The sequence below is a fragment of the Capricornis sumatraensis genome, chromosome 17 (genome assembly GCF_032405125.1).
Source record: "Capricornis sumatraensis isolate serow.1 chromosome 17, serow.2, whole genome shotgun sequence".
In the NCBI taxonomy this organism is placed as follows: Eukaryota; Metazoa; Chordata; class Mammalia; order Artiodactyla; family Bovidae; genus Capricornis; species Capricornis sumatraensis.
In genome coordinates, this window is record NC_091085.1 from 50,515,780 (window position 1) to 50,659,958 (window position 144,179).

A 144,179-nucleotide genomic window follows, 5' to 3' on the forward strand; every position below is an offset into this window, starting at 1 on the left:
TACTTGGGTTGGTTAATGCCCTGAGCCCCACTGCAGGGAAAAGATGAGCCAGCAGGAACGGTCTGCTGATGAGAACTCTGGGCCGGAAGTGCATGGACATGGTTGACTGGGGTTAGATCAAGAGTGGGGAAGGAAAGGCAAGCCTTGCTTCCAGTCACCAGTGTCAGTGGAGCCAAGAAGCCAGGATGAGATTCTATGATGAGAAAAGAGAAAAATGTCACAGCAATAAAAGTTGTACTGGTTTCTGTTACCAGAGGCCTACGTGGAAACATAATTGATACAGAAATACTAAACAGCAAACAAGACGAAGAATAACCTGTAAAATACTCACTTCTATTACTAATGGTGGAATTTTTATAAATCAGAGGCTTTCATACATATAAGCTTTCATATAATTATTAAAATGTTGAACCGTTTTTTAATATTAATTTTTAACCATTAAAATAGACCATTACTCCATACGATCATGAAAAAGTTAGATACATAATGACGCAGAAAGATGCACTGCTGAATAAACAAGTGACACATGTATGTGATCACCTTCAATTTTTGTATATAAAATCTTTGTATAGAGTAAGGTGCAATTTGTATAATAAGAGCACACATATTGATATAAAAGTAACTTCCTGGGAAAATGCATAGAAAAGCTTTGCAATGTCTATTATCTGTTATTAGAACCAGTGGTTGGAGGAAAACAGATTTTAACTTTTTGTATCATGACCTTCTGTACCTTTTTATTTTTTCTATGCAGATATAATACTTTTTTAAAATTTTTACTGGAGTATAGTTGATGTACAGTATTGTGTTAGTTTCAGGTGTACAGCAAAGTGAATCTGTTATACATATATCCACTCTTTTTTAAGATTCTTTTCCTTAACAGGCCATTGCAAAATATTAAGCAGACTTCCCTGTGCTATACAGTAGGTCCTTAACAGTTGTCTATTTTATATGTTGTAGTGTGTATATGGAGAAGGCAATGGCACCCACTCCAGTACTCTTGCTTGGAAAATCCCATGAACCAAGGAGCCTGGTGGGCTGCAGTTCATGGAGTCACTAAGAGTCAGACATGACTGAGCGACTTCACTTTCACTTTTCACTTTCATGCATTGGAGAAAGAAATGGCAACCCACTCCAGTCCTCTTGCCTGGAGAATCCCTTGGACAGAGGAGCCTGGTAGGCTACAGTACCTAGGGTCACAAAGAGTCAGACATGACTGAAGCAACTTAACACACACACGTGCACACAGTACTCCATGATATGTATATATATATATATATATATATGTATATATATATATATAGTCTGTGAGATATATATATATATATATCACATCTTCTTTATCCATTCCTTTGTTGATGGATGTTTAGGTTACTTCCATGTCCTGACTATTATAAACAGTGCTGCAGTGAATATTGGAGTGCATTTGTCTTTTCAAATTATGGAGAAAAAAAGTCTCTTCAATAAGTGATGCTGGGAAAGCTGGATAGCCACATGTAAAAAAGTGAAATTAGGACACTCCTTAACACCATACACAAAAATAAACTCTAAATGGATTAAAAACTTAAATGTAAGGTTCTTAGAGAAAAATATAGGCAGAACAATCTTTGACATAAATTGCAGCAAGATTCTCTTTGACTCACCTCCTAGTGTAATGAAAATAAAAAGAAAATAACCAAATGAGACCTAATTAAGCTTAAAAGCTTTTGTACAGCAAAGGAAATCATAAGCAAAATGAAGACAATCCTCAGAATGGGAGAAAATATTTGCAAACAAAGCAACTGACAAGGAATTAGTCTCCAAATATACAAACAGCTCATTCAGCTCAATATCCAAAAAACAAACAGCCCCATCAAAAAATGGGCAGAATATCTAAATACGCATAAGAAGATGTATAGATGGCTGAAAAGCACATGAAAATTGCTCAATATCACTAATTACTAGAGAAATACAAATCAAAACTACAATGAGGTACCACTTCACACGGTCAGAATGGCCATTCTCAAAGTATGCAGATGTAATATTTTTGTAACTTGTTAAAAAGACTTTGTTATCTCTCAACCTGTCTTCTTCTGAACAACAGTTGTGTCTCAGTCCAGAGCGGGCTGCAGTGCAGTGGGCTATACCTTAGACTTTGCAAGTAAAAGGGAGAGAATATAGCACTGTTGTGATGGAAAATGAGGGAAGTCCACCTAGACAAAGATATGAGGAGAAGTGAGGGATGAGGACCCCTGCCAACTATTCTCTCTGAATTCACCCTGTAGCCTTCATGGCCCCATTTGTCAGTAAATTACAATGCTTTATATTCTGATTATCTTATACTCACCTGAGTGTAAAGGAAGCCTTGCCAATGGTTGTTTGGCCCCCAAATAATACAGAGCACATGACGTTTAGGAAAAGGGAACCTCCCAGCCACGAGGGCCCCCAAAGGGGTTATAGGCTTTTGCAAGCACTTCCCCATTGTCACTGCTGTTGACAAAGGAGCAGAGCAGTCAGGTCACAAGAAGATTGTCCTGTGTTCTTGGAAACAATCTATTAGTGCACTCGGGTCTGGACGGCCAAACTCAGAAGAACCAGCTACAGAGGAAAAGGAGGTGCTTGGGGAATGCTTAGCCTGCCTGGAGTCAACATAAACTATTTGAGATCAATCTAATGCATGAAAAATAAATAAGCAAAAAGGTAATATGTGGCTTTCCAAAGTGTCAGCTGAAATGACTCACATTTTCAGCTAATAAAAATAAATGTGTTGGGTAAGTTAAACATTAAGCTATTGTAAGCATTGTTCCCAAAGCTTTTCCAGTGATGGGAAGATACGTAATTGGGTTGGAGATAAAGAGGAAAGAAACCTTGGGGGGTTGTTCTCCTGTTTGTGCATTGTTTTTCAGAGCTTTGGCGTTTTGCCAGATTTTTTCTACCAGGGAATTAAGCCTTCTGTTTTTGGATCCTGTCGTGGAGCATCATGTGCTTTAATTTCAATGATTCCTTATACATTTTACTTGATACTCATATGTTTCTTTCATCTGCATGGCTCAGAGCTCAGTTGTTTTTTCTTCATGAAGTTCGAGGTGCTCAGTGCTCGGTAAGCACAGAGTAATCACCCCTCCCATGATTTTCGCTAATACAGTCACTCAGTACTTATAGCAGAGAATGCAGAATTCTTATGAGCAAAGAGAAAAGTAAGTTCTGGATGACATGTTATTTGACGTGGTTCTGGATCAATGGAAAAAAGAGATTCAATAATTCGAATTCCTAAAGCAGTGACATTCAGATTTCCTTTTAATTTGCAAATTAACTGCAAGTTTAGTTACATGAAAAAGATATTTTGAATAGCAAAAGAAACACTTTCTGAAGTTACTTGTTTGTACCAAATTCCTTTCAATATTTATTGTGCCATCGAAATTTATAAACAAAAAAATGCAAACACATATACATATATATTTGAATATATACGCATTTATATATAATGTATATATACATTATATAAATATGTATGCTATATATAAAATATATATATATTAAATATATATATGTAATACTTGAACTCCATAAATAAATGGAAAGAAATTAAAAGAGAATTTAAAGTGATGCATCCTGCTGATGTTATAATAATTTAAAACTTTAAGATAAATGAACTCATCACCTATATTTGGAATATATATAATTAAATAAAATACATTTTATTCCTGAGGAAACTTATGAACACCAGATTCAGCTCTCATGTTATGCTTCTGGAGTCAGGTTAAAATAAAAAGTAACTGGTCTTACCTTGGCCACAGTCCACACTTATAGACTTTTTAAATAAAAATAGATTTACCATTAATACGTCAAAGATTCAGCTGCTTTGAGGTTTGAAACATATTTTAAAGGCCGTTTAGTAAAAACTTTCTTTTTCTATATCAGGAAACCTCTAAGCTCTTTGCTTTGTTGGGGAACAATGAAAATTTTAAGTCTCAGCCTTTTAAGAAGTAATAATTAGTAAAGTCATGAATTATTGTTCTCAGAAGCCCTGGAAGATTTAAAATTCTCTTGAAGCCAGAGCTAAATATACTTTCCTCTCTCACCCACCCAGAGATGGTTGAAACCTAGTGCTTAAGTTCAATGTGTCTATTTCTAAACAGCATTTAGAAGCCTCTCAATTCTGTGCTGAAGTTTCTAGTCTGTGTTTGGTTAGATACTGAATATTAATGATACAAAAGGAAATAGGGGAGAATGAGAGCTGCAGATTCAATTGTTTGAATACCACACTTTTTATCTTTTCTTAATTGAAAAAGCAAAGAACAAAGTCAGCTATGGGAACAGTATAGTGTATTGTACCATTAGTTGTACCAATTCTTTAGTCAGATTGCCTATTTCTCACCATTTAGTAGAGGAGTGACATTGAACAGGTCACTTAACTTTTTGAGCTACAGTTTTCTCACTTATCAAATGGGGAAAATACAGATAAATACACTCCAGTGCTACAAAGACAAAAATATCACCTGCCTCGCAGGTTTATTGTGAACAGCAAATGGCTTAACCCAAGTCTGATGCTTCAGGCAGTGAAAGCCTCTAAAGTAACAAAACTTCTAGTGTTCACCTTACAGAAATGCAGTGTGTCCAACTGGCAGCAAATGTGCAGTGAAAAGAATTGAAACCTGGCAGTCTGACGATCGGATCAACCTTGGCAGTTTTCTGCTTGGTAAGTAACCTGGGGTTTCCAGTACCCCACTTTATGATCATGACAACAGTGCCTGGCCCACTTTCCTCAGCTAAGGTGCCAGGGGAATCAAAGGAGACCTATTTGAAACCATCTCACAAACTTTAAGACTGGTCCAACTTTGCTCTTTACTGTTCGAGATCAGTGAGTGAATAAGCTCCAGACAAGTGGGAGCTTTGAATGACAAGTAACAATCTGATCATCATTTGCTGTGTCTACCTTTCACCTTTCAAATTCTATTATTTTCTCATTTGCTAAAAATAATATCCAAAACTAACTAAAAGATAAATAATATACAAATTTTCTAACAAATATGAGTTTAAAATAATGAAAATGAAGCAAATTATCCATTTATATGGAGCATAAGCTGTTTTTCCTGAATGAGTGTTTTATTAGAAACAAAAAAAGTTGAAATTATCCTATGCTGATGTGATAAAATCTTTCCCATTCTCATTCAGTTTGGTTCAGACTCTCAGTCGTGTCTGATGGTTGTCGAAAGGGAGGGATAGAGGAGAAGGATGGATTGAGAGTTTGGAGTTAGCAGATGCAAGCTGTTATATATAGAATGAATAAGCAAGGTCCTACTGTATAGCACAGTTCAGTTCAGTCAATCAATCATGTCCGACTCTTTGTGACTCCATGGACTGCCGCATGCCAGGCTTCCCTGTCCGTCACCAACTTCCAGAGCTTGCTCAAATTCAAGTCCATCAAGTTGGTGGTGCCATCCAACCATCTCATCCTCTGTTGTCCCCTTCTCTTCTTGCCTTCAATCTTTCCAAGCATCAGAGTCTTTTCCAATAAGTCAGTTCTTTACATCAGATGGCCAAAGTACTGGAGCTTCAGCTTTAGCATCAGTCCTTCCACTGAATATTCAGGACTGATATCCTTTGGGATTGACTGGTTTCATCTCCTTGCTGTCCAAGGGACTCTCAACAGTCTTCTCCAACACCACAGTTCAAAAGCATCAATTCTTCAGCACTCAGCTTTCTTTATAATCCAGCTCTCACATCCATACATGACTACTGGAAAAACCATAGTTTTGGCTTCTGTTTTAATTGTTTGTTTTATATTAGAGTATAGCCAATGTGGTGTTGGAGAAGACTCTTGAGAGTCCCTTGGACTGCAAGGAGATCCAACCAGTCCATTCTGAAGGAGATCAGCCCTGGATTTCTTTGGAAGGAATGATGCTAAAGCTGAAACTCCAGTACTTTGGCCACCTCATGAGAAGAGTTGACTCATTGGAAAAGACTCTGATGCTGGGAGGGACTGGGGGCAGAGGAGAAGGGGACAACAGAGGATGAGATGGCTGGATGGCATCACGGACTTGATGGACGTGAGTCTAAGTGAACTCTGGGAGTTGGTGATGGACAGGGAGGCCTGGCGTGCTGCGATTCATGGGGTCGCAAAGAGTCAGACACGACTGAGCAACTGAACTGAACTGAACTGATAGCCAATTAACAATGTGTGATAGTTTCAGGTGGACTGCAAAGGGACTCAGCCATACATATACATGTATGGTTTCTCCCCTAAAACTTCCTTCCCATTCAGGCTGCCATGTAACATTGAGCAGAGTTCCCTGGGCTATGTAGGTCCTTATTGGTTATCCATCTTAGATATAGCAGTGTGTACATGTCCATCCCAAACCCTCTAATTATCCCTCCCCCCATCCTTCCCCCATAATTTTCATTGGTTTTTGAAGCAAAATAATTGCACTGAATGTACTCTGTAGTATGTCCCTCAAACATATGCATTTATTAAAATGGCATTTAGAATGCATTTTGAAGGATCCTTCCTCCACATGATAAAAAATATCAAGCCAAAATGTAGAAACAAAAAGCCCTAAACTGGTTTAACCAGATTCAAAGGGCCCTTAGTGGTGCTTCACTTGAGAAGCATCAATACCCCTACTGAAAAAACTGGAGTGTGAAACAATATTTGTTCCACTGAAATGAGTCTAATGCTCTTTAGTTTAAAAAAAAAAAAATGCTTTACCTTTAAATAGCCTTTGCAGTTGACCAAGTACTTTCACTCACATTACTTCCTGTTCTTGATCTTGTGATCTGTAAGGTTTTGGTTTGCTCATTTTGGATGTGAGAACCTGAGGCCTGAGGAGAGAGGGGCTCACAAGCTGATGAGGGGCAACCCTTGACCACAGCCCATTCCTTATGGTGTAGCTCTCTTCCATCATGTGTCTAAAGAACTAGCAGGTGGTGTTTGTTTATTATATTATCTGATAGAGTAGATAAGAATCCAAAGAGATGTCACCTGTAGCATCTGCTGCACTGTGGGGAAGAGGCCACTGCCTGCCCCACCTCCCCCCACAACTTGATAGTTGTGTGGTGGTGGTGGTGGTGGTTTAGTTGCTAAGTCACGTCTGACTCTTGTGACCCCATGAACTGTAGCCCACCAGGCTCCTCTATCCATGGGATTCTCCAGGCAAAACTCCAGACTGGGTTGGCATTTCCTTCTCCATGATAGCTGTGTACATTGGGGCAATTCACACCATTTTCCTTCATTTTTCTTGTCTGTAAAATGAAGACTTTATAAATAGTAATTCTATATTAATCCCTTCTGTAAGATTTTGATCCAGATGTTCAAGCTGGTTTTAGAAAAGGCAGAAGAACCAGAGATCAAATTGCCAACATCCGCTGGATCATCGAAAAAGCAAGAGAGTTCCAGAAAAACATCTATTTCTGCTTTACTGACTATGCCAAAGCCCTCAACTGTGTGGATCACAACAAACTGTGGAAAATTCTGAAAGAGATAGGAATACCAGACCACCTGACCTGCCTCTTGAGAAACCTATATGAAGATCAGGAAGCAACAGTTAGAACTGGACACAGAACAACAGACTGGCTCCAAATAGGAAAAGGAGTACGTCAAGGCTGTATATTGTCATCCTGCTTATTTAACTTCTATGCAGAGCACATCATGAGAAATGCTGGGCTGGGTGAAGCACAAGCTGGAATCAAGATTGCCGAGAAAAATATCAAAAACCTCAGATATGCAGATGACACCACCCTTATGGCAGAAAGTGAAGAAGAACTAAAGAGCCTCTTGATGAAAGTGAAAGAGGAGAGTGAAAAAGTTGGCTTAAAAATCAACATTCAGAAAACTAAGATCATGGCATCTGGTCCTATCACTTCACGGCAAATAGATGGGGAAACAATGGAAATATTATTTTGGGGGGGCTTCAAAATCACTGCAGATGGTGACTGCAGCCATGAAATTAAAAGACACTTACTCATTGGAAGGAAAGTTATGACCAACCTAGACAGCATATGAAAAAGCAGAGACATTACTTTGCCAACAAAGGTCCATCTAGTCAAAGCTATGGTTTTTCCAGTAGTCATGTATGGGTGTGAGAGTTGGACTGTGAAGAAGGCTGAGCACCGAAGAATTGATGCCTTTGAACTGTGGTGTTGGAGAAGACTCTTGAGAGTCCCTTGGACTGCAAGGAGATCCAACCAGTCCATCTTAAGGGAAGTCAGTCCTGAATATTCATTGGAAGGACTGATGTTGTAGCTGAAACTCCAATACTCTGGCTACCTGATGTGAAAAACTGACTCATTTGAAAAGACCCTGATGCTGGGAATGATTGAAGGTGGGAGAAGGGGACGACAGAGGATGAGACAGTTGGATGGCATCACCGACTCAATGGACATGAGTTTGAGTAAACTCCGGGATTTGGTGATGTACAGGGAGGCCTGGTGTGCTGCAGTCCATTGGGTTGCAAAGAGTCAGACATGACTGAGTGACTGAACTGAATTGAAGATTTTGATAAGGATTGAATGAGTCAACATATATGCATGTATTTTAGATATAGTACAATTTAATTACACATTGGAATTGCTGTCTTTATTACATGATTCTGTGACAGGCTGGGACCTGGGACCCGGGATCCTTCACTGCAGTGCTTGCACCTGGACAAATATCTCCCAGAACAACGAAATACAAAGAAACATTAAGGGACTAAAAATAACTGCCTGCATGCAGCAGTTGGGACAAATTATGGACAAAAGATACTTTAAGACCAAAACCAAACTTTCACTTCTGAAGAGCAAAGAGCAAATGGAGGGTGCTATGCATGCCCTCTGCACTCAATACCACAAACGAGGTGGGGAGACCACTAAGCCACCCCGCCAGCCCCACCCATGAACACACTCCTACTCTCATCCCATATAAGGAACCAGCCCGCCTGGCACCAGCCCCAGGAGTAAGCAAAGGAACCTGTTACTTGTTCTCACTCCCCCCTGCTGCAACATGGGCCCCCATAAAGCCTTGCCTGAATTTCTTGTCTGACCTCTGATCAATTTCCAGTGATTAAAAAAGCCAGGTGGCGCTAGTGGTAAAGAACATGCCTGCCAATGCAGGAGACATGGGTTCAATCCCTAGGTCAGGAATATCCCCTGGAGAAGGGCATGGCAACCACTCCAGTATTCTTGCCTGGGAAACCCCATAGACAGAGGAGCCTGATGGGCTACCACGCATAGGGTCAAAGAGTTGAACACAACTGAAGCGACTTAGCACACACACGAGGAAGCTAAGAACTTTGGTCAGTAACAATTTTCTGTCTGAATTATATGAATTTTGAACATTCTTCTTGTAAGAAGGTGCCATGAAGGGGATGAGAGAATGGGATTCATAGAGCTTCTGGCCTTTGGTGTTACTGTGGACAGCTTACTAAACCTCTCAAAGTAAGACAGTCATGGAGAGGAAATGTATAATGTATGTAAAGACATATTTTGGTGCTTGACAGAGGTAAATACTGAATGTGAACTTCATGATCCATTTAAGGAATGTCTTTCTACATATGTAATGTAAACACTCCATGTCCACATGTGCTGTATTTGAGATAAAGCTTACATCCCACGCTGGCATTGTAGAAAACTGGCATTATAGAAAAAGCCATGGTTTCCGCATCCTTCCCCTTATTGTCAATCCAGCCGCGCAGATAGGAGCCAACATAAGCAGAATGAAGCAGCTCTAGCCTGATGCCAATCTATTATCCTAAGTGAATGAAATTCAAGCCACCCTGGGGTATGTTTTTATGTACTATCCACCAAAATAATGGGCATTCACTTTATCGAGCTGCTTTGTTTCTTTCTTCTTGGACGTTGTTGCTTTCATTTTCATCCCTGCCAAGAAACCAATAAAAAAAAAAGACCGCAAACAATTGGCCATACTTTCCAAGACTGTGCAAGCTACATTTTTGGCTTGCTACAGAAGTCTGTGGTTTTTCCAATCTAATCTAGGTAAAGATGATTTTAGAGAAACCAAGAGTTTTCTCACATAAAAAAAAAAAATGGCATAGTAGTGTGGACTGTGAGGTGGGGAGTCCTGGGTTATGATGTGGTCCTTCCCGCATCTGCAGCATCTGCTGTGCTGCAGGGAAAAGACCACTGCCTCTCCGTCTTCCCCCACTCCAAGGCATCTGTGTCCTCATCCCTAGAGCCTGGGAATATGTCATCTTACCTGACCACAAGGGCTTCGCACACTAAGTCAAGAATACTGATATGGGGAGAGGACCCCTGATTTTCTGAGTGGGTCCAGTGTCTTCTAAGCAGAGGCAGGGGGGATCAGAGGCAGGGAAGCTGGGAGAGCAGAAGCAGAGGTCAAAGGTGTTGATGGCAGTCCTGTCACCTGGTATATCTGTCTCTTCCCCCTGTTGGCTGTGCTCTGTGTGGTTCACACACATCCCACTGATGTACCTGATACATGATATAGGACCCCCCACTTCAGTGGACAACCACACCCTTCTCTGAAGGAAGGGTGTTTCCCCAGGATTATAATGGATCTTGGTCTGTGCATCTCAAAATGCTGCACTACAAGCCACAGAAGTTGTGCTGACTTAAAAGGAAAAGAAACATAGGAATATTGGATAACCCACAGAATCATGAGGAAGACTGTGAAAATGGCAGAGGAGATGCAATTTATGTGTGAGTGAGTGAGTGAGTAAGTGAGTGAAAGCCGCTCAGTCGTGTCGGACTCTTTGTGACTCCATGGACTGTAGCCCACCAGGCTCTCCTCTGTTCATGAGATTCTCAAGGCAAGAATACTGGAGTGGGTTGCATTCCCTTCTCCAGGGGAATTTATGTGTAATTCTACTCATTTTCTCCAAGAAAAGTGACCCAAAAGAGTTAGTTGTGTTGCATCGGTTACATAAGTATGTGGATTTGGTGGGGGGAGGGGGTGACTTCTTTCAAGACATAACCTTATTTAATATTGGGGTCTCTTTGTGTTGCTAAGTACCTTACAGCATCTACAGTATTTTCCTGCCTATCTTTCTACAGTTAGAAACCCTCCTTCCACCACCATCAAAATCCTTGTCTGTTTCCCAACACTAATTTTTTTTTTCTTTTTTTCTCATCACATTTGAACATCAGGAATATGTAAAGGGAGGTGGTTCATCCCAGGAGTTGAGAATGTGGTCTGAGAATAAGCCAGCGGTGAAGCTTGGAGGCTGGGAAAAAAGAAGAGGAGAATCAGATGAAACTCTTCATCTTAGAGGCAGAGAAAAAACCCAAAGGAAATGAGTCACATTTCAGAGATGAGCCTGGGAATACAAATCAAAACTGTGATTTATCACGGATTGTGCTGAAGATACTGATTGTACAACTGAGCACAAATGCAGGAAAACCCCAGCGGGCCCCTGGGGTGGCATTTCTAGACTGATTCTCCTTCTTCATTTTTGGTTTGTGGCTGAGTTGCCTCTCTATGGCACAGATTCTTAGTGGCTGTCATTTTCTCTTCCTGATGGTGCATGGTCCACCATGGACAGTCTATTTCATTTGCTCTAGACTTAGGGGGCTGGAGCAGGAATATCAACTCTCTAACCTATCTAGCCTGGGAGATGGGCCCAGGAAGCTTGAGGTTCCTTTCACTTCTGTGAGTGTGGCTGTGGTCCAAGAAGTAGGGAGCTGTGGGTTTCAACGCTTACCTAGCAATCCACACGGCTGTACCAGTGTCTGCAGTTAGCAGACTCTGCCATCCAGTGGGGAAACATTAACAGAGTTACCCAGCCTTTCGAAGGGGACTATAGTAGGCTCCTGGAATTGAAAACTCTGATTAAAACCTCTTGAGGCATTTTTTACAGTGCAGCTTTCTGGGCCTTGACCCTATCATTCTAATTGATGAGTCTGTGGTTGTTTGCAGGAATCTGCAACTTTAACAAGCACCCCCTTCCTCCACTGATTCTACAAAAGGGGGTCCACATTCAGACACCCCTGTCTAGTCCCCAGGGTAAGTCACATGCTCAGCACTCCCAGCTCCCCTCCCTTGCTGTCCAGGTTGGAAAATGAACAACAGGAACTCCAGGTGGAAAACTTCAAGAGGTTCTCAAGCAGACTGCAGTAGCTACAAGGAAGTTCTGCACAGTTGACGTCCAGCCCTGGCAGTAATGAGTTTCTGTTAGCAGTCACTTGGCAGTGTTCTTAGTGCACTTAGTCCCTGCTCTTAGTGCAAAACCCATCTGGGAAGACGCCGCCTTCCATGTGCAGCTGGCAGGTCGGAAGCCCCCAGCAGGCAAGCCCTGATTGTCCAGAGCATCTGGTTACGAGAGACCGCACCCCTCCGGGGTCCCTTTACAACCTGTACTGCAGCAGATGGACGTGACTGTACACAGCCTGTCCGTGAGAGATGCTTCCTGCCTTTGCAAGGTGATGACAAGCTCTTTGTTTGGTTATGTCCTCCCGAGGGTGCCCTACCCCCAAACTGGGAACCACCAGGCTTATAATAGATGTGTTTCATCTCTCCCTAGAGGGTTCTGGGCTCTGGTCCAGTAGGTTCCAGAGATGATGGACACAGTCCAGAGAGCACCATCTGTGGTTGTCCTAACTCAGAAGAGGCAAAGGGACATCCGACTCCCTTTGGGGAAGATCTGGTGGGTTTTGCCACATGATGATTCTCCCCCACTGTCTCCTACTCCCAAGGTTACACTGCTTCTGGCAGCATGGATGATGAGCCTGATCTGGGCAAATCACTCAATTCCCTGGTTCTTTGGAACTTCCAGATACCATGTGGTGCGGGGTGTGGACAGGTACTGCCTGGTACCCTGGGGGGCCACAGTGAATGCTTGTGCCAGAGCTCACACTGATTACCCAAGGACCCCGCTTCTTCCTAATGTCTCTTGCAGTGAGGCTGGCCACGTCCTGGAGTTCCAGCCCCATAAGAGATGTGCTCACCTCCCAGCCTGGACATAACCCACCTCACGGACTTTCCCATTTTCATTCCCATCTCCTCGATGGGAGGAAGGGACCGTCTCCCCAGGGTACATCATGGAGGAGACAGCTTTGTCTGTCAGGCCCTGAATGACTGGTTATGTGAGAAATAAATTGCTCATGTGGGCACCAAAACTCAGGGTCTGTTTGAGGATTAGCTATGTTAACACAGTACCAGCTGGCAGCCTTGCAAATGGCTCACCCTAGCAATGCCATTATTTTCTGTGCCATATACAGCCTTCCCAGGGCAGGAAACTGAAGAAACTATTTTCCCTATACCCTGTCCATCCAAACTGAGTGGACCTGTGCCTTGCCCTCTTGGTAGAAATCCAGATTACAAACAAGATGGCTACTCCTTCTGTAAACAGAAAGCAAAGGTGTGAGTTGGAACTTTGTCTGGTCTTACAGTCAAGAGTAGATTACTCACAGTAATCAAGCTGTTGATGCAAGTACCTGAGGACTGAACTCAGGGCTGTTAGAGCCTGTACTTCAGCTAGTTTTAGAATGCAAACTGGCCACCACCATGTCATCTCCAAGAGAGATACATACAGCTATCTCCGACCAGTATTATAGCAGAATTGTATCAAAGAAAACCTCACACGCTAGTAAAGTAATGCTCAAAATTCTCCAAGCCAGGCTTCAGCAATACATGAACTGTGAACTTCCAGATGTTCAAGCTGGTTTTAGAAAAGGCAGAGGAACCAGAGATCAAAGTGCCAACATCCGCTGGATCATGGAAAAAGCAAGAGAGTTCCAGAAAAACATATATTTCTGCTTTATTGACTATGCCAAAGCCCTCAACTGTGTGGATCACAATAAACTGTGGAAAATTCTGAAAGAGATGGAAATACCAGACCACCTGACCTGCCTCTTGGGAAACCTTTATGCAGGTCAGGAAGCAACAGTTAGAACTGGACATGGAACAACAGACTGGTTCCAAATAGGAAAAGGAGTATGTCATATTGTCACCCTGCTTATTTAACTTCTATGCAGAGTACATCATGAGAAACACTGGGCTGGAAGAAGCACAAGCTAGAATTCAGATTGCCAGGAGAAATGTCAATAACCTCAGATATGCAGATGACACCACTCTTATGGCAGAAAGTGAAGAGGAACTAAAAGGCCTCATGATGAAAGTGAAAGAGGAGAGTGAAAAAGTTGGCTTAAAGCTCAACATTCAGAAAACGAAGATCATGGCATCTGGTCCAATCACTTCATGGGAAATAGATGGGGAAACAGTGGAAACAGTGTCAGACTTTATTTTGGGGGGCTCCAAAATCAATGCAGATGGTGATTGCAGCCATAGAATTAAAAGACGCTTACTCTTTGGAAGAAAAGTTATGACCAACCTAGATAGCATATTAAAAACAGAGACATTACTTTGCCAACAAAGGTCCGTCTAGTCAAGGCTATGGTTTTTCCAGTAGTCATGTATGGATGTGAGAGTTGGACTGTGAAGAAAGCTGAGAGCCGAAGAATTGATGGTTTTGAACTGTGGTGTTGGAGAAGACTCTTGAGAGTCCCTTGGACTGCAAGGAGATCCAACCAGTCCATTCTAAAGGAGATCAGCCCTGGAATTTCTTTGGAAGGAATGATGCTAAAGCTGAAACTCCAGTCCTTTGGCCACCTCATGTGAAGAGTTGACTCATTGGAAAGGACTCTGATGCTGGGAGGGATTGTGGGCAGGAGGAGAAGGGGACGACAAAGGATGAGATGGTTGGATGGCATCATCGACTCGATGGATGTGAGTCTGAGTGAACTCCGGGAGTTGGTGATGGACAGGGAGGCCTGGTGTGCTGCAGTTCATGGGGTTGCAAAGAGTCAGACACAACTGAGCGACTGAACTGAACTGAAACCTCACTTTATAGAACCTGTGTTCTTGACAACTACACACAGTTGTCAAGATCATGAATCAAGTCATATTTAGATGTAACAAGGGAAGAAATTTAATGCAAAAGTCCTATAGTTCATGGTAGGAATGCATTATATTTCATTGTCTTGAGAACTGAGTGTAGTTGTCAAGAACGCAGGTTCTGTAAAGTGAGGTTTTCTTTGATACAATTCTGCCATAGTACTGGCCACAGATAGCTGTGTGTGTCTCTCTTGCAGATATAAGAGATGTGAGATCCCCTGGAGTAGAAAATGGCAATCCACTTCAGTATTCTTGCCTGGAAAATTCCATGGACAGAGGAGCCTGGTGGGCTACAGTCCATGGGGTCACAAAGAGTTGAATCTGACTGAGCGACTGAACACACACACATACACAATATGGGAGTCTCTAGAGGAAGACTTTTGACACAGTGAACAATCCTTTTATCATAATTTTCATAGAGCAGGTTTTGCTATACTGAAGAGGTATTCAAGAATCACAGCTCTAAAACCCACAGAGCTGAAGTGATGAGGCAGTTTGGGTAGGTTTGTTACCCAATCTAAGCCCATACTGTTGGCCACATGACAGGCCAATAAATCAAGAGACAAGTTGTTGCAGTGAGAAATAGTGACTTTATTTGGAAAGCCAGCAAACCCAAGGAGGTGGTGGACTCATGTCCTAAGAAACATCTTAACCTAAGTTAGAATTCAGGCTTCTTTTATACTAAAATGGTAGGGGGTGTGGTTGGTTGTTGCAAACTTCTTGGTGTGGGAATCCCTTATTCTTGCAGCTGTTCCATCTAGGTCAGATCACAGTGTTCCTGTAAACCTCCAACAATACAAATGCTATTCTTTGTTTTGCAACATTTAAAATAAAAGGGAGTGTTGGGAAATGCAGTGGACTGGTGAAGATTTATCAGCCCAAATGATACTGTGGTGACTCAGGGACCGACATTCTTTGATGGGACAGTGATGCCAAATGTACCGAAATTCCCTAGTGATAGCTTTGATCTAGATTATTATGCAAAATAGAAATAAAACAGTCTGATTTTTTAAAGTTAGCATCCTATACTAACCACATCCACCTTGCAAACCAACAAGTTAGCCTGCTGCCATCTCAAGAATGCTGATGGAAGACATGAGACTCCTGGGATAGTGGTGAGGACTGCAGCTTCCTCACATCAATAGCAGTAGCCAGAGTGGCCAGTTTCCCAAGTCTCAATTCTCACAGGGGGATAGAAGGAGGGCCACACCATGGCTGTGCATGTAGTAGGCTGACTTGCACGCAAGAGTCCTGGATTTAAGGAGCTGAATCCTTTCTGCTAGATGGTCGGCATGCCTCCCTTTGCTTCAGAGGGAGGTGCTATCTCTATTTCTAAGGCAGCTAACCATGTATACATCCCTGGAAAGACAGTGTGGACCAAAGGTAGTCAGAGACTCTGGTCATGAGATGGGCACAAATATGAGGGGACATAGAGAATTGTCTCCCAACAAAATCTACCCCTAGTTCTACACTATCCTGGCATTTGGTTTATTTCACAAATGTAGCGCTTGGATTAATCTGATTGAAAACTGTGCCCTAATCTTTTCAATTTGGCTTAAGCTTCAAGTTCATCTCAGTCATGTGCCCCCATGAACTGTAGCCCACCGGTCTCCTCTGTCCATGGGATTTCTCTGGCAAGAATATTGAAGTGGTTTGCCCTTTCCTCCTCCAGGGGATCTTCCCAACCCAGGGATCATACCAGGGTCTCCTGCCTTGGTAGGCAGATTCTTTACCATCTGACTCCAAGTGGCAGTGAAACCACCCTGCAGGATTGACCCTAACCATGCCTGACCCCCAGGACTCTGGACCCAGCCAGCATTACAAGTCCATCAACCACCAGGCCTGTCTTACAGAGCCACCCCTCTTCAAACTGGTCCTGTTAGTAATGGCTCAGCCTCCACCACGACCTCAAGGAGAAAATCCAGGCAATTTTATCATCATTCCTAAGGTCCCTGAACACTGAGTTGAGTCTGAGTGCAGTGTCTTCAGGACCTGGGTGGTGTCTCTGACTTCAGCAGCCAAAGGCATCCATTCTGCACAAGAAAAGGCCAAGGAGCCACTACAGGAGAGAGTGGGAAGACAGGCAGTTGTGCAGGAGTTGCAGGAGCTGGAGCCAGGCCCTGCAGTGCTGATGGAATCAGTCAGTTTAAGGGAAACAGTGATTAGATCACAGTCAGGGTTGTCTGGCAGGAAATGGCAGGCCCAAGAATCAATACAATTTAAGGCATTTAAAACAGTTTGGAGGGCTGCACACACGGGGCCTGTTCCTTCATGAGAAAGGCTCTGGCATCTCTGGAGGACAAAGACCAAGAATATTCTTCCTCTGCTGATCTGTGGTCAAGGTGGCCCCTCCCTAGGGACCAGGATCATGGCCCCCTTCTACCATCGTGAACCTATGACCTGTTTCAATAGCTATGACTTCAGCCTTTTCCCAGTTCTCTCCTAATTTAGCCCATACCATTCATCTGGAAAACTCAGGTACAGGAAGGACAAAGGTATGTTTTTTAATAAAACTTAGAGACATGAGTTATATTCCCCACTCAGGCCTGGGTGAGCCACTGAGCAGGGAATGGACCAGAAGATGCTCCACCAAAAGCTCTTCATCCCTGTGATCTGGAACCTGTCACTCTGGCAAGGGGACCCAAGCAGCTGAACCAAAGCTAAAACTGAACTTTCTAGGTCTTCTTGTTAATATCTGGGCTGCCAACAGATTGAAGTATAGTAGATTTACAATGCTGTGTTAGTTTCAGCATTGCGTGTGTACAGCGCAGTGATTCAGATACACACACACATATATTCCTTTTTCAGATTGTTTTCCCTTGTAGTTTACTGCAGAATACTGAGTATAGTTCCCTGTGCTATACAGTTCAATTCAGTTCAGTCGCTCAGTCATGTCCGACTCTTTGTGACACCATGAATCGCAGCACGCCAGGCCTCCCTGTCCATCACCAGCTCCCGGAGTTCACTCAGACTCGCGTCCGTCGAGTCCGTGATGCCATCCAGCCATCTCATCCTCTGTCGTCCCCTTCTCCTCCTGCCCTCAATCTCTCCTAGGATCAGAGTCTTTTCCAATGAGTCAACTCTTTGCATGAGGTGGCCAAAGTACTGGAGCTTCAGCTTTAGCATCATTCCTTACAAAGAAATCCCAGGGTTGATCTCCTTCAGAATGGACTGCTTGGATCTCCTTGCAGTCCAAGGGACTCTCAAGAGTCTTCTCCAACACCACACACAGTAGGTCCTTATTATTTATCTGTTTACATACAGTAGTGTATATCTGCTAATCCCAATCTCCTAATTTATCCCTCCCCAACTCCCTTTCTCCTTTGGTAACCACAGATCTGTTCTCTAGGTCTGTGAGTCAGTTTCTGTTTCACAGGTAAGTTCATTTGTGTCATATTTGAGAATCCATATATAAGTGATATCATATGATATTTGTCATTCTCTTCCTGACTTACTTCACTTAGTATGATAATCTCTCGGTCCATCCATGTTGCTGTAAATGACATTATTTCATTCTTTTTGTGGCTGAGTAATATCCCATTGTATAAATATGCCATCTCTTCTTTATTCATTCATTTGTCTATGGACATTTAGGGAGCTTCCATGTCTTGGCTATTGTAAACCATGCTGCAGTGAACGTTGGGATGCATGTATATTTTTGGAGTATGGTCTTCTCCAGATATATGCCCAGGAGTGGGATTATACAGTAGCTCTACTTTTAGTTATTCTTTTCATCCTATTCATTGCCCAGGAAGCAGCCCAGAGGAGGTGAATACTTTCTTTAACCAACTGAAGTCAGTAACATACTTCTTTATTAAGGTGTGTAAATCAGGAGAGGTGATGGGGGTGGAGCCAATAGAAATTTCAGTCTATTTTTGAGAAGCCCGCTCTCATGGTCTGCAGTCCTAGGTGTTTGTGGGTGACAGGAAGCATGGAAAGTCAGCTAAATAACTTGACCATTAGTACAATTCTGCAATAAAACTACACCATTGTTAGATTATAAATGTTGCCCAAGCCTGAAAACAGAATATAGCTTCTTTTCAAGGGCTATAATAACATGACTTCAGTGAGCTGATCTGCTTGGAACTTCAGGATCATGACCTAAAAAGTTGTCAACACTGGTGGTGTCAAAGTCTGATGTGGCCTGTCTGCCAGGACTGGGGGAGGGGTGATGCTCTGAGCCAGTAGGCAGTCTCACCAGGAGACACGTGGGTCTACCTTTGGCAGGAGCCCCAAGCCTAGCAGGTGGGGGGAATCTCTGAATCTGAGCTGTGCTGGGGCCTGATCTACAATAGCGACTATGTTGTGTTCAGTACAATGACACATCCAAGTGGTAATGGTGGGAATCTGAGTGATCCAGACTCATTCATCCCCAGGAGTCCTGTCACTGTCCTTCGAAAGCAGGTCCTTAGTGTAGGCATTTGCACGAACATCAACAATTCATTTCCACAGTCAGGAAACAACATCATGATTCATTTCCACAGTCAGGACCCCAAATAAAGGAGCCTTTAGCCTGTGGGTGTGTAGTTTTTGAAGGACATAGGACATTAGTATAACCCAAGAATAAGCAAAAGTAGAGTAGGACCCTGGGTTTCAGCTCGGCCAATCTGTCAGCAAACCAGGCCCAGACAAGTTAGAGGTCTCTGTGCACCAAGGGCTCCACTGAGCCAGTAGCTTTGGGGGGAATAATGATGCCCCCAATTCTACAGCTGCTGCCTTTTCCTATGAAGCTGAGATGCTGCAGGATTAGGCAACTGCATTCTTAAACCGTTTCCACTTACTGAGTGAGGCTGTGGGTGCTTCCCACCTCGTTAATCATTGAGACTGAGTCAGGCTGTCCCCAGATGGAAGAGCAGGCTGGAGAGACCAGCACAGTCCTTCTGGTCAGGCATTCAGTTTTGACCAAAGCCTCAGAACAGCCAGTTAGGCTAGATGGTGGTGGGGTAAGGAGGGTGGTGGGAGAAGGTTTTCATCGCTGTGAGGGAGGTGACAGGTCTAAACCCCAAGAGGGAACTCTGGTGAAGGCTGATTCCCTCTGCCAGGGGCTCTAGTCACCAAAATGATCAGCCCAGAGTACTGCAGCCTGAAGACTTCAGCTCCTGGGGTCGTGGGTGCCTGTTTGGTCAGGAGCATCTCTTCAGTACCAGGAATCAAGGAAGTGGGAAAACAGAAAGGTCACTTCCAAGTGGACACTCAGTTGTAACAACAGCAGTGGATTAGCCTGCTGCTGCTGCTAAGTCACTTCAGTCATGTCCGACTCTGTGCGACCCCATAGACGGCAGCCCACCAGGCTCCCCCGTCCCTGGGATTCTCCAGGCAAGAACACTGGAGTGGGTTGCCATTTCCTTCTCCAATGCATGAAAGTGAAAAGTGAAAGTAAAGTCGCTCAGTCATGTCTGACTCTTAGCGACTCCATGGACTGCAGCCTACCAGGCTCCTCCGTCCATGGGATGTGGATTAGCCTAAAAGGTCCCAAACACATTGCTTCCCTTGTCCACTATGCGCGTGTGTGTGTGCTAAATCGCTCTCATGTCCAACTCTTTGCGACCCTATGGGCTTAGCCCGTCAGGCTCCTCTGGCCATGGGATTCTCCAGGCAAGAATACTGGAGTGCTCTCCCCATGCTCTCCTCCAGGGGATCTTCCTGACCCAGGGATCAAACCTATATCTCCCATATCTCCTGCATTGGCGGGTGGGTTCTTTACCACTAGCGCCACCTAGCCTAAATCCCATTCATGTAATTCACATGCCCCATCTCACCAGGGAATGAGCTAGGATGCGACTTGTAAACATAACATTTCAGTTCCCTCCTCCCTTCCCACTCCTCCTACCCAATATTCAGGTGAGTGCTCATGACCTGTGATTCCATCCCAGGCAGAAAGACCTTGACCTCATCCCTGTCTTTCTCCTTAAAGCTGCTGAGGCCTGAGTAGGAGCGGTCAGGAAACGCAGGGTAGGGGGCAGGTGAGCCCACTCCACTGGCTAAGTGAGGAGCCTTCACATTTAATTTGGAGGCAGCTCATGGCTCAGCAAAGGGAACGTCCAATGTTAGGGCCCAACACTCTGGGGCAGAAGTTGGGGTCCTTGGGCTCACATTGTCCATCTCTGCCTGGGGACCGTGGGCTCGGCAGCCTTTGCAACATTGAATTCCAGCTGGGGGTGTGGGGCTCACTCACTCCAGCTGATGAGAGCGCCACTTGCAAGGCAGCAACTTCTTTTTAAGGAGATTACTTTAATCTATGGCATGCGTTGCCCTGTTTCCAAGAAAATGTCCTTAAATTCTTGCCCAGCTGACATGTGAGGCCTAGGGTGTCTTCCAGGGTGTGAGTGTCCCTTCCATCACTTGTCGATGTCAGTCTCTCCAGTCACATTAATGAGCACTGTAACCCAATTGAGGGCCCAAAACGTTCAAATACACGACCAAGGCTACTTGAGTTTTCTGGGGCTGCTGCCGAAACAAGTATCCAAGTGCTTAACAGCAGAGATTTACTGTCTCCCAGCCCAGGAGATGAGAAGTCCAAGACCAAGGTGTCAGCAGTTTGGTTCCTGCTTACAGCTGTGAGAACTACCTGTTCCCGTGCCTCTCACATAGCCTCTGTGATTCTGGCAATAATCTGTAGTCTTTGACTTGTAAAAGCATCACTTCAATCTCTGCTTTCATACTCATATGGGTTCTCCTAGTGTCTCTCTGTCCAGATTTCTCCTTTCTCTAAGAACACCAGTCATGTTGGATTAGGGGTTTAGTCTATCTGCCCCATGTGACCTCATCACAACTAGTTACACCTGCTCTGACCCTATTCCCAAATAGGGACCAGGGACTTCAACATACGGATTTTGGGGGGACACAGTTCACCCCACAGCAATGCCTTCTCGGTGGTTTCCACGCGAGTTTGTGTGGTTTCCATGAGATTTCTCAGGGAAATCTCCCCCAAAGAACCAAGCTCACTTGTGGCAGCCAGGACTACTGAAAAATTTCATCGAAACCCTGACTGCCATTTCTGCAAAGATCTGAGGTTCAAGTGAAAGTCTGTCAGGAGAGCTAAGCCTAGGAGTTCCCAGGAGTTGCATTCTTCCCTAACAGGTACGATGCTTCCAACATAGCACAGGCACCTGACAAGTGAACTAGCCAGTGTTTCAGGGATTCATCTGGTTTCCGCTCACAGGGCATGTGGATGGTCTTCCTTTGTGTTGAGTGTGAACGTCCATTTCCATGAATGTGGTCTGAAGAGGCTGGAACCTTGCTCTAGTCCAGCACTGTTCTTAGTACTGGTTATGGTGACCATGTGGATTTGAGCTGGCAGCCTGACTGGGGAGAAAGTTCCCACCCAGAGGACTGTTGCAACAACCAACTCACTGTTGAGACAACTGAACTTGAACCTCCTGCCTGGTACTTGACATGAAACTCCCCATGAGCCTTCCTCACTAGCTGACAAAACAAACACTTATCACCTTGTGGGACATACAACTTGGTCACCATCACTGCTACCACATCCCACGGACTCTCCCTTCAAGCCCCATTGAGCAGCCCATAAGACCCTCATCTACCCTCTTCCAGGAAGCCACATTTTCCATCAGCCTCACTGCCAAACTGTCAAGACTACAAAGAGTGAGATTTTACTCTACTTGTGAGTTAACAGGTTAAACTGCCATAGTTTCATGAATTCTGGAAGAAGACACATGCATTCTCTGGGTCAGGGACAGAAGACTTCATGGCTCACAGCGATGCCAGCAGACAAAGAGAATCAGAGTGTCTTATACTGGCTTCCTGCGCCCAGCCCCATTTCCACAAGACAATGTGATGTCTGCATACAGTGGTTTGAGTTATAGGACAGAAACCGCAGCTTAGGAACACAAATGTTTTATAATGGGTAGTAACTGTGCCTGCCTTTTGCTCTGCAGGAAGGCATTATTGCTATTTTCTAAGGCACTTGTTGTGCAAACATCCTTGAAAAGATCATGTAGAATGAAGGCAGTCAGTCCTATTTCTCTACAAAATGCAAGAGAGTGATGGAAAAACATCTAGCAGCATGCGGCCAGGACAAACTGACCCAGAGCTGGTGCTACTAACCGTTAAATTGCACTTGAATAAGCTGAGCAGAGTTCTAGTCTTAAATTTAAGGTTTTTCTCTTTTAAAAAAATATTTTATTTGTGATTTGAAAAACTTGAATATGAGCTTTGTCAGAAATAGGAGTTTTACATACCTAAAGAAATAGATTTCAGTCATACTAGTAGTATGGGGGGTGGTTCCTCTGTCTGAAATGGCAAGACCCACAAGAAAACAAAAGTATTAAATGTTGTTTTTGCTTAAATCGACAGTTCATTTTCTTTTTAAACAGAACTCATTTAACATTTTAAGATTTTTATTTAACACTTTTATTACAATATTTATGTGGCAGCCATATTTAACAAGCTTCTGAGACACAGGATAAATTTCTGATAGATTTTGCAACTCTGCCAGAAGTAGAACTCAAAATAAATGCGTTATTTAAAACAACTGTGAAAGTAATAATAAAAGAAGTGTTGTTAGTATTAAGGAGGTTTTCAGTGCAAGGCTCAGTGGCTCTCCTATTTCACATAGAGGAACAATGAAAAGAAATACTTAATCCTGAAAAAAATTGCCAGATACTTAGAGCAATGCACAGTTACCAAAAGCTTGAGAAAATACACTGAGAGATATGTTTAATATTTGCTAAGAAGAAAACTTTAGTTGCTCATATGTGAAGCCCCACGAATCGTTCCACAGAACCAGGAGTGAAAGAACTTATTCCCTTTGTACTTCACAAATCAACTGGTCACATCTAAGCCAAAATTCACAGACTTCTTCTGATTCTTCATTCTCCTCTCATTCCAAATAGGACTTGCTGTTTTCTCCCTTCTAGATAACAAGTTCTTGGTCTGAGGGTCTCTGCTACCCCACTGGGGTGGCCCAGGAGTAGATTCCAAGGAATCCCCAAACCTCTGGAAATTCATATCAGTCTTGGGGCATAAGAGCATGCGCATATGCTTGGGAGGGTGATGGTCTTATCTGTTATCTTTTATCCAGTTCTCAAAGTGATCTGTGACTCAAAGCGGAGACCCACCAGCCTGTTTTAACAGTTTCCAGAGTAAAATATAAAGACAATTCACTAGGGTAAGTGAAGAAAATACTATAATTTCTATTTATTTTCATGCTCTCTTAAAGATAAGCTTCTTACTATATTGTAGTATATCAGATTGAGAACAGCATATTATATTAATCATAAATAATAATACATATATGATAACATGTATTTTATGGATTCATAACATATTGTCAGTTTACTAAAAATTTTATTACTACTAATGGTGTGCAGAATCCAGAAGGTTGGAGAACACTGCTTGAAATTAGTGGTTATCAAGCTGTGTCATAGGATTCTGCAGGGCATCTTTAACTTACATGTGGGAGGAGGTGAAGGAACAGAACATTCTCAAATACTAATATATTTTTATCCACTTCAATTTTCCAAGATACAATTTATTTGGGGAAGCAGGCAGCTCACTGTGATTGAACAACTTCACCGGCTACCAGTGCTTCCAAAGGCACAGAATTTCTTGAGCCTCATCTCTGTGACTTCCCAAAAGCCTTCAGCTTTACCTTCTTCTTGGATATGTAATGTGTTGGAGTGTCCAACTTCTACAACAGCATCTTTGTTTTGCTTTGCTTTGTTTTAGTTTCCCCCAAGACTACCTCATTGCTCTTTCTTCAGTACAGATGGGTTTGGCAACATTTCAGACTAAACAAACATCTTAGCTGCCAGTTTAAGATTTGGGCAATATGCAAAGTCCTTTTTTGCCAAGTGATTTTCCTCCCAATCTATAAGGTTTAGTTGCAATTTAATATTTTCACATGAAATACTTGAAAAAAACTGAAAGGCAGCAGACCTTTATCGCAAATCTTCTACCAAAATTTCTGAGATTAAGTCCTAGACCTGCAACTTAAATGTCATCCCAATTTCTATCCCATCTTCCTGACACTAAATTTATTATGATGAAAAAGAATTTGCATTGATAAAAAAAGAAGACTGGCTTTTAGGATATCTTTTTTTTTATTCTTTTGCTTAGGTTTTTTTTTTTTTTTAATTTGGAATCTATGGATTTATGAAACCTATTTTTTGCAGGCACTGAAAGCAAGAAGAATAGTTTTAGAGGTAAGAGTGTGTGTATTGTGTGAGCTGGTCAAAACAGATGCATGTGTGAGAGGTCAAGGGCAAAGCTGCTTCAGGAGAAATATAGGTGGCATGAAAATGTAGAATGTTGCAAGAGTGCACATCACCAAGTCAGTGCACATCACCAACACCATAAAAGAAGCATTTAAATGGAGCCACACTTCGCCTACAATCTGGAACCAAACACGCAAAGAGCAGAAGGAAACTGAAGGCAACCGGCCTGCAAAGGGCTAATCACTTCCAGAAGCTGCCTGCCTCTCACACTGGGAGGGATCCTCCCCCTTCTCAGGAGAGAACAGTTTTCCCAGGATTGGAGCCGAATTCCAACAGAGACTGTACACTGCAACACTATAAAGTCTGCTGAATAAAGCAAGCTGTCCCTGCTTTTAGCCTGTGTTTAGACCCAGGGGATTGCACTTCCCTAGCATCTCTGCGGCAGTCTCTGCAGGTTTGGTTTTGCAGGAGATGATAAGTCCTTCTTGACAGGCTTTGCAAGGCCTCTGGCCAGACTCCCCCCATCCACCGCCCTCCCCCTTCACGTGCGCCACATCTGTCATCCTTTACCCTGCGAACCCTCCTTTACCTAACTGTCCCCGAGGGAAACGCACCCAGGCCCACAATCAGACACACAAGCTCCTTGTTTCATGGTTCAGGGAAGGGCAGTGCCCTGTGACGCCACCCTGACAAATACCCATGAGAGAGTCCTTTCCTCTGAGGAATAACGACTTATCCAGGTAAAACCCACGCACTTACAGCCAGGATAATCCACTAACCCATTCTCTTTGGGATGGTTACCTGTCACTTTAGCAGAGACGTGAACATGTCTTTCGAGCATTACATAGCCTAGACAGCATTCAGGCTTTGCTCTAGTACTCTCAGGGTGGGGATGGGGGCGTGTGTGTCCCCCAGTCACTCCTCCCTTCATTCCCCCTTACCTTGCCCAGCAGCCTGCCCTGTGTCCACAACTGCTCCTCACCTCACCATAGCTGCCCCGGAGGGTCTGGCCAAGTCACGGATGGGTAATTTGGAGAAAAGGTTAGTAGTAAAAAAAAAAAAAAAAACTACTGGAGCAACCATTTCTTCTTTCCCACCAAAGGGTGTGAAGGACAAGTGAGAGTGACATGAAATTTCCAGGCCAGGCATCCCAGCTTTGCGTCCATACTTATTGTCCTGCATCATTTTCTTCTGAGATACAGATGGATGCTCATTTAGTCATCTGCACAGGTAAATTCCATCCTCATCCACGCTGCTCTTGGCATGCTTGCACAGACTCACATCTCAGCATCACATTCCTTCCTTTTGCGCTTGAAGTGGTTTGAAAACTGTTGGCGAGGGAGGCAGAAGCCAACGGTCTGCTTGTTTTGCTTCTTTCTTTCCTTTTTAAGCCATTTTGAACAAAGGGCTCCATGGAAATGAATAATAACTAATAATAACAATGATTAACAATCACAGTCACTCTGACAAATGGACTTTCTGTCCTTTTTCTCCTCCCCCCACCACCGCTCATTCCAGGCACCTGAGGATGCAGAGTGCATCCTGCACCCCAAGCCTCTGTGTCTGTGTGCACATGTGCACTTGCCTGGCAGTCCTTCCCCTTGGCCTGATGAGCTACTTCCTCGAAGACTAAGACCCTTCTGCAGGCACTCCTCCTTCAGGTTCCACGGCATTTTGTGATTATCTTTCTTACGTTCGCCTTCCAATTTTCTTTCTTAATAAAAGAGGCCTTACTTAGAATTCCAAAAACAGCATTATATGTTTCTGGCACATAGTAGTCATTCAGTAAAAGATGAACAAACACATGAAATGAGTTTCTTCAGTGCTAGGTCAAAAACTTTGTGTTTTCTTACGAAGTCCAGATGGAAGTAGAAAGAGAAGGGAAAACGGGAACAGATCTTTGAACTCTGCATTTCAGTTTGCAGATATCTCCGGGAGACTTCAAGGGAACTCTATGCTCACTTGAGAACTATATGTGACAAGTGAATTTATTCTGTGTACTGGACTCAAAATAATGGGACAGGAAGTTATGGAAACAACAGAACAGAAGAACAGCTTCTGGAATTCTCAGGAGGAATAGGCATCTGGGGACTCAAATTGTATTACAGAACAGCTGACTTGGCGGTAAGATTCAGCCCTCAACCCTGTCAGAGACCTTCTGTGTCCACTCTTTCTCCATTCTCAACTCCATGCCAGTCTCAAGCCTCTGTCTTGGTCCTTCACTTTCCTTGTGAACTTACCCTCAGGCTCTGTCCCTGGGCACCTTCAGTGACCCAGACCTGAATGTGTCTCTGACAAGTACATACTCTAGAATTGATAAGGCAGAGATGAGAAAGGGATTCCTCCAAGTGTTTAGCATCCAAGTTGCAGATTTTGAGTGCATTCCATCATGGAAATGTTGTGTGTCCATCTGGCTACGTAGCATCCCATAGTTAAGAAGCCTTTGCACACTGGGCTAGGTAATCTATAACAAGTGATTGAATATTTTTGAGAAAACACATTTTAATAACTTTTTCTTTGGATAAAACATCAAACTTATGGAAAGATTGCAGGAATAGTACAAGGAATTTCCATGTAGCTTTCACTCAGATTGCTTACATTTCCCTCAGATTGTTTCCAACAGAGTCTGGTCAACAGAAAATGCTGGTCATAGCAAATACCCTCATCCAACAACACAAGAGACAACTCTATACCTGGACATCACCAGATGGTAAATACCGCAATCAGATTGAGTATATTCTTTGCAGCCAAAGATGGAGAAGCTCTGTAACAGTCAGCAAAGACAAGAAAGACCTTGGGCTGTTTGTGGCTCAGATCATGAGCTCCATATTGCAAAATTCAGTCTTAAACTGAAGAAAGTAGGGAAAACCACTAGGCCATTCAGGTATGATCTAAATCAAATCCTTTATGATAATACAGTGGAGGTGATGAATAGATTCAAGAGATTAGACCTGGTAGACAGAGTACCTAAAGAACTGTGGATGGAAGTTCGTAACGTTGTAGAGGAGGCAGTGACCAAAATCATACCAAAGAAAAGGAAATGCAAGCAGACAAAGTGGTTGTCTGAGGATTCTTTACAAAAATAGCTGAGGAAACAAGAGAAGCAAATAGCAAGGGAGAAAGGGAAAGATATTCCCAACTGAATGCAGAGTTTCAGAGGATAGCAAGGAGAGATAAGAAGGCCTATTTAAATGAACAATGCAAAGAAATAGAGGAAAACAATAGAGCAGGAAAGACTAGAGATCTCTTCAAGAAAATTAGAGATATCAAGGAAACATTTCATGCAAGGATGGGCACAATAAAAGACAGAAACAGTAAGGACCTAACAGAAGCATAAGAGATTAAGAAGAGGTAGCAAAAATACACAGGAAAACTATGCAAAAAAAAAAAAAAGATCTTAATGACTCAGATAACCATGATGGTGGGGTCACTCACCTAGAGTCAGACATCCTGGAGTGTGAAGTCAAGGGGGACTTTGGAAGTAATAGTATGAACAAAGCTGGTAGAGGTGATGGAATTCCAGCTGAACGTTTCAAATCCTAAAAGATGTTGCTGTGAAAATGCTGCGCTCAATATGTCAGTAAATTTGGAAAACTCAGCAGTAGCCACAGGACTGGAAAAGGTCAGTTCTCATTCCAATCCCAAAGAAAGGCAATGCCAAAGAATGTTCAAAGCTATGATGGTGAAGCTGAAGCTGAAGCTCCAATACTTTGGCCACCTGATGCAATAAGCCGACTCACTGGAAAAGACCCTACTACTGGGAAAGATTGAAGGCAAAAGGAGAAGAGGGCAGCAGAGGATGAGATGATTGGAGAGCATCACTGACTCAATGAACATGAATTTGAGCAAATTCCAGGAGATAATGGAGGACAGAGGAACATGGCATGTTGCAGTCCATGGGGCTGTAAAGAGTTGGACATGACTTTGCGACTGAACAACAGATTGTTTATATTTTCCTTCACTGGTTCTGTGTGTGTACATGTATTTATACACACACAGAGAGAATATTTTTTGAATTCCAATTAACTTACAACTTTTGGAACGTAAATTATTAGCAAATTTGGGTCTGCTTAAACAGGTGATAAATAACACATTTTATGCTTTTTAATTTTCCTTAATTTCTAATATTTTCCTTGTAATAAGGGCTCAGTTCCAGAAAGAAAAATATATTTAAGTCTTTATTTTACTTTTAAATTCTTTTATTAACTTCATATGCTTGAAAGATTATAACTATATTTTTCCAAGTCCTGTGGTAGTCCCCAATAATAGGATTGGCATTTAATGAGCCACATCAGTGCTTCAAGACACAGGATCATTATTGAGTAAATAATAATTATTGTAATATATATAGTAATACACAGGGATGCTAAGAGACCTATCAGAAATTACTGGTATTCCTGAGGTCACCATGGACTAGCCTGGGGACCAATGGATGTAATTTTTAAATTTTTAAGCTGAATTACTTCTCAGATCCACAAATAAGAGTTTGCTGTATCTATAACTCTGCTAATAGTGACTTAAACACTTTTATGTTCCTCTTTCTCTAGCTTTGAAGCTGTATTCATTTAAAAATCAGATCTTATCTCCAACCAAACTCTGTATGTTATTTAGTTCAGCAGAGATCTTAGACTAACATCACTAAAAATAAAAGTTTATGTTCCAGAAAAATGTTTTGAAAGTTCCAGAATGAAATCACAGCATCATTTTCTTCATCAACATTAACATTCCCTTTAAAAATATCACTGAGTTATTTCACTAAAATAAAATATTCACAGATGTGTACTTAAGACAAAAGCTTGATTCTGAGGACATATATACACACCAAAGTGCTCAACACAAATACTTAAAAATAAGCTATCAGCAAAAAGAACAAGTCTTATTTCCGACTTCTGAACTTAGATTTTCCTAATGCAACTTTCTGTGGCTCAGCCTGGCAATGGAGGGTGTCTGCTGAAATAGATCCAAGTTACTCCTGTGTGTGTAAGTACTTCACTTCTGACTTTAGGGCTCGCTTCCTGAATGCTGCCTTTACTCCATGTTGCTTCAGTTAAAGTAAATCATAATGATATTATTGCATTTTAATATAGGCCATAACCCTCTTTTACCCTGAAGATGACACAAAAATGAATTAATCGAAATGAAATTGCTATTATGAATTAAAAGAGCCTTTACCATGTATAGACTTTTACAAATGTCAAAAAAGGAAATACTTATTTTTATGACATATTATGTTGCAGAGAATATTTTTATAAAATCATCTTGATATTTACAGGAGAACTACTTTAGATTCATATTGCATCTAACCCATAATGGCTTATTTTCTTTAAGAAAAGGAAAAAGAAAAAAGTGCAACAGGAAAAAAAAACAAACCTCAGTCTATCTTATTATATAGGCTAACTGTTAAATGAGGAAACGTAACAAAATGTACAGTTGAAAGGTTCAAAGAACTTATGGTTTCAAGACTATCGTTTCTATTCAAAAAAGCATTTTTAAGGCAACCAACACTACCACAAGCACTTTGATAACCAGGGCATTCAGCCAGGGCAGAGTACGCAGACAGCTCACCAGGTGGTACAGGTCACTACATTACCTGATTTATGTACAAGGTGCTGAGTTCTGAGTACGGGTAATAAGTGATTCTTATATAACAGAAATATCCCCTCAAAGTCACTTTTTGAGGTTTCTTTGTTTTTCACTGAAAAATTGAATATTGAAGTGAATACATTTTTGTCATGTTAAGTGGAAGGAAAAGTAGATGGTGACTTGGCTCCTGAAATGTTAGTACTGATCCTCAGCTCACCACCATGCCAGTGTGCTCTCAGAGGGTCCACTCACGTTCCAAGGAGTCAAACCCCAAAGGCTAACAATCAGGTGTGTGTTTGGTTAATCTATTCCTGAGGCTTTGCCTAAAAAATTGGCATTGGCTTCCTCAACATCTTTTTTCTGGAACCATGGCTTTGAAGTTGTTCCTTGTTGATACGCTTCCAGAAAATGACAGATCCCAGGAATGTCACTAGGAAAGTTTGGTGGAAGTTCTTCCCTTGATCGAGGTGTAAACACAAAACCAGGACAGTCCTTGAGTAATCTGGAAAGATTAAAAGGCAGATATTGATCATAAAACTCAACATTGACGTAACTGTCTAGTCAAGAAAAGGCAACATAACTAAGGGAACATTCCTGAGAATGTTGATAAACCCACCATCTTTAGTGTGATTGACAGAAAAATCCTAATGATATTTACAAACACATTGTTCTTCACAGAAGAACAATGAAGAATCAATTCACAATAACAGAAAGTTCCACCAGATAATAGATTATACTCATATTAGGAAAAATTACTATAAAATATTTTTGTAAAGATATCATCCATAATCTATACAACAGTGCAATTCATAGTAGTGGAAAAAACCCAAATGATGCAAAGTCTAATAATATAAGAAAATAATATTACAGAACTGAAGGAGTTGAAAGATATAAGACACTATATCCATTCATTTTGTAAATATTACCAAGAAATAATCATGGGCAAGAACTTTTGAAAGAAAAGTTCTATATAATATATACACACACATATATATATGTGAAAGTGAAAGTCGCTCAGTCGTGTCCACCTCTTTGTGATCCCATGAACTATACAGTCCATGGAATTTTCCAAGCCAGAATACTGGAGCAGGTAGCTGTTCCCTTCTCCATGGGATCTTCCCAACCCAAGAATCGAACCAGGATCTCCTGCATTGCAGGCAGATTCTTTACCAGCTTAGCTACATACATATATATGTATGTATATACATATACATACAGACAGACATACAGACATACATACATACACATATAATGTGAGAATGGGGCTTTCCTAGGGACTCAGTGGTAAAGAATCTGCCTGCAATGCAGGTGATGCAGGTTCAGTCCTTGGACTGGGAAGATCCCTTGGAGGAGGGCATGGCAACCCACTCCAGTATTCCTGCCAGAAATATTCCATGGAGAGAGGAGCCTGGTGGCCTACGGTCCACAGAGTCACAAAGAGTCAAGCACAACCAAAGCAACTGAGTGCACACACAAAATGGGGAAATAACTTTGGGATCTCTTTGGATAAAGTTTTTGTGAATTCTAGGTTAGTAGGACTGAAGTGAGGTTTAGTTGCATACATGGATACTCTACTTACTATCTGATATTTGCAATATGTTTTCTTCTTAAATTCTTAAGAATTAAATTTCCTCTTAAATTCAGATGTTCTACCAGCTTTTATTATTTGCTTCATTGGTCCATGAGTATAAACTTATTTTAAATTCTAATCACACTGATTAAGTTACTGGCTCCTCTTCCCATTTGCTTCCCGAGGTCTCTGTCAAATGCAAACTTAATAAGCATCTCTCTGATCTATTATTCAGGCCATGGATGAGAACAAGCTCTAAACCAGCTTCTACAGAAAATTACTCATATCTTCCCTTCCACTCCCCAGCCTGCAATGGGACATCTAAATGAAAAGAGTGATGATATCATGCTAAAGTTCAGAACCGTGATGCTCTATATGTACTGAGGAAACTGCTATATAGACATGAAGGTCTCAAGGATTACAGACCTCAGACAGAATACACAAGAGTGTTCAATTAACTAATTTTATAAGCGTATCAATAAATATGTAGTCTGCAAAAGAATAAAACAAGTGAAATGATGTTTTAGTCATGGATTTGTAAATATTTAAAGTACCTGTTATTTATAAGGCATAGTAGTTGGTAATATATACTGAAAAATTACAGAATTCCACAGTATTGAAAGTGTAAGCTTCAAAGTGTGGTAGATCTAAGTTTGAATAACAGCAAAGATGTCAGATTTCTAGCCTTTGAAAAGGAACTATAATAATACACAGGGCTTCCCTCGTGGCTCAAATGGTAAAGAATTCGCCTGCAATGCAGGAGACCTGGGTTCAGTCCCTGGGTTGAGAAGATCCCCTGGAGATGGAACCCCATCTCTAGCTTCCTCTCTTCCATCCTTTGGAGAAGGGCATGGCAACCCACTCCAGTATTCTTGCCTGGATAATTCCACGGACAGAGGAGCCTGGCAGGCTACCATCCATGGGGTTGCAAAGAGTCAAACACGACTGAGTGACTAACACTTTCACTTTCACTTTCATAATAATACAGGTCTCTTAGGACAGTTATGAAGATTAAATAAATTGTTTAAACAAGATTCATTAATCATCAATTGGATGTCACATAACACCTGCCATATTGGTAACAATAAATTTGATAATATCAGGCATTGGGAAATAGAAACCTTCAGACACAATGGAACACAGATGGGTTTGGACAGCTGAGTGATGCTGTGTAAAGCTGAAACTGAGTAATGAAGCTCACGATCTGGGAATATCATTCATAGGTATGTTATCTAGAGACATGTATATAAGTATATTTATCAAATCACTTTGCATAATAATGAAAAACTGGCTATCCTGAAATTAACCATGGACAGAAAACAGAGTGGCTTACTTATATCCTAGAATACATATATCACAGATTTATCTCTGACCTGCCTGGGAGAACCAACTGTTAGATACTCAGGAATCTGCAAGCCAATTAAACCATGGATAGGCTGAAACCAGCCACAGTGTAGTGTTTATACTTTAGAAATGGTAAATGCTAGAAGTCTGGGAGTATCTACTTCACTCCCCAAGCTGGTTGACCAGCTTACCACTGCATTTGGAATACTTTAACTAAGTGAACTAGATTTATATGAACTGGATTTACATTTTATCAAGAAAAAAAATCTCAAAAACATAATATTGAATGGATTCAAGGCAAGTTGCCAAAGAATATGGACAGGTTGAGTGGGAGTCTATTTTTCTCTGGTTTTATTTTTGTATCTGGCGCATTTAGAAGTGGCTTTAAAGCAAATCATTAGAATGTATTAAGAGCCTTTCTTAAGATCACACAGCTGGTAAGCCCTGTACTGGGGACCCATAAGACATGTCTTCTGACTACAAATCCCATGCTTTTTGAAGAAACTTACAGATAAACACAGTGTCATGGAATTAGAAATGTTCATTAAATCATCTTTTTTAAAAGATCCAGACTTATAAGAAAAACAGGTTGGAAATATAAAGCCATTTAGACAAAAGCTTGAGGGGAGAAAGATCCAAGATTAGCAGCAACAGTCCCAGGGCGGATGCTCACATGCAGAAGGTGGTTTTCTTACTCCCCCAGACTGGACACTATGTCCTCCAAGTGGCTGCATCAACTCTCTTAATTCTGTCATATACCTTTTACGCTCCTTGTTCCCTCATGGAATCCAAGTCCTGCTTCCGTGTCACCTCAGGAGTTCCTAGGTCAACCTTTCCACCCACAGGGGTGGCTCCATTATGCCCCATCTGCCAGTTTTGTCTTTAATGATCTTGGATCATCACACACCCTTCTCATCAATCCACTGATCCAAAACTCAAACAATACCAAACCTAGTCTCTGTGAGTTCTCTGCACTTCCGTAAAAACAAAAATGCAGAAAATTGTCCCCGAGAATAAAACTCCACATGACATTTAAAAGAAAGGAATGTATAACTGCTATTACATTGCTACTTTCTAAATTACTGATTAGAATTTGGAAACAGAAGTTTGAAGGTAGTGGATATTTTGGGGTGTGGGGATGTAGTCTGTATCCTAACTGTACATGTTTCATAAATATTTCAAGGAAGGTAAGCTTCCTAATATTATTGTGTTGAGAAATACCATACCAGGATTTAACATTCTATCATTAAAGCTCTGCAAAGAAACAATCACCTTTTATATCTGCATAAATTCTCATAAAATCTACCCTTGTCCTGAACTTAACCATTTCAGGCACAGGGATGAGCTGAGATGACCACGCGAGGGTGTGTCCAGGGCAGGTGAGGAATGTGTCCCTGAAGAGGCGACATCTGACTTAAGGTCAGATCACGAGAAGGAGGAAAACAGGAGATGACCCAGGAGAGAAAGGGAAAGCAGTCCTCCTCCATTCAGGAATCAGTTTAGCAAGTCTGATGGATAAAAATGAGGCTGGGGTTGCAGGAGATCCATGAAATAAGGAGAAAGTGGAAGAAAACGAGGTGGTAAGAGCTGATGTGACTATGACCAGAGATACCACCTGAGTCTGTGGTTACGAGTCTGATTTTATCCTGGTGGCAGTGGAGGCCACTGGAGGGCTTGTAGGGCAGGGATGACAGATCTGCTTATGCTTTAGGAAGAGAACTTGGCTCTTGTGTGGAGGATGAGCCAAGGAGGAGGCACACGAGATGCAAGAGTGAGGGTGATGCTGGGCTGGGGTGGTAGCATTGGAGGAGGTGAGAAAGACTATGTGCAGGACACACATGTGGAGGCAGGGGTGGGGCATGATGGGGAGAAGGGAGGGATCACTCTGAGGTCCCTGGTTTGAGTAACTAGGTAGACACTGCTGCTCTTTAAAGAGACTGATGGAGTTTCGCTGGGTGGGAAGTAGATTTTATCCACATGGAAAGTAGAATTGGAAATCAGTTGTTCTAATATGATCACATTAGCCATCTAATAGGTCAATTAATCATCCGAGTAGAAATACAGGACAGAATTATATGAGTCTAGCTCAGTGGAGAATCATGGGTCAGGCTAGAGATAAAAGTGGTAAATCATAAAATTTCGGAAACATGAGAGTACAGACATGGCCCTGGGCAGGACAATTTTCCAAAGTTTGCTGGTTTTGAGACAGCCTGGGACCTGGGGATCCTTTGCTGCGATGCTTGCACCTGGACAAACTTCTCCTCCAGCAACAAAACACAAAGAAACTGTGGGAGTGGAAATAATTATGTGCATAAGCAGCTGGAGCAAATTTTGGACCAAAAAATACAAAAAGACCAAAAACCCAACTGCCACTTCTGAGGAGCAAAAGCAGGGGATTGGAAGCAAAAGTAGGGTACTGCACAGGCCCCTGCACTCAACACCACCAGAGGGATGGGGAAGCCACCCCTTCAGCCAGACCCCTGGACACACCCTACCCTCACCCCATAAAAGCAACTAGCTTATCCTCCACTCCAGGAGCAAGCAAGGGAAACTTGTTGTTACTTGTTCTCACTCCCTCCTGCTGCAGCAGGGGCCCCAATAAAGCCTTGCCTAAATTTTCTATCTGGCCTCTAGTCAGTTTCTACTGATTAAGGATGCCAATAACCTGGTGGAGAATGGTTTTGTGGAGACAGCAGCAACCAAGACAAGGAGAAGGCGCAGCCACAAGGGAACCTGGTGAATCCATTGTCACAAAAGCCTGAAGAAGAAGATATTCAAAACATCCTGAGATGGTGAGGAAGATAAGGAGAGAGAACTGACCCTGAGTTTTGCAAGAGGTGCCCATGACCCTGCTGGGATCCACTGGAGTGGCCTGTGAGGGACAAACACTGACCAGAGTGAGCTGAAGAGCAAGGGAGGCCCTGAGCATAGACGACCTGTGTGCAGAGTTTTTCTGGAAAAGGAGCAGGAACACAAGGAGACAGCAGAGATAGTATTGGAAACAAAACAAAGACATTACCTTTAAAGAGGTAAGTAAACAGATATGGCTGTATTTTGATGGGAAGAATCATTTCATTGGAGGAACTGATCATAGAGAAGGCTGTTATTTTCAAAAGAAAATGTTTGAAAGGACATCAAATCCAGAGCAGGGCTGTCGGTCCCCAGGACAAGAACCACACACAGTTAAGGGTGCCAGGGAGCCAGGTGCACTGGATCTGAGCATGAAGCTGGCGTGGTTCTTAGCAGGTTTCAACCTTTCTTGTGCAAAACAAAGCAAGGTTTTCAACTTAGAATCAGGGCTGGAAAGGGAAGTTGTTTGGAGTAGAAAGAAGATGCTATGAAACCATCATAGCAGTTCACTTGCTTAGATCTGGAAAACCTTTTTGTTCTTCAAGGATTTCCATTATAATTTGATTTTTGAAAGCAGAGAAAATGTATACACACGTGGCACATGAATTCAGGGCATTCTTTTCGGGGACCATGCCCATCAACTTGTGTGGTCTCTGTAACTCTGGTCAGTGTTAGAATACCTTCCAAGCCCGTGAGAAGGAATACATTATTACCCTTTGCTTAAAGGGTAATAATGGGGGAGACAGGATATACATTGAGGATGTCAGCCAGGCTACAGGTATCTCAGGAGGGTCATTCCCATAGACTAACAAGTAGTTTAAAAACAGTTAAAATGAGGATGACACAATTATGGCTTTTCTCTAATATTATCTAAGCAAGAAAATGTTACGAAGAATGAGACAAATCAATTAACAAAAATGACAAGAGTACATTTCAGGCGCTCAGTGGGGTCATACCTGTAAGTGGTTGGGCTGACGTTGATTTTCCGGGGGACACTGCACGATTCAAATTTGTTAGCCAGGGTGACATTGTTTCCAAAAAGGCAGTAACGAGGCATTTTAACTCCAACAACTCCAGCAAAAACGGACCCAGAATGCAGCCCAATGCGCATCTGAAAGCGAAAAGTCAGTCAGTGTTCTCGCCATTGGAAAAACACTCCTGCTTGTCAGTGCTGTTTGTGGACCTGTTGAAATTATTATACTCTTCGCTCTTCCCACACCTCCTCCTTCCTCCAAACCTCCAGCTGATTTCCTCTACTCCTCCCTTCCAAGGAAGAACCACTGGTGGGTGGGGCATCAGTCACCCCTCTTCGCTTCTCCATGGATGCACTTGGGTTTATCACACAATGTGTATTTCACCCGTCTTTCCAATCTGAGTCAAAGCCCCCCACGAACCTACCACAGTCGCCATGGTGACCAGACGAAGTCTCTGCAGGCTATGTGAACCTGCTCTGTCCACTGGGTGAGAGAGACAGGACTTCTGGAGCCCAGAAGCTGTTTCCCAAAACATGGTCACTTCTCAGGATATAAAGTGTGGGTGTTTAGGTATTTTGCTCACAAGAACTTTATGCCAGATACTACCTCACTATTCAAATGACCAACCTGGGGAGACAAAGGATTGTAATATTGAAGCAGAAAATGACAGAGGAAGCAGAAAGCTGGCATTGCTGAGCCTGGATCGCAGCGACTATAAACACTTCAGTCAACAACATCTGGGTCCATGGAAAATAAGAGTCGTGCCATATCTGGGTATAACAGGCAGTCAGAATACACTGAGGTGAATGTTTAGGAATTCTGAAAGCTATGGATAATTTGGAGAGCAGTTAAGACAATGTTTTAAACTGGGATCTTTTAGACTGAAAACTGGCTGATCTTAGAGGAGGCACAGATTTTTAAATCACTGCTACAATGAAGCAAGTGAGAGTAAGGATGTTTAAGATGACAATCAGACACCATGTTTGCTATTTTCAAATTCTATGTTCAGTTGACCATTTAAAACAAGTTCCATTAGATCCCTGTACTGTACACAGAGGCTAAGGACTTAGTCACTTAGATGTAATTTAGAATACAGGAGACTCCAGACTTCCCAAGTTTTATGGCTAATTTCAGATCTCTTCTAGAAACTTCTGAGAATCATTTGTTAAACCATGTATTCTGCAACATTTTTAAACAAAAGCACTACATCATAAATCAGGGGATTTGCATTAGAAACCAAAATTCTGCTAATAGCTGGCAGTCTGACTTTTTTAATCGAAGTATACTTGACTTATTATTTTCAGATGTACAATATAATTGTTCAATATTTTACAGATCATGCCCCACACAAAGTTATTATAGAACATTAGCTCTTTTTCCTGCACTGTACATTACATCCTGTAACTTATTTCACGCCTAGTGGTCTGTATCTCTGACCCCCACTCCCTGCCCTCTCCCTCTACCTGCTTCTCACTGTGACCACTGGCTTGTTCTCTGCGTCTGGTTGTCTGACTTTCTCTAAATCTCCATATTTCCCTTGAACTCTTTCCTCACCTAAAGAATTCAAGATTGGATTACTTTTAAAGCCTCTTCTTCATCAGTTTTACTTTAAGCACAAAAACAGATTTCTATTGCATCCGGCTCTTTCTTCCTTAGGAGAATATGGTTCTATACATAAACAATTAACAAAGAACAATTTAAACAAACCAAGAAAAGGTGACAAAAGGCTATCTTCTGCTTATAAATACCAGGCATATTTTCATAAGTTTTTATTTTCTTTGGGCACTCTTCTCATTAAACCAGTTTCTCCCTTGTACCTAGTTATTCTAGCTTTTAATAGGACAAGCTCATTATAGGACAAGAAACACACAGCTTCAAATCCAGTAGAGTCTTGACTGACCTTGTCCATCACTGAATTGTGGATTCCTCAACAATGTGGTTCAACTATATTATACATTACATATATTATATATATACTAAGTAAAATGTTTAAGTCACAACTGCTCCCGTGACACACATTAGTGTTTTTTTCTCACTACTAAAAACAGTCTGCACTTTTGGTAATTCATGAGTAACCCCTAAGGCCATCAGAAGTTTCCTAGGTCAGTACAAATAAAAAGGCATGTTTAAACTTGAATTTATAGGTCAGTAAAACTTGCCTGGAGAATCCCAGGGACAGAGGAGCCTGATGGGCTACTGTCTATGGGGTCACTCATAGAGTCGGACACGACTGAAGCAACTTAGCAGCAGCAGCAGCAGCAAAGCTAAATTATTATCACCTGGGTAACCGTCTTTGAAATTAGCTATAAATAATTCTTGCAATTGCAATACTGTAAAAGTACATTTCTACAAATGTCAAAAATCATGGCATTAAACCCCTTCCCCAAACATACACATCTTAATTATAGAACCCATTTAAGTGGAGATCACTGGGTTTATTATTAATCCGGATATTTTATGTATTCACTTTGATGCCATGAGATTCCTCATCAAAAAAACGAAACAAAATATAATTATTTTCTAAAAAATTATAGAAATTAACCATCTGAAAAATTCAGACACTGTGATGCTTTTAAAACACTGTGGAGAATTGTTTCACACTCTTCCTATTGTGACCTGGTATCTATGTCTTCTCCCTTCTGGGCAGGCTTAAGGTTGGTTTGACCAATACAATGGACGTGTCACCATGTATCTCTTAAGGCCAAGGTATAAAAGGCCATGCAGCAGATACCGACTTTGTTCAGTGGACACCCACCCCCAGGAAAGAAGTGTGACTATCCCAAGGCTGCCCAGCCAGAGCAGGACATGTAAGCACTGGGCTGACAATCCCAGCTTGGGTCCACCCTCTGCCATGTCCAACCACAACCAGGCAGGTGAGGCATCTTGAAATGGTGCTCTGGTTCAAGTGATGTAATCCCAGCTACTCTGCATGCCCTCAACCACTGAGAATTCCCAGTGGAGGTACCAGATACTGTGAGAAATGACAAGGTATTCGTGCTACGCCTCATCCAAAATCCACTGCACAGAATCAATGCATCACAAAAGCTCTGTGGTTTTACACCACTAACTTTAGGGAAGCATGTCACACATCAGTATATAACTAGGACAACCATTCTCTTAAAAAATAGTTGTGAAGGCTTACACATACAGCTTCTATTAATATTAACACTGGAGAGAAAAAGAAAGTGAAAGTTAATGGCTCAGTCATGTCTGACTCTTTGTGACACCATGGACTGTAGTCTGCCAGGCTCCTCTGTCCATCACATTCTCCAGGCACAGTGCTGAAGTGGGTAGCCGTTCCCTTCTCCAGAGGATCTTCCCAACCGAGGGACTGAACCTGGGTCTCCTGCATTGCAGGCAGGTTCTTTATGGTATAAGCCAGAGCTCTGGCTAAACTTCTTTTTCCTCCTTCTGTCTGTATTTTATATCATGCCAAATAGGATTCCATATTATTTCAAAGGCCCATTTCTGAAGGTCATCAATTGAGGACTGTTCTATAAAAGTTAAGTGACTGATTCACTTCAAGTGGGACAAATAAAGATATCTGTTCATGTGTTATCTATTAAATCTAAGCCAGGCACGTGAATTTTATTTTATCATCTGCAATAAGACATTATTATTCTGGGACCTGGCTTATTTAGAAATTTTGGAATTTTATGTGTCCTGGAAAATATTACTAGATTACCAGTCCACATTCATTCTGGTTAAATTCCTCCCCTGCCGGCTCAGAAAACCCAAAACCACATTTTTCAAACTCCCTTGAAGTTTCTAGATGTACTGAGGTTTTGGTGAATCAGACGCCCTTGCATGAGCTCTGGGAACCTGGATTTCTGCCTACAACTTCCCTTGTGAGCACAGCAGAAGCCCGCGTGCTCCCTCTCCCAGGCTGAGCAGGGAGCCCGGTTTCCAGTCATTCAATCTGTGAGAGTCATGATGCAGTATTTCCACGTTGCTGATGCAATTACAGTGGGTGCAACTCTGCTGTGCAGCCAGTAGTGGAGACAGCTACTTTCTGAGCACAATGGTTTCCTGTCTGGCTGTGGCTGTGTGGTTCTAGAACCAGCTTCCAGATCACAGAGGAAGCCATGGTTCTGAAGCATGGCTTTAGGATCCACTCTTTGAGAGCTCAAGTCATGGATGGCTTTCTTGGTCCTAGTGATCTGTAAGCCACTTACAGATTTTCTGCTGCTTCAACAAGCAGATCTACTCTATGCAACTAAACCCTGATGGATGTACCATTCTGCTGAAAACTAACTGTAGGGAAAAAGCTAATTAGCCAAGCTGGTGGTGGTGGTCAGGCTCTCTCACCCCATGGCCTCTCACTCTGGCCCCACGTGTTGTAACTACGTGGTTATGTAACAGCTGAGCTAACTTATAGCACTGCGCATGCATCTCATAATGTACCCACTTGGGCATGGGCCACTTCTGTTCTGTAAACATATAGAAGTTCCACCTGAAAAGCCCTTGAGGCTGCGTTATGGCTACGGTTATGGCTGTGTCCACTGGGTCAACCATGAGAAAATACAGCTTATATGCTGCTACGGCTGCTGTGCCAGTCAGGAGAGAATAAACATGTCTGCAGTTCCTACAGCTCCTTGCCTTTTCTTCCAGCTTTCCCGCTGGCACCTTGCCTACCCTGGGTTCAGAGAACAGTGAGATACAGCGAGACTAACTAACCAGCATTTACTCTCATGACATATCCTGAACAACACGTGAACAGCCTCACCTTGATGGGTTCTCCGTGGGGAGACACGACTTCATGAGAGAGCTCCATCATTTTGAGGGCCATCAGCGCGATCTGAACAGCGTGGGTGTCACTCTCTTTGTGTAAACCCCCAGCCACACAGTACGCATCGCCAATCGTCTCCACCTATGCATAACAGATTTTCCACATTACAAAAAACAAAAAACAAAAACCCAAGAAGCACCACAGTGTACATCATAGAGCAGAAATTACATCATGAAGCAGAAGTCTCACCTTCATGGGCCAATGGAACATCAGAGTCAATCACAGACTCTTGGAAAAGGTTTTTCTTTCCAGGAAACTCACAAGGTTTCTAAGCTGAGAGGTAGCACCCTGCTTTGAATACAGTGTCAGGAGGGGTGTCTGCTCCCAGACTTGCCACTGATTCCCCCACATCACTGCACCTCTTTCTTCCTGCACCATGTAAAATGGACTTTGTAGAAGCAAATGACGTACTTTGAATCTATTATAATATGTTTGAGATATTGGGTGATATAGTTTCTCAGCATAAAATACAGTGCTTTGAACAAAGTCACTATTGAATCAAGGTCCTATTAATACAGTTAAGGTTAAAACTGACGTTGCAACTTTTCAAAGAACTTTTGGTGCTGCCATAGCAATGATAAACTGTCTACATGAATATTAATCATAAAGTACAGAGACTAAGATGTCAAGTGGGAGGCAGAGACAATGGTGATTGGAAAGCTATCGGAAATCAATCTCTTCTGTGAATTTCATGTATTGATCAGTTATTATCATTGTCATGATTGCTGTTGTTACGAGTGATTTTCATTTGTCATGCTGAATATAGAAAGCTAACAGTTCATTTAAATCCACAAATAAGCTACCAAATTGTAATAGGTGCATTTTTCTCCTCCAAATTCTTATTGTAACCTAGATCATATCACTGTTCTGATCCAAAGCTGGCAATCTGGAGGGCTGAAGGTGGGAGAGAAGAGAAAGGGGGACAGCATCAGCAATTGCTTATTTCACTCAGAATAAATGCCAGAGCCCTTAAGCTGCCCCAAAGTTCTTGTCCTGCCTTTCTGCTGCCCCTGATCCTAATCCTTCTCCTTATTCTCTTTCTTGCTCACTTTGTCCCAAGCTGCTGGCCTCCTGTTTTCCCTCAAACATAGCAAACGTTTGTTATTCCTTTGTCTGGATCAGTATTCCTGCAGGTGACCACGAGGCATGTCCTTGGTTTCCTTAGGCTTTGCTAAAACTCACCTTGCAAGGAAGGTGATTCCGGCCACTTCTGTGAAATCCCCTCACCTGGCTCCCCTGCACCTGCTCTATTTCCTTCCAGAGAGAGCACACCAACTGGGGTGCTGTGAATTCATGCTTTTGTTGTCTGTTTTCCTGGTGGAAAGCAAGCTCCCTGAGTCTGCTGTCTCACCAACTCCTCCACCACTGGGGCCCAGGATATTCACCAGTGAGCGAGCCTGGCACCCGACAGCATCACCTCGGCCAGGCACACGGAGATGCACTCAGCCTAGGGGCTAACCTGTCACAGGGCTCAAAGAGCTACTCAGTAGGGGGAGAGGCCCCCTCAGCCCTGCTGGCAAGCATGGCATGCCGTCCCCGGTGTCACAGGGAGTCTATCCTGTCCTCTGTCTGTGTGTCCCTCCCTTGGCCCCTCCTTGCTCTGGGACTCTTATCACAGGAACTGGACTCCACCCCCCACCACGCTGGCAAACTCTGGAGGACCAGTAAGGATATGCTAAACCACTAGATAAATAATCAAACAAGCAGGAAAATGACCAAAAGAATGAAAGAAAGGAAATGAAACCGAATGGGGTCCTGGTCCAATTGGGGACTGGGATAAACAAGCCATGCTGTTCCCCAGAAGCCAGCCAGTGATGAACACGGTGAGCCGGTGATGGAACACGCTCTGTATCGTAAGTGTATTCTGAGGGGAGGCCCCCTCCCCGTTTATTCACAGCATCTCCCGTGTTTCCACACAGCGTCGACGTGAACAGCAGGTGAAACGAGGACACAGACTCACTGGCTGGGACAGCAGCTGGGTCCCCGGGGGACTCTGCGCCCCATCCTCGCCATGAGGAGTAAGGTTCTGAACGCTAGAGAGGAGTGGCATTTTTAAACATTTCAGCAGGGAGCACCGTGCGGCAGTGGGCGGCTTCTGGGAGCCGCTGGGCAGTTTGCAGAGGAGAGCGAGACCTCCTCACAGTTCTGAGAGGAGACCTTCTCAAGACATCAGCTGTCTACAAATAAATACAGTGAATTCCACAAGAGGCCATCAGGCTTAACCTAACTGAAGCCAATTATTTTATCTGTAATTATACATGGACCTCTTTTTTCCCAAGGGAAACACAGCTCTGTCTGGAATTTCCTGTTAGAAATGTTTTAAAGAGAAAGTTTCACCATGAGCATCTAGACTGGAACCAAGCAGGGCTTATGTTGTCCCATAAATAATTTTTGTTTCCTCTTTAATCATTTATTTATTTCATGATAGGTTAAGCTCTGAAATGTCAGTTTTTTTATGTGGTAAATTAAAACATGATTCAAGCCACATAAATGAGAAGCATGCTTTATTCTTCAAGCCAATGCTGAGAACTATGTAAAAAACATTAAATCAGTAAGAAAATGTTTTACTTCTAAAGAAACAGGCAGAATCTCTTCATTGGTTCTCTTATTAACAATGCATGCTAAGTCACTTCAGTCGAGTCCAACTCTGTGCAACCCCATGGACTGTAGCCCGCCAGGCTCCTCTGTCTATGGGATTCTCCAGGCAAGAATACTAGAGTGGGTTGCCATTTCCTCCTCCAGAGGATCTTCCCAACACAGGGATCAAACCTGCATCTCTTAGGTCTCCTGCATTGGCAAGCAGGTTCTTTACCACTAGCACCATCTGGGAAGCCCCTTATTAACAATAGTTACATTAAAAATAGTTTATTATGTTTCAGGGACAATCTCTGTGCATCCCCAGAGCCTAGAATGATGCCTGGTACCCTTCAGGCATTTAGTAAACCCTGCTGACTGATGAATAACAGATATTTTTTTTACCGTAATCTTTATAAGAGCTCCGTTCATGAAGATTACAGGACATAAAGCATGTTATTCATGCATATAAACTCTGTGAATGGATATTATATCCTCTGTTTCAGAAATGGGAAAGGTTGTTTAACCTTCTCTGCTTACAAAGCAAACAAGGCAGAAAACGAGATTTGAAGATAGGCCGTCTCCTGCCCTTGGTCACCAGAGAAGCACGTGATTTGGGTTTCTGTTCCCTGGCCGTTAAAAGCATCCTGTTACTCTATACTGAATGAATCTGTTGTAAGACAATTCATGTAATCCTCCTGCTTCTTTACTTTTCCAGATGGAAAGGCTACATCCTCCCTCTTTGAAACATCTCAGGCTTAACAGTCCGTCTTGGTATTTCCCTGGTGGTCTACTGGCTATGACTTCAAGTTCCCAATCCAGGGGGCTCAGGTTCAATCCCTGATCAGGGAACTAGATCCCGCATGCTGCAAATAAGACCCAGAGCAGCCAAAAAAAAAAAAAAATCAATACTTAAAAAAAAAAAACAGAAAACAAAACCAAACCAATTCATCTCAGTTTTCACAGTCCAAGTGTCAGGCTCACTGACTTTAAAATGTCACCTTTCTGCGGGTCTGGCAGCCTATGCCCTTGCTGTCACCCTGCATTCTGTGAAGAGACACAGTGGCTGTCCTTTCTGGAATAATCATCTCTGAGCAGATTCAGAGCCAGAAGACACCCATACAACGAAGGCAGGATGCCTGCTCCCGGGATAGGCTCCTGGCCCACTGCCCAACTCTCCCCGTCCAAGGCCTGGCCCCCTACCTTGTAGACATCCAGTTCTCCACACTGCCGGTCAAAGCGGGTGTAGAGTGCGTTGAGCATGGTGATGACCTGCAGCGGGGAGCACTGGGAACAGATGGCCGTGAACCCCACGATGTCCGAGAAGAGCATGGTGACGTTGCCGAAGCGCTTGGCCTGCACGGCATGGCCCTGCCACAGCTGCCGCGCCACCTCGCTGGGGAAAATGGAACAGAGTAGGTCCACCGTCTTCCGCTTCTCCTCCTCCAGGGCCTGGTGGGCCTGCTCCAGCGTGGCCTTCAGCTTGCCCAGCCTCTTCTTCAGGCCGTCCTGGGCCCTGGCCTGCTCCCCGATCAGCACCACATCCCGCAGTGCGTTGTGGATGGGGATGTCAGAGAGGTACAGCCCTCGGCCCGTGAAGTCTTCCAGTCTGTCCACGCAGGGCGAGCCCAGGAACAGGATGGAGCTGGACTCCACCATGTAGATCATCTGGCCTTTGAGGTCCATCACCTGTGTAAAAGGAGGACCAAGCTTTGTGGCTTATTCACGTTCCCAACAGACAAAAAGTGAGGAAACAGGTACAGTGATAATCCTTTTTTTTTAAACAAGTCACGCACCTTGCAGGATCTTAGTCCCCCCCACCCCACCTTTGTTTTTAAACTTGAGCTCTTTCTACTTGTTGACAAAAACAATAGGCTCTCTTATGGTTTCAGTTTACTATGAGCTCTAAGATGCATGCATACATCTGGCGAATATACTGGAGAATTGTTGCTGTTCAGTTGCTAAGTCGTGTCCAACTCTTTGTGACCCCATGAACTGCAGCACACCAGGCTTCCTTGTCCTCTACTGTCTCCTAGAGTTTGCTCAAACTCAGGTCTATTGAGTTGGTGATGCCTTCCAACCATCTCATCCTCTGTTGCCCCCTTCTCCTGCCCTAAATATTTCCCAGTATCATAGGTTACACAGAAATCATGATTTTTCAATCAACAACACCCCAAATCTTTGCTTCAAGGCTTTCTCACTGCGTGCCACACTGATGCTTCTGCTCCAACATTCTCTCAGCAGCAGCCATCAGCAGAAGGGTGCACAGGACCCCTGGGCGAGGGGGCTTCATGTATTCATTCCGGGTCACAAGCTCACTTGGGTGAAGGAGACAGATGTGTACACACGTGTTAACGAAACAGAGCCGCAAAAGCAGCCTGGACGTCCTTCAACAGTGAATGGTTAACCAAAGTACAGGACGACCACACAATGGGATATGACACGGCCTTATCCCATCGTGAAAGAGACCGGTGTCTAATGACATGGAAGGACACACACAGATATCATTTACTGATAAAAAAAGAACTGTAAAAAGTAGCTTTTTTGTTTTAAACAAAAATGTACATAATGTTTTTGATTTTGCAATGGACATCTTAAAGTAGTACCTTTTTAAAAACGTTTAGTTGTACTGTGTTTATGATAAAAAGTAATAAAGCTGTTTCCATCTGGGAGGACAGATAGTTTGTCTTCTAGGTTAACTTGTCCAGAAGAGAGGTGCATTGTGAGCCTTTCTATGAGGTCAGTTATACTACTGACTGTGGTTTCCAAACTTCTTTTCTAAATCATGCACGGTTCTCTACTATGAGATGAGAGCAGAACACTTTCTCCCACATTTTCCAACAGTTAATCAAACAAGTTATTGATTTTTTCCAAGTCTATTAAATATTGACTTAAGAATCCATTTAGTTGCCTCCTCTAAGAAACAAGTCATTTTGTTTCTTTGTTGTATAATTCCTCTTATTATCCAAATTAAGTCAGCTATTTCATGACGATCGAAGCCATATTTTTACATAAGTATTTTTGTAATTCAGCTATAAAATACTCCATAAATATTTTCCAGGTGATGCTAGTGGTAAAAAACCAACCTGCCAACAAAGGAGATGTAAGAGACGTGGGTTCCATCCCTGGGTCGGGAAGATCCCGTTGGAGGAGGGCACGGCAACCCACTCCAGTACTCTCGCTTGGAGAATCTCATGGAGAGAGGAGCCTGGCAGGGTACAGTCTATAGGGTTGCAACGAGTCGGACACGACTGAAATGACTTAGCACAGCACAGCACACAAAGATTTTAAAATGTAGACTGCATTCAAAAAATATTTGTGAAGTAATGCCTTAAGTGAGCAAGCAAATGAATGCACAAAGAATCTTGTTTTAAGCCTTCAAAGTATTTTAGAATTATTTTAAACAGAAATATTTTATTAAAAATTCTGGGGACTTCCCTGGCAGTCCAGTGGTTAAGACTCAGCAAATTTGACCCCTGGTCAGGGAACTAAGATCCCACCTTCCCTTCACACAAAAAGCCAAAAAACAAAAAGTAGAAGCAACACTGTAACAAATTCAATAAAGACTTTAAAAAGGGTCCACATTAAAAAATGCTTAAAATATTCTGAAGTGATACAGTATATTTTTACATTTTTCACACCCAGTCTTAAAAAGTGAAATCATTGATTCCATATCACAACAGGACAACTGTTCTTCTTACCCTGGAAGATTTCTTCGCGGAGTTGTCCCACCTCCTCACTCGCACCACGAACTGCATGTTCAGCATGGTCATAATGCCGCTGAACGTCTGGCTGATTTTGGGGGTCAGGATCTCAAAGTACTCGTCAAAATGAGGCTTCCCTTGCACGTCTCTCCTGCTCATCAGCCGCCTGATGCCATGGCCGAGCTGCAGGATGCTCATATCTCTGTCCAGCATGAAGTGGAAAGGGAAGGTCTTGCAGAAGAGCGAGGCGGGGATGACCAGCGAGGACACGGGCTTCCCAGGGGGCGGGTGCGGCCGGGCGCTCCTGACGTGGACGGAGTAGAGTTCGCAGGGCTGGTCCACGAACTCACGGCAGTCCTGGTGGAAGCGAGACGGCGTCGAGGAAACCTCCACTTCTGTCTCATACAGTATGCGAGCAGCTGCCTTAATGATGCCAGGGAGAATCAGGGAAGTGATCCTCTTGGGGAAGAAATAGTAAACATATAAGACATCGGGATCTTTATCCAGGCATAGGATGGACGCGTCCTCAAACCTGCCCTTCTTTTCTGCTTCTTGACAGTGGCTGCTCTGTTTCAGGAGGGTGCTGAAGCTATTTAAAAAATCTTTCAGGGTTCCTCCAACCACACCTAGGATGTATTCATCTTCTTCATAACATATTTTAAAAAGCTCCTCACCAAGAGATTCTTTGATGATCTCCACTGGAACTCCTGAAAGCACAGAACACATCTTCTGCCGTATCATATGCATCATCTTGGCAGAGCTGTATTTTACCTTATCTGACAATTTAGCTTGCTTTATATCTGCTAATAAGAGTTCCAACCAAAATTAATCATTTTTGTTCAAATTATCTGCATAAATTCATTTCTAAAATTCAAGTAACTCCAAATATAAACCCAAATTGGTTAATTATGAAAGAATGATCAATTGAGTATAAGATATGACATTTTATCACCCTGAAACTTAACTATAAAAGAGCAATTGGAATCACAGGGTTAAGTCTCTTTCAAAAGAAGTTTTCCCACCTTGTTAACATCAGAAACAGTGGCACATGTTGTGAAGGGGTACTAGCTAGCCCCCTTGGAATAAAAGCATCAGATATAGAATTAATTTATATCACTAGCAGTAAAATTCAATTTTGTCATTTTCCTGAGATGATATAAAGTAATATATTATAATAGTAGTAAATATTATAATTATTTTTTTGAGCAAAATAGCATTCTTGTTGTTTAATGTTACCTGAATGAAAATGTGTTGGGAATTTATCATTTACTTTCCACAACTTTTCCTTCACTAGTCTCCTTTATTCTTTAAACTCTTTGTAGCACATTCTTCTCATCTATAACTTAGGAGAAAGGTGGATGCCCTGTTCACAGCACTTCTGTGGTGTTTGTGGGCCATGTTAGAATTGTGTCTGACCCAGAGAGAGGGTTCAGTGCAAGTCAGCCATCAGGAGCAGCAGCAGAAGCAAATTCTTCAAATCTTCTACTTCAAAAAAAACCTCACCAGTTGGTCCATGTACTCAAACTTTGAAAAGGACAGTATGACAAAGTCACTCATCTGCTTGATTCTTCCAAACTAAGTATTAATATGTGAGCACTGCTCACACATTTCTCATAATTGCTTCCAACCTTTAAAAAATTACTTATGTTACTATGTTGAGTAGAACTTTTCACGCATAAATGAAGGACACTTAGTTACTAAGTTCAAGATCAAAGCATATGAATGTCTATGAATCAGCCTGCCAGGCAGCTTTACCTGCTTCTCAGCAAATAAACATCGTAAGAAGAGGAAACGTTTGAGGTCAAACAAAGGTATAAGTATGAAAAAGAGTTATTCTTTACATTAACAAAAAACATGGTATTTAACATTTCACATTGGATGTTACCAACAAATAAACATGAATATTTTTAAGAAAATATTAGTTCTCCAGGTAAATATTTTCTAGGAATAGAAAATTTTACTTTACAGGTGAAATAGTTCTATAAGCAAATTATTTTCTAATTTCATATACTTAATTCTATTACCTGCTGCAATTGCTTGGTCTGCAATTATTTTTTCGAAGTCTTCTCTTTCCAAAGATTTCCTGAAATTATTTCAACATCTTAAATTATAAACTGACAAATGAATGCTAAAATTTCAGATTATAACATATAGAAATGATGACAAAAAATAATTTAAATTACCTTCTCTGTAGAGGCAAATCTTGACTGTCGAGTTTAAAGGAAAGGAGCAGTGACATGTACAAACCAAATCAATGTTGGAAAACCCCCAAATATACATGACCTAGACTATTTCATCACTTTTCATAAAGTATATCTACCTTTGAAACTAACTTCATATAAGCTAATAGTACAGAGGTTTGTACTGGCAGAAAACCCAATGGTACAAAATGGCCAAGGATGATAATAAATCAGGATGGGCTTTTCTGATAAACCAACCAAGAAGAAAAACCTACCTACTGATGGATTTCACTTCGAAGTAAGTCCTTATTTATTTTCTAAAGCAAATTAACAGTATATGCTACTTTTAGGTTTTAGGTTCTATATATTTAACTATCAGGCATCATCACATTAAACTTTTATCCTTCATCTAATATAAAATTTATTCCTTATTCAATTACTGAACTGCTTTAAGTAACACATGTTTATAATATACTTATATATTAATAATAATTAACATAATTTAATATATATGATTATATATGATAACAGCATACATTTTGACTGATAGAAAGTTGTTGCAATTTCAACTGGACAACTTGTTGATTCATGTTTGCTTAATTGTTTTTTTGATGATTTCTGATAGTGATAACTGATTAAAATCAAATTTATAAAACTAATAAAGCACATTAAAAGATATCCAAGTTATTTTGTGGTTCAGTTTGCTATGAGACAAGCCAAGATCACAAATAGGCATAAGTTGAAAATACTATATCAAACAGATTTCAATAAAGCATGATACATGTAGAGAAATTTCAAAAGAAAAAATTCTTGACAGGGAAAATCACCCCAGTGGCTACTTGATCACATAGAGGTATACTGCTTATAACATGGGACAATGGACTGTTCAAAATTGGGAAACAAGTATGTCAAGGCTGTATGTTGTCACCCTGCTTATTTAACTTATGTGTAGAGTACAACATGTGAAATGCTGGGCTGGATGAATCACAAGCTGGAATCAAGATTGCTGGGAGAAATATCAACAACCTCCAATATGCAAATGATACCACTCTATGGTGGGAAGTAAAGAGGAACTAAAGAGCCTCTTGATTAGGGTGAAAGAGGAAAGTGAAAAATCTGGCTTAAAACTCAACATTCAAAAAACTAATATTATAACATCTAGTTCCATCACTTCATGGCAAATAGATGGGGGAAAAGTGAAAACAATGGCAAATTTTATTTTCTTGGGCTCCAAAATCACTGCAGACAGTGACTGCAGCCATGAAATTAAAAGATGCTTGCTCCTTGAAAGAAAAGTTATGACAAACCTAGACAACATGCTAAAAAGCAGAGACATCACTTTGCCGACAAAGATCCATATGGTCAAAGCTATGGTTTTTCCAGTAGTCATGTTTGGGTATGAGAGTTTCACCATAAAGAAGGCTGAGCACCAAAGAATTGATGCATTCAAATTGTGGTGCTGGAGAAGATTCTTGAGAGTCCCTTGGACTACAAGGAGATCAAACCAGTCAATCCTAAAGGAAATCAACCTTGGATATTCATTGGAAGGACTGATGCTGAAGCTGAAGCTCCAATACTTTGGCCACCTGATGCGAAGAGCCAACTCATTGGAATAAGACTCTGATGCTGGGGAAGATTGAGGGCAGGAGGAGAAGGTGGGCAACAGAGGATGAGATGGTTGGATGGCATCACCGACTCAATGGACATGAGTTTGAGCACAGTCTGGGAGATAGTGAGAGAGAGGGAAGCCTGGAGTGCTTCAGTTCATGGGGTCACAGAGAGTTGGATGTGACTTAGCAACTGAACAACAACAGTCAGAAATATATTCTTATCTAAATAACTTGGGGATCAGGCTATGATATTACACCTAGTTTGAATTAGATACCCTCAACCCCTTGTAATATACTGTATTAGTCGGTCTTCAGATTTGTTCCTTCTTCTCATTTAAGCAACTTCTTTTTTTTTTTGAAGAATTAACCCAAAGCTGCTCAGAGGACTCTTCTGCCAATTCCCAGCAAAGCTTAGCTAAATCAAACATCACACAGTGCCATTCAAAATAAGTTCCCTAACTTTACCTTCAAAAAATTTAAAAATAAGGTATATGTCTGCATGTGCACCAGCAAACGTTAAGTGTGTTATACACACAGGCACACATACACCAGCCATGAATTCACACATGATGTGATCAAAAGGTCCTAGGAAAAGATAAAAGCAAAAGCTCAAAACCAACCCAAAAGGGTATCATAATAACTGTATAAAACTCATTCACTTAAAAATGGTGGTGGGTATGCTGTATGACTCAGGGAACTCAAATCAGGGCTTTGTAACAACTTAAAGGGGTGGGATAAGGAGGAAGATGGTTCGAGATGGAGGGGACATAGGTATACCTATGGCTGATACATGTTGATGTCTGGCAGAAACCAACACAATTCTGTAAAGCAGTTATCCTTCAATTTAAAGATAAATAAATTTAAAATTTTAAAAATGGTGGTGGGTGGGGAAGTGAAGTTCCCCTCAGCAGTCAGCACACTGACCTCAGTAGAAATGGCAGCCGACCTGCCAGAAAGATGGGGGAAAAGGCCCAGCATAGCCAAGAACTAAAGAAACAAAGCAGAGAAAAGCCATTTGGCATTATCAGCAGGCAGTCTCATAAGAGAAAAAGTCCCTCTTCTTATTTCAACAGTGGTATAATCATTAGGACAGTTTAACAGTATGATCAACTCTTTAAGAAGTCAAAGAAGAGGTTAAAAGATTTTTCAAAATTTCAAATAAAATCATTTTTTTAAGTTTTGAGTTTGTTTTTTTTTTTTTTTTTAAGAGTTCCATATCTGGGAACACATCCTAATTGAATATCAGCATTGAGCTTAGGCACATTTCAGGACACCAAGCCCTGGGAATAAATTCTGAGTCAACTGGCTGCCAAGGCCTCAGGCAGACAGACACAGTAGCACAGCTCCAGGACTTGCTGTCTATCTTATCAGCTGGACTGAGAATTAAGGTCAGAGGCTTCTGGAATGCTGTCCATATCACTCTGCAAACACAGCTTCTGTCAGACACACAGATTCACACTCTCTTTTTGGACCTGTCTCTGACCCCTTCTTGGCTTGCCTGCTGCCTGCAGCCTGGGACCAGTTAGTCAGCGAGTGAAATTAAGCCCAGAAGACGCACAGAGCAGATGATCCCCTCCTGAGCAGCAGACAGATGGATGAATGTATAAAATATTCCCGACAAGGGTACTGGTTTGCAAAAGTTGCAAATTCAATTCTGAAATTTGAACGCAAGTGTTTATTGTAGTATTTACACAGCAAATAATCCTTCAATTTCCGGGAAACCAAAACAAAGCCAAATCAAGTTGTCCACCAACAGTAAATGTGCCAAGATGTATTTGTAAAATGAACTCTAAAAACCAGGGTTTGTTTGGGTTTTTTCAATTCACCTTATATATGAAACTGCTACAGAAAGCTTTCTTAAAGAAAGTTTCAAAGACAGAGTAGAAAAGAAAGTATGAATGGAACAGGTATTTGAATATCAGTATAATCAGTATAACCAAGCTAGTTAGGAAAATACCAAAACACCTCCCTAAGGACTGATCCGGCTGCTGCCCCACTCCTGAGTTACCCACCTCTTGCTCCCACATCCTTCCCTCCTGATGTGGGAGCTAAAAATTTAACCTGTGCAATATTGTAAAGTAATCAATTTTAAAAAACTGTGGCTCAGGCTGGGGCAAAGGGACAGGCAGGCTGCACTGGGACCTAGCCCCAGATTCTTGGCATTGTTCTTCAAGCAGGAGTTTGCTCTGATCTATGCCTTAACTTTGTTAAGTATTTCAGAAATGACACCCTAGCAGAAAAGAATAGGCCTTTTGGGAGTTTACTAAATGGAGAAGCACAGAGTAATAGGGTTAAAATCATGGGCTCTGAAAACCCAGGCTTGAAACTCCATTCTGCCATTTCCTAAACAGCTGTAAAATTCTAGACATTTTATAGAAACCTGAGCTTAGTGACATATGAAATGTGAAAAATGAACACACTGCCTTTCAGATTCGTGGCAGCTAAACTGCTTAGCCCAGTTCCTGGCATAGCAAAGTGATTCATATATGCGAGACACCACTAAGCGCTGGTTATTAGTAGCTGTGTCAGCGATCGTAACAGGAGATTCATGCAACTGAAATGATTCAATTTACCTGTCTTCCTTTATTTTGTGTTTTGCCAATGTTCTCTGAAGGGCAAGGTTCAGACGCTCAAACTGAAAATTGAAAAGAAAAGTTTTAAACACTCCCTTAAATAATCATTTTCTTGAAGATACGTACTTCACAAAAATTTCTTCTGAGTGCTTGTCAGGAAGTAGCAGAAGCATTGCTACTTTAATGACAAGTGTGGTTGAACTACCCCTGGGGAAAGGAAGACTGATTTTCAACGGCTCTCACATTTGGGAAGAAGCCAAGCACTCAGACTGACTTGAATCTGGATGTGGGCTGTGTCCCTGGTGGGTGGCTCCGACAGCCACCAAGCTGGAATCACACAAGTCAGGCACCCCTGAAGTCAGGCACCCCTTCCTCCAGGTCAGGAAATCCCTTGAACGTGCAGCCAGGACATCCGTCTCAACGGGGCTCAAGCCAGGAGACCCTCATTCCTTCCACAGACCCATAGCAGCCCCCTACCCAACGCTGAGATCCTCCACCCTCCCACAATCTCACATTCTGCTCATGTATCATTTGTCTCTTCCTGCTCTAGAAACTCCGAGCATCTGTCTCTTCCCTTTCTTTTATCCCTTAAATCCAATCTGTCACCGAGTTCAGTTGATTACTGATTGAAACAAATCTTGGATTTCCCCAAACTTGTACTCATTTCTTTTCCTTGAACAAACAATCTTCATAAAATACTTACAGTGTACTTCTCTTTTACTGATTTCTGAGTATCTCATGAATCTTCCTAGATTGCAAAATACTTGTATGTAAGCCTGCATAGTTTTAAATATTGGTTGACAATTAATATCTCTTAGCAGCTTGCTCTCCCTAACCAGTTAATAAGTGGAAAATAAATCATTGGTAACTTCTCTACATTCCATAAAAAAAAAAAAAAATTCTATGTATCTGCATGTGTATACAGCCACCTTCTGTAGTTTATCCAGAGGACAGTGGAGAATTCTCTGGCTCTGTCCCAAGTTGTGAAATTCCTTTTTCCTTAAGAACTATTTATATCCCTCTTGGACTTTCCACTGATCAAGTGAGACAGTAAAGTTAAGCAAAATCGACCAAGCTTCTGTTTTAATGAAATTATAAAAAGAACTTTCAGTTTCTAAAGAGCATATATTAATAGAACTTAAATGTGAAATTTCTTGAAAGACAATACAAGTGCTGAAAAGAAATAAAATAGAACTTAAATTTACCCATATAACAATTTTTCTGATGGTTTAGACAAGGAGAGAGAGAAAGAAGGGCTGGAGGGTGCCGGGCCAGCAGGCAGATTCTGAGCAAGGGCCCAGCACCCTGTGGCAAAAGGTGATTGCCTGGCAGGCAGACAGCAGGTTTAGGAAAGGAAATGCAGCCATGTTCTTTTAAATCAGGGAAGGAAGAAGGAAACGTTAGACTTGAGACCCTAAAGGAGGCAGGAGCGGACAGCCCAGTGTGCTTAAGAAGGCTTCAGTATCTCAAGGGCATTTTTTTGTTGTTTTTTCTTATTCTTATGTATTGCTTTTTATTTCTACAGGTTATATTCTTTTAAGTGGAATCCTTAAAATCTATGGATTTTCAGTAGCTCAATTTTCAGTAGCTCTTTCGAGATCAATTTCATAAAAGTCTGTAGTCATTGGCACTCTCATCAGTTATATATAAGACTGCCAGTATCAGCTTCACCCCATCAAGGGTCTTTGACTTCATAGAGTGACTCTGGAATCACAAACACCAGCAAGTCTTTGTGGATGAAACCCCATGAAACTCTGGGTTGCGGGGAGTTTTGTCCTTCTCTAAAACCTATTCAGACAGAAAGTGCATGCGTGCGTGCTCAGTCGCATCTGACTCTCTGCGACCCGACGGACTGTAGCCGGGCAGGTTCCTCTGTCCATGAGATTTCCCAAGAAAGAATACTGGAGTGGGTTGCCACCTCCTCCTCCAGGGGATCTTCCCCACCCAGGGATAGAAGCTGTGTCTCCCACAACGCTCGCATTGGCAGGCAGATTTTTTACAACTGAGCCACCTAGAAGAGGCGTCATCAGTGACATGATGGTCACTGCCTGCACAGAAGATCTTGATTGTCCTTCAGGCATTTGCATCCTGACATTTTTTTTTTCTTTATTTTCTGTCTTCTCCACTAGAACAGAGACTCCAAAAGGGCAGGGAAGATCTGTTTAGCTCACCACCGCATGTCAGGCACGTAGAAAATACCTGGTCACAGGAGATGCTACCTACATACTGATGGAATGAAGAAAGGAATGAAGGCACATCATCTCCCCTGCCAGCCATTCCAAGTCCTGAAGGCTTAGTCTGTAACATCCGCATCAGTGAAGCAATGCAACTCAGTACAGAGATGTTACCATTGCAGCTTGCTCAAAAACACAATTTATATTATTTCCAAGTTAAAATAATTCGAACTACATTTGCCTATACATGATTTATGGCTCTGACCAGGAACTTGGGATGAGCAACAAGGAAAGAAAATCCATCCATTTCTGCCCCTGAAGACTTTCTCCTTCCTCACCTCGAGTACTGGTGGAAATATCACCATCCTCTCTCCTCTTGACCTTTTGGTTAAACACTAGGACATGTTTTTACCATTCTCAGTCTGTATTCTTCCTGGTCTTTCATTTCCTTCCCACTGCCACCAGGAACTTCTTTTTCTTGTCTTTTCTTCCTAACATATATCCTGTCATTGTAAGAAAGGACGAATGGTCCCTCTCTCATTGCTGGAGTTCCTCGAACAGGTGTCTTCCTGACTTTCTATGCTGAATCAGAACTTAGGACCCACTGTAGAGCTTAGGGCCCTCTACTCAATATTCTGCAATAGCCTACAAGGGGAAAGAATCTGAAAAAAGAATGAATATGAGTATATGTATAACTGACACACTTTTCTATACCATCTGAAACTAGCACAACATTGTAAGTCAACTCTACTCCAATAAAACTTCTTTAAAAAAAGAATTTGCTTTTTTTAAGTAAAAAGTTCTGAAGTCCTAGCCAAGCTGTAGCAGCATACGTTAGTGATACTACAGCTTAACAGGCTTTGGTGTCTGCTTTCATCATACACCATTGCTCCTCTGGAAAACTGTTATAAATTCAAAACAAGACAAAACAAAACCCACAAGTTTTTCAGACAAAACATTTATTGGTAAAGGCTGCCGGTGCCTAGAGCTTCCTACCTTGGTGCTAAGGCTTCTCGAACACATCCTGAGCCTACACCCCGAGACGATGCAGATCACAAGAAAGTCAGGAGCAGGACTCAACTTCCCTGAGATCTCACGCCTATGACACAGAATCAACAACTGCAGGATGGCCCTGGAGGATACCAGTATATTAACGCTTCAGCCACAACTGCCGCTTGATCCAGTATTGCTGGGAACACTCTGAATGGAATTTCATAGGTCTGGTTTATGGATTAGTTGCTATTTCAGATGATTTTTAACTTTTCTGCATTTTTTCTTTTTGCCTAGAGGCTACATTAAGAAAGTTTATTTTTATGTAAGAGCAAAGAAAAGTCATTGAAAGGTTTTAAGTATGGCAGGACCTGGGATGGGATGTTTTCTATAGTTCTTCATGTTCTTCTAGACCAAGGAAAATTTTAGCTCATAAGGATAATGGAATACTACTTCTTTTTTCCTTCTTGCAACCCAATATTCCACAACACATTCAGAGACTTCAGGAGTTCCTTCAGATCCCTTTAATCTCATAAGGTGTTTGATTTGGGATAATATCCTTCATATAAGCGTGTGCTGCTGTGTGTTGTACAGTTGCTTCAGCCGCATGTCTGACTCTTTGCGACCCTATGAACTGCAGCCCATCAGGCTCCTCTGTCCATGGGATTCTCCAGGCAAGAACACTGGAGTGGGTTAGCCATGTTCTCCTCCAGGGGATCTTCCCAACCCCGGGGTTGAACCCGCATCTCTTATGTCTCCTGCACTGGCAGGTGGGTTCTCTATCACTAGTGCCACCTGAGAAGCCCTCATATAAGCAAATGTGACTCGATTTAGTTCAGGAAATGGGTTCTGATTTGCTACAACTGTAGCTAAGATCATGATGCAGTTATTTTAAAAACACTCTGCTTGAGGAGCTTACAGGATTATTGGGGAGAATTTCCATGAAAAATCAGCTAATAATATAATAGAAGAGCAACAGATTATGAATGAGGGTGCAGAGACCTTTCCATCTCCCCTAGTTATCTTAAAGCAAGTGATCTAAATTTTATGTGTCTTAATTTCTTCAAACAAATGAAAAGTTTGCACTGGATGAGCTATAAGACCTTTGTAACCTATGATTCCACAACTCTGGAATGCCATCTCCCACTCTAAATCTGCTAAGGATAATGAACTATAATACTTGTCCCCCATAAAACATAACTGGAGTTTACATCTAATTATCAAAAACAAGAATGAGGATGCCATCAAATGTTATCTGGAGTCTCTTCTTTGGGGCTACCGATGGGACTGAAACTGAACAGTAGGCTAAGCATTAAATCTGTCCACTTAAAAAAGATCAGTTTTTTTAAAAGCCCTATTTAATCAAAGACACCTCGATGTTTGAATAGTTGATGAAGTAATCTAGTTTGGTTGCTATTCAGCATGAATGTATCCAGCCCTGGGATGTTCACTAAAATGTGAATGAAAATGGCCTCAGTTGTGGGAAAGAGTCCTGGTTCTTCAGGTCAAGGGCAGCCCTCTTGCCTCCTGGAAGTCCTCAGCCTGGCTTTCTCTACTATTAATTGAGAAGTGTGCTGTACTGTGACAGCACACTCAAAGCTATGAGCCCACAAACAACCAACACAGATTATCCTAAATAAGGGAAAATAAGAACGCATATATTTGATATTCTGAATGTTTTTAAAAGAGATTCCAATATGTGCATGACTTCCATTGTAGGAATTCAGAATTTATCAAACAAAATAATGAAGCCAACAGGGTAATGACAGGACCTGGGGAAAGCATGGCCACTCTCCAGCTTCCCAGCCTCACCATCTGCTCATCCCCGTGCTCTGCCCTTGGAAATGAGGGTGCCAACCACTTTCCAGATTGACACCAACCAACTGCCTGGGAAGAGTTGCATCCCTCATCCTAGCCAATGCTGGCTGCTGGTGACTGGAGCGGGGAGACAGTAATTAAATATTTCCATCTCAAAGGCCACTAGCCAGTCTACTACTGTGCTTATCTTATATTTGAAATAAGTTCCCTCAACTTCCTGCCAATTCTAATTTATCCATTCTTCAAGCTTCAAGTCTCTTCTTTGCCAGTTGATCCCATATTGCTGGCAGCAGTAATTGCTATATCCTTCAAAAGCTGTGTGATTTTGCCCAAGTCACTTAGCCTCTCAGGTCCTTCTTGGGAATGAAACAAGGTTACCTCTGAAGTTCCTTCCATTCCTAAAAGTCAGCAGCCTGTGGTCCTTCAGTGTTTCTCACAAGGCAAAGGGTTGGTGTGGAGTCAATTAAAAATCATCAATAAATTATGAGAGCCAGAATCTGATTTTTTCAATGCCCAATCTTCTAGGCTAAGTGAATCTGCATAAAACTGTGAATACTAACAGAAGGAGGAAGACACGCCATGAAGACTTTCAGCGGCTCTTCTCTTAGGCCCATGGGGTGAGGAGCTCTCCACATGCCCTGTCTATTCCAAACATAGTTTACCTAATTAGCTCTATGGCCTGTCCCCAGCATTCCGTTTTCTCTTTTTCCCCCAGTTTTATTGAGAAATAATTGACATACATCACTGTTTAAGTTTACGCATACAGCATGACACCTTGATTTACATATAGTGTGAAATGATGGCCCCAATAGGCTCAGCTAACATCCATCTTCTCATACAGATGCAGCACAAAGAAAAGAAAAGAAAAGAAAAAGCTTCCTCTTTGTGATGAGAACCCAGAGGATGTACCTGGTAACTTTCCTACACACCACACAGGATGGCAGGGTCACCATGAGTTATACCCATGGTACTCATTTATCTTATCTTCCAGCATCTCTGGACCACCTTCCTCTAATCCCCTTCCCCACCCTCTGCCTCTGGGGACCATACGTATGATCTCTTTTTCTATGAGTTGTTGTTTTTTAATAATCCACATATGAGACCATACAGTGTTTGTCTTTCCTGAATCCCTTTAAGGGTGATGCTCCAGATTCCAAAATAGCATTAGGCTGTGCACCCCACAGGCCAAGATATGTCCAAACTGATGACAGGGGTGTCATGAACAGGCCTGTGACCCTGACCAACCCAGCAGAATAAGGAGGGGGGCGGTCTTCCCACCTCAGCAAGTTGGCGGGAACAGATGATGCTCTTAGGAACTAGATGAGGGAAACCCAGCAGAGAATAAGTTATTCTCCAAAGAACTTAGCTTTAAACAAATAGCTAATGAATCCATAAAAAAAAAAAAAAATAGCTTGCCATCCATAGGTAACTAATGGGTCCTGGTGGGTGGTGAGAGCTGTGGATTAGTTCACTTAATGCTTATGCAGGGTTTCCCTGGTGGCTCAGTGGGTAAAGCATCTGCCTCCAATGTGGGAGACCTGGGTTCGATCCCTGGGTTGGGAAGATCCCCTGGAGAAAGAAATGGCACCCCACTCCAGTACTCTTGCCTGGAAAATCCCATGGACTGAGAAGCCTGGTAGGCTAGAGTCCGTGGGGTCGCAAAGAGTCGGACACGACTGAGCGACTTCACTTCACTTCACTTCACTTCAATGCTTGTGCAAACTCTAGGGACCCAGGACTGTGAGCATGTCTATTTTCAGATAAGGATGCTGAGGGCAAGAGGATGAAACAGCTGCTCAAAGTCATAAAGCTTGTCAGAGTGCAGGATGCTTTGGAAAAGAATGCAAGACTAAACATTTTAAGATTAAACACAATTTAAGAAAATGATTGCTTTTTAAAAATGTTTTTAAACGTTTTCAGAAAATTGTCAAATTGTCTACATCTACTATAGCCTTGAAAGTGAGAAAGCGAGTGTTCACATTTTCCTTAGGAAAACACTCTATTACCATTTTCAAAATGTCAGTAAGATCTTGAAAGGGCAGGCACTCACCTCTGGGAAAATCAGTTTGCAAATACTCTCTGCCAAAGTGTGAAGATAGACTCGGCTGCGGCTGGTCTTCCTCCGGGGAAGCCTTCCGGGCGGGTTCTTGTCGGGGACACCTGGACAGACGCTCGGCTGCCCTGGGGTAGCTGCTGGCCCACTCCCTGTGGCTTCCCCCAAGGGCTCTCTGGGGACCTGCCCCGGGGCCAGCAGGGAGAAGGGGCAGTCCCCCGTGATCTGCAGGTCCTTCAGCTTCGCGCAGAACATGGTGATCGCTCCTGGGCTTGGTTCTTCTTACCAGGGTGGACACACAGAAGCCACTAGTGGACCAGAGATGCTGGTGACCAGGGAGTCCAGGGGCTGCAGAAGGTCAGAGGAGAAAGAGGAGTGACTCTGTATTCCTATGGAAAGAGAAAAATACAGGTATGAGAAAGTGAAGACCATACAGTCCTATGTCATTTTCAAGTAAAAAAAAAGAAAATCTGGTGCAAATGTCCATTATAAAATGGATGGAACGTTTAGTAAAGATCTTATTTTCTATGTGTGCATTCTAGTATACTAGAAAAATACTTGCTTTTAGTATTTTAATATTTTTCAAATGGAATATAATTTTCTCCAAAATGTCTTTAGCACAAACTACTGATTCCCATTTTTATAGCCCATTTGGTCTTATTTGATTCCACAAGGGTGAAATATTGTGGTTTTATGACAGAAGCTGGGTCTCAAACTATGTCATATCACTGCTCATACTACTAAATTCTCATTAGTCTGTATTTTCTAAAAAATCAGAATAGCATGCATAATGTCTCCTAAACATACCCAAAGAAAAGATATTTATAGAATGGTGCCCAAGTATACGTTGTTAGATCTGCAACATTGACTTTTACATGAAAAAAATTAACTGAAATGATTACTGCCAAAGAGACTTATCTCTATAAATAGTAAAATATTTTTAAAATATCACCAAAATGAAAAACAAATAATATTTTTTAAAAAGACTCCTGATTCCTAAGAATAGGCCATTGGATTTACTGGAGACTTTGAATCCAAATCCAGATGACACTGGAGTAATCCAAGAAGGCCTCTCTTCCTAGGAGTCCCCAAAGTTAGGAGCATGACCCTTCTGGCCAATTTTCCCCTGCACTTTTGTTTTTGTTGATATTGTAATGGAGTCTTCACACAATTCACAACCCATGTCTCATTAGTTAACTTTTCAGTGGAACCATCTGGTTGTAAATTCAGCTTGTCAGCAATACAATGATGTTGATTAACTGGATCCACCAAGTATTTCCATACTTGGAAAATCAAAAAATTCAAAAAAGAGGAAAAAGAACACATGGTCTGGTACAGTGCTAAGAGCCCTGTATTTACATTAAGCTTCACAGCAACCACTTGAAATAGGTATTCTTATCACCAGTGGGTCAGAGGCTCAATGTTTGTGTCATCTTTGATTTGAAATGCTAAAAGTGCAAGAGCTATGGTTCAAACATAGGTCCATCTGATTCCACAGCCAATGGGTTTCAATTAACTCAAATTCATATATTACCAAATTACACTTGTTTCTAAACAATCAGGCTAAGTTTATACACTGGAATTAATTTATCTTGAAGATATGGTTTATAAGTTTACATTAGAAAGCAAACAAGAACGTAATTATCCTGCTCGCTGGCTGGTGGTACTTGAATCATCCAGGATAAAGGATTATAGTTCAGTCTTTGGAATTGGAGTTCAATTACCTTGTGTCTTTTCTATGCACCTCTGTGCTCTCAGTATGTTCCTAATGTATATAACACCACCTTATAATTTGTCACAGATAAATTACTGATAGGCTTAGAACAATGGACAATTCATTTTCCAAACTGGGACAAACAAGGAAGCTGAATTCACACCTGACAGCCCCTGGGGTGTTGCTGGGTTACCAGGTTTGGGGAAGATGACGGATGCTGACACGCCAGAAGAAACTGCTGGAACTCTCTGTTTCTTTTTATTTTTTAATTTTTATTTTATATTGGAGTACAGTTGATTTACAATGTTGTGTTAGTTTCAGGTGTACAGCAAAATAGTTCAGTTTTACATATACATGTATCCATTCTTTTTCAGATTCTTTTCCCTTAGGGTGTATCTTTTTTTTAATTTTATTTTTTTAATTGAAGCATAGATGCTTTACAGAATTTTGTTGTTTTTTGTCAAATCTCAACATGAATCAGCTATAGGTATACATTTAATCCAAACTCCTAATTTATCCCTCCCCCTTTACCCCTTGGTAACCATAAGTTTGTTTTCTATGTCTGTGAGTCTGTTTCTGTTTTGTAAATAAGTTCATTTGTGTCCTTTTCAAAGATTTCACCTACGTGACTCTGTTTCTTAAAGTCAAACCCCAAATCTGTGTTCATACATAATTTATGAATCTTTAGGAAGGTACAAAGGGAGATCCTTTCAGCATTAAGGAGCAGAAACCATATTCTGCCAGCAGAGAAGAGGGCATGGTCTGTCTCAGAGGCTGCTGGGTGCCTAGAGGTGATCTGGTGATAGAGCACCGGTTCCTGGATTCTGAAAGACCTGCAGATCTATAGCTCTCCTCCAAGATCTGTTTAAGATTCAGTTCTACAAGTAGCTGTTTCTTAGTCTTTAATGTTTCTCAACAACACTATTGAGCATGCATGCTAAGTCCTGTCCGACCGAGTCTTTGTGACCCTATGGACTGTAGCCCGCCAGGCTTCTTTGTCTTTGAGATTCTCCAGCCAAGAATACTGGAGTCGATTGCCATTTCTTACTTGAGGGGATCTTCCTGTCTAGGGATCAAACCCACGTCTCATATGTTTCCTGCATTGGCAGGAGCGCCACCTATTACTATTTATTAACTCCTGTCCTCCGGCATGGTGTAGATCAGGGGTCCAACCTCCCCATAAAGGCAGAGTGGGTCACTTCAGCATGTGGTCAATGCCTCAACTCTGCCACTGCAGCAGATACACAGAGGAGAGAGCATGGACATGGTCCCATGAAAACAGGCTGTGCAGGCCATAGTACTGACTCGTGTTTGCAAAAAGAAGCAAATTAGATGAAGCATTTTAATACAAATATAATTTTAACCATGGGGTTAGAGTTACTTCCTCATCACCTCTTCCCACTCCCAAAATAGAGAACCTCTCTGGATTCGGTTTTGCACAATTTGAAAGTAATTAAGAAGAGTCTAGTAGATAATTCTAAATAAATATTTATTAATAAAAATCAAAATACCATTATTTTATGTGAATTTTTAGGAAGAAAAATTGTATTAATTGAATTTCATAGTTTCAGTTACATAAAAATATAATACAATAACTAGAAAAGAGGGCACTTAAAAAAAGGCCCTAAAAATAGAAGATTATATGTTGGAGCTGATGCGGGTCTGGAATTTCTTCCTAAAATCAGTTATTCTGGTACATATTATAATTTTAGTATTGAACCACAGGATTCCAATATAATGTAGTTTATGAAAATTCTTCCATTATGCTTAACCTTCTATTTAAATTGGATTTCAACCCTTGTTCTCAAACCCAATATTTTATCCTCTTCTCTTTAATCTCATTAGAGCAGGACACAACTGACCAGTCAGACTTCTTGGAAATTCTTTTTTCTCCAAGATGACACAGTGCTCTAATTTCCAGCCAATGTGCCTAACATGTTTTTTTTTTTTTTTTAATTAAAGTAAAAACAGCAACAGGAAACAAACTGTGCCTACTTCAAGATCAGTTAAGTGTTTAGTCTCATTAAATCACATATGTATCAACAAACTAATTAGCATCCCTCGTCTGTGCAGCTGATGAAATTACACTACGAACAGATGCAGCCAATGCCAATACCTTGGAAACTCGTGTTTGTCAGTCATTTGCCAGGTTGCCAGGAAGATAGACTACGCTCTTCAAGGAAACCAGTGATGATTCTTTCATATAACATCAGCAGCAACTTCAGAAATGGTTGGGTCAGTTCCTGAATGCAGTACAGAGCTGGGTGTAGATGTGGTAGTGACATGGGAGGGAAAAAAACAAGTGAATTGAAGTGATAAATTTGGTGACAAGGCCTTGGCAGGCAGTGGGAGAGATATTCTCAGAAATTCAAAGAGGTATTTGCCATCCCCCAGGCTGATGATTAAACAGCCTCCAAATCGACTGAATGCTTTCTCGCTTTACTGGTAAGTGACTAATTCCTTTAGAGTGACAATAAAGACCCATCTATTGACCTCATCGGAGAAGGCAATGGCACCTCACTGGCACCTCACTCCAGTACTCTTGCCTGGAAAATCCCATGGACGGAGGAGCCTGATAGGGTGCAGTCCATGGGGTCGCAAAGAGTCGGACACGACTGAGAGATTCACTTTCACTTTTTACTTTCATGCATTGGAGGAGGAAATGGCAACCCACTCCAGTGTTCTTGCCTGAAGAATCCCAGGGATGGGGGAAACTGGCGGTCTTCCACCTATGGGGTCACACAGAGTCGGACACGACTGAAGCGACTTAGCAGCAGCAGCAGCAGCATTGACCTCATATCAATAACCAGGATGCAAAAACAGTATATCTAGGTATATGCATAACTGTTCACTGGCTGTACACCTGCAACTAACACAGCATTATAAATCAACTATACTCCAATATAAAAAATTTTAAAGTAACCAGGATGCATCGCTGTGTAGTTGAGATACTCCATCATTAATCTCTAAGGAAAGAATTAAGCACAAACCCTTGTTTTCCACATGTGAAAACCCTGGGGAGGGGGGATAGGGAAGCACCTCATACGTACTCTCTCACACAGAAAGCCTGTTTTACAATAGCAGGTCACATGCCAGGCTTAGCACCCAGCCATACCAAAATCTGTGATTCAAGAAATATGTATTTTAAGATTAAATTCCAAAGTCCACATTTAGAAGAGTAGCTGAAAGAAGAGAGAACTTCAAAACAAACTCCATCCATAGGGATAAAGTGTGCATGCCCCACCCAAATTGTAACAATCATCTTCATAAACAAATGTCAAGAAGGCAGCTTAACATTCAGAACATCAAACGTTTTCATTCCTCCAAAGCTGAAAAATTGTTCAATAAAATTTCAAAAATCAGGCCTTCAAAATGTGTTTCTTTTCACTTGGCAGGAAGCAATATTCACAGAACAGTCCCCTGGGACAGACCAGGGAAGCTGGACAAAGTAGTAGAAAAACTGTGCCTCCCTGAGTGGAGGGAAAGGGCAAGGGAGAGCTGGCTTCCTTCATGACGCCCCTGCTCCCAGCTCCAATGCCAGCTCTGCTTCTTTTGCAGTCACAGCCCCGTGCAGCACTCAGCCCGTTTACACAAGATGTATTCTCTCACCGACCAGGCTCTGGCTTTGCTTTCACCGTGTCACCCAAACCTCCTTGCTAAATTCAGCCATGAGCTCCTGAAAGTTAAAGCTCCAAACACACCTGAACTTCCCCTGGCATTTTGCTTTTCGTAAGCTCCATTCCCACAGATTCTCTGATGCACTGGCTTGCATCTTGCTTCCTGCTTCATCCCTTCATTTGCTCACATTCCAGTCTACTCAACAAGCATTTATGAGTGGCCTGCTATATGTGGGACATTCTTCCAGGTGCAAGGGCAGAGCCATGGGCAAAAGTCATCATAGTCAGGCGGAGCTTACAATCTAACAGGAAGACTAGACTATTTTTAACTTTTTACTCCTAATTTATCCCCCCTCCCATCCTTTTTCCCCTTTGGCAGTGGTAAGTCTGTTCTCTATGTCTGTGAGACTGTTCCTGCTTTGCAAATAAGTTCATGTGTATTATATTGTAGATTCCACATATAAGTGATATCATATGGTATTTGTCTTTCTCTGACTTACTTCACTTAGTATCATAATATCTAGGTCCATCCATGTTGCTGCAAATGAAATTATCTCATTCCTTTTTATGGCCAAGTAATATGCCATTGTATAAAAGCACATTTCCTTTATCCATTCTTTGGTTGATGGACATTTAGGTTGTTTCTATGTCCTGGCTATTGTAAAGAGTGCTGCTGTGAACACTGGGAGGCATGATCTTTTTGAATTATGGTTTTCCCCAGATATATGCCCAGAAGTGGGGTTACTAGATCATATGGTACTTCTATTTTTAGTTTTTAAAGGAAGCATCTCTCCACTGTTCATAGTGGCTGTCCATAGTGGCTGTCCCAGTAGAAATTCCTAGCAACAGTGTAAGAGGATTCCTTTAGGAAAACTACTTCTGACACGCAGCTCCAAGTGTGACGTGTGCTATCAAAGGGGGTGCACACTGTACTCCAAGAGTGACACCAGGGATCCCAATCCAGCCCCAGGAGGAAGAGACAACCAAGCTGAATGGTGACCGTGAGCTGAGAGAAGCCAGCCCCAGAGAAAACAGCAAGTATGCTTGGAGGCGAGGACAGACCAGGGAACATCCCAGGAAATGAACGGACCCAGCCTGGCTAGGGCATGTGGCCAGCAAGAACCTGGGGAGGGTGATGCAGATGAGCCAGCGGAGGTCAGGACGTACAGATCGGGGGGCATGTAAACCAAGCTACCTAAGCCACCACTCTCTTCTAAAGGCTGGGTGACTAAGAAGTGAGAATACCATTGTATTTTCAAGAGATTATCTGAAATGCAGGATGAGGGACAGGTTGGAGTTGGACAGGTGGCTGATCTGGGTTGGGTCAGAGAGTGGCCCTGCGGATAAAAAGCAGATCAATCCCAAAGCATCTCCGAGAGAGAACCCATAGGCTTCGTCTCCTAGTGGGACGTGAGGCTGAAGGAAATGGAGCCCACAGGCTCCCGACTCACCTTATCAATAAACCATAGCCCAGGGGAGGCCAGGATCCAGAAGAGCACCCTTTAAATTTGTCCACAGCTCACTTTCCAAGACCAGGTTATTCAGTCATAACCAAGCCCAGATGTGGGGTTTGCAATATTACATGACCATTCATGGGGACTGGGCTGCTCCAATTCTCCTCTGAAGCCTTCTTTAAGGCAGCAGCTCCTCCTTATTCCAAAGCCCAGACATGGGCAAGCCGACAGCAGTTCAGATTCCAGGCCGGCTACTGATCTCCACAGTGCAAGGCAGTTTCAGCTCTCTGCACAAGCGGAAGATGCTTAATTTAAATTTTTGTTACTAAGAGCCCATGCTGGTCACCCTCCACAGAACAAGGAAGTTACCTCTAAAGGTCATGGCAACCTCAGTCCTGGGGACCCAAAACACAAGGAACTCTCCTTTTCCTGAAAATAACTGCCTTGCTAAAGCTACAGCACCGGACACAAATGCTTAACATACTACGTTAATTCTTTCTTTAAAATAAGGTGGGCGTGATCCATACCTTTCTTAGATTCAGCAGGCAATTCAGTGACAACTTTGAAATAAGAGCAATGTTGATACTTTAGAGCTGGGAGATTTTAACTTTAAGAATTATCACTTTTTGATTCTCAATTTTTATAGCAAACTGTTACAGGATGCTTATGACTAATTAAAGAGCAAAACTTTGGGGACTATAAATTCTAATTATCTGTGCTTTTAAACCTCTCTACCAGGATTATCACTGAAATCTAAGTGCATACAGTTAGTATCTCCTCAAATTAAATATCATTCCCTCTTAATGGCAGGTCACAAGGAAATCAAATAAATGTTTCAATATTTTGTTCCAGAAATATGTGGAATACTTTCCAGCTCTTCCTAGAATCTACATCACATTTATACTGCTCAAATAGTTCCTTACAATGACTTCATCTTCTTATGAATATATTTACGGAAAATATGGTGATTCTTCTACAGAGTTACAAGAGACAAGTGATTCCTTTTTATCCTATAAAAAGCCATTTCGTTTTCATCTACTTGCAGATAAATATTGTGTATTTCTGTGATGTGGTTTGGCTCATATTCACTAATGGAAGATAATGTCAGTGTAAAATAGGGGTCACCTAGACCCCCATTCACCCCTGCAAGTCTGCTCAGCTCAGCATGAATACAAGCCCTGTCTTGTTACAGTTTCCCTGTTTACTTCCCTTTCTCAATAACTCATCAGGCTCTTTACTTTCCTATAGTTCCTTCCCGTCAAGCTACCTCTTCCCCTTAAACCAGTCCTATAATTACTGTAGTGCGGTATTCATCAGAATTCAGCTTGTCTTTTTAACTAAGCTTGTATGTTTGTTAGGACTGTTATAGCTTTAGCTAGTGCCGTAAGTGTTGATTGGTTTCACTTCAACACATTTTCTTCCCATAAGTCCGTTTATTTTTAGTGCATAATTTTGCAGCATACAGAGATTTTTAGGAACACTTGTATCATGTTGTATGAGAAATGCCTGTATTTCAACAGTGTTTGATTGAAATTTACAAGTAAGGTGAAATCCTACTTAATTACTTAGGGAAAAAAACAATAAAGTCACATTCTCTAAGACTATATATAGATTTCATTACTATTTAGGTAGTAAACACTGATGAAACTTTCAAAACGGACCAGGTGTGTGGACCCAAGTCAGGTTCCAGGACCAAAGGCTGACTTAGGTTCTGGCACCAAAGGCTGTGTGTTTACCTCTTGACTCTACCCTTTATCAACTCTGTGATTTTAGTCAAATTCCTAAGCTAATTCACCCCAACTCTCTCCATATGGAAATAAGTATCCTAATAACTATTTCCTACATGTGCTGTGAAGTCAACCATCCCAATTACTTCTCAGCAACAGAGTGATATTGAACCATTTTCTTAACTTCACTGAGCTTCTGTCACCTTGCCCCAAAAATGATGAGGAAACAGGGGTATATGAATGATTAGGGAAAAGTTATGCAAAGGCATTCCACAGGACAGTCAGGCTCACAGAAGTAACTAAATAAATGATTGACAAATGTATTCTATCTTCTCAGAAAGACAGGTAATATGTTAAACCTATGCCACTTTAAATCATCACTTTTCAAAGCCAAGTAAACTCATTTATAGCAGATGCTTGCTGCTGCTGCTGCTGCTGCTGCTGCTGCTGCTAAGTCGCTTCAGTCGTGTCCGACCCTGTGCGACCCCACAGACGGCAGTCCATCAGGATCCCCCCTCCCTGGGATTCTCCAGGCAAGAACGCTGGAGTGGGTTGCCATTTCCTCCTCCAATGCATGAAACTGAAAAGTGAAAGTGAAGTCGCTCAGTCGTGTCCGACTCTTAGCAACCCCATGGACTGCAGCCTACCAGGCTCCTCCGTCCATGGGATTTTCCAGGCAAGAGTACTGGAGTGGGGTGCCATTGCCTTCTTCATAGCAGGTACTTAGTGTATCACAAATACAGAAAACATTCTCCACTTGAAGAACATTACAGCATACCAAGAAAGTCGTATCTATGTCAATAGTTTGGGTTCTGTTTATTGAATTACAACATAATGGAGTATACAGCATAACCCAGAGCATTAAGATTCTATTTTGGTTTCATCTTATGTAATTCTATTAACTAATAAGTTGCATGCCAAATTTCTTTAATAAAATATTAGAATAAACATTGAAGAACTATGCTAGATTTTAAATCTCTTTTTCCACTCATTAAACCAAACTTGTTATATCAATCAAGCAAATCTTATGTCATTGCAGTGCATACTACTTTCAATAAATCCAAATTATTTCCAATGTGGAACATTTTAAAATTAAAACCAAGCTAAAACAGGAATCCCATGGTATCTGATTTTCTTTTCCTAGAATGCTAGATTGACAAATGGTTCGTGTTTATTATACAAAGAATCTTACTATACAAAAGAATCTTATTATACAAAGTCCATCTCTGGCTTTTGCTTATATAAGTTACCTGTTCTTCTCAAAATTGATTCAGTGGTAACCCTTTTATCTATTTACCTCTCAAAGTTTGTTTATTTTGTAGAAAGGTTTAGGTGATGAGGAGGGAGAGGTGAGACACTTAGGAAAATGTTTAAGATACTTGTGAAATCAAGATAAGCCACCCAACATCTGACTAAAATGGGTTTCTGAGAAGAGTAAAGTCAATTCTGGTATTGACTGTCACATCTGTGGAGCATCTGCTTTAATATTTTGAACAATGAGGAGGCATCCAAGTGACTTCTTGATGGGAAAGAAGAGTGACCTCATGAGCATGGATTCACTCTACAGTGGAAGAAAGTCAAATTATCTGAGCTCTAACCTATCACATTTGGAAGGAAGATTCTGGAAGAAGACACAATAGTGAGTCTTGATTCTTCTAGTCCAGCCCTTGGAACTTTTACCAAGATCCTTGAGAAAAAAGGACCACAAACTAACAGTCATAAAAACCTAAGCTCTGCTGGAGACGGAACCTTCTCCAGCCTAACCAAGAACAAATTAATCAAGACATATAGGCCTGGCCACGTGGAAACCAGCAAAGAGCAAAACAAGGAGACCAGGAAGAAATGCATCATGACAGAGGTGTGGGTGGTGGAGGAGATGCTGGTCCTGGAATAGTGGGAGGGTCAGAGGAAGGTAAACCAGCCCCGAGGAAGACCCGGAAACTCAGGGGGCTGGCAGACCGTGGCCTGTGGGTCAAATCCAGCTTGATGCCTGTTTTTGTCCAGCCCTTGTGCTGAGAATGGTCTTCATATGCTGAAGTGAAGGAAAACCAAAAGAATATTTCATGATAAATGAGCACAACATGAAATTCAAATTTCCATGTCCATAAATACAGTCTCACTGGAACACGGCCATGTTGTGCCATAATAAGAAATATATATCTGGTCTCTGCCCACTCTTGCTCTTTTCTGTTTCCTGGCACACAGCTCCCGAAACCCTCGGAATCTCCAGAGTGATGGTCTTTTTTTAACGCTAATGAGGTAGCTGGTGGCCAGGGCCCCTGGGTCGCTTAGGACACAGCAAGCAACCTGGGATTAGAGGGTTGGAACTTTACATCCCACCCAGATCTCTGGTGGGTAGGGGAAGGAGAGGCTGAAGTTTGAGTTAATCACTAATAGCCAATGCTTTTTCTTTTTTTGTGCTTTTATTTTTCTGATTAATTTTTATTGGGGTATAGTTGCTTTACAATGTTGTGTTAGTTTCTGCTGGACAGCAAAGTGAATCAGCCATATCTATACGTACATCCTCCATTTTTGGATTTGCTTGCCATTTTGGTCACCACAGAGCACTGAGTAGAGCTCCCCACGCTATACAGTAGTTCCCATTTGTTATCTATTCTATACATAGTAGTGTGCATATGTCAATCTCAATCTCCCGATTCATCCCACCCACCCCTACCCCTTGGTGTCCACATGTGTCTCTCTTTGTGCTTTGAAAACAGGTTCATTTGTACCATTGTTCTAGATCCCATGTATAAGTAATATTACATCGTATTTGTTTTACTCTGACTTATTTCACTCTGTGTGGGTCTCTAAGTCCATCCATGTCTCTGCAAATGATGACCAATGATTTAACCATCAAGCCTACATAATGAAGCCTCCATAGAAAACCCCAACTGTGATGGCAAGCTCCTGGGCTGGGGAACATGTGGAGGTGCTAGGAGGGTGGGGCGCCCAGAGCCCATGAAGTTCCAGGTTCTTCCCCACACCTTCCCTGTGTGTCTCTTCCATCTGACTGTTCTTGAATTGTATCCTTTTATAATAAATGCGTATACAGTAAGCAAGCTATTTTCCTGAATTCTGTGAGCTCATCTAGCTATTATGGAACACAAAGAGGGGAGATGTGCGGACCTTTCATTCACGGTTAGTTGGTCAGAAGCACCAGAGGCATGAATGTGAGATTAGGATCTGAAGCCGGGGCAGTCTTGTGGGACTGTGCCCTCAGCCTAAGGGATCTGACACTAACTCTAGGGATATGGTCTCAGAACTGAATTAAACTGTAGGACACCCAGCTGGTGTCGCAATTTCTGGGGAGAGGAAACACACACATTCAGTGTTGGAAATGAAGTACTGATAATACAGGGGAAACAGGGGTTTTCATGTTTACAAGTTCATTCATTTATACATGGCCTAAGGCTGCAACTTTGGAACCACAGTGGCAGAACCAAGTAACTGCAAGAGACCCACAAGGCCACCAAAGCCTACACTATTTACTGTCTGATCATTTACAGAATCAGTTTGCTGATCTTATAAAACACCATATAAATTGTCTCCTTGAATCGTCACTACCATCCTATGGGGAGTGTGCATTTATATCTTTTGCATAAAAGGAATCTAAAACATAGATTATTTATCCTTGATCATTGCTAGTGAGTGGCAGAAACAGGAAGTGAACCCAGGCCCATCTGATTATAAACCCAATGTGCTAGGGTGCCTTTGATAAACGGGGGACCTTTTCTATATCACAGGGATTATTCCTCAAATTCCTCCACCAGTACATACAGTACATACAGTCTCCACCAGTACATACCTGCCATTGGGCCTCTGGACTGAAGGAATGAAGCCGGGACATCCCAGAAATGCAAGTGTGAGATGCCCTCTCAGGGCCCCATGAACTCTCATGAGACCCCCTTGTGCAAAATTTTACTCTTATCTCTATGGTTTGGGGAAGCAAGTAGAGTCAGAAGACATCTAGAAAGTCTGTGAGTGTCTCTGACACACTCAAGGGGTCTTTATAGTAAAGCAGAGGAATAAATTATGGGAAAGTATATATTTCTGAGAAATTTTCCTTTAAAATCCTAAGGAAAAGACTAAAAAAAGGTGAAAAAATAGAGGTGGATTGGAGTAACACTGACACAGAAGAGAGGTTTTGAGTAAGACTCCCTCCCCTTCCCTACCATTCAACCAGGGCTCCGTCCTGGCAACACTGGAGGAGAGTCTCTCTGGTAGGTCCACGGGGCACAGGCCACCGACTGTTTAGAGGCCACTGGGCAGGAAGGGGCCTTCTCAAGTGTTCTGTTCAGCTCTTTCTTAGTCTTGAGACAGAAAACAGTCTTTTGTCATTGACACTGACACGCAATGCTTGAAGCTTATGCTGGAACCAGGTCAGCCAAAGAAATGCAGCAAATTCCAACCGAAATTCAATTCTTTCTGAATTTTTACATTATGATTGAAAGTGTTAGACAGCTCAGCTGTGTCTGACTCTTTGAGACCCCATGGACTATCACCCACCAGGCTCATCCGTCCATGGGATTCTCCAGGCAAGAATACTGGAGTGGCTTGCCATGCCCTCCTCCAGGAGATCTTCCCGACCCAGGGATCAAACCCAGGTCTCCTGCATTGCAGGGAGATTCTCTGTGACCATCTGAGCCACACTGGTTCAAAAGAAATCATTACCAGAAATGACACTTGGCTTCTGAGCATGGGTTGGCAGGTATATATCTGGATACTGCAAAAGACATGTTGAGAGAGTGAGTCCTTTTCCATTAAATCCAAAACCACAACAACACTGTTCTAAGGCCTTCTCATCTCTAACTGCCTGCAAACAGGGAAAGTTCCAAGAAACTTTCCTATTCACAGTGAACCCAAACAATGCTTCTCCTTCATTTCAGTATCGTTTACACAAAGACACAGCATTTACATAACACGAGCTCAGAGCCTGAAGAGACATTAGAGATTATTTACTGCAATCCTTTCCACTCACAGATGGCAGAACAGAAATCCAGACTCTTGTGACTTGGCCCAAACCCAAAGCTGCTGAGGGTCAGAGGTTACTCTTAAAGGGAGGCTATTTGACCTGGAGTCCAGAGTTCACTCCCATGCACTCTGATCGCCTCCTCAACTGAAAGGCTGGGAAGCCCCCACTTTCTGTGGGCCCCCCACCACAACTGCAATGGCTTCAAGAACTTCACACTTGGTACTCTGAGCTCAAGTTTCACACCTGAAAGTTACTGTACACGCTACACTTCATCTTCATACCACACCAATATGAACGCACACTATAAAACTGTTTTGGCATCTACAGCTTCTAAAACATTTCCCCAGGCTCTTTTTCATGATTTTCTCATCACCTTTTGCACTTTCTCAAGAAGCTATCTTTAGTCTTTCTTTAATTCTCCAAACATATTTTCTAAATAGCCTGACTTATTCATTACCCTGTCTCTGCCACTTAATTGAAAGTTAAGTATGTTTCCAGCCTTAATCTAACAAGCCAGTGCAGGTCACAATTTATCCAGCTGTAGGCTTCTAGTAGGTTATTTTATGCTGAAATTAAAAGACAAGACTATCAGCTTGGAGTCATCTGGTATAAACATGGAAGGGATATAGAGGTATTAAGTCCTTATTATATGGGTGACGCCATCGTTTCCCTTTATTTTCCCTAGGTCCTTCTGTACATGCAACACAAACACAAATATGTAACAACTGGAGAAGAAATTATTTTGAAAATGTTTTCCTATATATTTTCCTTTCCTATTTTATTGTTTTGTATGAGCTGTCCTCTTCATTTTTATTATATTTGTCAATTATCTTCCTTTTCCGTTTTATTATTTAATGTCTACCTTTTGGGGAAGGGAAAAAAATCTCACTGCACATAGAAATGCATGAAGTTCACTAAGGTCATTTGAAAATGACGAGAGATTGGACGTGAAGTCATGAGCAGAAGGGCATGCTGTGAAAGAAGGACAGTGTGGGTGAACGGAGGGGATACAGGAAGTTGTGGGGAGTTCAGGAAAGGATGGTGCCAGAGATAGTCCAAAATTAAAGTTGGCATCAGTGGCAACTGACTAGGTCCGAGGAGCAGGATGACTCAAGTTCTGCCTGGGAGGATGATGTGCCATGAATAGAAACTGGCAGCAGAAGCCAGGTTGAGAGAAGGATGGTCCACTGTGTTTTGTACACATGGATCGTGAACTGTTAAGTGGGACATATGGATAGAGATACATCTAAAAATTCAAGTCTTTAATTAAATAGCATAAAACAGATTAGAGATATGAATCTGTGGTTCTCCACATAGAGGAAGTCATTCAAACCAGGACTTTAACTCAAACTGTTCAATGTTAAAGGGCAACAAAAGAAACAGAAAAGAGCCAAACGGAAGATTCTAGGGAATATTCATACTTATGGGTGTTATGGTTCAGATGGAGAAGCAGAAACAAGAAAAGTGTGCTGAGAAGGAAAAAGAAGAGGGCACTATACAAAAAGAGGTGTTCGTTGAGTGTCTGAAGACAGTCACAGTATGGTGGTCAGACAGGCTGCCATAACACAGCACCATACTGGGTAACTGGGTGGCCTGAGCAATATTAACGCATTTTCTCAGGTTCTACACATGTGAGACCAATGTCATGGCGTGAGCATGGATGAGTTTTGGTGAAAACTGTCTTTTTGGCTTGCAGATGCCTACCTTCTCACAGTGCCTTCACAAGAAGGGGAGAGAAAGAGAGACAGAGAGAATGATAATTCTTGGGTGTCTCTTGTTAAAAGGGCACCAACCCTACCACAAGTTACTGTAACAGGGAAGAACACATCTGACTCCATATTGGAACTGCTTCTTTTTCTCTACCCATTGTGTTCTATTGCTTTTGCTACAAATGAATTACTAAAGGGATGGAAGTGTACAATAGCTGGAATATCTATCCTAATAGCTGGAAGTGTACAAAATGGACTCTCTCTGGGAACAATGCTTCCCATGCCTTAGCATTAAGTTAAAATACCTTTGTTCAGCTCACAAGAAACATTCTGAGGAGGCCCACATGTGAATGGCTGCAGGAAAGAAAAAGTTACCCATCTTCTCCAGGGTCTGGCTGGAACCACAAAATATTTGCAATAATTTATTAATCGTGTCCAACTCTTTGCGACCCCATGAATCACAGCACGCGAGGCCTCCCTGTCCATCACCAACTCCCGGAGTTCACTCAGACTCACGGCCATCGAGTCAGTGATGCCATCCAGCCATCTCATCCTCTGTAGTCTCCTTCTTCTCCTGCCCCCAATCCCTCCCAGCATCAGGGTCTTTTCCAATGAGTCAACTCTTTGCATGAGGTGGCCAAAGGACTGGAGTTTCACCTTTAGCATCATTCCTTCCAAAGTAATCCCAGGGCTGATCTCCTTTAGAATGGACTGGTTGGATCTCCTTGCAGTCCAAGGGACTCTCAAGAGTCTTCTCCAACACCACAGTTCAAAAGCATCAATTCTTTGGCGCTCAGCCTTCTTCACAGTCCAACTCTCACATCCATACATGACTACTGGAAAAACCATAGCCTTGACGAGATGGACCTTTGTTGGCAAAGTAATGTCTCTGCTTTAGAATATGCTATCTCGGTTGGTCATAACTTTTCTTCCAAGGAGTAAGTGTCTTTTACTTTCATGGCTGCAATCACCATTTGCAGTGATTTTGGAGCCCAAAACAATAAAGTCTGACACTGTTTCCACTGTTTCCCCATCTATTTTCCATGAAATGAAATAGTCGCATCACTTCATGGCAAATAGATGGAGAAACAATGGAAACAGTGACAGACTTTATTTTGGGGGGCTCCAAAATCACTGCGGATGGTGACTGCAGCCATGAAATTAAAAGACACTTGTTTCTTGGAAGAAAAGCTATGACAAATTCAGACAGTGTATTAAAAAAACAGAGACATTACTTTGCCAACAAAGGTCCATATAGTCAAAGCTATGGTTTTTCTAGTAATCATGTATGGATGTGAGAGTTAGACCACAAAGAAGGCTGAGCACCAAAGAATTGATGCTTTCAAACTGTGGTGTTGGAGAAGACTCTTGAGAGTCCCTTGGACAGCAAGGAGATCAAACCAAACAATCCTAAAGGAAACCAATCCTGAATATTCATTGGAAGGACTGATGATGAAGCTGAAGCTCCAATACTTTGGCCACAGACTTATTCTATTCTATTAGAATAGACCTTGATGCTTGAAAAGATTGAAGGCAGGAAGAGAAGGGGATGACAGAGGATGAGATGGTTGGATGGCATCATGGACTCAATGGACACATTGGAGCAAACTCCAGGAGATGGTGAAAGATAGGGAAACCTGGCATGCTGCAATCCATGAGGTCGCAAAGAGTAGGACATGACTGAGGAACTGAAAAACAACAACAACAAAAAAATCACGTTTTATACCTTACTGTCTCACCTCCCATTCTTTGCTTTACAAAAGAAACTAGAATCTTCATGTTTGGGAACACATGTAAGAATTAAAGATTTTAAAATTAAAAAAAAATAAAAAGATAAAATAAAATAAAATAGTGATAGAATTCTAGTAACTGAAAAAAAAAAAAAAAAGAAAAGCAGAGGAACCAGAGATCAAACTGACAATATCCTTTAGATTGTAGAAAAAGCAAGAGAAAAAAAAAAAAAAGAAACTAGAATCCAAACACAGGGAAGATGGTTCTTTTGGACATGAATCCACCATCTTCTTGATCTGGTCACTTTCTGAATAAAGCCAATATTCCTCGTCCCAACAACTCATCACTGGATTTATTGGCCTGTCATGCAGCAAGCTGTATGAGCTTGTACTCCCACCCTATGATCTCACCGAAACCTAATACTAACCAATAAACATCTCTTTATGTCAATAATATTAGTCATGAGACAAAAACCCATTAGAATGTATAAAATTTAAAAGTGACAATGTAAAGATTTTATGATGATAAGAAATAACTGGAATTTTTCATAAACTGCTGGTGGGAATGAAAAAATGAACAATCACTTTGGAAAGTAGTTTGATTGTTTCTGAAAATGCTGACATAACCTATCATGCTGCTGCTGCTAAGTCGCTTCAGTCGTGTCCGACTCTGCAACCCCATAGATGGCAGCCCGTCAGGCTCCCCCGTTCCTGGGATTCTCCAGGCAAGAACACTGGAGTGGGTTGCCATTTCCTTCTTCAATCATACCACCCAGCTATTCCATTTCTAGGTAATTACTCATGAGGAAGGTAAATATATATACAAACAAAGGCTTGAACACAGATATTCATGAAGCAGCTTTACTTGTAATAGTCAAACACTGGAAACAATTGAGATGTCTTGAAGCACGGGAGTGAATAGAAAAGATGCTGAATAGCCATACAGTGAAAAGGACTACTATCCAGAAGACACATACAACAAAGATAAATCTCAAAACCATTATGTGAGTGAATGGGACTGCACACATGAGTCCACACTGAAATATTACTTTGTATAAAATCTAAGCCCTGCAAGCAAACCTATACCTACAGACAATGATTTCCTGCAAATAGAGGACAGAGTGCTGATTGGAAAAGGACACAGGAGAAATGACAGAAGTGATTTTTATCCGGATTGTGGTGGTGGTTTCATGCTTGTGTACAGCTGTCAAATCTTATCTAATTATTGTCTGTTTTTTGTATTTGAGGTTGTTTGTATTAATATATGTTGTACCTTAGCCAAGTTTAAGGGAAAAAAACTCAGTGGAGGACTACAAGAAACCTAAATGAACTAAATTCCAAAGTAAATAGACAAGAAGCCCCAGGAGAGATGAGACCTGTGCTATTTTCATCCCAGAAGAAGTAGTGGAAGATGCAAAATCTCCCAAAGGTCAGAGGCTTTTTATCAGACTTTTAGCAACTGCAGGAGAGACCAGAACACCAAGGACCCCTCAGCTAAGATGCATATGTGGTATATGACACATACACCTGATACATGACATGAGGAGAGGAAGAAAAAAGTGACCCACAATCAAGAGAAAACAGTCAACAGAAAGAGACCAAGAAACGGCCCAGATGCTGTTATCAGACAGAACTTTAAGACAACCATGAGAAATATACATTAGAATCCAGTGGTATAGTTGAATAGCAGCCATAAGAGGGGTTTCCATTAAGAAACAGAATGCAAAGAAAAAGAAACAATTGGAAATGCAAAAAATCACAGAAATAAAGAATTCCATTTAACATCAGAGGAAAGGATCAGTGAACATGAAGTCAAGTTAACAGAAATAACTCCAACAAAGCCACAAAGAGAACAAAGAGTGATCAAATAGATCTGAAATCTGTAAGACAACATCTAAAGGCCTAACATATATGCATTTAGGGTCCAGAAAAAAAAGAGAGGAAATGGAAGTAGAAAAAAATTTGAACAAATAATGGCTGGAAACATTCCATATTTAATGATAGTATCAAACACACATCCAAGAAGTTCATTAAAACCCACACATGATAAACACAAAGAAAACTACACCTAGACATAATGGTATCAGACCTCTGAAATTCAAAGATAAAAAGAAAACTTAAAAAAAAAAAACCAGAGGTTAAAAAAAGAAACAGAGAGGAAATGATATGATCTGTACTTACTTTTCACCAAAGCAATAAAGACTAGCAGATAGTGCAACAAAAATGTATGGGCTGAAAGAAGAAAAAACTCTTTACCTTAAGTTGTAAATCCAACAAAATATTCTTTAAGAGTTAATATGAAAACAATTTCCTAAACATCACAGTCATAACTTTAGACTGGTGAAGAATTTAATGATACTTTTATTTTGATTAAACAATATTTCTATCATTTGTATTAAATGTATTAATTTTTCTTGTCTTATGTATTTTATTTGGAAGTTCATAAACCATCAAAACCCAACTCTAAAGCTCATTATGCTACAGAGTCTAATCTGACTATTTTAAAAACAAACACTATTGATTATATGCAAACCATCAGAAACACTTATATGTAAGTAGTTAAGGTGGTAAACATAGTTTTTAAAAGATGCTTGGCTAAAAAGACTGGTTCCACCACTAATTTGATGTATAATATTTAGGCAAATTACTTTTCTGCTCTTGACTTTGCTTCCGCATCTTAAATTAAATGATGAGGGTAGAACAATTCCTGGGGGGTTCAAGAAGGGTAATTCGGTTTTACCAGTGCTTGGAATATAGTATGTACTTAATGAATGTTGACTATTATTGCCTGAAATTAGGTTTACATCTTTCTAGCCCCTTGATGTTTCTTTGTTCAAGGCTTGGTTACCAAAGCAGTAGTTGTCAAAGTGTGCAAAGTTCTGCACACCCTGGGGGATGTCTCAAGAGTCACTCACAGAACGTGCAAGGTCACAGCTGCCTGCATGCCAGCGCTCAGATAGCCTGTGTCCTTCTCATTCTCATTCTCTCCCAAGGGCACTGTGCAGCTTCCTGGAAGTCACATGACAGCTGCAATGCCATCATTCTACAACTAATGAAATGCTGCCTGTGTAGACTTTTCTAGGGTAGGAGCTTTAAGGTATGAATGTTATAAATGTATGTATTTGGGGGGGGTAAACTCGGTTTGTTCTCAGAACTTCTACTGTGCTCCTTCTCCCTATCATTGGCTGTACTTGCTCTGATCTCTGTTAACTTCATTATTGTCCAATAAATCATTATTCTGAAATTCCCAACTGTTCTTACACCTACATGTGAACACAAGAAGTAACCACTCTTGTGGGTTTTGTTTTGCAGTGATGTTAAATTATAGTAACTCTTCTTAATTTGAAATTTTCAGCTTAACAGTTATTATTCTAAAATTTAATAATATTTATTCTAATTTAAAGAATAATTTATTTATAGTTTTCTTCTATTTAAGGACAGATTTTTGGCTTGAAAAGAGAGAACTGGGAAACTTCCTCAACCCACAGCTGCACCGTGTACATCTACCATGGTTGTTGGACAGCTTCCCAATACTTCAAGTTTTCTTGATGAGATCATGGTGATATTAATTAATGTGATTATTCGCCTATTCTATAATAAAGTGTAGTTTGTCAACATCTGGAAGATCTGCAAAACAAGGGGACCAGAATTTTCCAGTGACCATGATGTTCCAAACTCATGCAGGAATAAAGGCTCCATTCACAGAAGGATGGATTTTAATGGCTTCAGATCCTATATGACAAGCAACCTTTATGAAATGATCACTCCTCAAATTTCAAAATTTTTATACCAAAAGAATATCTATAGCTGTATTAAGACACATGAAACCACTCCTCTCTTATCAATTGTGCTTCAGGGTAAGGATGGATTTTTTCATACACTTCAACTGGAACAACCTGAATGTGTTAAATATTGAAAATATATTCCTTTTTATTTCAAACAATTATATACTGATTGTCAGTTATTTTACCAAATGCATAGTTACTGCTCACAGATGAAAAACTTGAAGTCTCACTAACTGTGTGGCTATACCACCGCTTTACCCTCATCTTACACTCACTCTCCATCGACCAAGGATGCACGCTTCTCTCCAATCCTGGACGAGACTATAACTTTCCTCTTAAAGCTCATATTCTGCCCTGGAATTCATCACAAGTGCTTTCTTTGTGTTCAGTCATTCAGTTGTGTCCAACTCTTTGTGGCCCTATGGACTGTAGCCCACCAGGCTCCTCTGTCCATAGGATTTTCCAAGCAAGAATACTGGAGTGATTGCCTTTTCCTACTCTAGGGGATCTTCCAGACCCAGAGAACAAACCTGCGTCTCTTGCATCTCCTGCTTTGGCAGGCAGATTCTTTACTACTGAGCCCCCTGGGGAGCCCATGCTTTCTTTAAGACCTTTCTTTATAATTATTCTACCTACGTAAAATCTTTAATCTTTCTGTCTCTCTGAACTCCTGGATTTACCCATCCATCGAACCATTCATTTATTCATTTGTTCATACATCCTGCAAGTTATTTATTAAGCACCTATTATTGCATTTTAAAGAACAAGGTTTCAGGAATTAAAAACAAAACCAAACGAAAATAAGCCAACACTAGATCATAAAGGAGAGTCTCATGTAGGAGTATGGACAGAATAAAAACACAAATTTAGTGAAGTGTGCTCTATTATGTTCTGTGTCATGGGGACACAGAAAAGTCTGTTTTAACCCAGACACAGTACTTTGGTAAGTGCTTCCTCAAATAAATGACTTAAGATGAGTCTTGTTGAGTAAGTAAGAACAACAAAGCATAGGAAACAAGAAAAAGGATTCCAAGGAGCAGAAAAATTTGTGCAAAGGAAAAAGGCAAGACAAGAAAGAGTCTGGTGACAAACTGCAGCTAAGACAATATCGCTGTAACACAAAATTCAAGTAGGAGCATGATTGAAACATGGGACCACAGTTAGTCGTAAAGTATGCTGTCAGATTATCCACTTGATGCTCTGAGCACCACGGGGTTTCTACACCACTTAAAAGGGTGTGTGACACCTAGCATGCAGCAAAAATTCTTGGTACTCATGCAATGACCAATGTTTTTTATCAAGGACAGCTACTGCAAAAAAAAAAAAAAAAACAGCCAAATGCCATTTTACTGTGTGTAAAACACACTGACAGCACCCCAGTTCCCAACATCCACCATGCACTGAAACAGAACCAATATTAAGACAAGAAGAACTAAACAGATTTTACTTGGTTTGATTTAGATAGATAATCAAGGCAGGTGCGCAAAAATGTTCTAGCCACCTCCAGTTAGGACATTCCTTCGCCAGCAAAGAAGAAAACTAATAGGGAAGAAAGATATAGAACAGTTACCCTGTGTCCACTCCAAAGGAATGGATCAATCCCAAAGAGCTGACCGTGGGGCAGGACCAATAGTAGAGAAACTTTTGTAGAGCGTGACCTTATGACACCTGTGATACCCAGCCTTCTTGTTCCTGGACAAGCTGTCAGGTGAGTTGTAGGGATAATCCAGCCTAAGTAAAATAAACTAGGACTGAGGTGGAGAGAGATAGTGACTTCAGCTAGGATGGCCTGCTACCCTCAGACTCTATCCAAAACTAACACATCTTGCTCCACTGGGAAAATTCTTTAGCATAAGATGACACAGTAAGAGCTTAAGAACATTATTCTAAACAGTCCCCACAAAAAAGACCCAGAAATAGAGGCTGTGGCATATTAAACTGTTATTTGCTGTGGAGATAAACAAAGAATGTTAATTATCATTAGTGACTGCAAATATTTTAAGACATTGAAAAAAATGAATTTTTCCCCAGAATTTTCATGGGGAGGACTGCCTTTTGCTGATCACACTTGGAAACATACAGTGCTAATCCAGCACAAAAATCTGTTGCCTCAAATCTTGACACATCAAGTCTCAACAGTGTTAGTATATTTATCCAAGTGTCTTCCACATTACATTTGTAATTCTCTCAATTCTTCATCCATGGTGAAGAATTCACCGAGATGGCTGGATGACATCACCGACTCGATGGACGTGAGTTTGAGTGAACTCCGGGAGTTGGTGATGGACAGGGAGGCCTGGCGTGCTGCAGTTCGTGGGGTTGCAGAGTCGGACACGACTTAGCGACTGAACTGAACTGAACTGAACTGAAGCTTTATATTCACAAACACACCACTTAAAAGTTCATATTATACTAATGAAACAGTGAAATTGTGTCCCATGTTTACTTCATCATATGAGCCACATATCATTTAACTATTTATAACTGAACATATCTGAAGTTGCAAAATGGTTGAAAATTGAGAATAAGGAGCTAACAATTCCAGTGCATACATATAAAATTAGACTAGTAACACAACAAAGCTAATAAAAATACACAGCACTAGAACTTTGCTGGTGGTCCAGGGGTTAAGAATCCGCCTTGCAATGCAGGGCACACAGGTTTGATCCCTTGTTGGGAAATGAGGAACCCCCATACTAAGCCCATGCACCAAAGTTAGAGAGTCTGTGCACTGCAACAAATGATACGATGCAGCCAAGTAAGTAAACAAATCTTTTTAAAAGACAGAGTATTAAAGTTCTAAGCTTTGTCAACCTCATGGATGAAAACACCCGGTGCAAGGTGAGGAGCCACACAATTTCCTTGTTACGTCTAGAGATGCATTCCAAACTCTAAAGTGTTCAAACTGATATATGAAAGTCTAATTAAAAGCGGTGTCTAAGCCACACAGCCCTTCCTCAAAACTCAAAAAAACCCAAAATGGTTTCACATAACCTAAGAAAGAAAGGTTCAGTGTCTATCCTGATCTTGTAACCTAACCCCATTTTACTGTAAATCTTTTTACCAATATTCTCCAACACTCACTGCTCCCAGCTGCCCATTTCACATCATACAAATTCAATCGAATGTTCATGACTTCTGGAGTACTTCTATTACATGTCTGTGAACAGAATGGGAACTAACCTGAGATGGTAACTCCTCCCGCTGTAGACAATTCAGGAAGCCATTACAGCAGACGATGAGACAGAGAAACACAAATACCATATGATATTGTTTATACGTGAAATCTGAAAATGGTGCAAATGAACTTGTTTACAAAACAGAAACAAACCCACAGACATAGAAAACAAACTTATGGCTACCAAAGGGGAAAGGGAGGGAGAGATAAATCAGGAGTTTGGGATGAACATAAACACACTATTATATATAAAATAGATAAACAAGGACCTACTGTATAGCACAGGGAACTATACTCAATATTTTGTAATAATGTATAAGGGTGAAGAATCTGAAAATAGATATATGTGTATGTATATGTATAACCGATTCGCTTTCCTGTATACCTAAAACTAACACACCATGTAAATCAACTATAGCCCAATAAATAAATTATAGCGGAGAATAACGATAGGATGGGGAGTGAACAGGGAGGTGCAGAGAAACATAACAAGCTCTTGCAGATGTGGAAGAGCAACTAAGGTTCTGGGAAGCAGAGCCCAGACTGAGATGTAAAGGCTGAGTAGGTACCAGCCCTCCTGAAACCCAGAGAGGGGCAGGGAATCTAGAAAAGGATGGGATATCATCCTGTTTCCTGCAAAGGGGCACTACAGAGCTGCAGGGTGTGAAGAACTGCCTATGCAGTTCTCCGCCCATAAATGGTTTCACACATTCACATTCACAGCCTCACACACCCTCTCACACTCACACACCTACACTGCCACACACCGCTCACCCACACACCCTCTCACCCTAACATACTCTCACCCTCATATATCCTCACACACACACACATACCTTCACACACTCTCATCCACACATACCTCACACACTCAAACACACTTGCACACCTCTCACACCTACACACCCAGCTGCATCCTGCACGGCCCCTTCCTTTCGTCTGCCTCCGACACTCTCCACCCTCCCATATATTTTTACTCCACAGGTCCTGCAACATCCAGCAACCTCATCCTGCTGTAAAGCCTCCCCTAAGCACCAGCCCTTGCCCAGAAAGCCTTCTTCAGTACCTCCCTCCTGTGGGACTATGGCTTCTGAGGTTCTTGAGAACTTACACAATTGCAGCACAAATATCCGTTTCCCGGTCGAGTGCTGCTATGTAATTCTGAGACTGTTCTGGTGCTGGTATCTTCCACACACGGACTTTAATTTCCAGCAGGCAGGACTGCCATAAACTTTGCATCCTCCTCAGTGACATACATCAGTGACATACATACTCCATAATACACTTCATCGTGGGGTACAAAAGAGTGACTAACCTCTGAAAAGTGTGTCCTAAAACATAAAGTAAGCTGAAGCTTTCGAAAAATCATGTGTTTTGAAAAATCACAAATTCAAAATATGTTCTTTCAATTCTCATTCTTATTGCCAGATACAGAAGTGCTAACCGTGTTCTTTAGCTGTGGGAAGAGCACACTGATTGCTGGTGGCAAAGATATTCAAACGATGCTACCTGACTGGACAGGCAGAACTACCAGATGCTGGTATAGTTTCATCTCAGCTCTTCAAGAAAATAGCATGATCTTGGCAAAAGCAAGACAAAAACCTAAGTAACAAATTTAAGGTCCAAGCAAGAGTATGAAGTTAAATATTCCGAAAGAGTTTAAATCCATTAATTTGGAAAAAACTCACCACAAAGTACTGAGAGCATGTGTGGATGTGTACAGTTAAAATCATCTTTTAAAACATAATGATGAAGGAAGGGTTGATAGAGAGCAAGCAATCTGGCCATGGTCTCAATTCTCAAAACACAGAAGGTGGATTCCACCAACTTTATAGTCAAGAGCACTTGACACTGATTCCAGGCTCTACTCCCACGAGATTCTCAACATTATGGTCTGTACACACTCAAAATGTGAAGCATCGTTACCTACCAGCTAGGGAGACACAGGAACCCATCATTACAGAGGAGCCTGGGATTATTTCCTTCTGTTTTTACAGGTTTACTTGATAGCTAGTCTGCAGAAAGTGGAAATGCATACCAGCAAGGAATCTGATCAAGTCTGTCACAGAATATACCCACTCGGGCCACACAAAGGAATGTAAACTCTGAGGAATGAGTTACTTGACCAGAACACAACATGAACAGCCTTCTAAAGATGGCTGATTAATTCAGGGACTCGTGAGGGGAGGCATCTGGGGCTAAATGTTCTGCCCATTCTCCATTCTGTACAGGTATTGGAAGAAGGTATTAATTGATCCTGATTAAATCTGCTCATGCCTCTAAATGAAGAATAGCTAGCCTGTCTCATTGAATTAAAATCTGAAAATATCCTGACCCTCTGGAACAATAGGCTAACTAAAGGTAAAGATTATATTTAGTTGCAGTAAGTATTTTTTAAAGTCCCACATTTAGTGGCTAAACGTGCAAACTGAGGAAAAGAAGTATACTTGCAGAGGAGAATGCAAAACGATGCCTAATTAAACAGTGTAGTATGGATGCAAAACATACAGTGGAATAGAGGGCAGATTTGATTTTAGGATGATTTACCATATGGTATTCAGAGGAGATTAATTATGTTAGTCCTTTCCTCTTGCTTCAGCTCTCAGGACCACACTTTCAGAAAAACAGGAATGCCTCCAAAAGAGAAATTCCCTAATGATAATAAGATACTCAAACTATGCCAATTAAGGGTGAGTTGAAGAAAATGGACATTACCATAGAGATCTCATGTCCGACTCTTTGTGACCCCATGGACTATACAATCCACGGAATGCTCCAGGCCAGAATACTGTTCCCTTCTCTAGGGGATCTTCCCAACCCAGGGATCAAACCCAGGTCTCCCACATTGCGGGTGGATTCTTTTGCCATCTGAGCCACCAGGGAAGCCCAGGAATCCTGGAGTGGGTAGCCTATCCCTTCTCCAGCAGATCTTCCTGGCCCATGAATTGAACCAGGGTCTTCTGCATTGCAGGCGGATTCTTTACCAACTGAGTTATCAGAGAAGCCATATATGTCTCAAATTTTATATATAAAAGCTTTCTGTATAAGTACTCTAAAAGGTAAAAATTTGGATATGAATTTCATAAAGGCAAATAGTATAGCTCAATATAAGAAAAGAATTATTATGCTCAGAACAGGTCACATAAAGGAATGCCTTCCACATTCAAGATAAATCTTGGTAAGTAGCTTACTAAATCAATCTTAATATTCACCTTGAATTTGGAAATAAGGTCACCTGCTAAGAATGGAAAAACTAAAGATAATTTGGACTGGAAAACTCTGCCACATGTCTCATGGAGAAATTGATAGGAATTATCCAAGAAAGAATAAAATAACTGCCTGGAGCTATTAACCACCCCTGAAGCTGAAGTTGGAGGGAATCAGAAGCTAAGAGGTCTAGCAGCAAGAGAGCAGAGGGATGGAGCACAGCTGACATTTCTTGCCAAAATCATTGCACTGAGTAAAGACAGGAAAACCTGAGAAAATTGGAAATGGCTAAGGAGTAGTCACCGGAGAGGAGGGTATAAGTGGTTTTGAGTAAAGGGGTTTATCGGAAGGACAAGGGGTTGAGGTCAGAAAAAGAATCTGAAATGCTCAGCTTCTTCAGCTGGGCAGAAAGGCCCAGGGAGGTGGACTGCCGTCCTGTGGATCCAATGCTTAGATGTTGAATTAAGTTATAGGCGATTGCAGTTGGTCAAAGCGTAGAAAACAAATCCTTTGTTAGTGTAGATTCCCCAGGCAAGTGGAATGTTCAGGAAGTCAATAAGCACAGATCATGGGGAGAGGGTAAACGGTGTAAACTTAGAAAGACAAAAGGTAGCTGGGCAGTGGTGGATGAGCGGTTACAAGCAGCTCTGAACCAGCAGCAAGCCCCACGGAAGAAAGCACAGCAGTGTTCTTTCCTGCAGGCTTCTCACAAAACAGATGCTAATCCAGAGACAGTATTCCCAAACCAAATACCCACAGCACCAAGGCATCAAAAAACCTGAATCGATAACTATGAAGAAGAAAAAATTATTATGAAGATAACACAATTAAGCTTATTAGGCACCAACCATGTGCCAGGCATCTTGAATCCAAGGATGAATAGCCTGAGGGTGATTTGAGTTTGGTAGTGATAAAGATATATGAACAGGTATTTTTTTAATTGGAGTATAGTTTATTTGCAAAGCTGTCTCCATTTCAGGTGTATAGCACAGTGATCAGTTACACACACACATACACACACACACACACACATAGGTATATTCCTTTTCAGACTCTTTTCCCATTATAATTTATTACAAAACATTGAGTATAATTCCCTGTGCTATACAGTAGGTCCCCATTGTTTACCTACTTTATATATATATATATATATATATTATATTATATATATAGTAGTTTTGTATGTTAATCCTAAACTCCTAATTTATCCTTTCCCTTCTCTGCTTTGGTAACCATAAGTTTGTTTTCTGTGTCTGTGGGCCTATTTCTGGTTTGTAAATAAGTTCCTTTGTACCAGTTTTTTAGATTCCATATATAAGTAACATCATATGATAAATGTCTTTCTCTGTCTGGGTTACCTGTCTGAATGGGTATTTTTGATGTAAGGCAGCATAGTGAAAGGGCAAGCAGAATTACGTCAGACCTGGAAAAAATTCAGAATGAAGAAGTTTTCCCTGGTCTTCCCAGACCCCTTTCCAGGAGTGCTCGCTCCCAAAGCCATTGTCTTCTTTGGGCTTCTTACTAATTCCCACTGTGGTGAGAAGGAGGAGGTGGTGAGTGAATTAACTTGAGTTGCCTTTGATTTTCTGCAAGGGAGGTTTTATTTTAATAATAATAATAAGATTATTAACAAAGAATTCCAGGAAAGCAACTACAAGCAGTTGATAATCACATTTGTGTGTGGGGGTGGGGGGCAGGGGGGGCGGGGTGTGCCCACAAGGGTATATGGCCCAGAGTCCCTCTAGTTTTATAACCTACTACTGCTGGTGGTGACTGGCCTAAAACCCCTCACTCCTAGCAAATACTTCTGTTCATGCTCTATAAGCCTCAAGGCTATAGGAAGCACAAGCCTATTGGCCTACACTCAGGGGACAGAGAAATAAACTAGGTCAGACACTTCCAAACTGTTTGAGAAAAACAGAAGAAGGATATGTAAGTCAGGAAAGCCAAAAAATTACTCTAGTGTCAAATGAGTCAACTAGTCTATGAGTGGCTAAATTTATTCATCTAAAGACCTAAAATTGCCAAAAAACTCTTCTTGTATCAGGAGGGAGAGACCCAACCAAAACTACTGCCCAGCCACCTAACAAATGCGTACTGAAAACATCTAGAAGGCTAGAGATGAAAAACCAGTTAAATTACTGATGTTTTAGAAATAAAAATGTTTCCACAAATATGCAAAAAGTAATAAATAGTAACATTTAACAAAAGTTGCTTGGGTAAATATTTATAATTAAGTGGTATAAAGACCAATGACATAGAAGTTTTATTTCCTAGCAAATAAAAGGAAGCTAAGCAACTTCCTGGCAAATCTGACATTCATAATGGAAATAACGATTTGAATTCACTTACTTCTTTACTTATTAATCCAATATTGGATTAAATCCAATTTTAATTAATGCAATTAATTCCAATTAATTAATCCAATTTTAATTCAATCTTGATTGATTTAAAGTTTTTCAAAATAATGTCTTAACATAAGATCATAGTTATAAGAGATATGAGGACCAAGCCATATGAAGCCGCATCTCCTTCTATGTTCTCAAGAATGACAAAAAGGTGCCTTGAACATGTTATTTTATACCCAGGTACCTTGTAGCAGACCTTTAAGGTGCTTCTTATATTCATACATTACAAAACATTATACCATGCATAAGTACTTTCCATTATATTTATGTTGGATTTCAATGAGAGAAAATAAAATTCCTTTTTTCTCTGTCATGTACTGAAAAAAAGATCTTACAGCACAAGAAGCAGCAGAAGGTAGCCACCTATTAATTACAAATTTCTATTAAATAAACTTAAGCTACTTAAGTTTCCTAACAGATACATTTTAAAACATACAAGTGGGTCTGTTTTATGTGAGATGCTTAATTACTGTAACAATATTTAATTATTCTAGAATTTTCCTACACAGGCTTTATGCAAAAAGCCTGCTATTTTGACATGAAAAGAATAGTTTATTTAACTCTGTGGTTTTTATTTTTCTATTGGGTCAAAAATCACTTTAAATTATCTGAGAACCCTGGATTATCTCCCTTAAAATGCAGTGACCGAAATGCTGAAGTAAAATTTCTAGACCCCTGGAAGCAATCCACAAACCAAGCTGTGTAATAACTGAACAGAGTGCAGACTACACCAGCAAATGCCTAATGCCTAAATCACCAAATGCCTAATAAAGTTTGCATGGCTTTTTGACAAATTAAGATTTGCTTTGACATGTTAGAAATTCATATTTTTGTTATATTGTTGCCATTATTTACTTTTACCACTCTTCATAATATAGTACCGGAAATGACAACTCCTTAAGAAACAAAAACAAAAGCCGTTTTAGGAAAAGCAACAGATTAGTATTACACTATGAACCAAGATATAAAAATTTACATCCATCACTTGAAGACTCCAACGCTTACCCATGTGTCATCAGAGGATCAAAGATGTTCCTCCTAAGAGCAGTTCTAGTGAAGAGGTAAACATTTAATAAAATCACCATCATGCAACAGACTCTGATACGTTATAAATGAAGCTCTGATTTAGAACTATGTTTTATGACCTGTTCTTAAAATTCCGAAGGAGTTCAGTATTTTGGAAACCAAGATGCACTAGTCACAATTAAGCGACACGTTTAACCTTCTGGTTTTCTTCGGAAGATACACACTGTTCACCAAGTGTAAAAGGAAGGCACAATCCTGTGAAGTGAGGGAGCAAAAGAAGACGCAGGGAATCCATAGCCTGAAACCACGTGACCACAGTGCAAAGCAGCCTCCACACAAGTGCCCCCGCGAGGCTGCTCAGCCCATCCAAGACGGGCTCCGGGCACAGAGACGCAGACCCCTGCTCACTGCTCCCCCAAATCACAGTGGGAATCACACACCCCAAGCAGCAATTAACACACGCGCGAACGGGCACCCCGACACAGACACGCGCGCTCACAAACACACGCGAACACACACCCCGACACACATGCACAGACACACACGCGCGCACGCACATTCACTCCTCGGTAGAGCCCCGGCAGCCCCCGTGGAAGTTTGAGGGCGGCCCCGCTAAGCTATACCGGATTGCCGCCGCCCGCCCCGTAGGAGCGCGAAGCGAGCACCGGCGCAGCGCGGCCTCCCTCTGCGGGCTCCGACCCCCCGGCGCCCGGGCCGTGGGAGAGCATGGTCCAGCTCCCCGCGTTCTCACGCCAGGGCCCCTGGAGCGCAGCCGCCAGTTCGGCGCGGCCCGGCGCCCACCCACAGCTGGCCTTCCGCCCTCGGCCGCCGCGGGTCCCTCGGGCCCTGAGCTGCCCCGGGCGCCGTCTTCTTTGCGCCCTCGCTCCTCCCTGGCGTGGGAATCCGGCCGGCCCCAGGGCTGGACAGCTGGGAGCTCAGGAAGTCTTCCCGGAGGGCAGGGGGATAGGCCTGGGCAGGGGGCCGCGGAGAGGGCCGCTCCCCTGGCAGCCCTGACCCCCGCGGGCACACGGCGACCACTTACTCGGCTGCGTCCCAGACCTCGGGGCTGCGTTCTGGGATCGCCGGTAGCTCCCGGGCGCACCTAGCAGATCCGCGCTGCCAACGCAGAAGGCGAGGGGGCGGCAGGGGTGGGGGATGAGGGGGCGGTGGGCGGGAGAGGAGACCCGGCGGCGGCACCTGCGGGTCCCTGCACCGGTTTCCCCAGAGCCAGCGCTTACTCGGCTCCTGCTCAACAGGCGGGGCAGGCGCAAAGCGCTGCAGACCCGGTTCCCGCGCTGCGCCCACGCTCAGCCAGCTCCAGCCTGGGTCTCTCCCAGCGTCTCCATCTCTTTCTCTCTCTCTCTCCCCCCGCCCCAAGGATCCCTTACAGCCTCTCCCTGCTGCCTTTGACTTCTTTTTGGAACCCCTCCCCTTCCCTGCAACGAAAGACTGAAAAAGAAAGTAGAGGCTGAAACGCACCATGGTGAGGTCACTCGAGGCCTCTGTCGGCTCGCGGCGCGCCCTCCTCGCAGGAGTCGGTCGGTCGCCTTGGGTTGGGGTGGGAGGGTTCCCCAAGGCTACTCCCTGCTTTTTGCCCGGAGTCTAGCAGCCGGAGTGGAGAAAAACTGCAGTGAAACCAGATCGTGGAAAATCAGCTCGGTACTGAGTCCCACCCACCACGACGACCCGACTAGGGCCGGGGAACTGAGTCCTCCAGCCGCCCAATCGCTTTCCCAGCAGTTCCTGTGTGGTGACAGACACCAGGGGACGGGGACAAACGAGGGGAAAGGAAAAAGAGGGAGGGAACGCAAGGAAAATTTGGCCCACTTAAAAATATATATTTTCTGCTGTGCACTGGGCCGGAAAAACTGTAGTTCTCCGTAGTTAGAAACTCCAGCATTTCTGCTGGAAATTGGTGTCTGCGTGGATGGAAGACTCCAGCATTTCTGCTGGAAATTGATGTCTGCGTGGATGGTTTTCGTGCCCTGGTTCTCAGGTTAACGCCAATCTATTCCTTTGTAAATGCAGTTCTACGGTTGCAGAGTATTTACATCTTTCCAGTAAGGTCCTGATTCTGCTTGGTTTGGTACATTTAGTTCTGTTTGGTGGGTGTGCAGGGTGTGTGTGTGTATGTATTCCAGCACAGAAAAATAAAGTCTTATATAAATATTTTTAGTCACCTTTCTGACTAAAAAAAACTCATTATGCTGTTTCATTTTGAATTCATAATTAATCATGATTATTATGCGATCTTTCTTCAAACCCAGGAACTCTGAGATAGATTGTTTATGGTTATCTCCAGTTCTTATATTAATATTTCTCCCCTAACTTACCCACCTAGTCCGTCCGTTTTAGACGCATCTCCCAACCTTGACAACTATGCTGTTCTCATGGCAAACATCAGTCAACTAAGACATTTAAATTAGAAAAAATGCATTTAACTAAAATTTGTCTTAGTATTGGGGGAAAGTCCAGACTGTAAGTTTGTGTTTTTTGGTTCTGCTGTCTCTGGAACCTTCTATTCCTCTGCTTGCAACACTTGATAATCTCTTGGGTCAAAATAGCTTTTATCCTCAGAGTACTTAGAATTTAAGACCTAGGAGGAAACATAAGAAATACCCAGTAACACATAGTTGAAAGGGGAGCTCATGCTATTTTAGGAAAGATAAAGTTAATGATTTGAAAACTCAGGAAGAAGAGAGATCTTCTGACAGGAAAAATACGTTGCAACAGAACACTATTAGAGATAGGCCCTACAGGGTAGGCCATATTTGAGAAAAGATAAACTAAAGAAAGTTTTGTCTTTTGTGTTTTTCAGGCAGAGGCAAACTTGTGAATGAAGGCCTGGAGGTGGGAAGACAGGACCCCGATGTTCAAAAAGAGAACAATGAACACACTGGCCAGAACGGCCATCATTTAAAAAGTCTATAAAAATTAAATGCTGGAGAGGGTGTAAAGAAAAGGGAATCCTCCTACACTGTTGGTGGGAATATAAATTGGTAGAGCCACTTTGAAGAACAAACTCCATATGGAGTTTCCCTAAAAAACTAAAAATAGAACTACTATATGATCCAGCTATTCCATTCCTGGGCATATATCCAAACAAAACTATAATTCAAAAAGATAACGTGCACCCCAGTGTTCATTGCAGCACTGTTTACAATAGCCAAGACAGGGAAACAACCTAGATGTTCTAGATGAGTGGATAAAGAAGATGTGGTACATATATACAATAGGATATTACTCACCATAAAAAAGAATGAAATAATGCCCTCTGCAGCAACATGGAGGCAACTAGCGATTATCATACTAGGTGAAGTAAGTCAAACAGAGAAAGATAAATACCATATGATAGTACTTATATGTGGAATCTAGAATATGACACAAATGAACTTATCTGTAAAACACAAACAGACTCAAGGACATAGAAAACAGACTTGTGATTGCCAAAGGCGGGGGAGAGGGAAAGGATGGACTAGGAGTTGGGGATTAGCAAGCATATACAAACTATTACATGTATAATGGATAAACAACAAGGTCCAACTCTTTAGCACAGGGAACTATATTCAGTATCCTGTGATAAACCATCATAGAAAATAATATGAAAAATATATAATATTATATATATATGAAAAAAGTCAAAGTGTTAGTTGCTCAGTTGTGTCCAACATTTTGTGACTCTATGGACTGTAGCTGGCCAGGCTCCTCTGTCTGAGGAATTCTCTAGGCAACACCAAAGTGGATTGCCATTCCCTTCTCCAGGGGATCTTCTCCAGGTCTCCCACATTGCAGGCAGATTCTTTACCATCTGAGCCACTATGTACATATAAAACTGAATCACTTTGCTGTATAGCAGAAATTAACACAAAATTGTAAACCAACTTCAATTAAAAAAAACTTTCAATAAGAAGGAAGTGGTGCCATTTCCAGAGTACACCAAAAAGAAAGAAAGAAAGAAAGTATAGGCAAATGAGGTGGAAGAATAAGTTGAGTCCAGATGGTGTCATTTGTCCACCTCTAGTTGTCATACATTGTAGGGTTGTATAAAACCTGGTTTTTTTGTTGTTTGTTATCTTCCACTGGCATTACTCTTCTCAACATACCTTCATCTTGGATTCAGTTCAGTTCAGTTGCTCAGTCGTGTCTGACTCTTTGCGACCCCATGGACTGCAGCATGCCAGGCTTCCCTGTCCATCACCAACTCCTGAGCTTGCTCAAACTCCATCGAGTCAGTGATGCCATCCAATGATCTCATCCTCTGTCATACCCTTCTTCTCCTACCTTCAATCTTTCCCAGCATCAGAGTCTTTTCCAATGAGTCAGTTCTTTGCATCAGGTGGCCAAAGATTGGAGTTTCAGCTTTAGCATCAGTCCTTCCAATGAATATTCAGGACTGATTTCCTTTAGGATTGCCTGGTTTAATCTCCTTGCAGTCCAAGGGACTCTCAAGAGTCTTCTCCAACACCACAGTTCAAAAGCATCAATTCTTCAGCACTCAGCTTTCTTTATAGTCCAACTCTCACATCCATACATGAATACTGGAAAAACCATAGCTTTGACTAGAAGGGCCTTTATTTGCAAAGTAATGCCTCTGTATCTTGGGTTATGACTTCCTTAACTCATTCACTCATGCCTTTACCATCTTAAGACACAAACGCTTTAGGAAGGACTACATTTACCTCAGTCCTTTCTACCAGGACCTACTCAGCTTCACCAAGGTTAGCTCTCAGCTAGACAGTGTCCTGTGCAGGCAGTACCTCAGACATTCTAGATTCAGTTCCAGGCCACCAAAATAAAGCAAATATCACTATAAAGCGAGTCACATGAATTTTTTTCCTAATGCATATAAAATATGATGCTGTTAAAGTGCTGCACTCAGTATGCTAGCAGATTTGAAAAATTCAGCAGTGGCCACAGGACTGGAAAATGTCAGTGTTCATTCCAATCCCAGAGAAAAACAATGCCAAAGAATGTTCAAATTACTGTACAGCTGCACTCATTTCACATGCTAGCAAGATTATGCTCAAAATCCCTCAAGCTAGGCTTCAGCAGTACATGAACCAAGAACTTCCAAATAAATATACAAGCTGGATTTAGAAAAGACAGAGGAACCAGAAATCAAATTACCAATATCTGTTGGATCATAGAAAGAGCAAAATAATTTTTTTTAAAAATCTACTTCTGCTTCATTGACTAAGCTAAATCCCTTGACTGTGTAGATAACAATAAACTGTGGAATATTCTTAAAGAGATGGGACTACCAGACCACCTTCCCTAATAGCTCAGTTGCTAAAGAATCTGCCTGCAATGCAGGAGACTCCAGTTCAATTCCTGGGTTGGGAAGATCAGCTGGAGAAGGGATAGGCTACCCACTCCAGTATTCTGGCTGGGAGAATTCTACGGACTGTATAGTCCATGGGGTCACAAAGAGTCAGACACGACTGAGTGACTTTCACTTTCACTTTACCTGCCTCCTGATAAAAAAAAACCTGTATACGGATTAAGAAGCAACAGTTAGAACCAGACACAGAACAACTGGCTGGTTCCAAATTGGGGAAGGAGTATGTCAAGGCTGTATATTGTCATCCTGCTTATTTAATTATATGCAAAGTACATCATGTGAAATGCTGGGTTGGATGAATCACAAGCTGGAATCAAGTTTGCCCAGAGAAATTTCAACAACCTCAGATATGCAGATGATACCATTTTAACAGCAGAAAGTGAAGAGGAACTAAAGAGCCTCTTGATGAAGGTGAAAGAGGAGAGTGAAAAAGCTGGCCTAAAACTCAGCATTCAAAAAATGAAAATCGTGACATCCAGTTCCATCACTTTATGGCAAATAGATATGGAAACAATGACAGACTTTATTTTCTTGGTCTCCAAAATCACTGCAAATGGTGACCACAGCCATGAAAATTAAAAGATGCTTGCTTCTTGGAAGAAAAGCTATGACAAATTTAGACAGTGTATTAAAAAGTAGAGACATCACTTTGTCAACAAATGTTCTTATAGTCAAAGCTATGGTTTTTCCACTAGTCATGTAGGGACGTGAGAGTTGGACCATAAAGAAGGTTGAGCACTGAAGAACTGATGCTTTCAAATTGTGGTGCTGGAGAAGACTCTTGAGAGTCCCTTGGGCTGCAAGGAGATCAAACCAGCCAATCCTAAAGGAAGTCAATCCTGAATATTTATAGGAAGCTGAAGCTGAAGCTCCAATACTTTAGCCACCTGATGGAAAGAGCCGACTTACAGGAAAAGATCCTGATGCTGGAAAAGACTGAGGGCAAAAGGAGAAGGGGGCGTCAAAGGATGAGATGGTTGGATGGTATCACTGACTCAGTGAACATGAGTTTGAGCAAACTCAGGGAGATAATGAAGAACAGGGAAGCCTGGCATGCTGCATTTCACGGGGTTACAGAGAGTTGGACACAACTGAGTGACTGAACAACAGTGCATATAAACGCTAGGTGTACACTACGCAGTAATCTACGAAGTGTGCAATAGCAATATGTCTAAACACAATGTATCTGCGTTGACTAAAAAAATGCTTTGTCGCTAAAAAATGCCAACCATCAGTCAGTCTTCTGCAAATCTTAGTAGTAAAATCAAAGATCACTAAGGGACTTCCCTGGCAGCCCAGCTGTTAAGACTTCTTCCAGTGCAGGGGGTAGGGGTTCCATCCTTAGCCAGGGAGCTTTGGGACCAAAATCCCACATGCTTTAGGGCCAAAAGACCAAAACAGAAATCAGAAGCAATATTGTAACAAATTCAATAAAGATTTTCAAAATGGTTCGCATAAAAAATATCTTTTAAAAAATCACCATAACAAATAAAATAATCAGGAAGATCTTTGAAATTACCAAAATGTGACATAGACATGAAACGAGTAAATACTGTTGGGGAAATGGCTCAGATGGACTTGCCTGATGCAGAGTTGTCACAAACCTTCAAGTTGTAGAAAAAAAGGCAGTAAAGGGAAGTGTAATAAAAGGAAGTCTGCTTGTGGTCTCTATTCTCTTTGTGGCCCTATTCTCTGCGGGTTGTGTGAAAAAGCAAAAGGTACAGGAACCACTGAAGGGTGTTGAAAGACATTCTCTAATCTGAATGACTGAGGTGCCCTGGAAACTTACCAAGAATTCCTTGATGTTAAGGAAGACATCTTTTCAGCCTAAGTGCCCAGAAACGAACATGAATTGCAGTAGGGATTCAGTAAAATGATCCTTAAGTGGATAAATGAACACCTGAATATTTCATCATCTTTGAGATCAGTTCTTTCTTATAGGTGATGTGTAGTTTAAAACCTACTTGTTTTCACTTTATTGAGCACAGGAAAGTCATCATGACAACGTCATCAAAATAGTAACAAGGACAAGTATTCGATTTAAAACAACTTCCCTGTAACTTTGTCTCTCAAGCAGAAAAGATCAAAATTTTCTTCTCAAGATGCTTTGTTTCCCCTGTTTGCACAATTGGCAACAGCACGCAAGCATTCAACTGTGTATTCTTTTCACACTCGCAAATGACAATGACAACCAGAGATGCCGTCTAACTCCTTGCTACTCAGAGTGTGGTCTGTGAATCAGCAGCCACACCATGACCTGTGATCTTGTCAGAAATACAGGCTTCAGGGGCTTCCCTGGTGATCCAGAGGCTAAGGCTCCACTCCGTCAATGAAGGGGCCTAGGTTCAATCCCTGGCCAGGGAACTAGATCCCATATGCCACAGCTAAGACTCAATGCAGCCAAATAAATAAATGAATAAATAAATACTCAAAAATAGACAAAATAAAACTTGACTAAAACAAACAAACAAACAAAAAGAAATATAGTGCCCAGGCCTCACTCCAAACCTGAATCAGAACTTTTATTGAACAAATCCTAGTTAGCTCATATGCATATTACAGTTTTGGAAGCATTGGTCTGCAGTCAGCTCATTAAGTGTGCTCGACCTGGAAATGGGTTTTATGAATCTGTTTAAACCTGGGCATTTTTATAACCAATGTCTTTCCTTTTTATCTGGGACATTTTTCAGTTCAAATTAACAGTATTGAGACTGAAGAATTCATCTCTTTGGCTTCTTGGTCTAGTTCATAAACCAGAACCACAAGTTCACAAAGCAAGGGGGATTTAGAGAAAAGCAGGTGGGGGCAGGAGGGAGAAATGTGAGGAAACTGGGTACTAGGGCACATGTACTTTTTAAAAATATTTCAGAAGCAGAACTTCTCTTTATTTTTTAGCAAGCAAAGCACTGGCTGTACTGTTTATCAAGGTAAATTGTCGAACTTCATTATATGTTTTTTCTCTCTATTATTCTTCTTTCCTCCTTAAGGTCCTTTACCTTCAATTTGTTTGAAATGCACCTGGTTAGATACCAGGTAACTTGTGATGGTTGGGACCATGTTAGCATCCATGTCACTTTTGCAATGTGAGGTTTTAATTAAGGAAAGTGGAAGAGCATGAGGTCAGAGTCCCTAAATTTCTGGCCCTGTCATAGACATTCATGAAGCAACGTGGGTTTGGAGATTCCAAAAGTTAAAAAATGAAAGTGTTGATCTCTCAGTTGCGTCCGATTCTTTATGACCCCATGGTCTGTAGAATTCTGTCTATGGAATTCTCCAGGCTAAGATACTGGAGTGGGTTGTCATTTCCTACTCCAGGGGATCTTCAAAGGTGATAGAAATATAGTTCATTCTACTTTTTCAAAACAATGGTGTTTGTAAGCATTAGAGTGATTTGGTCAGCAGAATAATACGCCCCATACCCGCCACTCTGGTCTTGGCCCCAAAACACCACCTCCTGATCCCTGAACCCTGTGAATAGATTATGGCACTTGGCAAGGGGGAGTTTTGTTGCTGTTGTTCAGTCGCTAAGTCATGTCCAACTCTTGTGAACCCATAGACTGCAGCCTGCCAGGCTCCCCTGTCCTTCACTAGCTCCCCAATTTGCTCAGATTCATGTCCATTATGTAGGAGATGCTATCTAACCATCTCATCCTCTGCCGCCTCCTTCTCCCTAAGGTTGCACATAGAATTAGGATTGTAACCAACTGACCTTGAGATGGGAAGATCACACACAAGGGTCTTTACAAATGAAAGATGGAGGCAAATGTGTCAGTGTCCTCATCAGAAAGAGTCAGAGGGAAGCAGTGTGAGAAAGTCTTGACCAGAATGACTGGCTTTGCAGGTGGAGAGGAGTGAGTAGCCAAGAGATGTGTCCAGCCTCTGGACAAGGATGAGGCTGGAAAACCCTTTCTCCCCAAGAGCCTCCAGAGAAGCAGCAGCCACATACGCACTTTGATTCTAGCCCAGTGAGACCTGTTTCAGACTTCTGACTTCCAGAAATATTAGGTAATACATGCCCATTCTTTTCGGAGAAGGCAATGGCACCCCACTCCAGTATTCTTGCCTGGAAAATCTCATGGATGGAGGAGCCTGGTAGGCTGCAGTCCATGGGGTCACTAAGAGTCGGACACGACTGAGTGACTTCACTTTCACTTTTCACTTTCATGCATTGGAGAAGGAAATGGTAACCCACTCCAGTATTCTTGCCTGGAGAATCCCAGGGACGGGGGATCCTGGTGGGCTGCCGTCTATGGGGTCGCAGAGTTGGACACGACTGAAGCAACTTAGCAGCAGCAGCCCATTCTTTTAAATAACTAGATTTGTGGCTTTTCATTATAGCAGCAATGGGAAACCAATACCGAATTGGGATCCTGCTGTAACAAATCCCCCAAATGTAAAGTAGCTTTGGAGTGGAGCAAAACTGGTAGAATTTTGTGGAGAATGATTTTTTAAAAAGCCTAGGTTGCTTGGAATGTCTTGAGAAGTGGAATATTACCTGGAATGTCAGTAAACAAAGGTTGTCACAGAACTCAGTGATTGCAGCCACCATAGCTGGTGAGCCCAGAGGAAAGCGCAGGATGCAGGCCCCAGACAGCTCACTGAATGATTTCAGTGAAGCCAGGCTCTTGCATCTTCCCGTACATAGAAAAGCACTAAATCCCTTAACTTGGGATATCTGGTTTTCTTTCATTAGCAATAATCTTTTGATGTTCAGACTACCTGCCCTTTCTTGCCAAACCTCTACATAACCTGGTTCTTCCCCTCGCCTCCTCAGAGACGTTCTCTTGGGGTTTCTTGAGATGCTGCTTCCCGGGCTCAAGTCCTAAAAATTTCTGTTGAATATAGTATAGCTCTGTCCTAGGCTGTGAATATTTTTAAGCTTACATTACTGTTAGTAAACATATGACTGTTAACTCTGCTAGTGAGGAGTCAGAAGCAGGGCAGAGAAAGCCTCCATAATCTGAGAGAATTCCTAACGCATCATGAATAGTCTGCTGGCAAAAGTACTGCCAGGGAAGGCACAGATGGAAATGAACCCGTTACCAGAAAATGGAGGAAAGGAAATCCTTATACAGTGGCAGACAGCAGCAGCATTGTCGTCTGCAGTTTATGTGGCAACGATGAATTTGGATATTCACCAAAGGCAATTTCTAAGCAATGTGTTGAAGAAACAGGCTGGTTTCTTCTTGCTGCTTATCAGAAAATGTGAAAGGAAAGAGACAACTTGAAGGAAGAAGCATTAAGCAGAAAGGAACCAGGACTTGGTGATTTGGGAAATCCTCAGCTTATCCAGATGCCACACCATTCTCTTCTAGGTAAACAGTGATGTCCTCGTGCTTTGGCAATCCTAAGAGGTTTTGTTAATTCTCATATTTGAAAAATCTGCTAAATGTATTAACACAACAGATCCCTGTATTTTAATTTTATGTCCCAGAGTATTAATTATATTGACTCTTTTAGCCCTGATATCATTATATAACACTGCTATTCATAAATTGTTTGTGCTCCAAAAGGAGGCCAAAATGTTCTTTTATGGATCTCAACATATTTAATGCTGCTTTTAAAATGCTTCCCTCACAGGAATAACTTACCACTGCTCTGGCTTCAGGAAACTGAGAGGAAAACATAAGATAGAAAGAGTAACAGAAAAAGGTCCTAAGATAAATGGGCTAATGGATACTGCAAAATAAACTTTGCAAACTAGTTCAAAAGTATTTATTGAGCGTAACTATGTTGGATCACAGAGTCAGACATGACTAAGCGACTAAGCACAGCACATGTTATGTAAAGATATTTGTAAAAAATATGTAAAAGATATTTCATATGAGCAAACTTGTTTAAAAAGAACAGTTCAGTCACACGAAGATACATTGTTTGTAAAGAAAAAAAAGAGTCCACAGCTAAGGTAAAGCTTTTATTCTAACTTAGTTAAAAAATACACTTAGGGAAATTCCAGTGGTGAAGACTCTGCCCTTTCACTGCCAAGAGACTGGGTTCGATCCCTGGTTGGAGAACTAAGGTCCCACATGCTGCATGATGTGGCCACATAAATTAAAAAAAAAAAAAAATTTAATACACTTAGTTTTCCATATTGCTCTTTCTTCCCCAGCTTAGTCCCTCACACCACACCACGCTCTTACAAGTCTTCAAGTTTTCCCAAAATTGATCATGTGAAGACGGACTATTTTCTGAGTCCTTGACTTTAGTCTTTTTTAAATAGAAAAATGAAACTAGCTGCCAACAAAAAGGTTACTTGAGTCACTTATAGTAACGCCAAATAGGAAACAACTCAAATGCCCAGTAACAAATGGGTGGATGAGCAACTTATCAGTTCAGTTCAGTTCAGTCACTCAGTCGTGTCCGACTCTTTGCGACCCCATGAATCGCAGCACACCGGGCCTCCCTGTCCATCACCAACTCCCGGAGTTCACTCAGACTCACAGCCATTGAGTCAGTGATGCCATCCAGCCATCTCATCCTCTGTCATCCCCTTCTCCTCCCGCCCCCAATCCCTCCCAGCATCAGTCTTTTCCAATCAGTCAACTCTTCACATGAGGTGTCCAAAGGACTGGAGTTTCAGCTTTAGCATCATTCCTTCCAAAGAAATCCCAGGGCTATTCTCCTTCAGAATGGATTGGTTGGATCTCCTTGCAGTCCAAGGGACTCTCAAGAGTCTTCTCCAACACCACAGTTCAAAAGCATCTTATAGTACATCCATAAATGATCAGCTCAGTAGCAGAAAAGAAACTACTAATCTAGACAGCAGCACAGATGAATCACAGAAATGATGCTGAGGAAAAAAAGAAGAAAAACAGGCAAAAAAGAGTACACATGTCATGTTTCCATTGATATGAAATTCTAGGAAAGGTAAAAGCAATCTATAGAGACAGAGAGCAGACCCTGGTTGCCTAGACCCAGGGTTTGGAATTACCAGTAAAGGGGCAGAAGGTACTTTCTGGCTGATGGAAATGTTCCATATCATGATTGTGGTGGGGATGATAAGGGTGTATGTATTTATCAAAATTCATCGAATTTTGCACTAAAAATGGGTGTTTTATTGTATGTACAGGTAGTGCTAGTAGTCAAGAAACTAGCTGCCAATGCAGGAGATGTAAGAGATGTGGGTTCAGTCTCTGAGTCTGGAAGATTTCCCCGGAGGAGGACACAGCAACCCACTCCAGCATTCTTGCCTGGAGAATCCCATGGACAGAGGAGCATGGGTGGCTACAGTCCATAGGGTCACAAAGAATTGCGCATGACTGAAGTCACTTAGCACGCACACATACTTATTTCAATAAAGCTGGCTTTAAAATGAGAGCTGAAAACGACATCAACAACTTTCAAAGTTACTTAAAGAGGGATGAATGAATTATTTTCTGAGGTTGTAAATGTTAATTGTCAGGAAAGAATCATAGTAGATTGCACTGTAGGATGTAATTATATATTAGACACTGTTCCAAGCACTCTATCTGTTAGGTCATTCCTTTCCTCCAGGAATCCTTTGAGGTGAGTACTATTATTATATCTGCTTTACATACAAGAAAATTGAAGTATAGGGAAACTAACCAATTTCCCCTAAATCCATAGGTAGCAAATGGCAAAAGCAGAGCTCAGACTCAGGTGGCCTAGTTCTAAAACCAGAGTGTGAATCCTTCTGGCCATCTTGCAAAGAGCTTGCTAATTGTGCAAAACAAAGAAGCCCAGCACAGGCTGATGAAATCTGATTCTCTGGGTACTTGCAGGTCCCAGAAACCTACACTTTAACAAGCACCTATAGATCATTCTGATGTTGAGGGTCACAATCAGAAACACTGAATATTTCATGGTAGTAAAGATGTCTTAGTGAAGAAGTCCCTTGGTGGGTACACATTCCTGACACCGTTATGCAATAGGATTTTCAACACTGGCACTGCAAACTGTTTATTATACTCCCTTAATTTCCTTGACGCTAGTTTAAGCTGCATGTGAGCAGTGGAGACATCTTTAACAAGCTTTATGTCCTAATGGAACAGTTAACTAAATTGATGTAATAATGAGTTTCCATTTATTTATGCACTTATAGAATGAAAGAGAGGAGACACTGATTCAGACACAGAGGGAAGAAAGAAAGGAAGGAAGGAAGGGAGGGAGGGAGGGAGGAGAGAAAGGAAGATTCCTGAAACAAGTAGACAAAGCATTGGAAGTATATTAATAAAGCTGCTTATAAAAGAAAATATTAAGGCAATCACACTCAGGTAATCTTATCCCAGTTATTTAAATGTTACCAAAATTTGACTTGTCCCAGCTTCCTTTCATGGCAAGGCATATTAGAAAATAAGCCTTTGACAAAAAGCTGAAAATTCCTTAGCATCTGCCATATCTGGTCAGTGGTCTTTGAAAAAAACCCCAGAACTCCTACAGGTAAAGCATCTTCCTTACCAGGCTGAGCATCTCCCGATTTCAGGGGGTCCTGCAAAGCTGAATTGAAATAGAGTTTAAAAAAATCACAGCCTTAAAAGAATAACTCTTTTAGAGGATTGCATTTAATCCAAATGAGGAGAGGTTTTTATATATAAATATGAATACAGGAGAATCTTTGAGCCCTTCAGTTTTTTTAATTTATTTATTTTAAATGGAAGGATAATTGCTTTAGGGTATTGTATTGGTTTCTGCCAAACATCAACATGAATCAGCCATAGGTATACATATGTCCCCTCCCTCTTACAACTCCCTCCCACTTCCCTCTCCATCCCACCCGTCTAGGTTGTCACAGAGCCCTGGTCTGAGTTCCCTGAGTCATACAGCAAATTCCCATTGGCTGTCCGTTTTACATATGGTAATGTATATGTTTCCATGCCACTCTCTCCATTCATCCCATCCTCTCCTCCCCACCTCACCCCACATCCATAAGTCTCTTCTCTAAGTCCGCATCTCCATTTGAGCCCTTAAGTTTTAAGAGGAACATTCCAAACCTATATGACATACTGACCTACAGGAAAGAGAGCCATCTATGTAGAAAAACATGTTTTCAACATTGTTTTTTGGTAAAAGGAACAAAAAGAATATTCTAGTCAGTAACATGCCCTGTCTCCTTTCAAATATTGTAACATAAAACTTTCTCTGCTTTCACAGTATGGAGATGCCTTTAAAAACTGGGACTACAACTATCATATGACCCAGCAATCCCACTCCTAGGCATATACCTTGAGGAACACAAAATTGAAAAAGACACATGTACTCCAACATTCATTACAGCACTATTTACAATAACTAGGACATGGAAGCAACCTAGAAGTCCATCAACAGATGAGTGGATAGAGAAGCTGGGGTACATATACACGATGGAGTATTACTCAGCCATGAAAAGGACCACATTTGAGTCAGTTCTGATGAGGTGAATGAACCTAGAGCCTGTTATACAGAGTGAAGTAAGTCAGAAAGAGAAAAATAGCCTACACTAACACATATATATGGCATCTAGAAAGATGGTACTGATGAACCTATTTGCAGAGCAGCAGTGGAGACACAGACATAGAGAACAGACTTATGGATACGGGTTAGAGGAAGAAAGGAGAGGGTGGGGCAAATGGACAGAATAACATGAAAACATACACACTACCATATGTAAAACAGATAGCCAGTGGGAATTTGCTGCATGACTCAGGGAACTCTAACCGGGACTCTGTGACAACCTAGAGGGGTGGGATGGGGAGGAAGGTGGGAGGGAGGTTAAAGAGGGAGGGGACATATATATACCTATGGCTGATTCAAGTTGATGTTTGGCAGAAACCAACACAATATTGTAAGGCAATTATCCTTCAATTAAAAATAAATTTAATTTAAAAAATTTTTAAACTTTTTTTGCTTCCTATATTTTATTTTATAATTTAGAACCACAAAATATGGCATGACAAAAATAATATGCTTCTCCCTGAACAGTCTCATGGGAGTATGCCTTGATCATTATTCCAACACAAGAGCCTCACCCTGAGGATGTATTGAACCAGTGAGCTGATGAGTTTATGCCAGAAATATCTAAGGAATGGATATCACTGTTGCTTTTGGTTTTCACTTTACTTGCAAAGACAAGATGTTTCCTTTGAGTCTCACTCATAAATGTTTGCTTCTTCTTCTGGGAAACAAGAAAGACATAGATCTCAAAGCTACAAAAGGCATCCAAGGAGACTAAGATGCTCTTAAGGGATCATCTCGCTGGATGGGGCCCAAAGGCATATCTTGAGCCCTGGTTCAAAACAAGAAAATGATCTGAGTTTCAGAGTAAAGAGAGCTCTGTTTTGACATAAAGAAAAGGCAGATTATGCAGAGGCAGACTTGTTGAAATCTCACTTTATGAAAATGACAGTTATGGCTGCTGCCCTTATATTTATAAAATACAGTGTTTAAACAGTTGACAATATTACCTATGGGAAGTAGTGTCTTACCAGATTCTTCTTCCTTTCTAGAGGATCTATTTTGGTCTGATTATAAGAATAATGCAAGCAATAAAAAGGGCCTCCCCTTTCCAACACGGGAGCAGACTTGCAGAGGAGCCCTCCCTGGTAGAGAACCGCAGATGACGCTGAGTAAAATTGAAATGGGATTTTAGGGTTTAAGCAGGCGGGATGTTTAGAAAGGGTAACAAGCTAAAGCAAGGAATAGAGAGGGGGGAAAAGGGCCTCACTGGTAGCAAGCACAGTAGCAGGAGTTCCTGGGAGCTCATCACCTGAAGCTGTGGGCAAGGGCCTGGGAGCTCGGTTGGGGGACAAGACAGAACCAGCGCAGATAGGAAGTGATGCCACAATAGAAGTCTTGTACAGTGGGGGTGCATTTTCTCCTCAGTGTTGCCTCAGAACCTAGAGAAGACAGTCTCTCCTGAGTTTTCCTGATCTGAAGCCTGCAACTCCACGGTTTCAGCTCAGAAATTCATGCATATTCAGTGGCTTGAAACTCCGCAGGTGGAACCTTGAATTTAAAAGTGATCCTGTGTTGAGAAGACTGCAGGAGCCTGGCAGAAGCAAACACAAATTCTCTCCGGAATAAAAAGTGTTCCCTCAGAATCACCCATTCATTAAAATATTTTAGTAGAAAAACAATCACACAGCAGGCACTGTTCTAGAAACTGGAGACTTAACAATGTGTAAAACAAAGACCTTTGTTGTCATGGTGCTTCCACAATGAGGGACAATTAAAATTATTAACAAAAAATGTAGGTCATCAGATGGTGGTGTGTAGTGTGAGAAAAATAAAGCAGAGAAAGATGATGGACACAGGGTGGAGAGGTGGGAGGGAAGAGAAGTCACTGTCTAACCAATGTCATCACTTTAACATCTCAGGTATAAAATATATGTTTTATTATGAACACTATGTCAGATTGCTTCGTTTCAGGAAAACAGAAATCTCCTGATGCATTTTAGACAGAGCTGTATGAAGACCTTGGTGAGGAGTGTGGGGATCAGAGGAAGGTGCTGGTGATGCCAGCTGCCTGCACGTGGGGGGACATAAGTCCCTCTGTATCTGCTGCTGCCCAGGGGATCAGAGACGCTCCTTCTCTCTGCTGGCTAAACCTCCAGTGAACTCAGAATCCAATCTCAAGCCTGTTGAGAAAGGATTCTGAGATACGTAGTTTCCAAGTTCCCTTCTTGTCATGCTAAAGAGATGGTAGCAAAGAGCAGGACTGATGACAAACCGTCTGGCGTAACAACATAGCTTGAAAACATTAATGCAAACACCACACCAGTATGTTTTGGGCCTTTTCCCACATACAATATATTTTATAGGATATTGACTTTGCTCATCTAAGTTGTAAATAAATCCACCGGTTCTGAGTTTGGCCATAGAGAGACGGTATTAGAAAAAGAGCAAGTTGCAGAAGAACACAATGGGGAGGTGAGTGAGAGGAAAGACAGCTCTGGGGGGTCCCCTTTTGGGCTGATTGGTAGACTGAGAAAGCTCAAGACATTGAGAGTGGTAGGCACATTAGTTCACCAATTACATTAGTTCAATCAATTACATCTCATATTTATTAATTAAGTTCACATATTTAAATATATAGTCTACCATTTCATGAGGCAACAAATGCCACTTAAAGGTAATGCTTCAATTAATTAGTTAATTATTTCACTTGATTCAATAATATTTTAGTCACCTAGTAACCCAACCGCTGTGAATTTTAAGAGGTATTATCTAATTATAGTCCCTCCTGGAGTTCACAGTCTATGGGCTGAAAGGACATTGAAAAATAATTGCAAAATAGATATACAGAATGTAATAGAAATACTTGGACGGTGTGTAGGAACCCACAGAGGGTCATGAGTCATTTCAGAGAGTTGATGAGCTTAATTTGGGATTTCCAGGTTGCTTAACAATTTTCTGTGGAAGTTAAATTATAAATCCAATTTTATGGACTAGGAAATTGCAGCTCAGAGAGGTTGGGTAACCTTGTAGAGTCGTGTGGCACCCAGCACAGTGCCTGACACAGAACAGGGCTCCCAGATGCTTGCTGAGCAGGTGGCTGGGTGAGAGGTGACTTGGTGTCAAGAGAAATGAAGATGAAGATATCATTGCATTCTCTGGTGTTTTCTAAGGTATATATTATCAAATTTCAGAAAATAAAGAGCTTAGTGCTTGATTCAGATTCCTTTTTTGACTCATGATGTACTTTAAAAGAAAAAGAAGTAAACTTCTTATTGTAATAACAACCAACCAAACAATACTGACAGTGAAAACACACATACACACACACACACACACACACAGAAACTGCTTAAAGGGTCACACATAATTGTTAGATAATTATAACAAAGGGAATCAGGAAGGCAAGAAAAAAGCTTATAAGAAAGTTCACAACTATATTCATACTCTTTAATAATGGTTTTATATTATCTTTACTAATTCAACAAACGCTATAAAGAATATCCAAGTACTTTGTATCTGCTCTTGTTGTGCGTTTGTAATCTAATCTAAGATCAAAAGATATAAGAATCTTCTAAGACTGATGGCTTTTGGATAACAATAATTTTAGCCTAGGCCATATCCAAGCACTTTTAATAAGTTAGTTATCAAGTCAAGTTAATTATTTTCATCATAGTGCAGCACCAGGAACCTTGTTATATTTACTTATGTGCTTTCTCTCTTTCTTTCTGCACATTATGATTGTAATCTTTGGGGAGTTAAAATGAGTAAATTAAAGTAACTAGAAATGTGATATACTAGAACATTGTTGCTAGATGGGAGAACAGAATCATAATGGTAAAGTTGCTGTGTCTCAATTTTCCTTTCTTCATGCAAGTTGAGACTGGTGCATAGATTGGGATAATTTTAAGGATGTTAGGAATTGTCAGCTAAAATATGGAAATAATTTACAATGAAAAATAATTTAACATATTTGATATAAACTTAAGTATGGGAAAGTAGTAAAATAAGGCAGACATCATTAGTAGATGAAAAATCTTGGCTGCATTAAGTTACTGACAGAATGATTTATTGTCTAAACTACATCATTTATGAGAATGGAGAGTGTGCTAATAATAATGATGTTGGGAGAGCAAGCATGGAACAAGAATTCCTCCTGGCAAATTGTCTCTGACTGTTTCGTTCTCCATCAAGACCGCTCCTCCTGCACCCTCCACCCTCCTGCACTCACACATGTGAAGTACTGAACACAGAGCCTCCGCTCACCTCACCCATAGGCTCTTCAGCACTGTCGGTTGCTGCACATCTTTTCTCAATGTGTTTTCCCTCAAGTTTTATCATGAGGGGCCTCTATTCCTCTTTACAAGGTCAGAGTCATGATGTGCAGTAGGAACAGTGGTCTCTGGAGAACAGACTTTTGTGTGTTTGGAGCCGTAATTGTGGGTCAGTGAAAGGAGAGAGAGACATTGAGAGGATACTGGACTTTTCTCTAATATTAAGGAAGGGAAGTTATCAATACCAGTCATTTCTATAGATATCAGGGAAGCAATAACAAAGAACATGAGCAACTAACACGGCCGTGTGGTTGAGTAAGTGGAACAGCAGCCACAGTCCTGGTGAATCACATGCAGCAGATTAACTGTTACCATATGATTAGTGTTTCCAGTTTACATGTTTTACTTGACTGTAATTTTTCCTTTTGTTGAGTCAGTAGTATTTGTTGTTGTTTAGTCTCTAAGTCGTGTCCAACTCTTTTGTGACCCCATGGACTGTAGCCTGACAGGCTCCTCTGTCCATAGGATTTCCCAGGCAAGAATACTGGAATACTGGAGTGGGTTACCATTTCCTCTTCCAGGGGATCTTCCTGACTCAGGGATCGAGACCATGTCTCATGTATTGGCAGGCAGATTCCTTACCGTTGAGCCACCAGGGAAGCTTCAGTAGGAAGACTACTCTAATTTGGAATGCTGCAGGCTATTACCTTTCTCAGAAGCTCATTACTTCCAATAAATAATTTGTGCTTGAAGTGAGTTTTCAGAAAACTCTTAATTTTCCTTGTGAGCCCTTATTTACACCTATTTTATGGTTATCAGCTTGACATGCAGCAGTCACACCATTTGTTGAGGAGATTCTGTTTGCAGATGATAAGCTTTCTAACATCCCTTGTCTAAGCTTCCCTTCCATATGGGGTGTGGGTGAGGCTAGCTTATCTCTTTCATTCTTGCTGTTATAACCTGAGATCATATTAATATCATAGGGAGCTCAGAGGGTGGGATAAAATTTAGAAAAGAATCTTCTCTTTCACTTCTTCCATATGTGCTAGAAATATTCTTCCATAAACTTAAGGATGGGGTCATCCATTAAGTAGAAATTAAAATTCTAAATTCAAATACTTACTTTTGTATAACTTAACCCTGATTAAAGTTAGGTTGAGAAAAGACGGTAAAACCCCAGAAACAGACACTTTCAGCACTTGTGCTAGTTCTCTGAGCACAAGTAAAGAAAGCACGGGGTAAACATCGCCTCTTGTTCAGGCTAGAAAATATTTCTATATCTGTGTGCATAAAACAAGTTTAATTTATACTTATTCCATATTTTATGTCAATAACCTATTTTATTTTAATCCTATTTCCTAAAAGAGGCCAAGAACATTCCTATTATGTGAATTTTTTTTCAGTATTTTCAAGGGCTTTGAGCTACACCACTTAAGTCCTTTACGCTATCTTCATTCTTTCACCCTTTTTTTTTTTTTCTGCCATTCTGATTGAATGAGTTCCACTGCCCTGTCTTCCAGTTCACTGGCCCTTCCTTCTGTTTTACCTGCTTTGCTGTTGAGCCCTCTACTGTGTTTTCCAGTTCAAATATTGTATTCTCCAGCTCTGTGACTTCAAGTTGGTATTTTCCTTTATTGTCTACCTCTTTGTTGAAGTTCTCACTTTGTTCACCCATTGTTCTCCTGAACTTGGTGACAATCTTTGTAACATTTATATTGTACTCTTTTATTTTTCATTTGAGACATAATTGACATGTAGCAGTGTATTAGTTTCAGGTGTACAACATAATGCTTTTGTTTTCAAACTTTAAACTTTTTATTTTGTATTGGGGTATATTCAATTAACAATGTTGTGGTAGTTTCAGATGAACGGTGAAGAAACTCAATCATACATATTCATGTATTCATTTTCCCACAAGCCCCCTTCCCATCCAAGCTGGCACATAACATTGAGTAGAGTTCCATGTGTTATACAATAGGTCCTTCTTGACTTTCCATTTTGAATATACCAGTGTGTACATGACTTCCCCAAACTCTCTAACTGTCCCTTCCCCTCAGGCAACCATAAGTTCACTTTCTAAGTCTGTGAGTCTCTTTCTGTTTTGTAAGTAAGACCATTTGTATCATTTCTTTTTAGATTCCACGTATAAGAGATGTCATACAATATGTCTCCTTCTCTAGCTGACTTATTTCACTCAGTACAACACTCTCTAGGTCCATCTATGTTGCTGCAAATTGTATTATTTTATTCTTTTTAATGAGTGAGTAATATTCTACTGTATATATGCACAACATCTTCTTTATCCAGTCCTCTGTCGATGGATATTTAGGTTACTTCCATGTCTTGGCTATTGTAAATAGTGCTGCAATGAATACTAGGATGCATGTAAGCTTTCAGATCATGTTTTTCTCTGGATATATGCCCAGGAGTGAAATTGCAGGGTTATATGGTATGCTGTGAAAGTGCTGCACTCAATATGCCAGCAGATTTGGAAAACTCAGCAGTGGCCATAGGACTGGAAAAGGTCAGTTTTCATTCCAATCCCAAAGAAAGGCAATGCCAAAGAATGCTCAAACTACTGCACAATTGCACTCATCTCACACGCTAGTAAAGTAGTGCTCAAAATTCTCCAAGCCAGGCTTCAGCAATACGTGAACCGTGAACTTCCTGATGCTCAAGCTGGTTATAGAAAAGGCAGAGGAACCAGAGATCAAATTGCCAACATCCGCTGAGTCATCGAAAAAGCAAGAGAGTTCCAGAAAAACATCTATTTCTGATTTATTGACTGTGCCAAAGCCTTTGACTGTGTGGATCACAATCAACTGTGGACAATTCTGAAAGAGATGGGAATCCCAGACCACCTAACCTGCCTCTTGAGAAATCTGTATGCAGGTCAGGAAGCAACAGTTAGAACTGGATATGGAACAACAGACTGGTTCCAAATAGGAAAAGGAGTACATCAAGGCTGTATATTGTCACCCTGCTTATTTAACTTCTATGCAGAGTACATCATGAGAAACGCTGGACTGGAAGAAACACAAGCTGGAATCGAGATTGCCAGGAGAAATATCAATAACCTCAGATATGCAGATGACACCACCTTTATGGCAGAAAGTGAAGAGGAACTGAAAAGCCTCTTGATGAAAGTGAAAGAAGAGAGTGAACAAATTGGCTTAAAGTTCAAGATTCAGAAAACGAAGATCATTGCATCTGGTCCCATCACTTCATGGGAAATAGATGGGGAAACAGTGGAAACAGTGTCAGACTTTATTTTTTGGGCTCCAAAATCACTGCAAATGGTGATTGCAGCCATGAAATTAAAAGACGCTTACTCCTTGGAAGAAAAGTTATGACCAACCTAGATAGCATATTCTAAAGCAGAGACATTACTTTGCCAACTAAGGTTCATCTCGTCAAGGCTATGGTTTTTCCAGTAGTCATGTATGGATGTGAGAGTTGGACTGTGAAGAAGGCTGAGAGCTGAAGAATTGATGCTTTTGAAGTGTGGTGTTTGAGAAGACTCTTGAGAGTCCCTTGGACTGCAAGGAGATCCAACCAGTCCATTCTGAAGGAGATCAGCCCTGGGATTTCTTTGGAAGGAATGATGCTAAAGCTGAAACTCCAGTACTCTGGCCACCTTATGTGAAGAGTTGACTGATTGGAAAGGACTCTGATGCTGAGAGGGATTGGGGGCAGGAGGATAAGGGGACAACAGAGGATGAGATGGCTGGATGGCATCACTGACTTGATGGATGTGAGTCTGAGTGAATTCCGGGAGATGGTGATGGACAGGGAGGCCTGGCATCCTGCGATTCATGGGGTCACAGAGTCGGACACTATTGAGCGACTGAACTGAACTGATGGTAGCTAGCTCTATTTTTAGTTTTTTAAGGAACCTCCATATTGTTCTTCATAGTGGCTGTATCAATTTATACAACATAATATTTTTATAATAATATTTGATATTTGTGTATATCTCGAGAGTATCACCACAAGAACTCTAGTTAACATGAATCACCTCACAGTTACACATTTTTTCTTGTGTTGAGAACTTTTAAATCTTACTCTCTTAAAAGTGAAAGTGAAGTCACTCGGTCGTGTCCGACTCTTTGAGACCCCATGGACTGTAGCCTACCAGGTTCCTCTGTCCATGGGATTTTCCAGGCAATAGTCCTGGAGTGGATTGCCATTTCCTTCTCCAGGGGATATTCCCGACCCAGGGATCGAACCCAGTTCTCTCACATTGTAGACAGACACTTAACCATCTGAGCCACCAGGGAAGTCCCACTCTCTTAGCACCTTTCAAATACAAAAGACAGAATTACTAACTACAGTAACTCTGCAATACATTGTGACATTCATTTTGTAAATACTAGACGTTTGCACCTTTTGAACAATTTATCGGGTAAATCACTTATCTCCAGTTCAGTAATGTCTTTTTCTGAGGTTTTATCTGTTCTTTCATTTGAAATATATTCCTCTGTTTCTTCATTTTCCTTCACTCTGTGTTGAATGTAATTTTTTTAAAAAAGTTTATGTGTTCACTTATAGTTATAAACCATGTTACTCTCTTAATATTCTTTTATAGAGTGAAATTTTACTTTTAAATACTTTTATTTTTAAAAACAGTTTTATATTTATAGAAAAATTCAAATTAGAACACAGAGTTTCTATATACCCCACATTCAGTTTCTCCTATGATTTTACATCTTACATTAATACCATACATTTGATATAATTAATAAGCCAATTATGGAATCAGTGACAGGCTTTATTTTCTTAGGCTCTAAAATCACTGTGGACAGTGATTGCAGCCATGAAATTAAAAAGATGCTCCTTGGAAGAAAAGCTATGACAAACCTAGACTGTGCATTGAAAAGCAGAGACATCACTTTGCCAACAAAGATTCCTCTCATCAAAGCTATGGTTTTTCCAGTAGTCATGTATGGGTGTGAGAGTTGGACCATAAAAAAGGCTGAACGCTGAAAATTTGACACTTTCAAACTGTGGTGCTGGAGAAGACTCTTGAGCGTCCCTGGGACAGCAAAGAGATCAAAGCAGTCAAAAACCCCAAAGGAAATCAAGCCTGAATATTCATTGGAAGGACTGATGCTGAAGCTCCAATACTTTGGCTACCTGATGCAAAGAGCCAATTCACTGGAAAAGACCCTGATGCTGGGAAAGATTGAAGGCAGGAGGATAAGGGGATGACAGAGGATGGGATGGTTGTATGGCATCACCAACTCAATGGATATGATTTTGAGCAATCTTTGGGAGATATTGAAGGACAGGGAAGGCTTGCATGCTATACTTCACAGGGTTGCAAAGAGTGGGACATGACTGAACAACAACAATGGTAAGTCAACATTGATAAATTATTATGTAATTCCATAGTGTATTCATATTCCCTTAGTTTTTATATCTTATTTTTTCCCCAGAATCCCATCACTCAGCCTCTTCCTTTCCATACTATACACTTTAGTCTGTAGTTTTCCTTTTTTGTAACGTCTACCTGGTTTTAATATTACGTTAATATTGGGTTCGTAGGATGAATTAGGAGATGTTCCTTCTGCTCCTATTTTCTGAAAAAGTTATATAGAATATTATCACTTATTCCTTAAATGTTTGGTACAAATCACCAGTGAAACCATCAGGGCCTGCTGATTTATTTTCTCGAAAGTTATTCATTTTTTAATTTGATTTATTTGATACCTATAAGTCTATTCAGCTCATCTATTTTTCCTTGTGTGAATTTTGGTAATTTGTCTTTCAAGGAATTTCACCTAAGTTATCAAATTTATGGGCACAGAATTGTTCATAACATTCTTTTATCACTCTTTAATGTCCATGAAAGCAATAATGATAGCCCTTCTCTCATTTCTGATGTGTGTAATATGTGTCTTCTCTATTCTTTTATTTATTAGACTGACTGAGAGATTTATCAATTTTCTTTATATTTTCAAATGACCAGCTTTTGATTTGATTTTCTCTACTTTCCCTCCTTTCAAGTTCATTGCAATATGCACTACTTTTTGGTATTCATTTTCTTATGCTTGTCAAAATCCACCCTAGATACTTGATAGTTTTCCTCATGCTGAAGTCGGCTTGCTCTTAGATTAATTCAGCTGCTACAGTTTTCTGTTGATTGGTGTTACCATGGTATTTCTTTCCTCATTACTTTGTTTTTAGCATAAATTTTTTATATTTAAAGTGGGTTTCTCATAGATAATGTGTAATTGAGTCTTTTTTAATCCACTATACAATCTGTGTGTTATATCTATACAATTTATACTTAAGGTATTTATTGATATAGTTGGATTAATATCCACCAAATTTGTAACTGTTTTCTATTCATTGCATGCATTCATTGTTTCTTTCCTTCTCCTGTTTTCTGTCTTCTCTGGCTTAATGAACATTTTTACATGACTTCATTTAATCTCTTATCTTAGTGTATCAGTTATACTTGCCTTTATAAAAATGAGTGCTGTCCTAAAGGTTTTGTTTGTTTGTTTTACTACTTTTAAAGTAATCTATTATCCTTCAAATAATACTACACTGATTCATATGTGGTGTAGGTAACTTATAACAAAATATTTCCAATTCTCCTTCCCATCTCTATGACATTATGTCATTCATGTCACTTACATTATACATGTTATAAACACTCAATATATCCTACTAAAGTTCCTTTAAAAAGCAGTGCTATTTTAAATAAATTAAAATAAGAAAAAGAAAAAATACGTTTATTCTTTCTCCAGCGAGGGTTGGACTGTGAAGAAAGCTGAGCGCCGAAGAATTGATGCTTTTGAACTGTGTTGTTGGAGAAGACTCTTGAGAGTCCCTTGGACTACAAGGAGATCCAACCAGTCCATTCTAAAGGAGATCAGCCCTGGGTGTTCTTTGGAAGGAATGATGCTAAAGGTGAAACTCCAGTCCTTTGGCCACCTCATGCGAAGAGTTGACTGATTGGAAAAGACTCTGATGCTGGGAGGGATTGGGGGCAGGAGGAAAGGGGGACAACAGAGGATGAGATGACTGGATGGCATCACCCACTCGATAGACGTGAGTCTGAGTGAACTCCGGGAGACGGTGATGGACAGGGAGGCGATTCATGGGGTCGCAAAGAGTCGAACACGGTTGAGCAACTGAACTGAACTGAACTGAAGTTTCTGACCTTAGAATTTTCTTTCTTTCTGAAAAATTTCTTTTCACATTTTTTACTGGCCAGGTCTGTTTGCAGTGGATATCTTCAGTTTGTGTTTGTCCTTTTTCCTTCACTTACAAAAGTTAATTTTGCTGGATGTATAATTCTAGCTTAGAGGATTTTTTTTTCTTTTAACATGTTATCTTGCTCCTGTTTTCCTCTTGCAGTTTCTCATGAGAAGTGCAATGCGATTCCTACCCTATTCTTTTTCAGACAGCATTCCCTCCCTTCCTCCAATGTCTTTAAGATTTTTTCTTTTTCTTTGTATCTTTGCGGCTTGAGTATTATGTGTCTAAGTGGCACTTTTTTGGAATTTCTTCTGCTTGGTGTTCTCCAAACTTTCTGTATCAGTGCTTTAGTGTCTGTCATTAATTTTAGGAAGTTCTCCCCCATTATTACTTATATATTTATTCTGTTCTGCTCTCTTTTTTTCTCCTTCTGGTATTTCAATTATACACATGTTTTACATTCTTAAATTTCCCCATAGTTCTAAGTATTCTATTCTTTTTGTTGTTGCTGTTCTTTCTTTGTCTTTGCATTTTGGCTTTAAAGATCCCACTGATACATCTTCATATTTCCTGATTCTTTCCTTGACCGAGTCATATTCTACTAAAAAAAATAAATCAATCAAAAGCATTCATTTCTGTTGTACTTTTTTTGACTTCTACAATTTCTTTTTAAAAAAATCTTTATTGGAGTATGGTTGATTGCAATGCTGTGCTATATACAGTATACTAGTATGTGCTAGTATACTTTCAGGTGTATAACAGTGTGAATCAATTATATGTATGCATATATCAACTCTTTTTCTAATTCTTTTCCCATATAGGTCATTACAGAGCTTTGAGTTGAGTTCCCTGCACTATACAGCAGGTCTTTATTAGTTATCTATTTTATATATAGTAGTGTGTATGTGTCAAGATTTCCCAGGTGGCTCATTGGTAAGGAATTCACCTGCCAATGTGGGAAACACAGGAGACATGGTTTAGATCCCTGGGTCAGGAAGATACCTGGGAGAAGGAGATGGCAACCCACTCCAGTATTCTTGCTTGAAAAACCCCATGGACAAAGGAGCCTGGAGGGCTACAGTCCATGGGGTCACCAGAGCCAGACATGACAGAGCAAGCACACGTGTATACATCAACCCCAGTCTCCCAATTTATCCCTCTCCCTGCTTACCCCTGCTTACCCTTGGTGACCACGGATGTTTTCTACATCCTTGACTCTATTTCTGTCTTGTAGATAAGTTAATTTGTATCCCTTTTTGACTCTGTCTTAGAGTTCCCATCTTTCTGCTTACGTTACCCATCTGTTCTTACACATTGTCTTCTCTTCATTAGAGACCTAAACTTACTAATTTTACTTACTTTAAATTCCTTGCCTGATGATTCCAACATCTGCATCATATCTGAGTCTGCTTCTGATGCTTCATTTGTTTCTTCAGATCATGTCTCTTCTTGCCTTTGGCATGCCTTGTAATTTTCTGGAGAAAGATGGACATTTTGTATTGACCAGTAGAAATAGAAAGAAATAGGCCTTTAATCTGAGAAGTTTTGTTATGAGAAGCATTGGGAAGCATTTCTTGATGTTTACTTGAGCTGTAGGGGCAAGAGGCTTCAAATTCCTTCAGTGTTCTTGTTTTTATCTCTTGATTCTGGGCTTCTGAGAGAGTTTGCATTTTGCAGCAAATTTCAGCTATACAAGAGCCCTGTTGGTTTTGTGGTAACATGGAGAGGAGGAGTGCTCTATGATCTCAGGTCCAGGAAGATCCCACATGCTGTGGAACAACTAAGTCCATGTGCTGTAACTACTGAGGCTGTGCAACACAACTGCTGAAGCCTGTGAGTCCTACAGCCCATGCTCTGCAACAAGAGAAGCCACTGCAATGAGAATCCCAGGCACTGCAGCTAGCAAGTAGTTTCTGCTTGCCACAACTAGAGAAAGCTCACGTGCAGCAACAAAGACCCAGCACAGCCAAAATTAATTAATTAGTTACTTAAAAAAGAAAATAGACATATTTTTAAAAAATGCATGTCTCCATAATATACTACTGCTGTCTTATTTGAAAAAATAAACATGTCAAAAGTTGCATAATTTCAGTTACTTGTAGTATCCTCTGTACTCTCAGAAATTCTGGTTTAGACTATAAGTTACATGGGAAGACTCAGGCAGCTACAGTTTGACTTGGACAAGTGTTTGACTTCAAGCCCGTCATTTCATCTATAGAGACTCAATATTATCATTACAAGATTCAGACATTTGACAAACATAAAATCGTGTTCTTACATTACCAGCAAATGGTATTTCTTATCAATAATTAAATTATGCTTATCTGTCTTGTGTACAAACTGCAAATATTCCCATCAAGTTGATGAGAATGTGGTTTGACCTCTGTTTCTCTAGATGAAGCAAATCTGTTTCTGTGATGAGGAATTTTCTTGGATTTATATTAAATTCCTTTTATTCCTAGGTGGGAATAGATGTTAACAATAATAATTTTCTTAGAAGTTGTGGAAAAGGAAACATCTGACTTCCTCTGTTTATAACAGAAATTTCCTATGCCCCACATTAAAAGGGCCAGCAGTTCAGAGCACTTTTCTTTCTCAGATGAAAATTTTTATAACTGTCAAGTTAGATATATCAAAAGAATAGCAAAGATGAAAAGTGGACACTAAGGGTTTTTCCCTTAAGTCTTACTCTTAAAAAAGCTAAGATTATTTTTCTTTGGATGCTTGAGACTATGGAAGAGAAGGTGCAATGGAAAATGAATAAAACATCTGGTTGAGAATTTCATGCTGAGGTTCAGATATGGGGGATATCACAGAAGTAAACACAAGAGGGTAGGGAGGTGTTCTCAAAGACGACCTTTTCAGATGGATTTAATAATACTTTTTATTTATTAAATAGAGTCTAGCTACATATTAACAAAATACCGTGGTGAGCAAAACAGTTTAAGATTTTGCCCACAGCCCCATAGTCAGAAACAAGCCAAGTGCTATAAAAGGAAAGTACAGAGAAATACGAGAACCTGATCTTTGCAGGTGCAGGTGAGAGGTGGAGATGCAGAGGGAGCGAAGCTGGGGTTGAGATATGGAGGGTGCATGGGAGCTGGATGGAGTGTCAGGGAAGGAAGAGGGTTTCCTACAGAAGGAACAATATACGCGAGATCCCTGAGGACAGGAAACAGCAAGTCAGAAGGACTGAAAGCAGATGAGTGTAGCTGATGTGGAGACTGAAAGGAATAAAGAAGAGATTAGAATGAAGTAAAGAATAGATTAAAAAGACCAAGTAGAGAAATGGTGGCCTTGGCAATGCACGAGAACAAATTCCTCTGTCTCTGATCTGTGGTCCAGGGAGAGATCAGAGGCCACATTCTGTTTTCTGTGTATCCGTTCGGGACCCCTGCTCCACTGGACTCTCCCATACATCCATTCTCCCCAGGAGGCATTTCCAGCTCCAGGATGCAGGTAAATTGGCTCTGTTGTGAGCAAGCTCCAGCCTCAGCACCTTGCAGACCCTTCCATGGAGATTTTTTCTTACCCTTGAGATTAGAGAAGCCAAGAGTGGTCTTGGCACTGTCCTGGATCCCACCCCTCCCCTTGCCTGCTTTCACTCCCTCTCATGTGTGAGGTCTTCCCTTCCCATGCCCAAATGCTGAATGCAATTTGAGTTTTGTCTGTTTTGTTCACATGAATTTTTAGGACTTAGATACTTTATTGTAGTATTTTGTGTACACCTGTCTACTCCTGAGGCTTCCCTGGTGGCTCAGAAGGTAAAAGAATCTGCCTGTAATGCAGGAGACCCAGGTTCAATCCCTGGGTTGGAGAGATTCCCTGGAGAAGGGAATGGCTACCCACTTCAGTATTCCTGCTGGAGAATCCCATGAACAGAAGAGCCTGGGGAGCTACAGTTCATGGGATCAGAAAGAGTAGGACACAACTGAGTGGCTTAGCATGCACATACTCCTTGACTATAAGTTCTCTGAGGTCTGAGCTTCCTTGACTGGTCTGAAATTGAGGGTTCAATTCATTCTTCAGAGTAAAGATGGTTTTCCTTGTCTGCCCCACACAGAGAATGATGTGCCCCAAGCCACTCATTGTCATGAGTCTAGTAGGAAGGAGGTTCAGACCAGAGAGGGTGCCAGCTCACAGGGCCTTAAGATGCTCACTCTGATGTCATTCCTCACCTCCTACTCAAGGAAACACTGCAGTGCTATAGGGAGAAATTTGACTCTGGGATCTACTGCCATATATTTTTCAAGCAAATCACACATTCTTGATTGCTCTGCTGAAAACTAAAATTTTGAAAACACTTCAAAACTGATCTTGACTCACAAACTATTACGTATAGAATGTATGAGCAACAAGGAACTATTGTATGGCACAGGGAACTCTGTTCAATACCCTGTAATAAACCATAATGGAAAAGAATGCGAAAAAGAATGCATACGTATATGTATGACTGAATCACCTTGCTATACAGTAGAAATCAGCACAGTATTATAAATCAACTATACACCAAAAAAAATAATTTAATTTTAAAAATTTTTAAAAACTGGATCTTAACAAATCATGGCTTGAATAAAACTGAGGAAATCTTAACAAACTGAGGGACAATCTTGACATACAGTCAAGTCATATCATGGTTATACTGTCTCATTTTCTGTCATCAAAACCGCTGATCAAAGCATTGATATCAAGCCTTTTTTTCGGGGGCTCAGAGCTGCTAAGTGTTGTCAAGTTGCAAGACCCCCAGACTCTCAGTCACATGTGCCCTTCAAATGTACATTTTACCTCAAGGTCACAGAGTCTCTATGACTTCATGGGGGTATTATGTGACATATCAATACCAAGTTACTGACTACTGCTTTGCCAATATTGGATTCCAGATGGTTCTAAGTTCATTCAGGAGATTAGTTTTCTATTATTTTTGATAACAATATCTTTTTTGAAATTTTCTTTGTTTATTTTTGGCTGTAGTACATAGGTTTTTCTCCAGTTGTGGCAAGCAGGGGTAGCTCCCTAGTTTCAGTGCGCGGGTTTCCCCTTGGAGCAGCTTCTATTTGGTTCTAGGGCACATGGCTCAGCAGTGGCAACTTCTGGGCTCCAGAGCACAGGCTCAGTATTTGTGGTACACAGGCTTACTTGATCTGTGGCATGTGGGATCTTTCTGGATTGGGGACTGAACCTGTGTCTCCTGCAGTGGCAGACAGATTCTTAACCACTGAGCCACCAGGGAAGCCCCTGATGAAAATATTCTCGAGAGGAACTCAACTTGTCAACTGCGGTCTACTCGTCTATATCTGTGAACATATTAAAACTTTTACATTTTAAATAGCTCTTTGTTTAAATGGACTGACATTTCACTAGTTCTGTTGTCATCTAATAAAATCTTAACAACATATCATATAATTAACTTAGAAAACCTCAAATCATTGATTTCTGGTTCAAAGAGCAGGAATACTCATTTCCCCCCCCTCCCCATCAATATGCTTCAGTCATAGAAATTAGACCTCTTAGGCTCTCTGGTAATTATCAAGGCCACACAATCACAGCACAAGTCATTTTAATTCTCATTTGACATGTGGTTATTCAGGGGAGACTGACAATGCTGTGATGTAACCCATGAATTATGAGCCTTTCTGAAGCAACAGAGTACTTTCTATGGTAGAAAATATGATTATCCAATGTAAGTAGTATGACTAGTGATTTGTGCAGTCTTAAGTATATTTTAATGAGTATACAATCACAATTATACCCCAGCAAAAATACACAATAAAAATCAACAAATAGCAATTTATGTTTTTTTTTTTACATAAAGAACGTTTTATAATTAGCCATCAAAGACTTATGAAGTTGATTCAAAGTGAGTTTTAAGTGTGGGCTGTCTACAAAGAGACATACTATGTGCTGATACCAGACACACTTCTGAAGACAATATTTTTGGATGTGTTTTTACCTGAACTGTATTTTTAGGATCTCTTTGTTGTGCTATAGACAATGATATATTATTGCATTTTCCTTCAGTGAGGTGAGTGAAGTCACTCAGTCGTGTCCGACTCTTTGCGACCCCGTGGACTGTAGCCTACCAGGCACCTCCCTCCATGGGATTCTCCAGGCAAGAGTACTGGAGTGGGTTGCCATTTCCTTCTCCAGGGGATCTTCCTGACCCAGGGATCAAACCCAGGTCTCCCGCATTGCAGGCGCCAGGGATTATTGCATTTTCCTTAGCACTTGGAAATTGATTTCATGCCATCAGGTAAGAACTGTGCACTACATTCAGTTCAGTTCAGTTGCTCAGTAGTGTCCGACTTTTTGCGACCCCACAAATCACAGCACGCCAGGCCTCCCTGTCCATCACCAACTCCCGGAGTTCACTCAGACTCACGTCCATCAAGTCAGTGATGCCATCATTAAAGTTGCCAAAAGCTCCCCACCAGGGGTACAGGGTAAAACTCATCAACTCGTTTTTTACAAGTCTCATAACAGTACCAAACCAGATAGATGAAAGACTAAGATGAATCTGTTGAAGATTTGACTTAAAAAGGGGACAGATAGAAAATGTGGTCCAACAGATGGAATGTATAAAACAGGAACAGCTGCTTACTGTCACTTGTTTTCGTGAACAAATCTCCTTTCCTAGTCATTAAAACACTTTTTTTAAGGCCATGCACAAAGTTTGAAGTAACTATTTTGTCAACACACATCTGCATGATCTCAAGAGCTACATGGTGCAATTTTACAATGCAGTTAGGGGACTTTCATTTGGAAGAGTCCAATGGAATGTGAAAAAGGAAAATGCTTCTCAATAAGAGGCATAGGATGTGCTCTGGAAGAATAATGATAACTTTCCACATTAGTGCACAATAAATGTCCATTTTATTACTGCTTTACAAACAGTAATGAAAAGATTAGCTGAGATTTGATAAAATAGACTGTAGTCATGGAAGTGATAAAACAAAAGTTTGCATAAGATTTAAAATCAACTTACTGTTTCCTTCCTAAATTCACAGTTTATTTGAAATGAGTGCAGGAATGATTGCTAAATAGTCATTAGTGATTAACAATTGGCAAATACTTCATCATTTTGGGATGGTAGCAAAGAGTGACAGAGACAGTAGGAGGAGGAGAGTCATAATTTATTATTCCATAAGTAGTGTTCAGTTCAGTTCAGTTCAGTTCAGTTGCTCAGTCGTGTCCAACTCTTTGCGACCCCATGAATCGCAGCACGCCAGGCCTCCCTGTCCATCACCAACTCCCAGAGTTCACTCAGACTCGCGTCCATCGAGTCAGTGATGCCATCCAGCCATCTCGTCCTCTGTCATCCCCTTCTTCTCCTGCCCCCAATCCCTCCCAGCATCAGAGTCTTTTCCAATCAGTCAACTCTTCACATGAGGTGGCCAAAGGACTGGAGTTTCACCTTTAGCATCATTCCTTCCAAAGAAATCTCAGGGATGATCTCCTTCAGAATGGACTGGTTGGATCTCCTTGCAGTCCAAGGGACTCTCAAGAGTCTTCTCCAATACCACAGTTCAAAAGCATTAATTCTTCGGTGCTCAGCCTTCTTCACAGTCCAAATCTCACATCCATACATGACTACTGGAAAAACCATAGCCTTGACTAGACGGACCTTAGTCGGCAAAGTAATGTCTCTGCTTTTGAATATGCTATCTAGGTTGGTCATAACTTTCCTTCCAAGGAGTAAGCATCTTTTAAATTCATGGCTGCAATCACCATCTGCAGTGATTTTGGAGCCTAAAAAAAAAAGTCTGACACTGTTTCCACTGTTTCCCCATCTATTTCCCATGAAGTGATGGGACCGGATGCCAGGATCTTAGTTTTCTGACTGTTGAGCTTTAAGCCAACTTTTTCACTCTCCTCTTTCACTTTCATCAAGAGGCTTTTTAGTTCCTCTTCACTTTCTGCCATAAGGGTGGTGTCATCTGCATATCTGAGGTGATTGATATTTCTCCCGGCAATCTTGATTCCAGCTTGTGTTTCTTCCAGTCCAGCGTTTCTCATGATGTACTCTGCATAGAAGTTAAATAAGCAGGATGACAATATACAGCCTTGATGTATTCCTTTTCCTATTTGGAGCCAGTCTGTTGTTCCATGTCCAGTTCTAACTGTTGCTTCCTGACCTGCATACAGATTTCTCAAGAGGATGGTTAGGTGGTCTGGTATTCCCACCTCTTTCAGAATTTTCCACAGTTTATTATGATCCACACAGTCAAAGGCTTTGGCATACCTGTAAAAAAAAAAATAGGTAGTTGCCTATAGCTTTAATGCTTATAGCATAGGTTAAGTTCTATGGAATATTTTTTATATTCAAAGATAAAATTTACATACATGATACATCTACTGTAGATAAAGTAGGATGAAATACATTTGACTATTGGTATTTATCACCTGTGAAGACTGCTGGCCTCAGGGTGGCAAACAGGTAAGTGACTGGACATGGCTTCCCAGAGCACTGTGTTGAGAAAAATTCTAAGGACTGACTGATAACATATAAAATGATAATGATGTTTGGGGTGAGTGTGGTGATTAATGGTCTGTATACCTAACATTTATTACCCCTCCAGCTTGTATATTATAGCTCAGAAACTAACTCAAGGACAAAACAAATTTTATTATGTATATGCACCGAGTGTTTTTAACATTTAAAGCTTAAAGAAACTTAATTAAATGTGTAGTGAAGCTCTTTTTCTCTTTAAATTGTGATAGTTCTTGTGGCATATGATGAATTTTATCATGTTTTCACATTTGGAACACTTTTTGGTTGTGAAAATAAAAAAACTATAGTAAGCTGAAGCACAAGTTCCCACTCTTGACAGAGTCTTTAAAATAACACTTGACCTACAACTAAGAGTCCAAAATTTCCCATAACCTGCTTGGATAGAGGGCACTACAGTGATTTAAATGGGAGTTTACAAGAACAAAACACATAAGCAATGACAATGAAGGTTAATCTACTCTAAATAAATAAAAAGTGTTGGAAAGGGGATCATAATTACTGTTTGAAAATGTCAGTTATAGAAAACACATTCACTGGACTGTTAGCAGTAGAAACACTCTAATTCACATCTCTAGAGAAATCTTCTAGAATTAATCTTCTTTTAAGTATGTGGATATTCAAAGCTTTTGGTTAATACTGAGGGCTCCATAAAAAAGATCACTAAAAATTTGGTGACATAATTGGAAAACTTAAATATTTTGCTACCATTTAAATGTATCTGCCTGAAGGGGAAAATATAAATATTAGGGTTGGGGTCAGGGCTACAGGCTAAATCATGTGTAAATAATAACAAACACCTCAAAAATGAGCAATGTGAAACAATAGCTATCTCAGTCCAACAAGATTTCTTAAAAGTGCTATTTTTCGTAAATTTCTATTTGAAAGGAGCCGACCCATATCTGATAGTTTGTTTTCAAGAGAAGAATGAGTCATGTCAAAAATGTTGTCAATTTTGCTTTTATGAGATTTGGCAAGGGACTTTCTATTTCCTTCATATTTTATGAGATCTCAAAATAGATCTTGGAAATTCCCCTCCTCGGTTGAATGATATGACGCCAACTTGTGTTTAAAAGGCACTTCGAGTTTCAAGGAGCTTTCACCTGTACTATGTAGCTTTCCCAGCCCTGACAAGCTCCTTCAGGAGGGAGCTGAGGTGTTAACACCCTTATTTCAGGATGAGAAAGTTCAGACACTGCTGATTAAGGTATTTCCCAAGTCAGTCCTCAAGAACATCAACCCTGAATGCTCACTGGAAGGACTGATGCTGAAGCTGAAGCTCCAATACTTTGGCCACCTGAGGCGAAGAACCGACTCATTAGGAAAGATCCTGATGTTGGAAAAGATTGAGGTCAAGAGGAGAAGGGGGCTACGGAGGAGGAGATGGTTGGATGGCATCACTAACTCAATAGACATGAGTTTGAGCAAACTCTGGGAGTTAGTGAAGGACAGGGAAGCCTGATGTGCTGCAGTTCATAGGGTCTCAAAGAGTCAGACACAACTTATCAACTGAACAACACAGACACATGGTTGCTATGAGCAAAGCTGAAAATTGGAACCCAAGTTGCTTCATTTGTGGTTTAATTGTCCTTCTGATCATGCTATGTTGAGAACAGTGGGAAAACCTGTCCCAAACTTTTCTTTGGGAATGAGAGCACTGCTTCTAAGACAGAGAAATAGAAGTCTGGAAAGTGTGTGTTTAATAAAGGGCTAGAAAATCTCAGCTGGAAAGGTGTTTGTGTTGTGCTGCCTTCTTCCATCCTTTCCCCTCTTTTTTCACACAGCATCTGCGTGATGCCAGCCATTCAGCTCAGTTTGAGCCTATATCCTGATTAACTCTGTACATCTCTAGCTCAGATTTCCCTTCTTCCATAACCTTAGACCTAAATATGTCCTGACTCACTGATACCTTTGCTGGAATGGCTTCCAAGAGCCAGAATCAAAAGTCCCCAAATGGGATTTACCATCTTGTTCCCTAGCCTGACTCTGCTCTGTGTTTCTATGTCGGGCTTGAGATCACTCTTCTGAGAAGTGAACAAAATTTGGCTGTCTCCTTTCATGTTCTGGTGTTAATCCCTCATATACAGGAATTCTCCAACCACTGCCAATTCAATTTTCCAAACACCCCTTAAATTCTATTATCTTTTTCCTACTGCCTTTTGTAAATTTTCACCTGGCTTAATGTCCACACTTCCCTCAATCTAACTTCTCTCCAATCCAGTTTCTGTAGTCCAATCAGCCAGCAAATGCTCCCAGAGCTTTCGTGATGAAATCCTCTCTCTAAGGCGGCCTGTGGAGCTTGTCTACCCCAGCTCTTGCCTTGTCACTTTCCGCTTCACCATCTAAGATCACCAAGCACGGCAACCATTGAAGTCTGAGACTGCACCACTTCAGTGACCTGTCTGTCCCTTTGTTTACAACACTGATGGAAGGTCTCAATCTTCTGCTACCAGGTCCAGTTCATAGTGCAGTTTCCTGCCATGCCCTTTGGGAATTACCCACCCTGACCTTGTGGACTTGGCCACATGATTTGCTTTGCCCAGTGAAATGTAAGCAGAAGTGGCACATCTCACTTGGGGATAATAGCTCTGTACTTCAACAGGATGTCTGCCTTCTGCCATAAGACAAGAGATGGCCCAGATGAAGGACCTGTCAACTCAGGTCTTGGAGAAAGAAGGTAGAGAGCAGACGAGAGCTGATACCAAATGGGATACTTGCCGTTCCAAATCAGTAGAAATTGACTAAAGGCCAGACAAGAAATTTAGGCAAGGATTTATCGGGGGCCCTGCTGCATTCGGGAGAGCAAGAACAAATAAAAGGTTCCCTTGCTCACTCCCCAAGAGGGGGCAAACTGGTTCCTTACATGCAGTGAGGGTAGGGGTGTGTCCAGGGTTCAGGTGGGAGGAATGGCTTAGTGCAGACAGCTTGTGTCAGTTCAGTTCAGTCGCTCAGGCGTGTCCGACTCTTTGAGACCACATGAATCGCAGCACGCCAGGCCTCTTTGTCCATCACCAACTCCCGGAGTTCACTCAGACTCACGGCCATCGAGTCAGTGATGCCATCCAGCCATCTCATCCTCGGTCATCCCCTTATCCTCCTGCCCCAATCCCTCTCAGTGTCAGAGTCATTTCCAATCAGTCAACTCTTTGCGTGAGGTGGCCAAAGTACTGGAGTTTCAGCTTTAGCATCATTCCTTCCAAAGAAATCCCAGGGCTGATCTCCTTCAGAATGGACTGGTTGGATCTCCTTGCAGTCCAAGGGACTCTCAAGAGTCTTCTCTGACACCACACTTCAAAAGCATCAATACTTCGCCTCTCAGCTTTCTTCACAGTCCACCTCTCACATCCATACATGACTACTGGAAAAACCACAGCCTTGACGAGACGGACCTTAGTTGGCATTAATGTCTCTGCTTTTGAATATACTATCTAGGTTGGTCATAACTTTTCTTCCAAGGAGTAAGCGTCTTTTAATTTCATGGCTGCAATCACCATCTGCAGTGATTTTGGAGCCTAAAAAAAAAGTCTGACACTGTTTCCACTGTTTCCCCAACTATTTCCCATGAAGTGATGGGACAAGATGCCATGATCTTCATTTTCTGAATGTTGAACTTTAAGCCAACTTTTTCACTCTCCTCTTTCACTTTTATCAGGAGGCTTTTAGTTCCTCTTCACTTTCTGCCATAAGGGTGGTGTCATCTGCATATCTGAGGTGATTGATATTCTCCCGGCAATCTTGATTCCAGTTTGTGTTTCTTCCAGTCCAGCGTTTCTCATGATGTACTCTGCATAGAAGTTAAATAAGCAGGGTGACAACATACAGCCTTGACGTACTCCTTTTCCTATTTGGAACCAGTCAGTTGTGCCATGTCCAGTTCTAACTGTTGCTTCCTGACCTGCATACAGATTTCTCAAGAGGCAGGTCAGATGGTCTGGGATTCCCATCTCTTTCAGAATGTTCCACATTTTATTGTGATCCACACAGTCAAAGGCTTTGGCATAGTCAATAAAGCAGAAATAGATGTTTTTCTGGAACTCTCTTGCTTTTTCCATGATCCAGCGGATGTTGGCAATTTGATCTCTGGTTCCTCTGCCTTTTCTAAAACCAGCTTGAACATCAGGGAGTTCACGGTTGACATATTGCTGAAGCCTGTCTTGGAGAATTTTGAGCATTACTTTACTAGCGTGTGAGATGAGTGCAATTGTGCGGTAGTTTGAGTTTTCTTTGGCATTGCCTTTCTTTGGAATTGGAATGAAAACTGACCTTTTCCAGTCCTGTGGCCACTGCTGAGTTTTCCAAATCTTCTGGCATATTGAGTGCAGCACTTTCACAGCATCATCTTTCAGGATTTGAAATAGCTCAACTGGATTCCATCACCTCCACTAGCTTTGTTCGTAGTGATGCTTTCTAAGGCCCACTTGACTTCACATTCCAGGATGTCTGGCTCTAGGTGACTGATCACACCATCATGATTATCTTGGTCGTGAAGATCTTTTTTGTACAGTTCTTCTGTGTATTCTTGCCACTTCTTCTTAATATCTTCTGCTTCTGTTAGGTCCATACCATTTCTGTCGTTTATTGAGCCATCTTTGCATGAAATGTTCCCTTGGTATCTCTAATTTTCTTGAAGAGATCTCTAGTCTTTCCCATTCTGTTGTTTTCCTCTATTTCTTTGCATTGATCACTGAAGAAGGTTTTCTTATCTCTTCTTGCTATTCCTTGGAACTCTGCATTCAGATCCTTATATCTTTCCTTTTCTCCTTTGCTTTTTGCCTCTCTTCTTTTCACAGCTATTTGTAAGGCTTACCCAGACAGCCATTTTGCCTTTTTGCATTTCTTTTCCATAGGGATGGTCTTGATCCCTGTCTCCTGTACAATGTCATGAACCTCATTCCATAGTTCATCAGGCACTCTATCTATCAGATCTAGATGCTTAAATCTATTTCTCACTTCCACTGTATAATCATAAGGGATTTGATTTAGGTCATACCTGAATGGTCTAGCAGATTTCCCTACTTTCTTCAATTTGAGTCTGAATTTGGTTATAAGGAGTTCATGATCTCAGCCACAGTCAGCTCCTGGTCTTGTTTTTGTTGACTGTATAGAGCTTCTCCATCTTTGGCTGCAAAGACTATAATCAATCTGATTTCGGTGTTGACCATGTGGTAATGTCCATGTGTAGAGTCTTCTCTTGTGTTGTTGGAAGAGAGTGTTTGCTATGACCAGCACATTTTCTTGGCAAAACTCTATTAGTCCTTGCCCTGCTTCATTCCGCATTCCGAGGCCAAATTTGCCTGTTACTCCAGGTGTTTCTTGACTTCCTACTTTTGTGTTCCAGTCCCCTATAATGAAAAGGATAGCTTTTTTGGGTGTTAGTTCTAAAAGGTCTTGTAGGTCTTCATAAAACCATTCAACTTCAGCTTCTTCAGTGTTACTGGTTTGGGCATAGACTTGTATAACTGTGATATTGAATGGTTTGCCTTGGAAACGAACAGAGATCATTCTGTCATTTTTGAGATTGCATCCAAGTACTGCATTTCACACTCTTTTGTTGACCATGATGGCTACTCCATTTCTTCTGAGGGATTCCTGCCCACAGTAGTAGAGATAATGGTCATCTGAGTTAAATTCACCCATTCCAGTCCATTTTAGTTTGCTGATTCCTAAAATGTCGACGTTCACTCTTGCCATCTCTTGTTTGACCACTTCCAATTTTCCTTGATTCATGGACCTGACATTCCAGGTTCCTACGCAATATTGCTCTTTACAGCATCGGACCTTGCTTCTATCACCAGTCACATCCACAGCTGGGTATTGTTTTTGCTTTGCCTCCATCCCTTCATTCTTTCTGGATTTATTTCTCCACTGATCTCCAGTGGCATATTGGGCACCTACTGACCTGGGGAGTTCCTCTTTCAGTATCCTATCATTTTGCCTTTTCATACTGTTCATGGGGTTCTGAAGGCAAGACTACTGAAGTGGCTTGCCATTCCCTTCTCCAGTGGACCATATTCTGTCAGACCTCTCCACCATGACCCATCCATCCCAACCTCCTCCTTTTGCTCCAGGCTCTTCAGAAGCAGCTGTTGGATAGTTTTGGTCTTTTTTGTATGTTGCTGTCCATAATTTGCCCCAATTGCCCATGACAGTTATTTTTAGGTCCTTATAGTTTCTTTGTATTTTGTGGCTTGAGGAGATGTTTGTCCAGGTTTCCAGCACTGCAGTAAAGGGTCCCAGGTCTCAGCCTGTCTCAGAGTTGCAGCCAACCCACGAGGGGCACATAAACCACTGAGATCTACAGATCTCTTTTGTTCTGTCGGCATGATTTAGCCTTCTTTCATTGATGCATGTTTCTGCAAGAGTCTTCTTCTTGTCTCATCTAACTCATTGTCTCATCTGACGTGTCATTCTCTTCAAAATCAATTTCTCACCTCTCGACTTGGTGCACCTTTTGTGTTTCTATAGCACTTCCCGTAATAGTAACATTCACTGCATTGCAATGATTTGGCCATTGTCTGTATCCCCTCCTGGATGGTAGGCTCTGTGAGCCCAGGGCCCCTTTCTTTTTTTTTTTTAATACTTTATTTCTATTTCTTAGGACCTATAGCATACATTTTACACAATAGTTAGGTTGTATGAATGAATGAGAAATAAATAAATGGAGGAAAAGTAGTCAAGAGTAAACTAGACCTGCGGATCTAGTTCTGTTTTATATATAAGTTCATTTGTATCATTATGATTGCCAAAGGGTAAAAGGGGGAGGGAAAAATTGGGACCTTGGGATTAACATATACACACTACTAAATATAAAACAGAGAAGCAACAAGGACCTGCTGTGTAACACAAGGAACTCTACTCAATAGTATATAATAACCAACAAGGGAAAAGAATCTGGAAAAAATAGATACATATGTATGTATAGCCGAATCACTTTGCTGTATACCTAAAACTAACACTAAGGTGTAAACCAACTATAGTTCAATTTAAAATTAAAAAAAAAAAAAAACAGAAAAGAGTAAACCTGTTCTCACATGCAAATCTTGTGGAAGGTTTTCAGCTTCAGAGCTGCCTGAGCACAGTGGTACTTGGGGATTTTTGCTGCAGTGACAGATGGAAAGCTAAGAGGAAAACTGTCACCTTTGACCTCCACCCTATATTAGCTTCACTTTCTGTCCTCACACATTTGCAAAGAACAGAGCTGGGAGGAATGTTTTATTGGTAGATTATAGCCTCAACTGCATCTTTGTCCCATGAGTCCCCTGAATGTGTTCGTTGTCACTGTGGTCATACCCAGTGACCACTCCACAGCCTGAAAAGGCAAGTTCATCCTCCTCCACCAACGTAAGGTGGGGGTGGGGGGGTCACCAAGTTTCAGGCAAACCTGCAGGAGCTTCCCAGAAGGCTTGGCAAGTCACAGTCTTTCTTAACTCGTGTGGTGTACATGCTTTCTTATTAGTCTGTGTGGTTTTTAATGAAGATGCTAAGCAGGATAATTTTAGTCTAGCATTGTGGTAATTTTAGTTTTACATTAAAATCATGGCACAGTTTGAGGTCCAGGTTTGTGTAATATGTTGCTGACTCTTTAGAAGCAACATATAGGCATCAGTAGGTTCTCAACAAATATTTATTTTCAATCTATACCCTCTTCTGTTACTTATATTTTTCCTTCATTATCAAATGTCTTGAAAACATTAACAGAATAATTTACATATATTTACATTCATTATATAATATCTCATTCATATTTTAGCCCATTGCTTTTTTATCTGTAACCTTTCATACTCCTTTCAAACTAGCATTCACACAAAGAGACATTCACATGCACACACATACACATATACACACACACAGAGACAGAGCCAGGTCAAAGTTTTAGCCAGAGGACATGATCTACCTTTGACAAAATTCTCCTGAGAGAAAAGTTCTAGAATTTTTCTCTGCCGCATATATTGGGCTGGCCAAAAAGTTCATTCGGGTTTCCCCACAACATCTTACAGAAAAACCGGAATGAATTTTTTGACCACCCCAATATGTTTTTCTCCTGTCTGCCTAAGTCCTTTGTTTTTTTAATTACAATATAGCTGATTTACTATGTTGCGTCCATTTCTGCTGTACAGTACAATGATTCAGCTATGTAAACTTCTTAATATTCATTTCCATTATGATCTGTCATAGGATATTGAGTATAGTTCCTTACGCTATTCAGTAGGACCTTGTTGTTCATCCACTCTCTATGCAACATGAAACAGTTTACCACTGTTAGCCCCAAACTCCCACTCCACTCCTCACTGGCCCCCTTCCCCTTGGCAACCACAGGTTTGTTCTCTGCTTCTGCAAGTCTGTTTCTGTTTCACAGATAAGTTCACCTGTGTCATATTTTAGACTCCACATAAAAGTGATTTCATACGGTATTTACCTTTCTCTGGCTGACTTACTTCACTTAGTGTGATAATCTCCAGTTGCGTCCATGTTGCTGCAAGTGGCCTTATTTCCTTCTTTTCTATGGCTGAGCAATATCCCATTGTACACATGCAGCACATCGTTATTCATTTATCTGCCAATGGGCACTTAGGTTGTTTCCATGTCTTGGATGGATGCCCCAGCCCTTTAGATGGTTCAGATTTGTTTGGTGGTCTGGTTGGCTTGGACTCAGTCTTCCTAAGATGCTGTCCTGGGTTACCCCTCTCTCTGCACCACACCTACTAGCCATGGACAAGAGATGTCCTATCTTATCCTTGACCAAGCCTCTCAGGTTCTGCAGCTGACCCCGGCTTAGCATCGCAGGCCCTGATTTCTTAGGATGGGGACACTGGGGAATTGCATGCTCTCTAGCACCCCTCTAGTAACCTGAGCACCTCTCGAGGCCTGCTGAGGTCTCTACTTGACTCCAGGGCTCTCTCATAATCTAGCTTGAGGATTGCAACCTAGAAAACAGGGATTTCTGAAGAAAAGTCATAAAGTGTCAGGACTGGAAAGATCTCATGCTACACAGACTAATATCCCCATCTCAAGTTACTGAAAACCAACAGTGTTTAGTGGTTTACTGGCGCTAACTAGTACAAGGAGAACCAGTTCTCGCAAGTTTTATTGAGTGCTCTTTTATTTACATTATCTTATCTTTCCTTTTCTTCCCTTGCTTTTCTCCTTCCTTCCTTTCCTTCTCCTTTCCTTCCTTCTTTCTCTCCCTCTCTACTTCCTTCCTTCCCTCCCTCTTTCTTTCCCTTTTTTCTATTAACAGTGACTATTTCTCAGATAGTTTCTTAACCTCATTGGACTTACTATTGTTGACATTTTAAGTGAAACTTAGCAGGGGACCTGTTTCAAAGCCCAGGCTTTCTGCACACGAGGTCACTAATGGATAGTAAATTAAATAAACTGATATCTCAGATGGACAAGTTGGAAGAGAACATAGGAGCCAGAACAGGAGTGTACTGAGAATTAAAAATAACTAACAGTTTTCAGCCTGGTAAAAGGCTAGCTGTACAGATGTCTTGGGATAATGTGGCATTAGGTTTCTTTGAAAAGAGGAGAGGAAAGAGTATGCATTTAAGTCTAAACATATTGAATTTGGGATGACAGTAATTCATCCAAGTGGAAATATTTGTCAGGCAGTGGAGATTTTTTAAAAAGAGATGAGAAAAAGAAGAACCATTAGGGTTGATAAAAGATGTAGGCCGGGAGAATTTTGCTTTTATGTGAAGAGATGAGACTGACATCTTCCTGGAGAAGCTTGGAGGCTGAGCTATGCAAGGTGTCTGCTGTGTAGGCACAACAGCTCCAGCCACAAGGACATGTTCTCGTCATCTTCCCACAGCCCACGAGGCCCACACTGGCTGGAAACTATTTTTCTTAGGAAAAGAAATTAATAATCTAAGTTTTAACTCATTAGTTCTTTATTTACTTTCTGTGGTACTTAATATTTTGGGGTGTTTCTGCAACTTCTAAGGTGGATTACGAGTAACATATATGAATGATTTATCTGTTTTTTATCTTATCTTCTTATTTCTTTTTGTCCTTTGATCCCCTTCACCTTTTTCTCCTACCCCACCCCTGCCTCTGGCCACCACCAATTTGTTCTCTGTATCTAGGACCTTGGGTTTGGTGTTGATTTTGTTTTGTTTGTTTTTAAGTTCCACATGTAAGACAGATCTTATGATGCTGGTGCTTGTCTCTCTCTGTCTGGGTGACTTATTTCATTTAACATAAGAACCTCAGTGTTGTCACCAAGAGCAAGATTTCATTCTTTTTTATATCTGAATAATATTCCATTGCATGTATAAATGTACCACATCTTCTTTATCCAGTTCTCCGTTGATGGACACTTAGGTTGCTTCCATGTCTTGGTTTTGGAAATAGTGCTGCAGTGAACATGGGGATGCATGTATCTTTTTGAGTTAGTATTTTCATTTTCTTCAGATAAATACCCAGAATTTGAATTGCTGAATCACATGGCAGTTCCATTTGCAATTGTTTGAGGAACCTTCATACTGTTTTCCATAGTGGCTCCACCAATTTACATTTCCACCAACAGTGCATGAGAGTTACATTTTCTCCATATCCTGGCCAACACTTTTTATTTTTTGTCTTTTTGACAATAGCCATTCCAACATGTGTGAAGTGATATTTCATTGTAGTTTTGATTTGCAGTTTCCTGATGATTAATGATGTAGAGCATCTTTTCATGTACCTGTTAGCCATTTCTCTGTTGGCCTTTGGGAAAAGGTCTATTCAGATCTCCTGCCCATTTTAAGATCAAATTGTTTGTTGCTATTGAGTTGTATGGGTTCTTTATGTCTTTTGGCTATTAGGCCCTAATCAGATATATGGTTTGCAATCATTTTCTGCCACGAAGTCGGTTGCCTTTTCATTCTGTTGTTTCCTCTGCAACCCCATTCGTTTATTTTTGCTCTTGTTTCTTTTGATTTTGATGTCAGATTCAAAAAATTATTGTAAGGCTTATGTCAAGGAGCTTTCCTCCTACGTTTTCTTCTAGGAGTTTCATGATTTGGGGGCTTATATTCAGGTCTTTAATCCATTTTGAGTTAATTTTTGTGTATTGTATAAGATAGTGGCTTGAGATTCATTCTTTTACATTCAGTTGTCCCATTTTCCCAGCAAGATTTATTGAAGAAACTGTCCTCTCTCCATTGTATATTTCTTTATCATAAATTAATTGACCACTTATGAGTGGGTTTATTTCCAAGGTCTCTTTCTGTTCTATTGATCTATGTGTCTTTTTTTAATGCCAATAACATACTATGTTAATTACTAAATTATTTGTTAATTACTAAATTTGTTAATTTAGTAATTTGTTAAGTAATTAGTAATTTGTTAAGTAATTTAGTAATTTGCCTAGTAAACTTGTTAACTAATTTGTTAATTACTAAATATCTGGATATTTGGTTTCATCCTAATTTTATAATTATTTGTTCTATTTCTATGAAAAATGCTCTTGGAATTTTGATAACAATTGTATTGAGTCTGTATATTGCTTTGATTAGTATGGACATTTTAACAGTATTAATTCTTTCAACCCATGAACACAAAATTTCTTTCCATTTATTTGTGTGTTCTTCAATTTCCTTCATTAATGTCTTAAAGTTTTCAATATAAATGTCTTTCACCTCCTGGTTAAATTTATTTCTAGGTATTTTGCTTTGCTTTTGTGGATGTAATTGTAAAGAGGAATGTTTTCCTTTTTTTCTCTTTTTGTTGTTCAGTTGCTCAGTTGTTTCCAACTCTTTACGACCCCATGAACTGCAACACACCAGGCTTCCCTCTACTTCACCATCTCCCAGAGCTTGCTCAAATTCATATCCATTGAGTCAGTGATGCCATCCAACCATCTTGTCCTCTGTCATCCCCTTCTTCTCCTGCCTTCAATTTTTCCCAGCTTCAGAGTCTTTTCCAATGAGTCAGCTCTTTCCATCAATACTTTGGTGGCCAAAGTATTGGAGCTTCAGCTTCAGCATCAGTCTTTCCAATGAATATTCAGGGTTGATTTCCTTTAGGATTGACTGATTTGATCTCCTTGCTGTCCAAGGGACTCTCAAGAGTCTTGAATACCACAGTTCAAAGGCATCAATTCTTCAGTGCTCAGCCTTGTTTATGGTCCAACTCTCACATCCATACATGAATACTGGAAAAACCATAGCTTAACAGTGGCTCATCATATATGAAGGTTGGACTGTATGCCACATGCCTGCAAGCCCAGCCTTGAGACCAAAGAAAGAGTCTGGAGTCAGTGCCAGAGACATCAATGATTTAACGGATGGGGAATCTTTCATGTCTGAAGCAAGGCCCTGGAGCAACACCCCATAGTGTGCTGCAGACACTAGGCAGGACAGAAAATGGCTGCAGTCTTTGCTACTGGGGGAGAAGCAAGTACCCAGTTACAGGGGAAATTGACATCAGGTTGGCTGAGGGGTTTCCAGGGAAACAGCAGAACAAAATGCCCCTCACAGTCCCTCATGTTAAGGACCAACAGGGGAGGATGTTTCTCATTGATCCACTATCATAGTGGATCAATAACTAGCTGGGGACCAAGGGTTGGGGGCAAGCACATAGACAGTTACTGATTGGGGCTCCATGATTTAAAGGGAAGGTCGGTCATATGAGTGGATGGATATTGTGCATGGACTGGTTGGGCAGGAGATGCACAGAAATCAAGAGAGCAGTCCTCTTGGGTGGGCTGGCCATCCAATGACTTTACAATATGGAGGTACTGCTCTCTACACTTGCTTTATTATGAGTCTTTATCATCAGTGTATGCCCAATTTTGTTCAATGCTTTTTCTGCATCTCTTGTAATGATCATGATTTTTTTCTCTGTTTTGTTAACTTGGTGCATCATATGACTGCTTTGCAGATCCATCCACCACTGTGTCTCTGGGATGAATTCTACTTGATCATGGCACACCACCTCTCTATCTTCCTGGATACAGATGGCCAGCACCAGTTTCTGTTGCAACAAAGCCCCTTGTCTGACACAAAGGGTGACTTCATATTATTTCTGAGAGCCTAGCACTGGGGGTGGCAAGGATGAAGGAAGGGTATGTTTAAAGATGAAGAGTCTTTGATGATCTTGTAGGGGTCAGATTCAATGGTCTGTGGAAGGTTAGTTGTTTCATTCTAGAGGTCAAGGAATGAGTAGCTAGTGAATTAAAGAGGGGCATAATACAGACAAGTTTGAGAAATTTGCAAGCATAGTGATCTTCAAATGTGGTTATGGAGAGGGTGTGCATATGTGAGTGATGGGGTTCAAACATCACTGTGAGAAAACCAAACACAGCAGAGTTGGGTTAGATCAACAGACATGTAACAGAGTGTTGGTGGAGTGGGTGACTGAGGTGGAAAAGGGAAGCATTACAGCCACTGAAACAAATAGAATAAGTTACAAACATTAAGTTATAATGTAATGGGTTTTTACTACTATCATCCTATCATCTCCCTCATTTGTACAAACACCACAACTGAGATATTAATAAATTACATTTCATCAGGAAAAAAATTTTTTTAAATTCCATTAACTTAGTGTTGAAATTACCCAAACATCAATGAAAGCAGGATAATTATTGCTTAAGAGGGTAATTTTTATCAGTTCTTTTTAAATGGTGAAACACATTTGACATCTAAAAACTCCCTACCTTGAGTGAGGAAAATATTCCCACCTAGTATATGAAAAGTATTATTTAATGTTCTGATTAGATCTCTTGACATATTTTAGCAGACCTCATTTATATTTCCATCAGAAATCATACTTTGGTCACATGGCAATATGATTAAATATTGAATAGCTTTAATTTTTTTCCATTGCTGTTACCATATCACGTGGGAGATGGTAAGCAAATTTCACAGTTCTCAACAAATTTATAAAACATTGATTTTAGCATTTCCATAAAAAGACTTGTTTGCTTTTATGTTTCAAATATATTTTGAATTAATTTGAAGTAATGAAACTCTAAAATCCAAGGAATATGAAAAAGAAAGTGATCAAATTGTAGAATCTAAAATAAAGCAAACCCTAAAAGGGGACATTAACTTTTTCAGTTAATTTCTTAACAAATAGGTCAACATACATGGACATGGACACAGAGTGGACTCCACGGCTTTATGGAGCCCCTAGTCTGTCTGATGGCCTCACCATTCTATCCCCAGTACATGTCAACTACTCAACAAATACTGATGAGCAAGGTAATAAATGAATGGATGATGGCATCTTAGAAAATAGCTTCATTATATGATTTATATAACTAGTTTCTATAGTTTCAACTAACTACAAGAAAATTCCGGGGATGGAATCAGTAGTAATCTCTTTATCTCTACAAAACTTTGTTTACTATACCAATTAACATAAAAAAGTCTCTGCATCTAGCATGGAATGCTCACCTTTTAGTAGGATGCTTTTTACATTAAATTAGTATATATATAAACACTATCATGGAATACAGTCACAGAAAACTAACCAATCTGATCACATGGACCACAGCCTTCTCTGACTCAATGAAATTGTGAGCCATGCCACGTAGGGACACCTGAGACAATGGGTCATGGTGGAGAGTTCTGACAAAACGTGGTCCACTGGAGAAGGGAATGGCAAGCCACTTCAGTATTCTTGCATTGAGAACCCCATGAACAGTATGAAAGGCAAAAAGATAGGATGCTGAAAGATGAACTCCCCAGGTTGATAGGTCCCCAATATGCTACTGGAGATCAGTGGAGAATAAAGAGATGGAGCCAAAGCAAAAACAACACCCAGTTGTGGATGTGACTGGTAATGGAAGTAAAGTCTGATGCTGTAAAGAGCAATACTGCATAGCAACCTGGAATGTTAGGTCCATGAATCAAGGCAAATTGGAAGTGGTCAAACAGGAGGTGTCAAGAGTGAATATCGACATTTTAGGAATCAGCAAACTAAAATGGACTGGAATGGGTGAATTTAACTCAGATGACCATTATATCTACTACTGTGGGCAGGAATCCCTCAGAAGAAATGGAGTAGCCATCATAGTCAACAAAAGAGTCCAAAATGCAGTACTTGGAGGCAATCTCAAAAAAAACACAATGATCTCTGTTTGTTTCCAAGGCAAACCATTCAGTATCACAGTATTCCAACTCTATGCCCTGACCAGTAATGTTGAAGAAGCTGAAGTTGAACGGTTCTATGAAGACCTGCAAGACCTTCTAGAACTAATACCCAAAATAGATGTCCTTTTCACTGAAAAGAAGAAGAAATTCTTCTTCAGTGATCAATGCAAAGAAATAGAGGAAAACAATATAATGGGAAAGACTAGAGATATCTTCAAGAAAATTAGAGATACCAAGGGAATATTTCATGCAAAGATGGGCACAATAAAGGACAGAAATGGCATGGACTTAACAGAAGCAAAAGATATTAAGAAGAGGTGGCAAGAATACACAGAACTATACAAAAAAGATCTTCATGACCCACATAACCGTGATGGTGTGATCACCTATAGCCAAACATCCTGGAATGTGAAGTCAAGTGGGCCTTAGGAGGCATCACTATGAACAAAGCTAGTGGAGGTGATGGAATTCCAGTTGAGCTATTTCAAATCCTAAAAGAAGATGCTGTTAAAGTGTTTCACTCAATATGCCAGAAGATTTGGAAAACTCAGCAGTGGCCACAGGACTGGAAAAGGTCAGTTTTCATTCCAATCCCAAAGAAAGGCAATACCAAAGAATGCTCAAACTACTGCACAATTTCACTCCTCTCACACGCTAGCAAAGTAATGCTCAAAATTCTCCAAGCCAGGCTTCACTAATATGTGAACTTCAGATGTTCAGGCTGGATTTAGGAAAGCCAGGGGAATCAGAGATCAAATTGCCAACATCTGTTGGATCATTGAAAAAGCAAGAGAACACTGAAAAAACATCTAGTTCTTCTTTATTGGCTATGCCAAAGCCTTTGACTGTGTGGATCACAACAAACTGAAAAATTCTGAAAGAGATGGGAATACCAGACCATCTGACCTGCCTCTTGAGAAATCTGTATGCTGGTCAGGAAGCAACAGTTAGAAGTGGACATGGAACAACAGACTGCTTCCAAATAGGAAAGGAGTATGTCAAGGCTGTATATTGTCACCCTGCTTATTTAACTTCTATGCAGAGTATATCATGAGAATCGCTGGACCGGATGAAGCACAAGCTGGAATCAAGATTTCTGGGAGAAATATCAATAACCTCAGATATGCAGATGACACCACCCTTATGGCAGAAAGTGAAGAACTAAAAAGCCTCTTGATGAAAGTGAAAGAAGAGAGTGAAAAAGTTGGCTTAAAAATCAACATTCAGAAAACTAAGATCATGGCATCTGGTCCCATCATTTCATGGCAAATAGATGAGGAAACAATGGAAATAGTGAGACATTTTTTTGGGGGGGAGGGGGCTCCAAAATCACTGCAGATGATGATTGTAGCCATGAAATTAAAAGATGCTTGCTCCTAGGAAGAAAAGCTGTGACCAACCTAGACAGCATATTAAAAAGCAAAGACATTACTTTGCCAAGAAAGGTCCATCTAGTCAAAACTATGGTTTTTCCAGTAGTCATGTATGGATGTGAGAGTTGGACTATAAAGAAAGCTAAGTGCAGAAGAATTGATGCTTTTGAACTATGTTGTTGGAGAAGACTCTTGAGAGTCCCTTGGACTGCAAGCAAGGACTGCAAGTCCATCCTAAAGGAAATCATTGCTGACTATTCATTGGATGGACTGATGCTGAAGCTGAAACTCCAATACTTTGTCCACTGATGTGAAGAACTGACTCCTTGGAAAATACCCTGATACTGGGAAAGATAGAAGGCAGGAGGAGAAGGAGATGACAGGTTGAGATGGTTGGATAGCATCACCAACGTGATGGATATGAGTTTGAGCAGGCTCCAGGAGTTGGTGATGGACAGGGAAACCTGGCATGCTGTAGTCCATGGGGTTGCAAAGAGAAAGAAACAACTGAGTGACTGAACTGAACTGAACTGATACTATCATGGGCTTCCCTAGTAGCTCAGCTGCTAAAGAATCTGCCTGATATGCAGGAGATCCCAGTTCAATTCCTGGGTCAGGAAGATCCCCTGAAGAAGGGATAGACTGCCCACTCCAGTATTCTTGGGCTTCCCTGGTGGCT

The 144,179-nt window shown here is 41.1% G+C and overlaps 1 protein-coding gene across 3 annotated transcripts; it reads right to left on the minus strand.

The window, feature by feature from the left end:
* Positions 1–23,230: 23,230 nt before the first annotated feature.
* GUCY1A1 (guanylate cyclase 1 soluble subunit alpha 1) lies at positions 23,231–93,880 on the minus strand. 3 transcript variants are annotated; one of them, XM_068989505.1, is made up of 10 exons: positions 93,361–93,405; positions 65,619–65,762; positions 61,786–62,177; positions 54,754–54,815; positions 50,415–50,473; positions 48,388–49,097; positions 45,890–46,375; positions 42,050–42,193; positions 37,306–37,460; positions 23,231–31,087 (listed from the first exon to the last, which is right to left on the minus strand). In XM_068989505.1, the coding sequence occupies exons 3-10, from the start codon at positions 62,041–62,043 to the stop codon at positions 30,886–30,888; spliced, it is 2,076 nt and encodes a 691-aa protein (XP_068845606.1). In that variant the 5' UTR covers positions 62,044–62,177; positions 65,619–65,762; positions 93,361–93,405; the 3' UTR covers positions 23,231–30,885. The 3 variants fall into 3 exon arrangements, with proteins under 3 accessions (XP_068845606.1, XP_068845607.1, XP_068845605.1); XM_068989506.1 differs by lacking the exons at positions 65,619–65,762; positions 93,361–93,405 and adding an exon at positions 93,798–93,880 and having other exon boundaries at positions 61,786–62,136; XM_068989504.1 differs by lacking the exons at positions 65,619–65,762; positions 93,361–93,405 and adding an exon at positions 93,798–93,874.
* Positions 93,881–144,179: the final 50,299 nt, after the last annotated feature.

Bases quoted from the DNA above. Each gene is read 5' to 3' on its own strand.
- GUCY1A1 (XM_068989506.1), bottom strand. From the start codon at position 62,043: ATGTTCTGCGCGAAGCTGAAGGACCTGCAGATCACGGGGGACTGCCCC. The intron at 46,376-48,387 runs GTAAGAAGAACA...CCTTTTACACAG, and splicing joins CCGCGAAGAAATCTTCCAGG to GTGATGGACCTCAAAGGCCA. The intron at 37,461-42,049 runs GTGAGGCTGTTC...TTTCGCTTTCAG, and splicing joins CCCACGGAGAACCCATCAAG to ATGCGCATTGGGCTGCATTC.